Here is a 138,506-nt window from a genome sequence, read left to right on the forward strand (position 1 = left end):
TGCAGTAGGCTATTTCAGATTTGGGCTAAGATTTTATGTCTTGCCATTACTTGCTATTAAGAAAAAAAAATACTGTAACCCAGTTTTCATGGGCATTTATTGAGGAAATAAACAAAAAACACCACTGTTTTACTGGAAATCCAATAAAGATATAAGTAACCGAGAGATGGCATGTGCATTAGACATTTCCTCAGCAGGATTCGGACTAACAGCTGTATACCGCAGGCCTTTTTTCTGTCTGTACGATTCCTGGTTTTTAATCCATCTGGGACTGGCTGACCGTAGTGACGTTGTCAGCAACGCTGTCAGACTCATCCTGCACCATTGTTTGCACTAGCAGCCGGAAGAGCATTCGGCTTGCATGTTCTTGAGGTAACTGCCGGCTAGTCAACCCATAATTACAACTCTTGTCATCAATGCTGCGTTTAAATAATATTGTTTTTACTTAGATCAGGTGTATGCCGCCATGCACAAATAAAACATTAAATCAGCTTTTAGGCTTTTCATTCATACTGCGTTAAAGCGAGCAGGTCATCTCATAATGATTTGACAACGCGCATGGTAAGTAGCTATTACTGATTTAAAATGTATTTGATATCTTCTCATCTTGCGTTTAGTATAGTATATTTAGCATAGTGTGTATTGTTTTTGTTTATGAATTAATTCTCGACGGCCTCATCGCGGTGCTGTAAAACGGAATTTGCAACATGGGATGGTCTGACTCGCGATAGGCTACAGTCTTATTTCTAAGATTATACAAAGAAAAAGACCACGCGGTTTATTTACCTATTTGTCAGTTTGCTGCGATTCTAGTAAACTGTGCACTTGCAAATTTACGTAGAAATGTATTTGTTTGAACGCGTCTTTTTTGGTCATTTGTATGTTGTGCTACTGGTCCTTCCAACCCACACCGCTCGTACTGGTTATAAAAGCAGCTCGTACTGGGTAAATTATGGGTGGAAATATTACTTTATTTCTACCCGTACGTTTAGCACATTGAACCACATTTAACAATTTCACTTCAAAATCATGTGTTTGCAGTTACATTTTTATTTTTAAAATATCTGCATTGTTTATGCACACAGTATCCATTGTAGTAAGTGCATCACATTACACAACTATCACCTGTTCTTTGTGGTCCCATGGATTGACACAACCAAGGCATTATTAATATTTATTATGTTTATATGTATAACACATTCACACATGCGCACATTTTCTTATGTTTATATACAGGTATATACGCAATATCAGTGACGTATTATAAATTTCAATGTATCAAGCCAGATTCATATAGCGTATCAACAAATACAGTCGGTAATAATATCTGTCCATTGTTTCATGCATTGAATTCCAGATGTGAAATAAGCAGATGGTGCAACAATCCTATCACTTTAACAAAAAAGTAAAATGCAACACATTCTTTATTACTGTGTTAGTATGCTCTGAGAGAGAGAGAGAGAGAGAGAGAGAGAGAGAGAGAGAGAGAGAGAGAGCATGTGTGTTTGTATGTGAGGTGTGTGTTTTCATGGACTGCTGCAGTGACTCCCCCTCCCATGCTCTCGAAGCACTGAGTTTACCCTGCTATAAAAGGCACCATGCACAGCAGAGCAGGAAGCTGGTTTTACTGTGAGAACTGGCTGCTTTGTGAAGGAAAGTGATGGTTCTCTCCTGTTCCCTCTGGGCTTCTGCACCTCCAACAAGACGAATCTCAAGAGAAACAGGGACACTTTTAATTATACTGCATGCTATATCACAATAATAAAACAGAGTGAGTGGCGGGGAGAATTCAGAATTATTGGCATCCTTGATAAATATCAATTGAATTGATTGAATTGAATTGATAAATATAAATTCAGTGGAATCAACCAAAGTCTGATTTAAAAAAACAAGTTTCACAATTATCGTCACCCCTGAATTAATACTTTGTGCAAACACCCCTGTCAAAGAAGAAGTATTTTCCTATAATTTTTGATATGGTTAGAGAACATGTTTAGGGGGATTTTTGACCATCCTCCATGCAGAACTTCTCAGAATCATGCAACTGGTCCTCTCATTGGCTCCAGTTCCATACCAATTGAATCAGGGTCTTTGCTATGGAAAATCATAATAAAATGGACTATAGTTTGGCAACCTGCCAACAAGATTTTAGATATCCTTTTTTCCTTACACACCAGATACTTTGTGACTCAAACAAGGTGCTACACTCATGCTTATATCATCTAACCTGAGCCTAATATAAAGCTTGTCCCATTAATACTGTACTTAAAATATCGTAACTGTAAAGTAGAGGCTTAAGACTTACTGTAGCATTCCATTTAAGTTCACACCTCACGCATAGAAAATTGCTTCTGTCCTACAATAACTATTGATGCAGTTCACCTACAGTCAGAAGTTAATGCATGATACATCTGTGTGCATTTTCTTGCAGGAAAGAGGCATTTGTTCAAACTTAAATTCATCCTTTGCTGTTTAAGGTAAGAGACAACTGTCGTATTGTAAAGTGTCATAATTTGCCTGGGAATTGTGAGATAATGTAATGTAACATTTGCATGCAGTGGTGCCTGCGTTTGATAAAGGCCCGACTGTTGAATTTGTGGTTGAACGATCCAGTATAAAGCTAGTACAGCTGTCATTTTATTTATTTATTTATTGGTTTGTTGGTTTGTTTGTTTATTAAGAGCCTCAAATTACTGACTGAAAATCTATTTCTAATGTCTGGGAATGCAATGCTCTGTATATGAGTCCCACAATCTCTGAAAGATGTGTTTTGTGCATTTTACATATTTTAAATAGTTCTGCTGAGAAACTTGCAAAGCATCTCTCATTATTGACGTTAACCCTAGTAATCCTTGTTCCCAGAAGTTGAGCATATGCATATGCATATTTGTTTGTCCATTGTGTGGTAGCCATAAGAACCTTTTGAGGTTACTATGTTTCATTTTAAAATCAGTGCATTACATTAATTTAGAGGTGCCATTCTCAGCTCTAATTAAATCATATCTTGAAAACACAACCAGCTGCACTGTACAGTGCAATATGTAAGTATTTGGACAGTGATGCAATTTTAGTTGTTTTGGCACTGTACTCCAGCACATTGTATTTGAAACGAAACAATGAATACATTGTTAAAATACAGACTCTTTCATTTAAGGCTACTTTTTTGTGGCCACTGGGTGGATCATTTGATCAGCCAATCATCTGGTAGCAAATCAGTGTAGCATGCAGAATGTGGAAGAAATGTGATCTAAGTGACTTTGACCATGGAATGATTTCTGGTGGCAGATGGGTTGGTTTGAGTGTCTCAGGAACTGCTAATCTTCAGGGATTATCATGCAAAATAGTCAAAAGAGATTATGGAGAAAATGGTGCGAAAAACAAAAAACATCCAGTGAGCAGCAGTTCTGTGGGCAAAAACACCTTGTTAATGAGAGGTCAGAGAACAATGGGCAGACTGATAGGTAGGTGACATTAACTTCAGTATATTAGTGGTATACAGAAGAGTATCTCTGAACACACTACAACACTACAGAGTATCTCTGAACAAACTAGCTCAAACCTGGCAATTCTGTCCTTGAGGGCTTACCAGTGGTTTGGATCTTGCAGTGTACCCTCCGATGTTATGCTGATGTAGTCTTTATAGACTTTATAGTAGTCTTTGACACATCTATGCCTATATCCTGGAGAGTGTACTTGATCTGTTTGACAGTTGAAAAGGGGTTTTTGTTCACAATTGAAAGTATTCTTGGGTCATCTAACTACTGTGATCAACAAGGTTGTTTGCTATTGCTGAGAATATGCATTTTTCCTTCTTACAAATGTACCAAATAGTTTGACACAGCCAATGTTTTGGCTGTAAAGCTCAACATTTTGTTGCCTTTCTTATGCATAAACGAATGATGCAACAATACACAGATGACCAAGAAACAGTAGAGCCACCAATTGTCCAATTACTTTTGCTCCGCCAAAATGGGGGACTGTGTATAAAAGGGCTGCAATTCCTACACGGTTAACCCGATATGCGTGTAAATACCCTCCAATTAACATTTCAAATCCATTTCAATTCCAATTTTCTGACGTATGAGCCAAAACAACATAGACACCGTCCCTGTACAAATACGTACAGACTGCGCTGTATAACTCTTTTGTTGTGTTATCAGTTACATTTGAAATTTGTGCCAGTAGACTGTGACACATAGTAGACTCCGTCTTCAGAAGTCAATTCTGTCATCGTGTCCACAGTAGCAAACAGTAATTACAGGGGTTCTCGGTATACCTGTATAAAGCACGATGGCTGTCTTCAGAACCAAGAGCATGTACTGCCGGGATCTACACACATTGAAACATAAAGGCTTTTGAAATTTGTATTCATCGTGTTTATATTTTTGAAATCTCTGATTTCTTTTCACCGATTCGAAATGGCCCCTTGTATTTCTGAGCACGTCTCAGCCCTGTAATCAGTCCATTGTGCTGAGCACAGGCAAGTGCGTGCTCCCCTCTGAAGCCGCTTCTTTCCACTGTGCGGTAATTGCGGCAGATGAGTGCGCTTATGGCGCGTTGGGCGCGGGCAGACTGCGGCGCTCGTTTAAGGCCCAGTTCTGATTTGACACCAGACCGTCGGCCATGTCACCTCACTGAAATCCGGGGCATTAGGAAGATGAGCTAGCAGACCATTTTTGATGATAATTTAAAATGAATTTGTCAATCTTTCATTAAGAAATCCATAACCTTCTCAATATGTACCCACAGGGAAAGCGCGGTTCCGGGAAATGTATTGTACCAAGTGTAAATTACGTCAATAGTACAAAAAAGCGTGGGTATAAATGATTAGCGCTTACAGCCAGAAATTCTCCCCTGATTTCTTCTTTAACAAAACCAGCCTGGGTGCCCTTTATGTAGCATAAAGGACCATAGATTGGGCCCTTTAGGCTCTTGGCTTTCACTTTCTTCATCAATAATGGTTTGCACATCAGCTCTGTGTGAAAGTAGCCCACACCATCTTAACACAGTGAAATTGGGGCGTGGAGGGGAGAAGCAGGACCGAGCACTCCTGTGTATTAGTGCTCATTAAATATGCTTTAACAACCGAAGTCTGCATTAATGAATAATGCTCTGGCTGTGCACAAATGGTAAGAGCTAGCGTCAGGTTTTCTTTGGTCATTAACAATTTATAAACGCCAGTTAACATTTTGAACAGGAGCGCACAAAGCAAAAATATCTCCGAGTGAAATAACACTGCTCACATGATAGCTAATTATTGCTATTGTTGCTGTCATGAATCTGCTAAGCCTATGTACTTTTAATGAGAGCCCACAGTCTAGTTTACTTGCGCGTTATTGCCTTTAGCTCAGCTCAACTGTCACGTAAGAGGTGAAGAATCCGAGTCTCTAATAGAAGTGTCTGCAGTTCACTGGACCTGTAATTGAGTTTCATGGCTTGGCAGCAGATGGGAAGACACACTGTGGCGTGCTGGTTCTGGCAGCTGTGAGAGAGGAGGCGACTGTGAGTTTAAATATGCCCACTGCTTCCGTTACTCAGCACTTTGTCATTCACTGTGCCCTGACTGCCACCTTTTATCAAGATGGCACCCTGTCTACTCATAAATGCACTCACACCAGTGCAGGCACGCATACAGGCTCACTGAAGTACACTGCACATACCTGTATACTGTGCATAGTGATGAGATACCTACAAAATGTGATTGGGCATTCCAAATTTGGGGGCAAAAGCAAATACTAAGAGGGCAGCAAATACACAATACTCCAGGAGTTCCCAAACTGTGCGTCGGGACTCCATGTTGGGTCGCTCGATTTCATGTCATTTTTGTCTCTTTAAAATATGTGATTGTAGGCCACTACATGTTTAACATTATAACTATAATAAAGCAATGAGGCGGGAGAGGTTGTGGTATATTTCCAGTAGTAGTCGTGGCTAGGCACACGATGTGTGTGGGTGGGGTGTTGGGGTCATGTAAGTTTGTGAACATTAATTTGGGGGTCACATCAGAAAAATGTTTGGGAACCCCTGCAATACACACTGCAAGCATGCAAATATATACTGTAACTCACTGTAAAATCACGTCTTTTGTTTGCCTTTGAGGTTCATTTATGCGCTCTCTGGGGTGGGTTTGTTTGTGTTCTCACTTGCAGTTCTTGTGGTGATGAGTGCAGCAGACCATAGCCTGAGTAAATAATTGGGATCGAGGAGCGATTAAAGTGGTGTCTCACAGTGATGCGTTCATTGGAAGGACTCAAAGCAGTTTTGCTGGTGGTGGTGGTATTGTTCGGCCAGTTGGGGGCAGTCTTTCCTTTGAACCCAGAATGTTTAATTCTGTCAAGGGGCTACTGCGTTACCCATGTTTTGAAATAAGTCACAATGTTAACTGATTCTGAAAGATACGCTATTGCTAATGCTAAGGGCTGGCCCATCTAATCTGGTCATTTTAGTTCATTCAAGTGTAACTGGCTAATTTAGTGTCCCTGATGTGTGGGGAATGTTTTGTTGCTAAATGGCTGCTGTGCATTTTCTAGCTGGGTGCTAAATGTGTATGAGGGAAGGTGTCAATACACCCTCCTTGAATGGGATCTAATGTGTGAATTATTATTGACACATGATATGTTTGTGTGTGGGTGGCCGTTTGTGTTTTGTTTGTGTGTGTGTGTGTGTGTGTGTGTGCATTGACGTGGGCTCATATACTGGTCAAATCATTCCAGATTTTATATGGGAGAACAGAGGAGTAGGCCTAACTATTTTATATACAAAAATTGGGATTGGTGCAAATTTAAATGGCAATTTTCCCTGGTTATGTTTCAGAGATTTTAATGGTGCGCACAACATTCAGAGGTACTGCTCTGGCCCTTTTCTCATGGCACGTTGCCATGGCGGCGGCAAGGAATGTTCCGTCTGTCTCTAGCTTATTCTGTGTTCACCCTAAGGAGAGCCCATGCTGCTATGAAAAAGCAACTGAAAGCATGCAAAGATTAAGATATTATGAAGACAAAGAAGGCAATATGAATATGGGGCCTTTTTTAATGCTGCATATGCAAATGGATTATCCTTAATTAATGGGCAGACTGACTATCAAGCGTGCGCACTGCTTTGGAGATAAGACACAATTAGATACAAATGACAAATATAGCAAATAGCACTCAGTTGATGGAGTTGTTGTAGTGGAAGTGGAGAAGTCATTGCAATCTGCATGGGCTGTGGAGTGTGTGCTTGTGTCTGCTCTCTCCACTGGCAGGGCCCTTAATAAGATAGGCCTATGAATGCAATTTCGCTTTTCTTTGTGGAGGGAAAAGAAAACATACAGAAAATAAGGCAGCAATGAAAAATGCATTCAGCAAATTTACTAATTCAGTAACGTAGCACCAGGCTCAGACATTGGGTAAATTCAGTAAGTTGGAGAATAGCGCCATCCTCAGAGGCTGGGTAAATTCAGTGAGGTGGAGACTTTTTTCAAGAGGAGGCTTACACTGTAGACTATACCAGTATAAACATTTGTCCTTACAGTATATGTTTGTATATGGGTGATCTGCCTCTATTTACACAATGTATTGGATTGAACACACATTCAAAAAAGGCAAAGAAGGGCTTGCTGTACAAAGGATTGCTCCAGCAAGCCTCTCCTCCTGCTTCAATTAGGATAATTACTGCTACTACTCTTTTGCTGCCGTTTATCCTAAGAAACTGTACCACTACAGTAATGGGAATGTATTGCTTTGAATGACAGCTGTCATCATCCTGAGAACAACACCCTGCAGCGTGTCTACTTCATTCACATCTGTTCTCTGAGAACATCTTATATAATAGTGAGGTGCCGGTATTGTCACATGCATATGGACCAAAATGAGGTAATTTAAAAGAAACGTGCACGCAAACACACACGCACACACACACATAATAATAATAGTGCGGTGCAGGTACTGTCACATACATACGGACCAAAATGAGGTACTTTAAAAGAAACATGCACGCGCACACACACATAATACTAGTGAGGTGCAGGTACCATCACATATCTATGGACCAAAATTCGGTATTTAAAAATAAACATGTGCACCCCCACACATACACACATAAGTGTGCATTAGCCAGTTTGTGGACACTGCACACTGCAGCCGCAGTTCCTGCAGTGCTGTGCCGGTGGCGGATGTTCCGTGCACATTGCAGCCCACGCCAGGTTACAGCACACTGATATACAGTACATTCGACAGGGAGCTGTTTGTAGCAAAACACTCAAATGAAAACTATAAAGTGTACAGTATGTACCATATTAGTCTCTGATAGGATCCGTATGAACTGGCTCATGACGTTGCACACGACAATTTTAATTATTATCTGTGAATATGGCCTAATGATAGTCCATATTTTTTGTACTCATGATACTTTCATGAATCATTTCAGATGAACTTGGTGTGAAAGTGATTGATTGATACACATGCAAAATATATATTACTCCCGTTAAGGAGTGTTTGATTTTAAAGCTGGATAAAAGGATAGTAGTGACAGTGTTTTCACTGTCCTGCTGTTAATTTCATCACATCAATAAATCCAGAACATCCAAAACAAACAAAACACTTATTGCTTATTGCATTATTGCATCATATGTTACAGACATGCAGAACGTATTTGTAAAAAATTGTGCTACCATTCGATTGAGAATAGTAGTTACTTTTACATGATAAGACTGATTTAATTTCCAGCTCCCTGGCTGTTATTTTCCATAGAATATTCCCTCAACAGATGTTTCCCATCAGAGAAGCTGGGCTTTCAAGGCCTGCCATTGCTATGGCAACCAGCTCCAATGTGGAACTGTTTGGCGAGATATTTACAGAATACAGCTTACTGTAGCTCAGTACATTTCTACTGAGATAACAGTTTACAAACAGATTAAATTATGAGTATGATTTTTCTCATATTAGCATTACAGGTATTGCCACCTTATATTCAGTATAACAAAAACAATAAAAAATACTCATTCTGTTACAGTGATTTGTAATTGGATGCCATTTTTTCTGCTGGTATTCCTGTTAATTTTAACCTTGTTGATTAAAATGTACCCCCCTGTACTGCTTCACTCCAGGCTGTAGACAGGAATGCTAATATTCCGTGTAACCCTGCCAAGAAATTGCTTGTGGGGATTTAGTTTTTTTTTGTAAGGGAATGCAGTGTGCAGTGAGAGACCTGGGTATGGAAAATACAGGTCTGTCACTTGCTAGACACACATTCTCAGTGGATACGAACGGATCTCTATCTACAAAAGGGCAAGTGAACATATTCTATAGATATTCTATAAAAACAGTGTAGGCAGAGGTAGGACAAGGAACAAATAAATTCATCCTGTTGTCTTCAAATAGCACAGAGATTTTGTACATACAAATTAAAAGCACATACAAATGCAGGATACACTGATGTAAAAAATATTTTTGAAGCTTTATGGAAATATGAAAATGGAATATGTGGAACTTAAGCCCCAACAGATGTTTTTATGATTGATCATCGCTGAGTTTGTATTTTCATGAGCGTTTTCCAGGCTCTCCATGAAGGATTTTCTAGAGCATCATTAATGCTTCTATAAGCAAAACCGGATTGGTTTGTGCATCTAAATAGAATGTATGCCAAATGTATAATTTCAATGTGCCCTGTATGTCCACAGACTTTTTCCTTAAATATTTCAGGGAGAAAACCACCAAACTGCTTCTTAATCCCAACAAATCAAGAAAATTTAAATTTTTATAAAATATTGTTGGTTTTTCATTAGAATAAACACTCATTTCTGTATTTCCCCAGTGACCATAATTACATTTCTTTTGCATATTAAAGGTATACGATGTTCACTTTTCAACTTGTTTTATGCAAATGTTTATCAAATACATTTTACCATTTTAGGCCATCCCTAAATTTTGTCAAGCTCAATCATTCTACTCAGAAAAAAATATTATTGGACTTTTTTTTTCAACCCGGTAACCATTCAACCCATCAAACCTTTAACTATAAAATAACTTGTTATAGGGTTGAATGTCTGTCAACTCTCAAAAACATCTGTCACTTCACAAAAGATTTATGAAATTTGCATATATATTAAACTAGCCACCTTAATTGGTAGCAATCATCGAAAGTTTCTGCTGGAGAAATCCAGTACTATACACTGTGTTTAGAGCCTCATCAAATTCTGCATTGTAAAATTATGGATTTAGATTGAGTTTTCAAAACAAAGTGGTTCCCAATGTGAACCAATCAAAGAGCGAACCTGTGGGACTGTGATGATGTGGATTATGACGGAAAGGGTTTAGGATGCACTATGGGTTTTCTGTTTCTAGAATAGGAATCACAAGGGTGGGTCTTGGGAGCCTGGAGTCAAGTGACCCCTTCCAATGGGAAAGTGTAGGTTGTGATTTAACAAAAATTTGCATTTGAATATGTAATCACATTTGCTGTGGACTACTTCAGCCATTCCTCATTGATTCTCATCTTGTTCTGCTTGGAGAAGGAACCCTAAGATAAGCAGGAGCGATCCTCCTGGTCTCTGTCTCAACTCGAACACTACTAAATATTCTTATGCCTTTGTGCCTGCCTTCTTGCTGCTCCTTGTGGATGTAAAGCAGATAACAGGATGTGTATGATTTTTATGTTATTGTGCTAATTTTACAGTAAATATTGAATCTCTGGTTGGCTTCTGAAATAGAATGAAAAATTAGATTTTTTGCCCTGATACCTGGAGGTCATATTACAGGGAATAGAGTGCCTATTTGATTGTGATGTTATAGGATAGCATAGCATGTTTCCATGGGACAGAGCTTCTGGGTCAGGAAGAGGATGGGCTGCACTGCCCAGTCCTTTTGGCTCTGAAAAGCATCCACGGCATCCATCTTGTCTGCTGGTTGCCTCTCCTGGCCAAGGTTTGATAGAAGCACTGCTGTGGAGGTGAATGCGTTATGAAACAATGCTAATACCTGATCAGACCCATGAAGACACATGCCTGGGTTTTGGAGGTGGGCTGGGGCCAGTCATGCACAGCTTTTACCTTCTTCTCCTGTGATTTAAGGACGTGGAGAACGTGATGGCTGAGCTGTCTTGGGATCTTCTCCCCACACCTGCTATGGTTCCCGTCAACCAGGCTGGTCAATGTGATAGTTCACCAGCTGAACTTGTTCCCAGATAATGTAGGGACCCTGTCACAAGGCATGGAATGTGTTTTCAGAGGGAGGACTGAAAACCTACACATGCTTACCTGGCATGAATTCATGGGTCTTGGTGGACTGGCTTTGAGGCATAACCTGGGCATACTGGGCTCCTAAATCAGGCTTAGCATGGCATCAGCATGCTGACCTATAGGTTCCTCTGTGTTCCCCCCAGACCTCCTTTGTGAGGTTGAGCAGACCCGAGGGTTTGGAGGTAAACCGAGGTGTAGAACTGCAGCAGTCGACTCATGTTCTTCATGAATTTGGAAACAAATTGGGTCCCTTAGTCAGTACTTTTGGGAAACAACATACTTACTAACAGCAGTAGATTTCAGTCTGCTCTAGCCTGTCTGGAATGAGCACAAGTCTGTAACATAAGCAGACATACTCACAAACGCATCAATTCATTGTTGCTTTTATTTTTATCAGACATCTAAAATCTTCTGAAAGTCTTTTGGATTTAGGCATAAGCCACCTGCCCATGAGAGGAAATAAATAGGTATAATCTCCCGAAAATATAAGAAGTAGTACTGTGCAGTGGGATCCAGCTATCATGGCCAGCCGGCTGACATACAACACTAAATTTAGTTTGCTTATAACGCGGCAGCTAATGTTACAAAACGTTGGTCTGCCACTTGATTAATGGTTTGCCACCAGGGCTAATCTCTCGCAAACCCAGCTCCCCACTGCAGTAGCCAATCCATACTCGTCTCCTCTTGCCCTATGAACACTGACACAGGTTGCCAGTGTACGTATAATGACTGAGCATGGTTGTTTTATAATATTTTCAAGGTGAAAATCTTGCATGCTATGCCTTTCACCTTTATTCAATCATTTCTGTAAGTTAAGCTATATGAAACCGGATGAGGTGACTCACTGTATTTGTATACTTCTGTTCTATGACTGTTTAACAGCTCATACTAGGTGAGATCAAGGCTGGGTTCAAATTCTCCATCAGGCCCATCAGACCATCAGCTTCTGGAGCCTGTTCTCTCTTCCAGCAACACTGTGTAGAGCTCCACCCTTATCTCCGTTGGGGCTGCTTGGCCCAGGCCTCTGTGAGGTGGGTCTGGGCAGCCTGGAGGAGGCAGCCCGGACCACTACAACTGAACAGGATGGGGCGGTGGTGGCAAGTGAGAGGGCCAAAGGGACAAATGACGGCGCAGTAATTACATTGGGGGCAATGTTCAGTGCGCTTCCCTTAAAACTTTAATTAGATGCGAAGTCTCTTAACAGGACTTGGTCTCCTGGTATGCTAATGAATGCTGCTCTCCAGTATAACAATGCAATAATGACAATACGTCAATGTGGCGATCACAGGGTAGAGGTTTGTCAGTATCTCACAGTTAAACGTGCACACGTGTGTGAATGAATGGATGAGTCATAAAAGTGAAGTGCTGCTGGTATGGTAGCACTTTTTTCCGGAGTAGAATGATTGTGCTTGACAAGCTCAGTCTGAGAATATGAGCTTGCCTCTTTTTTAACCATGCTCTTCAAAAGACTTAATAATCTCCTCAATTATTACTTCCAATGGAAAATACAATAAATACAATAAATACCTTTTTCCCATGGTTTACCATGTTGATCGTTGAATTTTAAAAGTTGTGTGTGTGGCTGTGAAGACCTAGGCCGTATAGCTTAGCTTTCGAAAGGTGTAGCCTATTTGTGTTGGGGCTTACTTGCATTTTAAGCAATTAAGTTATTTTCTTTAGGTTCCAGAGCAGCATCTCAGCTCATGAAATGCTATTTTTCATAGGCTATTTTTATGGTTTTATATTTCTACATGATGGACTGTTTTATGATTGTATATGTGCACATTTGCATTTTTCTTTTTCCTGGAGACCACCTGCAGAGGGCTAACCAGACCACCCACTTAGGTGGCTATAAGTATCCCAGATGAGAAATTTAAAGGGAAAAACTCATTTTAAAAAGTATGTTCCTCTTTAGACTACTAACAAACCGACAACGGATGTGGCATTCTTCAAATGTAGACTCTACATTGGATATTTATTTGTAAAATGTCCCTTCCTGGATTATATTTCCTCACAAAGCAACCACTGTGTCTTTTGTTCAATGAAGTGAAACTGTACAGATGATACATTGCAAACCTTTGCAAAGAAATTACCAGTCTGTAAAATAGGCTCAAATGAGACCTACAACGAAGCTTAATTGTTGATTTAAAAAAATGTAGATGATAGGTGCAGATGACATCTCCCGAGCTGCCTCTTTGACTCTTTGACTGTATTTAGTCTTCCTTAAACTCTCCAGAGGATATTTCCTTCCTCTCTGTGATCTGACAAATGTTGTTCTGGTGCCAGGTTCTTTGATTTGCCAATTAATTAAGGTTGATTTGTAGCTTCATGCGTTGGAGACCAGCTTCAGAGAATCAAATAAGCCTGAGATGTAGTTATATTTGGAGTACGACGATGCCAGTGGATTTGAATGGACGTTGAGTCATCCTTCTGTGACATGTACTTGTTTGAGAGTCTAATTTTAGATCTCTGGTTCTCTCTGCCCTGATGTGACTTTAACTCTTTCAGTCCAAGCCATTCACTGTCCCTGCTTGATGTGTGGGATTGATTGTACATATTGTTGAGAATATGCAGTATTTATGAAAGACAAACATTTCGGTTTACTGCACCACATACATATTCCCCCAGTTTAAGCCGATATTAAGCGCTGATATCATCTTCTTTCTAAACATTTTATGCTATCAAATAATGTATCAACAAAATTAATGAACAGGTACTCATGGATGTTCTGTGAAATGATTGAGGTGTTTGGTTTATCATACAGTAGAAAGCATTTATACAGTGCATGAGCCTTTGAAAGGGCATTCACCCTGTGTACAGTAAGTGTTTTGCTGGATGTTGGGGTTCATTAAAATACTTACAGTTTGAGGCTTCCTCAAAACTTTGAAAAACTGTCAAGCTCCTAATAGATGAACACATTGAAATATAATTATCTGTCAGCTTCTGGATGCATTGTCAGGGAATAGGTGTAGGTACCCTTTGAGATAACTTCAGCATTTCCTCAGGAAAATACGTGAATCTGCTCGTGCCTGAGAAGATGTGCACCCCAGCCAACTCTCTCGGCTTGTTTTTTAAGATTAAAGACATTTTTTCTTTGTAGGAAGGCTTGGCAGCTCTGTTTCCGCCATGGTGTAGCTTTCTCATAACTTCTAGGAGGCATGGGAAAATATTCATAAATAAAATATACTTTTATGAATTATTCAGGTAATCACGATGATTGACTCGGAGGTGAACACACATGATTATGCTGATACGTGACTTGAAATCCGGAGATCAGGAAAAACTACCTGGCTGCAGCAAGTTAGGCATCAACATTTCTTGATAATGCCAAGTTTCAATTCCCTTAAATGAAACAAACCAAATGCATAATATTTCACCATATCCTCTTCCTGTTCAAATGTGATGTTTTATGTACATATATGACATAAGTTATCCTTGATTCTGCAGAGGATAATTGACATATCACAAAAAAGTCAAGTCACATTGATTTATAAAGCACATTTAAAATGACTACCGTCAGCCAAAGTGCTGTACAATTTCTAATGACTATATATAAAAAATAAAAACGGTGAAAAAACCCCAAACAAAAACAAACAAAATCCACAGTACTGTGATAATAATATATAGAGATACAACAAAAACAAGACAGATAATGACAAATCATGTCAGATAAAATAGTGAATGGAATCGAAGACTAACCTTACAGAATCTGTCCACAAATGCAAGACCTTGTGTCTAGAAATACAATACTAGCATTTCTGTAATTGACCAGGTGCTTAAAGGAAGAATAAGCTTCTTTTTATAAGTATCATTCTTTTTTCTTCTGCCTTAAATTAAATTATTTGAAAATGTATATAAAATGTCCTTGAAAGGCTTTTGATTTCAAGTGAGAGAATACATAGTAATTTGTAGTGTTTTGCTGTTTTATAGTGTGTCCAAAAATTATTACAGATTGGATTATATTACACTAGATTATAGTATAGAGTATAAGGGTATGATGCAATTATTTCATAATTTTATTGCATCACACCCAGAGAACATGGATGAGGTGTTTCAAATGATATGGATATGGAATTTGGCATAAACTTTTTAAATTAACATCTTTCTTTGAATGCCGTGTGTCTATCAAAGAGCCTTGGATTTAAGTCAGCTTTAGGTACTGTATGGCTGGGAAATAAAGAGCAGTGTAATCAAACGGTTCTTCTCCAGAAACACGTTTTCTGTTGTCGTTGTCTTACTTCCAGCTATCGGTTGACACAGATCCACTGGGCCGCAGCGTTGTCTCGTAATGAAATGCTGTTTATTTTGTTGTTGTTCGCTCAGAGGAAACAGGAATAGATATGCTTCATTCTTGTGCGAATTTCTTTGTGGGTGCACAGTCTAGCCCCTCTTTCACGGGTGTGGATACCGTGAGGTAACTTGCAACAGCAAGTTAACAAATACAATAAAGTGAAATTGAGCATAATTTTCAGTGAAGATCCGGAAACTACTTTAATGGGATTGAAAAGGAGCCAGTTGTATCTACAGTTTTATCAGTCTTAGGCACCCTAGACTTTATTATATATATATATATATATATATATATATATATATATATATATATATATATATATATATATATGGGTTTTTTTTGTGTGTGTGTGTTAGTATAAAAGAACACATTTGAGATTTCCAAATATTCATTTTTGTACTTAATTTAAAAAGTAACTGTAAGCAATTGGCAAATTTTTACATAAAAACTTGATCAAGGCTGTCTGAGATTAGAAGCCAACCAAAGTCTGCAAAAGAACTGTGGCAAGTTCTCCAACATGCTTTGAACAACCTCCCTGCTGATTGTCTTATAGAACTGCAGGACTGCTATCTCAGAGAAGTGATGCAGTTTTAACACCAAAGGGTGGTCACAAAAAATATTGATTTTAAATTACTAAAATGTCGTGTAAAATGTATAGTATGTTTATTTAGGACCTTTCATTTAATTATTTTTGAAAGAATCTTATCTGTATAGAATGTTATGGAGGTGCCTACTTTTGCACAGTACTGTAGTTTCATCAGACTGTTTTTTTATAATTTACTGTATAATTAAAATCATTTGTTATTTAGCTTATGCTAAAGTGAATTACAGTAGATTAGACTAGGCAGGGGACTCCCCCCTGGAGGACCCAACAGCCATGCAGATCTTATTGTGTCTACACTGGGACTTCAGCCACAGACCTTCCGGGTCCCCGTCATGTACCTGAGCCACTAGTCTTTGAGTAGTAAGGATAGTATGCTGTTATCCATTGGGCTGATCATTTGTAGTTTTGACTCCATGATGACACACAATGTCTGGTTTGAAACATTAACTACAGAGCAATAAAATGAGATTGGATCATAAAAATAAAATGTGATTAATTTCCTTTGAGATCATCAACACTAAGAAATGTTACATGGATTTTATTTATAGTTCTTAATGTTATGTTAATGTTTTTCATTATACATTTTTATCACTTAGGGAGCACTTTATTAGGTATTTATTAGACTTATTTTTTTATTAGACTTTTGTCTTCTGCTGCTGTAGCCTATCCACTTAAGAGGTTTGACACATTGTGTGTTCAGAGATGCTCTTCTGCATACCACTGTTGTAATGTGTGCTTATTTGCATTAATGTCACGTTCCTGTCAACTTTGACCAGTCTGGCCATTTTCCTCTGACGTCTCTCATTAAAAAGGCTTTTTTCCTGCAAAACTGCTGCTCACTGGTTGTTCTTAACAGCCAGATACCCTCATACATCCTGAATGGTGTAAACATTATTCTTCTTTGTGTGTCTGCATATGTGCAAATGGAATATACATTTATGTAACACGAATATACAATATTCCCCTCCGAGGAATCCGAGGAATCGCCACCTTAACGTGGTGGAGGGGTTTGTGCGTCCCGGTGATCCTGGGAGCTAGGTTGTCGGGGGCACTGTTAGCCCCCAGTAGGGTCTCCCAAGGCAAATTGGTCCCGGGGGAGGGGCCGGACTAAGAGCGATTCAAAGACTCCCATGACACGGCCACACAAAGACCCAGTTACCTCGCCCGGAAAAGGGAAACCGGGGCCCCCTGCTGGAGCCAGACCCGGGAGGGGAGCTCGTCGGCGAGCGTCTGGTGGCCGGGCCTTATCCCATGGGGCCCGGCCGGGCACAGCCCGAACTGGTCACGTGGGGTCGCCGCCCTGTGGGCTCACCACCTGCAGGGGTCGGCATCGGAGTCGGGTGCTTTGGCCAACGGGCAGTAGGCAAAGGCGGGGATCCGGGCGTGCTGATCCTCGGCGTCGTAGACTGGTTCTGGGGACGTGGAACGTCACCTCTCTGGTGGGGAAGGAACCGGAGCTAGTGCGGGAGGCGGAGCGGTACCAACTAGATATAGTTGGGCTCACCTCCACGCACAGTACTGGTTCCGGAACCAAACTCCTGGAGAGGGGCTGGACTCTGTTCTTTTCTGGAGTTGCTCAAGGTGAGAGGCGCCGGGCGGGTGTGGGGATACTCACAAGCCACCGGCTGAGCGCCACTGTGTTGGAGTTCCACCCGGGGAACGAGAGGGTCGCTTCTCTGCGACTACGTGTCGCTGGGGGGAAGGCTCTGACTGTCATTTGTGCGTATGCACCAAATGGCAGTTCAGAGTATCCGGCCTTCTTGGAGTCACTGGGTGGCATCCTGGAAAGGGTGCCACCCGGAGACTCCATAGTTCTGCTGGGCGACTTCAACGCTCACGTGGGCAATGACGGAGAAACCTGGAGGGGGGTGATTGGGAGGAACGGCCTGCCTGATCTGAACCCAAGCGGTGTTTTGTTATTGGACTTCTGTGCTGGCCATGGATTGTCGATAACAAACACCATGTTCGAGCATAGGGTAGCTCATAAGTGTACTTGGTACCAGAGCACCTTAGGCCAAAGATCGGTGATCGACTTTGTGGTCGTATCATCAGACCTGCGGCCGTATGTCTTGGACACTCGGGTGAAGAGAGGAGCAGAGCTGTCAACTGATCACCACCTGGTGGTGAGTTGGATCAAGTGGCCGGGGAGGCTGCCTGACAGACCCGGTAAACCCAAACGTGTAGTGAGGGTGAACTGGGAACGTCTGGCGGAGGCCCCTGTTCGCGAGGTCTTCAACTCCCACCTCCGGAAGAACTTCTCACGCATCCCGGGGGAAGCTGGGGACATGGAGTCCGAGTGGGCCATGTTCAAAGCCTCCATTGCAGAGGCGGCAAGCAGGAGCTGTGGCCAGAAGGTCATCGGTGCCTGTCGGGGCGGCAACCCAAGAACCCGCTGGTGGACACCAGCGGTGAGGGAGGCCGTCAAGCTGAAGAAGGAGGCCTTTCGGGCTTGGCTGGCCCGGGGGTCTCCTGAAGCAGCAGACAGGTACCGGGTGGCCAGAAGGGCTGCAGCTTCGGCAGTCGCTGAAGCAAAAACCCGGGTATGGGAGGAGTTCGGGGAGGCTATGGAGAAGGACTTTCGGTTGGCCTCGAGGAAGTTCTGGCAAACCATCCGACGACTCAGAAAGGGAAAGCAGGGCTTGTCTCAGGCTGTTTTCAGCAGGGGAGGAGAACTGCTGACCCGGACTGGGGATATTGTCGGGCGGTGGAAAGAGCACTTCGAGGAGCTCCTGAACCCGAACAACACGTCCTCTGTGGAAGAGGCAGAGCCTGAAGACTCGGGGGAATCTGCACCTATATCCCTGGCGGAAGTTGCTGAGGTAGTCAAAAAGCTCCTCAGTGGCAAGTCGCCGGGTGTAGATGAGATTCGCCCTGAGATGCTGAAGGCTCTGGACATTGTTGGGCTGTCTTGGCTGACACGCCTCTTCAGTGTCGCGTGGAGATCGGGGACAGTACCTGTAGAGTGGCAGACCGGGGTGGTGGTCCCCATTTTCAAGAAGGGGGACCGGAGGGTGTGCTCCAATTACCGGGGTATCACACTCCTCAGCCTCCCTGGGAAAGCTTACTCTAGGGTACTGGAAAGGAGGCTCCGACCGACGGTCGAACCTCGGATTCAGGAGGAGCAATGTGGCTTCCGTCCTGGCCGTGGAACAGTGGACCAGCTCTTTACCTTGGCAGGGTTGCTGGCGGGGTCATGGGAGTTTGCCCATCCAGTCCACATGTGCTTTGTGGACTTGGAGAAGGCTTTCGACCGTGTCCCCCGGGGAACCCTGTGGGGTGTACTGCGGGAGTATGGGGTACCGGGGCCGTTGTTACGAGCCATCAGGTCCCTGTATAACCAAAGTGAGAGCTGTGTCCGCATTCTCGGCACAAAGTCAAGCACGTTTCCGGTGGGTGTTGGACTCCGCCAAGGTTGCCCCTTGTCACCGGTCCTGTTTGTGGTATTCATGGACAGGATCTCAAGGCGCAGCCGAGGTGAGGAGAGTGTCCGGTTTGGTGACCTCAGAATCGCATCTCTGCTTTTTGCGGATGATGTGGTTCTGCTGGCTTCATCGGACCGTGACCTTCAGCACGCACTGGAGCGGTTTGCAGCCGAGTGTGAAGCGGCCGGGATGAGAGTCAGCACCTCCAAGTCCGAGGCCATGGTTCTCTGCCGGAAAACGGTGGATTGCTCCCTCCGGGTTGGGAACGAGTCTTTGCCCCAAGTGAAGGAGTTCAAGTATCTCGGGGTCTTGTTCACGAGTGAGGGTAGAAGGGAGCGTGAGATCGACAGGCGGATCGGTGCAGCGTCAGCAGTAATGCGGGCGTTGCACCGGACCGTTGTGGTGAAGAAGGAGCTGAGCCGGAAGGCGAAGCTCTCGATTTACTGGTCGATCTACGTCCCAACCCTCACCTATGGTCACGAGCTTTGGGTAGTGACCGAAAGAACGAGATCGCGTATACAAGCGGCCGAAATGAGCTTCCTCCGTAGGGTGGCCGGGCTCAGCCTTAGAGATAGGGTGAGGAGCTCGGACATCCGGAGGGAGCTCGGAGTAGAGCCGCTGCTCCTTCGCATCGAAAGGAGCCAATTGAGGTGGTTCGGGCATCTCATCAGGATGCCTCCCGGGCGCCTCCCTTTGGAGGTTTTCCGGGCTCGTCCAACTGGGCGGAGACCCCGAGGGAGACCCAGAGCCCGCTGGAGAGATTATATATCTCTCCTGGCCAGGGAACGCCTCGGGATCCCCCAGGAGGAGCTAGAATGCGTTGCTGGGGAGAGGGACGCCTGGAATACCCGGCTTTGCCTACTGCCCCCGCGACCCGACTCCGGATAAGCGGGTGACGATGGATGGATGGATGGATGGACGAATATACAATCAGGGACCACTTTGTTAGGCACACCTTGCCTCTGGAACAGCCTGAAATCTTGTGTAATAGATTTGACAAGGTGCTGGAAACATTCCTTTGAGATTCTGGTCTGTGTTTACATGATAGCATCACATTTATTTGCTGCACATTCATGCTGCAAGTCTCCCATTCATCCACATCCCAAAGGTGCTCTATTGGATTGAGAACCTTAGTTATCCAACTGGAAGTAGCTATCAGAAGATGGGTAGACTGTGGCCATAAATTGGTGTACATAGTCAGCAACGATACTCCATTTAAAGGACGCTCAATTTGTATGATGGGGCCTAATGACAGCATTACACCACTACCAGCCTGAACTGTTGACGCAAGGCAGGATGGATCCCTGGATTCATATTGTTTACTCCAAATTCTAAACCTACCATCTACATGTTGCAGCAGAAATTGAGATTCTTTTCCAGTCTTTAACTGTCCTGTTTTGGCAAACCTCTGCTCATTGTTACCTCGGTTTCCTGTTCTTTGCTGACAGGAATGGGTCCCAGTGCGGTCTTCTGCTGCTGTAGCACATCCACTTCAAGGTTCGACTTGTGTGTTCAAAGATGCTCTTCTGCATACCACTATTGTAACATGTGGTTATTTCAGTTACTGTCACCTGTCAGCTTGAACCAGTCTGCCCATTCTCCTGTGACCGCTCTCATTAAACAGGTGTTTTCCCCCACAGAAATTCTGTTCATTGGAGGCTTGTTATTTTTTGCATAATTCTCTGTTAACTCTGTTTTGTGCCTGAAATCCCAAGAGATCAGCAATTTCTGAGATACTCAAGTCTGGTACCAGCAATCATTCCACAGTCAAAGCCACTTAGATAACATTTCTTCCCTATTCTGATCTGAACAACACCTCAACCTCTTGACCATGTCTGCATGCTGTTATGAGTTGCTGTTGAGTTTCTGCCACATGGTTGGATGATTAGATATTTGCATTAAAACAAGCTGTTGTTCAGGTCTGCCTAATAAAGTGGTCACTGAGTGTGTATATATACTGTATTTCAGTGGTATGTTGGTTATGAATATTAAAATTCTCCAAGGTATTTGCTCAGGTCCTGATCAATATGATTCCATTTCCTTACAGCACTCACATGCCTAGAATTATAAGTATAAGCCACAAAACATTGCAACAGAATCTGGAATAGAGTTTTCTCATTATCTCAAATACACCATCATATGAATCTTAAGAGGAAGTCACATACAAATGTATTATCTCTAGACCAGCATCTTCTCTTCAGGGACTCCAAGCTGAGCCCCAGTTCCTCTAACAGCTTTGATTCATCGTTGAGTCTGAGACTAGATTTCACGGGTTAAACATAGCCTCTGAGCACAGACTACTACCACTTCTGAGGGCCCATGCAGTGCAGATGTGTACCCTGTTGTTTTCATAAGGACTTTAATTTCAGACATACTGTCAATCAACAGACAACTGGTGTCCCCCTCCAACACCAACCAGAGCATTTGGGTCCCTGGGATATTTCTCTTGTGCTGTGCAACAGTAAATGTGACACAAAACACTTCGTTTCATGACAGTAAATATGCGTATTATTCTTGCTTTTGGTAGTAAACAGACCAAAACATTATATACAGCTAATGTGTTGTGCTGTCACAGCAAATATGTAACACTTTGCCTCGCAACAATATACAGTTTATGATAATACAGTAATTATGCCACTGCTTAATGTTGTGACACTAAATACGTTATCACTTACTGTTGGAACATAGGCTATGATTTTGCACTCCAGAAATATTCATTCATATAACATTTACAGTAAGGCTCCATTTACACAGTTAATGCACAACTGTCAAACTTGGTTGTGGCAAATTAAGATGTGTTGGTTTTGGTGATTTCCTGACTGGAGAAATAGTGTGCCTGCTACAGTCAGATCAGCAACATCCTTTCGTCATTCCAGGGGATGCAGAGCCCTTACGTACATTGTCAAACCTCAAAAAGGCCTCCTCTGGTAATGATGTTGTTAGTATAGCCGGCACACTACGGGAGGAGGGTGTATTGTGTGTTAATTGTTATCAGACTATTTACTGTAAATGGTAAATGGTTGGCATTTTCATAGCACCTTTATCCAAAGCACTGTAGAATTGATGATGGAATTAATACAATTGTAGCACTTGCATATTTTCACACCAAAGCTGTTTTCCCACCCACTTCCCGGAAAACAAATTGAATTTAGATTTTACGTCATCGGGTCCCAGAATACCAGCGTGTCGATCAAACGTCTGTCCATTTTCTGTTCCCCTCCAGTCACTGTCCTTTCACGCAGTGGTGCGCAATCTTCCCCCTCCTCCTATGACATTAAATATAATTGAATACCAGTGTAATGTTTGATGTTATAATAGACAACATATTCTAAAGCATAGTGTGGTGATGGTACGTACGTATTTGCTTAGGGTTGTTGTTAAAGTCGGGAAGTAAAGGTGCCTCTTACGTTTCTGTAGCTTGGACAGGGGGCTCTGCACTCTGCTCTCTGGATCTGGCCCAGCTTCAATGTACTGTAGGGGCCTAACATTGTGTGGGACAGATGAGGCTTTCTTAGAGATTTGGGGGATGTGTCGCTCGTGTAAATGACACCTATGGGTTTTCATAGTAGATATACTATGATAAATATGTGCTGAGCATATATGGCAAGACTAAGTGTTGCCACAGTAAAGAGGCTTATGCTTAATGCAATAGTAAATATGCTGACACTTAGGGATACGACTACTAAGAAGAATTACCGAGCACTGCTCATGCTGCTTACTGCTCTGCAGCTGCAGACACTGCAAATCGGGACCGTATTTATGACTGGTTCACTGATGCAAAAAATGTATGCGGATCAATAACTGCACAACCACACCCAAATAGCAAACATGGACTGTTCAATCACAAGAATTTTTTTTTTTTTTTGCTTGTCAAATGACCTCTAAATGCACAAATAAAGCGATGGTTTTGCACGTCATTGTTAAGATGAGACAAATTACTAAAAATTAAATGGAAACTTGCCCATCATTTTTTAAGTGATTCATTTTAATTTGGCACACATAATGGTGTGGGAACAATAATTAAAAAAAGAGAAGAGCCCTCTTCAGTATTTCTGGAACTGGACAATTTTGAATGAATACTTTTATAAACATAACATGGTTTTTTTCCTGTACACCTAACAGTACAGTAAGTGGCGTCTTCCTCTTGTGTCTTAGACTGCACATCATCCCCAGTAGCTTTCAGGTCATTAAAAAACCCATACTTACAGTGAGTGGTAGTTCGCGGTCGTCTTTGTGAAACGAACATGGCCCATTTGCATAATATAATTGTATTTCGGGGCTGAAATTCATGTAGATAACAGTTAATATATGCATGACCCTGCCAGCGCAGTGTGTTGTAACTTTCCTAGCGGTACAAGTCTTCGTGTACTGCCAAGTGTTCGTCTTCCATCCACTGCAGATGCTGTGTGAATCCAGCCTGTCATAGTGTCGAGAAGAGTATGATGTTCAAAACAAATATATTTTTCTGATGCTTTTTATTACATTACATTTGACTAATGCTTTTATCCAAAGCGACTTACAGTTGATATCCAAAGCCCTAGCAATGCAGGGTTAAGGGCCTTGCTCAAGGGCCCAACGGCTGTGCGGATCTTATTGTAGCCACTCCGGGGATTGAACCACCAACCTTGCGGGTCCCAGTCATGTACCTTGGCCACTACACTACAGGCCGTCCTGCATCATGTTACTATGCTTTCCCTCTGAAATTGGGTTTGCCAAAGGACATGGCAGCGGTTGGCTTTGTTTTTGTGATCAATTTTTCTTTATTTATCTTCCCCACACAAACAATTCAAAATACAAGATTACATATACATACACACACACATAAACACACTTAGTATCCCCACTCCCCTCTCCCCTCAGTACCCATCTACCTACCCCTTCAGAATCACAACAGTCATTCCTTCCAAACGCCTAGCTTTAACAGACTATAGGGATACAGGTACCCACCCGCACAATCCTCAAACGTTCACAATTTCGTGAATGTTTGTAAACAGTCATTGTACACAAAACTTGGACCATCCCCATGCCACTTCCCTCCTGGCAATAACCAATTCTTTATATAATTAAACATATATTATTCTATCATTAGCTATTTAAAATTCAATATTCTATAACCTCTTTAACCCTTGCAGTGACAGAAAAACCTGTCAGGTTTGTGTTTATTCAGCGCTATCCCCTGGAATGGAGATGAGCACTCGCAAACTGACCCCGCCGACCCCTGTGAACCGTGTTTCTGATGTCCTGCCCTGGGGGCAGCGGGAGGTCAGCACATGCGCTAATTAAACCCAGACACCGTTCCTTAGCATTTTCTGCCCGTGTTCATTTCTTTTTGAAAAGACAAAAACAAGCGTGTACGGAAACACGGAGAGGAGCCCGGGAGATTCTGATCCGAAGGTTTCCCGAGGACAGGGGTGAGCGGGGTGAACGGAACACAGCGGACGCGTGACCCCGGTGTGACCTCTCTACACTGCTGTCAGTCCCACGGCATCTGAAGCTGAAGGTGAACTTGGTCCGAGACTGGCCTTGCACTCAGAAGCCTGAATGTCTACGTACAGGCTGATCTCTCACTCTTTAATATTTTAATATTTTAATATTTCGTTTTGTTGATTCGCCTTTCACATTTCCCCCTTTTGCTAACAGCCCGTGGAACGTTCACAGCAGTATGAGACTAGAGACGGGCTGAGATTTGAAATCAGCCAATAATGTGGCAGCAATTCAGTGCGTTAAAGACAGACCAGACAGTCCCCAAATCGCAGGTGCATGCGTAAGAAATACTGCTGACTGATTTAATGTGACAAGACATAAACAAAAGCAGTGGTCACAAGTTGAATCTCACTGATACGGCTGGAATATAGTGAGTGGATATACACTCAGTGTGCACTTTATTAGGTCTTTATTAGACTTATTTATTTGACTTAATGGTCTTCTGCTGCTGTAGCCTATCTACTTAAGAGGTATGACAGATTGTGTGTTCAGAGATGCTCTTCTGCATACCACCAGTCTGGCCATTCTTGTTGGACCTCTCTTATTAACAAGGTGTTTTTGCCCACAGAACTGCTGCTAACTGGATATTTTTTGTTTTTCACACCATTGTCTGCAAACTCTAGAGACTGTTCTGCGTGGAAATCCCAGGAGATCAGCAGTTTCTGAGATACTTCAAACCACCCTGTCTGGCACCAACTATTATTTCACGGTCAAAGTCACTTAGATCACATTTCTTCCCCATTCTGATATTTGTTCTGAAAAACAGCTGAACCTCTTGACCATGTCTGCATGCATTATGCATTCAGTGGCTGCCACATGATTACTGATCAAATATTTGCATTAAAGAGCTGGTGTGCATAATAAAGTGGTCACTGTGTGTATACTGTATATAGACACACAAAAACTTCACCTGGGTTACTTTATTGAGATACAAATCCAGAGTGCAGTGTGAATTCAGCGCTTTTGGCTTCAGTACAAGTGAAAAGTGCACCGTGTTTTATTTATTTATTTATTTTTTTGCCGGACGCCTGCTTTGCATATGACCTCAATATCACTGAGTAGTGCTTGCCTGTGCAAATGAAAATATATTAATACTCACACATGCATATTTCATGCCTGCTTACCAAAACTCACCTCATTTGATATCCACGTTTAAAGGCCACATTGAAGAAAAAAGTAGGCCATCCTCAGTGCTGTGGTGAACCCAGAACCTGTGTAACAAATGCCATTTTCCAGCTTAGATTTCACATTTTTATAAAATATAGCCTCCAGTTTGATTCTTTTTTTCAAAATAGATGGAGAGGTTGTAATTATACAGAGCATATTGAGTTCAGCAATGAAGATGTGCAGTATGAATTAATTCATGAAATTGGATTGTGAGTAATGTTGGTCAAAAAATGTTTTATGTTAAGGAATTTTGGGAGGTAGTGTTGAGTGTATAGTGAGAGAAAGTGCTTTGAGTGATTGCTTTCATTTATAAATCCTATTGTCTAAATTATCCATGCATTACATGAAGACATGGAAGCCATAAGATGAGTTCTGATCTGAGTACAATCAACCACTCTTTATGGTTTCGTAACAACAAGAAAAAACAATATTGTTACATGGATAAAATCAGCTATGTAGCATATAAAGTTAAACACTTCAAAACCGTGAGTGGAATGGGCTTCATAACTGCTAGAATTTGTCCTGCCTGTCACTAGCTGTCCAAAAAGTGCAGAGACCCCAGCTTACCTTTGCTGGCTTATAAATAATAAATACGGATTTTTTCCAAATCATTACTCTCCAACCAAAGTGAAAGCACAGACAAAACAGTTTGAACCTGAGATGTAAGGCAGATTATTTTGTGGGAAGTAGAGCATGTGTTCTTTTGAGACGCCGTGCAGTTGACAAGACATGAATGTAAGAGGGCTGCGGTCCTGTCATGGGGAGATTTAATGAGGGTAAGCTGGCAAAGCAGATCGGCATGGAGAGAGAGAGAGAGAGAGAAAGAGGGAGAGAGAGAGAAGGCGAGAGAGGGAGAGAGAGGGGGGGAGAGAGGGAGAGCGAGAAGGAGAGAGAGAGAGAGGGAGAGAGAGAGAGAGCAGTGTGGTGCTTTAACAGTGTCATTAATAAAACAACAGTGTAATCCCATCAGAAGAAACATGTCACAGTCAAAAATCACAGTTTTCAAACCTCGTCCCCCTGCTAAAAATAGAGCCCCTTTACCCAGGGGGCCTGGAGGGGGGTTCGCTGTCATGCCTGAAATGTGTAGAAACTTGGTGTGAACCAGTTTTTTTAAAAAGGGAATAAGACAAAAAAATGACTTTGCTACTGAGAGGGCTGGCAGAGTTTATATATGCTGTGTATGTATGTGTGTGTGTGTGCGTGTGTGTATGTATTTATACGGTGCCAGCCAAATCAGTCACTAGAGAGTGATGGAATGCGGATCTCTAACCAAATCAAGTACCCTGTACCCTGTACCCTGGCTTATGCAATCGCCAATTGCGTGTCACCCTGTGGGTCTACTGGCCACAGTAAGCACTGGCACAGTGCGGATGAAGTCCAAGATGGTGGGGCTTCTCCTTGCAGTGTGGTGTCTTAACCAAAATACCCACCCAGAAGCCTCCAGGGTGGGCCGAGTTAATGGCTGTAATCACAATTTATTGCATCTGTGATTATGTTGCACATATCTATAGACTAATACAGTTTATGAAAGTGAATGCATGAGTGCATATTAAAAAGGTGGATTCATTCTATTCTCTTTCATGTGCTTGCTAATCATTTGTCTTAATGTTATAAAGAAGTTATTTGGCAGATTTAAAAATAATTCATTCACAGCAGAATGGAAAATCTCTTGTTCCTTGTAATGTTCATGGGATGGGAATGATTTCCCAGTTTCAGTCTCAGGAGTCAGTCAGCAGACAGAACTGACCAATGTAGACACCTAGGGCTGTGTCTGGAGCAATTAATTTAGCTCAGAGTCACCATCAACATGTGCAGATAAGACAGTCAGTAATTGGAAATGAAACCCAGGGAAGTGTTTGTTGGAAGTGTTTCTTGCAAGGGTGATAAAAAAGGAAATGTTTGCTACATCCAGTGAAATGCTTCTGCCTTGGCTGCTTTTTGTCTTGCTTTTCAAATAGGACATTGTCACTGAATTCTGGTAACTTTTGTTTCATACAATATTTTTGTGAGGTTGTATGACATGTGAAATCATTTGTTGTTTGTTGACTAAACACTGGTGTCATAAAAATACTGCAGCCTATCACTGGACTGCTCTACATTTCCCTTTGTGTTCAGCAACCAGCAACAACAGTACCTGTGCTTTGTCTGTGAACAAAGAGAGAGAGAGCCAACAACGTACAGAGATATACATTTCCAGTTTCAAATGGTAAACAAAGCCTAAGAGTAGTTCTTTGTAAAGCTGTGCTGAGACGGATCATTCTTTTACAAGAACTGAGGTTATGGGGTTATGCTTGTTAATGTGCCAGGCCCACGGATTACTTCAATAAAGCAATATTACAGAGAGGAAGTGCATCATATCTGATGTAATTTCTTCCTTGACAATTGATAGGGGAGAGGCTACAATCACTGCTGGCTGATTCCTTGCTATGGGTATAAAGATTCAGCAGAAATGATGCACCAATCCAAGTGTTTAAGATGTGGCTATATCGATTCCGAAATGAAACCAAAACAGGTCCAAAATAAGAGGGAAACTAGCAAAAATGTGTATTGCTTCCAAAACCGATACTTCTGTCAAGATAACACAGACCCAGCTTTCTTTAGTGTGGGACTGTGTGTGCACATATTTGTGTTATTCTTCAGTGTTTCTTGTCTATAATGAATAACATCTTTAGGCAACCCCAATAGGAACACTAAGGCGAGAAAGAACACTGGACTCCACTTTATCTGATGCCAGCTATTTCTAACAGCTACTACCAAAAACAGTAAACTGCTTGACCTCGTGAAATTGAAAGAAAAAAATGTTACAGGAATGTAGTTAGAAAAAAAGGAATGAATCTACTTAGCCTCCCAACCACCAGGGGGCAGAAGATAGCTAAATATGCCACTCCTGGTCATAGAGGTGGGAGCCCTAAAATATTTTGAAAATGTCATACCCAAAATAAAACTCTTACTATTCTTGAACCCTTTTGAATTCAGGCATAATCCTGGTGTCTGAAAGGTAACCCTTTAGGATTTATTCTCAAATAGTCAGAATTACTCTCAGTATTACTAAAACAAAGTAACAGAAGCTGAAACACAGTGGAAGTAGAAGATTTTTTCTCACTAAAAAGATTTTCTGTTTCTGAGTGGATACAGATTATTGTGGCGGTGTGCTTAGAAATGGAGCCAAAGCCAAAACAAATCCCCTTTCAAATTTCATGACAATATCTCCAAAAATGAGCAATCTGCATTGTTTTTTTAAGCTATGTCTAGGCAGTTTTCCAAAAAGGACATTTGGAGACTTCAAAGGGACACATGGAAAGTAAATTATATTGCGTCTTAAGACATGTAAAATACTGCATTTTGTTTACTGAAGAATACAACACTTTTATCCTGAAAACAAAGGTGCACTTCAGCCCACTTGTCACCCTCCCCCTACCTCTCCCTCTCCTTGTGCATTCCTCAGACAGCAACAGGTCGAGAAGATCAGATAACATCTTGTATACTAATATATTGATTGAAGTCCATTGATTGAAGTTTTTGTCAAATACGCAACCTCCATCAACAAGTCAAACACATTCTGCAATTTCCCATGCTATTTATTATTCGAAAGCAGGCTTCTTCCTTATTTATAAGCATACTGAATAATAATAAAATATTTAGAGAATATGTTTAGATGATCACTGATGGGGGTCACGTCAATGAAAATACCCTCTGTATTAGAGCCAAAGGTGTTTTCACGGTCTTCCTCAGAAATATTCACTCGAGAATGCTCGAGAGGCTAGAAAGATGAGAGATTCCTTGGAAGTCCTCCAAAGGAAATTCTCTATTTAAACGTAGGCATTGCAAAATATATATATTTTTTTAAATGTCAACCTTTTTGGCAATGAAATCTCAAGAATCGAATAAACTGTTGTTCTACCATCGCCGTTTTGCATTTTAATTACATCTCTGTTTTTTGTGTGATATAAATATGAACATAACAATAATTTGAGATGTCGACGACTCAACCACCAGGGGGCAAAGTGGGTAGGTTTAAGTTGAGTCCCTTTGACTTCCCAGTTAATCTCAAAATCGTCAAGTCCTTTCGGCATACCTTCCGTGCCATTGTGGCCTGCAGTGGACCTCATCAGGGTTAGTGCGGTTCCCTCTGGTGCGTTGCTCCTCCGGGTTTCTGACATCCCCTTTTCCTTGTGACTCGTCCCCCTCTCCCGTGGCTGGTTGTTGCAGGCTGACACCTGTAGTCGGTAGGCAACCTATCCAAGGCTCCACACCATTTGCGGGGACTCCTCATTAAACACCATTTGCATTATCAGTCACGTTTTGGGACTCCTCATTAAAAAGTTTAAGGAGGTAGGCGGCATGTTTGATTCAAGACACGCTCTCTAGCCTGGACCAGTTTCAGGTTGTACAACATATTAAGAGTTCTCAAGCCTTGGCTGGCTAGCGGTTATGAAAGGAGAATCCTCTCTTCGCTTACCCTCGTTCCCTGCTCTCTCGTCTCGCACGACAGTTCACTCACCTGCCAGTAGAGGGGCTTCCTTGGCTGCAAGATCCTCTTTTGGTGATCTGCCACCTCTCCCCCTTTCTCCCCTCGGGGTAACAGCTCTTACCTAAGCTTCTCATGGTGGCTTTGGTCCCATTCCTCTATTGTGGAGGTTTCTCTGCTGGAGCCAGGCCCAGCATCATTGGGAAGTCATCAAATAGAATAGAGTGCTCTGTATTATTATAAACAACTCACTCAATCAGCCCATGTTCTTTTCTGCTCTTCTTCCAGAGTACCCAACAGACCAATGAGGGCATGATTAAATATTTTTCAGACCTCGTTACTTACCTTTTTAATGACCTGAGAGTTGAAGTTTGCTCCCTGGTCTGAATGGAGGTATTAACAGGTTGGAAGGAATGCTGCCAGAGCACCTTTAACATGGTCGTTGCTTTCTGGTGTGGCGTTGAGATTGTTCATGCAAACCTAGAGAAATGGCCAGTAATAATGAGAATGCCCTAGAGGACACCAATGGTGCAGTCCATTTTAAGTTCTGTGAAAAGGTATTTGACTTTCTGATTTCCTCTATTGTTGCATATTTGTCACATTGAATGGTTTCAGATCTTTAGACAAAATTGAATATTAGACAAAGGGAACACAAAACACATTAAAAATGATTATTTAATCTATTTCATCTATTTAATCTACATCAATATGAAAATGGGAAAAAGTAATTGTCAGACTTAACTGCAGCCAGCCGTGTTGAATATAAATCTCACTCATATTAACCCTTACCATCTGAGTGAAGTAGTCACCATAAAGTTTCTACAAGTACACTATGTGTGAGAAGAGATGTGAGGAAAAAATGTTGTTGAAATATATCCGTCTGCAAAGGGTTACAAAGCCATTTCTATGGGTCTGGGGCTCCACCGAATCACAGCGGGAGCCATTATATCCAAATGGAAAACACTTGAAACAGTGGTGAATCATCCCAGGAGTGGAGTGGCTGACCTACCAAAATATATCCAAGGGCAGAGCAGAAACAAATCCAGGAAGTCACAAAAGATGCCAGAAGAACATCCAAAGTTCTTCATGCAGGCCTCTCTAGCGTCAGCTACGGTCACTGTTCATTACTTCACAAAAAGAACGAGACTGGGAAAAAATGAGATTTGTGGGGAATAACAAGGCAGAAACCAATGATAACCAAGAGAACGGAACCATCAATGCTCATCTCACATTTGCAAAAAAGCACCTGGATGATCCCCAAGCATTTCTCCTGAAACAGAAAATGTGTGGACATTCATGCAGTTTTTGGTACCTGTCAGAGATGGGTGTTGCATCTCCAGTGGGTATATTGTGTCTCATTATCCCTGTGCAGCCATAATCCTCTGCACGGTGAGCCAGCCCTGGAGCAGGTTGTGCAGTTGATTCGGGTGTGCCTCTGGCGGATCCTCCCTTGGGATTTCACCTGCTGGCCCACTGGTAACCTGTCAAAAACACTTCAAACAACATTGTTGTCCTTAAAGTTCATATCTGCAGGATTGATTTGATACATCTCCCCCACTTTCTCATAGCGGCAGACAGGGCCGCAGATGGAGGGGGCGGAATGCTGCTTTGTCCCGGGCCCAGGTTATGGGATGAATTTAAAATTTGTCACAAAATATTTTGTCCTGGGCTGAGAATTCATAGCTATAGCCATGGTGGCAGAGGTACAAAGGATTGCCCAACATTGCAGATCTGCACTGACACCAAGCCTTGCCCTACTACAGTGTGCTAAGAATAGCTCTTTGTGGAAACCTAGTGAATCAACCTCTCCTTCATAGTCATTCCCATTTAGGCTGATATGTGACCATACACCAGCACACAATGGTTACTCCTGTAGAGATTGTAAGTGAGATGGTGGTTTTCTATGGATCTATGTGACTTCTTTATCTGCTTGTATATGAAGTCTGTCTCAGAGTGACAGGCCTTATCCATTAAAATGAGGTTTTTGGAGGCTGCAGTTGTATTGCTATCATACATTAGCAACCCCAAAGCATAAGGGCTCCGGGTGGCTGTGCAGGACCCTAAACTAAAAGGATCAACCTATGCATTCGACAGGGAGTCAAGCACTTACCCAGAGAAAGGAAAGTCAAGAAATGATTATGATTATCTGGCTTATCTGCAAACACTAGGTTACAACCAGGTAAGCGGTTTAAAGCAATCTGTTATAGAGCAGTTTATACTGTTTTTTTTTGTTTGTTTGTTTGTTTCACAGGATCTGAAAGGTTTCAGAATGCCCTGAGGTAAATTATGCCTGAGAGAGGCATAAGGGAATCCTGAGGCTCAGAGACATCACAGGCAGAGAGTGAGAGTAGGGAGTTCATCCCGCTCCGTTCCTCGTCGAAAAAGTCTTGAGCAGGCTTTCTTTTTTGCCTCTTTTTTGCCTACACTGTGGATGATGATGAGCAAATATCTGGGCACAAATCTGAGAATTGGCTGACATGTGCAAAGTCCTTATGAAATGTAAACATTTCCAGATCTGAAGGAAGTCCTTATGAAATCTAAAAATGTCCATATCCGAGTAGATATCAATCTAGAAAATCTTAGATGTGAGCAGAAATGTATGAACCCTCACAAAGTATTATATCATCTACTGAAATATGCAGCTGAGCATCTCAGGTGGAAAACATGAATGAGGTTACAGAAAATGTCTTTGATAATCAGGATATTATAACTTCAGAAATATGCAGCTCAGTTATAGGGATGAGAATAACACTTAAATTATTTAATTTTTTTATGTTCCATTGCGGTTTGTATTAAGCAGCAAATAAGTTGAATCAAACGCTAAAGTGTTACAGGTACAAAGCCAATTTTTTGTAGATAAATTAATAAACATGAATTAATTTTTACTCACTCGGAAGATAGCTTTGTAATATTTTGGGCCCAGTACACTTCTCTAAATGCTTTTCCTGCTCATTCATATCACATACATCGGAGGCAATGATCTGAAAGGATCATGAAGATAAAATGGGCAGTGCTGGTGCCTTTTGGTTAAGCCATGAGGGAATGATTGGTGGCAGGAGTCAGTGCTATTTTGCTGTGCTGTGTCATTTTTTTTTACTCGCAAACATTACAGATGATGGTAGTCAGGGGCTATAGTAAGTAATAAGTAGTGCATATTCATGTCACGTTTGGAAGCTCATCGAATCCAGATGACTCATCTCATCTCAATGGACATGCTGTAGATTAATTCCATTAACCGATTCATGAACTAATTATCTTAATTATTTGACTAGTTATCTGCTCACCTTGACACAACTTCTGTATCTGTGGTGTCTAATATTATTTCAGTTTAAGTGTATGTTTTTCTGGCCCAAAACAATTATGTACAATGAAGGATACTTTAGATACTTAGAGACATTTTAAAACCTGCAGACTTTAAAATGGCTAGTATGAGGGCACTTAGGGTTTGTGGCCTGAAGAAAAAAATAATACACTTCAAGTTACTCCGAGGCAGGTTGTACATCAAAAATGACACCATGCTGTGAAACACCTAATTATAGCACTTCAAACGAGCTGTGCAGACTGCATGAAGCTTTGGCCTAATGCCAAAAGCTTCATTCTGCATGGGGAGACCCCGCTGCTGGAGTGGGCTGCCCGGACCTCGCCACTCAGAAGGACGCTTCTGTCGAGGACAGTGGATTCGAGAGTACCGTTAGGGTGGAGGCTCATACCTATGTGAGGTGCGGTGGAGTGCGGTCCGCTCACTGCAGGAACCACTCGACGCCATGTTCATTTATCATGCCGAGGTGAACAGTCAAAGCATGGACAAGCATCCGTTACCTCTGTAGGACCTTTCTTCTTCAAAGTGCCCTGGACATCTTCAGGGATGGGGAAATATCTCCTCAGACTTACCCGAGCCCTCTGCACTCCAGACCTCTCCCTGCAGGCCCTGTCAGTGCTCGTCTCTTGGCATGTTTTGTGGACAGTATTTCTAATACTATGACAGACTTCTGGCCGTCTGTGTCGTATATGGAGCTATAAATGATATTGTAACGGAGCTGGGGTCATACAGCAGCTGAGTGGATACATCAGATGGGTTTCAGCGATTGAGAAAGCAGAATGATTGACTGCATTATGCTAGAAGTCATGATCTTTAAAACTGTAAGCCAGGGAATACTGGTTGGCTATGAGCCTCCCTTGAATCCTGTGTTTGTGTTAGATAGCATCTCATATGTGAGGCAGACACCAGACCAGAGCATGGAAATCCTATTTATAAAAGCAGTAAATGTTGATGTGTATTTGTGTTGTTTGGATGTGTCTGGGTAGTGCAGAAAACAAAACAAAGGATTAGAAAGGGCATAACCTGGTTTTAGTTGTGAAGCAAATATTTTCATTCTGCTCTGCACTCAAAGCGAAACTCTGGTTGCAACAGGAATTGAATAAATTCCAGAATCAACAGGACACGAGGAAAAAAGCCTAAATGGTATCGACACCAGTAATAACATGGTGCAGTAGTCGGAATGAATGAAAACTGTTGACACGTGTAACTACATCTCATTCTTCAAAGAGGAAAGCGGCCAGAGTCATAGCTCATGCATGGGTAATGTAATGTAATCAATTTGCGCCAGCTACCTGGTGTGTCTAGGCAGCTAAGTGTCGTAGAGCGCTATGTACCCCGTGTCCTGCACACCTCGTTAAGATGCAAACAGCCTGTGATTCGCTCTCGCAGAATCACAAATGACATACAGGCCTTCACAGCGTGGTGTGGGAGCAGTGCCAGCGAATGAGATGGCCCCATCAGCCGAGGCACTTTGGATGACACAGCACATGTTCTAAACATACCTGCAGAGCAGCACTTCTGCCTGGATCTATCATCCCGCGAGTGCATTTTTCAACACGTGTCACGTCTTTGACCCAAATCCAGCAAAATGTGTAAACTTGGATAGGAACATGTTTGAGAAGGTTCTGCTGAACAGAACTGGGAATTATTGAATGTTGAATTTGCAGCACTGGCAGCAATCGCTGTTTAGCAATAAAAACAGTTAGTGTTGAATGATTAACATGAATTTGCTACAGAAGTACAAGTACTACCAAGTGAAAAAGGAAAGACATTTGGATTACAAGACAAAAAATTAATGAATATTATATATAAATTATCCTTTTGTGTAACTTTTCTGTGAAATGCTGACAATTTGTGAATGAGAAGACATGCCCAACAATTAACGAGATGAATGGAAAACAAATATCAAAATAAGATTACCCACTATCTTTCCTTCTAAATTTATTTCATAAAATGCAACCAACGTTTCATGTTTCAGAACCCTGAAGAAAACACATGGTGCTGAAATGTTTGTTGCATTTTGTAATATCTGTATGTAATGTAATGTAATATGGGGCAAATAGATTGCAATCTTTTTCAACATCAAATATTCAGCGAAGCTTCCAGAAAATTCCAGAATGTTCCGTTAGATATATGTGCTCATTTCTGTTGTTTACATAGTCTTCTAATCTACATTAATCATGGCTGTCCTGCTCCAAGGTGATATAGCGCTTAACGAGCTGAACTTTTAGGTTTGATGTTCAAGTGGAGCACTACAGTGGTCCCCTTGAGCAAGGTACTTAACCTTCATTTGCTTTAGTCATTCTTCCAGCTACAACAATGAATACTATGTAAAAATAGCTACCTGAATATTGACTCAATGTTGCTATTAGTGTAGTAGGGTATCCAAGAGAGCTCAATGAAAAAAGGGCTTTATTATGATTAAATGTCCCCATCAAAAATATATCGACAAAAAGTATTTTTTCGGAAAGCGTGATCTTCCCCCCTCCCTGTGGATCCACCTCTTCCCATCTGCCTCATCTGAAACTTACGTGGATGTGAACTGAGGTTTGAAGGGGCGAAGACATTCCATTTGCCTAATTCATGTTTTCTCAATTTCTCTGTCACTTCTTTTTCTGGCCTCTCCCAATGGGTGGATCTAGGGGTAGAAAAAGGGGGAGAATAATAAGCGTCTGGAATGAACCCAGAGATTCAATCAATCCAAGATTTCTAGCAGAGGGCAATTAGGCATGTCTCTTCTGTTCCTCCTGTCAAACTGATAGGCTAAATCTTTTAAATTATGTTACTGGTTACTTGAAGTGGGCCAAGAAGTGCCAAAAAAACAACAATTTACACACCTCCCGTCTACATTAAAATCTGTGAAATAGTTGTTGGAGAGCTTTTATTAATGGGTTATTTTGATATAAATAACCCATTATGAATATTTCAGAATGCTAACTGCAGTAATTTATAATATAAATAGTGATACGGCACATACAAAGAATTAAATGCATCATACTTTCATTGACAATATTGGAAAATGCATTACACACAAACAGTATTTGGAAAGGGTGAATTTCCTGCTGCTTATGAATACTGTAGGTACAGTATGGATGTATTTCGGGCTACATTTTATGAGAGGGTGTCAGGGGAATTGCACTTCCTGTTTCAGTCGTGATAGGTTTGGAAAGTCAGGGAGTGACATCACCCTTCTCAAGTTTCAGTATCTATATTAGTGAGAACATTACTCTCCCCTGAACTCTGCTTAGGTCTTTTGATGCAAAAGGAAACATAAGGAGAGAAGTATTTGTTTAGACTTTGAAAAGGAAGGTGTGATCTTTCTGATAAGTCTTTCTACTTTTTAAGGTTTTGTGAATGTCTGTCGGCTCACACTTTGTATTCGTCTAGATTTTCACTCAAATTCCAAACAGTGAAAACATCACCACGCACACTCTGTGCATTGGTGTATTGGAACAAATGAAATAGTCCCCAAAGTGTAAACCCTGCCCATCTGCTCCTCCTTGCAGGCTCATGTGCACCAGGCAAGATCAATAGACCACAGAAAAGTACTTGAATCCAAAACAAATACTATTCCTAGCTCCCTAAGCAAGAAAACATTACAGGTCTACGGATAGGGGAAAAGATAGAGAAATATGTCACAAACTGGATACGTACTGTCATACCATATTATTATCAAAACCCATAATCTTTAGATATTATATTCTGACAAGCACTCTTTGCATTTGAGGTTACTAACATTAAGCCACAAAGAAACACCGACTGCAAGTTTTCTCTGAATGGTTCACAGTAATACCTGCCATATAAAGCTACAGTATATCAATTATATGAACATAAATCATAAATCAAAAAGAAAGATATTTCACTCAAGTTTTTGAAACCATGAATATACTTTGATAGATCCAATCATACAAGATAAATAAAACGGAAGTGAAAGAGGTCTTAATACTTAGGCTTATTCATGCAAGAAATGTGCAATGTTTAACATGTTGTTTTATAAGTATCCTTGTGCTCAGTGCTCCTCACTCAATCTGTGTTGTCCTCAGACATTGCACCTGAAGTCACAGCAGTGCGTCCTCCTGAAAACTGAAGCTGGGATGTCTTCTAACTCAAAGCAGGATGCACATTTATTTGTCTGTGTCAATGTACACGTGACTCCATCCCTCTCAATTCGGTTAATTTCAAAATGCTTTATTGGCATGACATATTTTGCAATACGTATTGCCAAAGCGTAATCAATCATTATAATAACAACAACAATAAATGTAATAACAACAACAATAAATATGAAGATTAAAAGATAACAGACATAATGTATACTCTTTCTTGCAGCAATAACATGACTACTGTTACTAATAATTATAATTAAGCTAATACTGATTATAATTGAAATATTATATTCATAAATTGTACTTTATATAATAAAAACAATAATGTACAGTATACTAACTGGTGGAAGTTAGGGGTCTCTCTCCCTCTCTTGCCTCACTGCCAAACCCAAAAGTTCCTCTCACATTTTAGCCTCAGATTCAGTCTAGCCCCTCTCTCTCTGCTCTCTTTCTCTCCCTCCCTCTCTCTCCCTCTCTCCCTCTCTCCCACTCTCTCTCAGTCTTTCTCTCTCTCTCTGCTCTTTCTCTCCCTCCCTCTCTCTCTCATTCCCCCTCTCTCCCACTGTCTTTCTCTCTCTCTCTTTCGCTCACTGTCTCTCTCTCTTTCTCTCCCTGTCTCTCTTTCTCTCACTGTCTCTCTCTCTCTCTCTTGCACTCTCTCTCTCTTTCTCTCACTGTCTCTCTCTCTTGCACTCTCTCTCTCTCTCTCTCTCTCGCTCCCCCCCCCCTCTCTCTCTCTCTCTCTCTCTCTCTCTCTCACTGTCTCTCTCTCTCTCGGCCCCCTCCCCCCTCCCAGTTCTGGCTGGTGGAAATATCAGCAGACAGCTGGAGTGCAGGCATGCCTGGCTCTCGCTCAGACGCCCTGCCCATGTGATCTGGTGGGCTGCCTCAGCTCCTGCACCTCAGCCAGCAGTACTTAATGAGTCTTTGTGTGGTGGAGGGGGGGTCGGTGGGGGAGCGAGAGAGTGTGTGTGTGAGAGAGAGAGAGAGAGAGAGAGAGAGACAGAGAGAGAGGGGAGGGGGAGAGGGAGGGTGGGAGGGAGGGAGTCACTAAACAATAAAGCATATGGTACCGGCACGAGAGCGGGTCTGGGAAATTCACAGGTCTCTCTCTCTCTCTCTCTATGTCCCAGAGCATTAGGGCTGGCAATCAACATGGGATCCCTTAAATTAATACGCTTCATATCTTTCTGAATTGCTTCATTTACATTTTTTTTCCCATCGTTATTCTGAGGAGAAGGCTGAGGGGCTGGAATCTATCGGTGGAAACAGGTTAGTCACTGCTTTCAGCGCCAGCTCAAAGGGCACTATTATTTAGCCACCCTGTGCACAAATGATAATGTCATGACTTGCCGCTAAAACACTGCTAAAGCAGTGCGTTACGAGGGATGTGGGATCTCACTGTCACACAATGCCTTAGCGGTTCTGCAGTATAAGGCTAATGGGTCTCTGTCTACAGCAGTCGTGAGTCAGGAGGATGAAATGTATTTTCTTTGGTAAATGTGATGTGGCTCAGAGCAGGGGTGGGCGGTGAATTGATGGAATTTGGTAGTTTGTGTACAGCCCTGCACTGTGTTACATGGCACACATCCAGGGAGGGGCTTTTTAAGGGATGGGGCTTTGCTGCATTATAATTTTTTTGCGCCGTGGTTGTGCTTCCTTGTGATTAGCGAGGACGGAACATTCCGGGAGACAAAGAAAGCCGCATGGACTCTGATCTGCAGGAATACTGCACACCTCTCCCTATCTATCTCCTTCCTCTCTCTCTCTTTCTCTCTTTCTCTCTCTCTCTGACTCCCTTCTACATCCTGAAGCGGCCGTCATTATCTACCGTACTGCATGTGCATGTACTCCGATTGGCCTGTGACAAGGCCTGACCTCTGCTGGTTAATGCACACAGGCTGGGCAGTTTAAATACTGCGAGAAATGCAAAGGCACTTCACCATATATTGAAATTGACAGATTCTACCTTGCTGCGTCTTAGCTTCTAAACCTTTTCAGCGGAGTAATTAACTTTTTGGTTCCATAAATAGGACCGCGGTTTATGTGGGCATGCAAGTTACAGACCTCAAAAGCTCTGATCGCCCACCATGAGAGATTAATCAATATTTAAATATTAATTAATTAGGCCGCTCTAGTTTCACAACTAATTCACAAAGGGGTGACAAGTTCATTATAATATTATAATCATTATACTTATACGTGCTGCGAGAATGCTCCTTTGAATCTTTTATTCAAACACTGAATTTTATTTAGGTTTCTCTAGTGCACCTATACATGGTAATTCATTTCTAATAGCACATTTTTAATGGTGCATGTGTACCAGAGTCTCCATGGAAACCACTTTGAGGTTTGATATTGAGGATCATTGTCTCCCACAGCAAGGTTTTTTTTAATGAATAGAATTGCTGTGCCAATTTTCAAGGAAATGGAACAAACTGTGTCCAAGTGAAACTGTTTTTCATGTTGGCTGTGTCAGTCTTTGTGGCAAATGTGTGATGTGATGAAATGGTGATATTGTACCTGTGTGAAAGAATATTAGCATACAAGTATCTTTTAATATATTTCTATTCATTTTGTCCCTTTAACAAATTTGTTCAGTTAAATTTTTAGTTCAATACAATGATTTTGGCTGAAACAATCATTTAGCAACTACACAACCTCATTAGTACATCTGTAACAAGTTTGCTGAGTAACTAGCTATTAATAGGTCTAACATTTGTTGTACAATACAGATACACTTAAAATATACTGTATCTCCAACAGCACATTTTTATCACACAGGCCTAAAACTGTTTAGATGCGTCTGCTTCATACATAGAATATTTCACTTCACAGTTAATTAATAAAAAATAAAAAAATTAAATGTATTTAATTAAAACTAGGCAGAACAAAAATGTGGATCCTCGCGACCAAGATTAAAGAGACACTTTTAGATGATTGCTTGAGGGCCCCTGCAGGGGCCAATGTCAGGGAGTCAGAAGTTACTCCAGGTCAGCTGCTTACTGCAAACAAAAACAAAAAGGTGCATTCCATGTTCTTAGTGTGAACAGAAAATGGTGGATTTCAGTTTGCCATTATAAAATCATCAACAGCACAAACACCATTAACTCTAGCACAGCCATTTTCTTGATCGCCTACTACGCCACTAAATAAAGAAATCTAAGTTATAGCATTTACCATATTGTGCCCCCTGTCACCATACAGTAGAACAGACTAACTTAAAACAGTGGCCACAGTATTCTGTGGTACTATTTGTAGTACTTAAAATATATTTTCTAGCTATTATTTGATGATACTTGCTTTATTTTAATATGGCATTGTACCTTTAAGACCACGGCCTGGCAATTTAAACAGAAAGAACATATATCAGCTGTGATTGAAGAGCTTCTCTACCAGTGTACTTCGGCCTAATGAACGCTGCATCGATTTGCCAATTATTCACCAGTGCACTTATCCCATTTCTGCAGAAGGCTGCAGGCAGGATGTGCCTTCCCGTTGAGAGCTGTTGTCTTAAAATTACTAGCAGCTCACAATGAACCATACAACAAAAGTCACATTGCGAGATAAAAACCAATTGAGCATTTCTGAAGTTCATTTGAAAAGTTCTTGGAAAATTTACCGAGCATATGCTGGTGCTGAGTCTAATTCTGCCAGCTTTCCCCTTGCTTGCTTCTAATGGAAGATCAATGGGTGGAGAGCTCATTGTGTGCTGTGCTTACGAACCCCCCCCCCCCCCCCCCCTTGTTTCAAGCGGTACTACTGTATGTCTGTGCGTGATGGTGGAACCAGGAGTTCAGTCCCTCTTCCAGCAGAAGCACTGGCAGAACAACGGGTTCCGGCAGGCACTCTGAAACAACGCTGGCGTCTGTTATGGGCCGATAGCAAAAATCCGCCCTGGCTGAAACTGTATCCCCTGAACGGAACTCAGAAACAAGCGCTTTTGGCGGATTCCGCTGAAGCCGGCTTAACGCACGTTATGTGACTCTCTGCTTTACATCACCTTGAGGTGCTCTGATTCAGGAACAAAAGTACCTACTGTCAATGTGTCTACAGATCTCTGCATGTCATATTTATTTGTTAATCTAAACCAGAGCCCCGAATTTATAGTCCGGAGGCCTAACGTGGCTGAACAAGCCCTTTGGTATGGCCAGCAAAATGAGTCATTAGGAATGAATCATCTCAAAAAGTGACGTCAATGGAGAAAAAGATCACTCAAATGCCAAATAAGCCTATATACAGTATCTCTGTGTGTGCATAGTTCACATGGTAGTGAGGAATAACCTGTTACACCTTACAATTTTAATATTTTGGCCCATGGATTATGTGCGAGATACTCAAATGGCCCACTAAAGCTCAAAGCTTTGGATATGTCTGATGGAAACGGTTGAAATTTGAAGTGAGTCAAGTGAAGTGTTGTGATTACATTTAAACGTTAATAACAGTCATGTGCTGTAATTATATATGAATGGCATATGATTTGGGCTTTGGTTTAACTGGCAGTGCTTTGGTTCGTTCGGGTGACTTCACACTCATTGTTGACATAAAGATCTCCATTGCCTTCTTAGTGAGAACATACTTTTGTATTCCTGAGACTGCTCTGGATAAGATCTGTCAACAGATTGTAATGTTATGTAATATGTGCCAAAATGTGCCCTCAAGTTAAAATAATGACATAGAGTTTTGATAGGAATATTATGCATTTATAATATACATGATGGAAATTCCTGAATTCATACATATATGAACAGCATAAGCCTTTTGCAATTAATATCTAAGTGAACAGAAGCAAAACTACCTCTAAGTGGTACAATGTTAAATATGTGACATTTCTTCAAATTTTCTTCAAAGCATGATTACTTTCAAAATAATAAAAAAGGAAAAAGGCCCTGTGCAAAAGTTTGGGAGTTAATACTTTGTAACTTGTAACTCCTCAGGCAACTATAATAGCTTGTAAACACTTCCTGTAGCCAGCTAAGAGTCTTTCAATTCTTGCTTTTGGAATTTTGTCCAATTCTTCCTGGCAGAACATCACAAGCTCAGAAATATTCTTGCATGTACGGCATGTATGAGATCTGTCCACAGATTTTCAATAATATTCAAGTCTGGGGACTGTGGTGGCCATTCCAACATCTTCATCTGTCTGGAGGTACTTCATGGTTGATTTCGGGGTATGTTGCCTCACAACCCCAAAGCATAATGAATCCACCTCCATGCTTCACAGTTGGCAAGGTGTTCTTCTCTACAAAGGCTTCACCCAAACATACCTTCTTTGGTGGTGGCCAAAAAGTTAAATGTTGGTTTAGTCAGTTCAAAGCATTATTTCAAAAGGCTTCAGGCTTCTCAATGTTTTCTTTTACATACTTCAGACACTTAATTTTGTGTTGAGGTCGTTCTTTCTGGAAACTCTGTAGGTCTTTGTTGTTTAAAGTATGTTGTATTGTTGTCCTGTGAACAGCTAGACCTGTGTGTAAGTGTTTGCTACTCTTACAGCTATCTGTGGGTTCTTCTGAGCATTTTTCACAGGTCTTGGGCCATTAAAAAAATATTTCATGTTCTTCCAGACCTGGCCTTGACTTCAACTGTTCCATTTATCTTTTATTTTCTAATGTTACTGACAGTGGAAATAGGTAGTCTGAAACATTGAGAGAGTTTTAGTAGTATTTTCCTGCTTGGTGGAAATTAACCATCTTCATTCTGAAATCATTGGACAACTGGTTGTTAACACCCATGGTTGTTGACACCAGAGAGAACAGCCCCTGCAGTTGGATACTTTAGATGGCATGGAGTTATTTCAGTATAAAAAGTTCAGCCCTGGAATTATACTCACCTGACTCATTGAAGCCCTAACAAGTAAATCACCTGGGTCTGAGCCTCTTTTTTAAAACTAACAGCTTTAATCCAAAAGGGTTCCCAAACCTTTGCACAGGGCCCTTTTCCTTTTTTTAATATAATTTATAAACACTAACAAATTAAAATAAAAAGCAATCTTGCTTTCAAATTTGCAGAAAGGTCTCATGTTTAACTCTGTACCATTTGGAGTTCAGCTTTGCTTTTGATCACATACAGATTCATTGTAACACATTTAAAGGGGTGCCCAAATGTTTTGCACCCCACTGTATCTGAATAAGAAATGTTTACCTGTCATAAATCAGCTGACATCATTTTTACTCAAGACCTCAGACAGATAGAAGCGTTCCAGCTTGCCACATACATATGAAATTGAAGTCTTGCCCGAGACTTCTTCAGATGTTCACTTCCTACGAACTGCTGCTGACTGAACATAGCGCTGAAAACCGCAAGCGAATTAGATGAAACGCAAGCGAGAGCCACGGAAACAGGTTTTTTTCAAAACCCACATGCCTTCATTTCTAACTCAGACAACCTGCTCTCCTGATAAATCAGTAAGGCAACACTGCAACATCTGCATTCTGGGTCCATGTCAGTTCAAACAGCCCACAGGCTCACACTTGTTTATTTCTGAGTCCGTTTGAAAATGCATGTTTTTATTAAAGACATATCCCGATCATTCATATTCAGCTATGTATCCATGTGTAAACTTTTTTCTTCATTCATGCTGGTGACAAGTCTGAAGCTCAAGTCCCCCCAGGGGACGTCCTGCATTCAATGACCTTGTAGGAGTTGATAAATGAATTATTCATATTGATATGCGTTTAATCCAGAATGCACACGCACGGCACATGGACGCGTATCTATAACCACATGTGACTTCAATGGCGGTTACTAGAATGTTATTTTTTAAGCTAGAGGACCATTTCTTATTGAGGATTATCCAGACCATGCAGGGTAGTTCAGCCAAAAATAACTGAAATATAAAATTGAAAATGTGTTATTTGCATTTTCTTTCTTATTATCCTTTTTAATTTTAAAGCTGGGGGCGGCATGGATGGTGCAGTGGGTAGCACTGCCACCTCACAGCAAGGAGGTCCTGGGTTCGAATCCCCGTCGGCCGGGGCCTCTCTGTGTGGAGTTTGCATGTTCTCCCCGTGTTCGCGTGGGTTTCCTCCAGGTACTCCGGCTTCCTCCCACAGTCCAAAGACATGCATGTTAGGCTGATTGGAGAGTCTAAATTGCCCGTAGGTATGAGTGTGTGAGTGAATGGTGTGTGTGCCCTGCGATGGACTGGCGACCTGTCCAGGGTGTATTCCTGCCTTTCGCCCAATGTATGCTGGGATAGGCTCCAGCCACCCTGCGACCCTGTTCAGGATAAGCGGGTTCAGATAATGGATGGATGGATGGATTTTAAAGCTGTATGTTAATGATTGGGTGTGGCCCTCCTTTCAAATAAATGAGTCAGGATGGTATTTGGGGATTAAAGCTTGACACAAGACTCCATGTATGAGGTGATGAAGAATTTGAGCATTTTACAAAGCACATGACTAGGCCTACATCATGGCAAGCAGGGGCATAGCTATAGAAATTCTGGGCCCTCTGAAAGAATGTTGCTCTGGGCCCCCCATCCTACTGGTATTTTTGTGGGCTCTCTTCAGCTGTGGGCCCCTCCAGGCTGTGGGGCCCTAGAATTGTCACCACCTTTCACTCCCCTGGTGATAGCCCTGACAACAAAGTATGCTACGTTGGTCTGTTAGTCTAACTACAAAGATCAAACAAAAGAAAGGGGTATATACTCAAAAGGAAACAGCATTTGTCATCGTAGCAGCCATATTGTTTGAGCAAAAAACTATGTAGAGCTTGGGCCATAGATGCTGCATGCATATTTTGTGCACATTGGTCCTGTCATTCTGGAGCAGCTGTCTTTTTAGTTTTGTTCGCAAAATTCAACATGCCAGAAAAGTAAGTAGTGTACCAGATCTCCAATGTACCAAATGGGGTGAGGGGCATGAGTTCACCTTAAATCACGTAAATCTTCATGCCAGCACACTACTTTGTGCCAAGGTGAATATTATAAAGTTAGAATGGAATGTCTCGCAGTAGGTGGAGTAGCATGCAGAAATGTATGCAGAGAGGAAGTAAGCCACTTAATAAGTATGCAAGTAACAACACTAATATACAGAATATGCATGAGAAGACAACAACATTTTGTAATATTAACTAACTAGCATGCTAATTAGCTATGTTAGCTAATTAGGAACACCTCCAAGTAAGAATCTATAGCTTGCTAGCTAGCTAGTGGGGATAATGTTGCTAGTCAACCCACTAGCAGCCCCTGACCAACAGTGTTGATGTCCTGTCTTCATGGCTGTATCCTGGAACACTGACCACTAGAAGCTAGGAAGCTAGATTTAGCTAGCAGCTAGCTCATGACAGTGTCATTATTTTGAGCCAGCACTCAAAATCTAATGCTGCTAGACAGTCCACTCACATTTCCTGGCTAACACCTGGATCACTTGGCCTTCATGGTTGTCTCTTGGAACACTGGCAGGAGTAACGACACTGGCTGCATCCTTGATGCTGGCTGCATCCAGCCTGTTTCTGGCTCCGGTCCCATTATGATGTATCAACCTTTTATTGGATACAAGGCTATCACATGCATACATACACCGATGAGCCAAAACATTATAACCACTCACAGGTGAAGCGAATAATGTTGATTATCTCGTTACAACGGTCTGGGATATATGTATTAGACTGTAACAGTTGGTTCTCGTAATCAATTGTGTGGATTTTGAGGTATACTTTACTCATTATTACTCATTATTCTGCTGGAAAAATCCACCTACAGGCTTGTGGTAGAGGCAACCAGATTTTCAGTCAAAATTCATTTCAGTTATAATTGAATGAAGGCGCTGTTTTCAGATGTGCTGTGAGCACTTGTCCATGTCCATGTCCATGTTCATGTGTGTGTGTGTATGTGCGTGTGTGTGGGTGTGTATGTGTATGTGTATGAGTGATACAGTGTCAGCCAAAATCAAATGTTGATCTAGGACCAGAGGTATTCTGCTTAATCCCTGTCACTGCATGTTTTAATACCTTTAATCCTGTACCATCAGGTAGCTTATGTCACGCAAAAGAACAAGAGCGGCAAGCCCAACTCATTGACATGGACGGCGTCATCATTCTTTAAGAAAAAACCTGTTGGGCAGGACAAAATTATACAAATATTTGCTCACCCTAAAATGTAACTTAATCGTGACATCCACGCTACAATTTGTTTCATTTTTGTTTATTTCTGACCAATAGGCCGATCATCATTCATCACACAATTTCAAAGTACTCCTTGATTGATTGGCCCAGCATCATTTTTCCCCAGTCACAGTCTATCTGTGTGAAATGTGCATGCTTTTGAAATGAAGCTGAAATGATTTTCTAACTCATTTTGGCTGATTGTGAAATCGCAGATCTCTTACATTATGAATGAAGTTTAGGTATGGTATGATGTTTTCCATGTTTTGACCCTTTGATTTTCGAAAGCAAGCTTGTATGTTATCCATTCTCAGATACCATGTGTTGAGGCCAACTGCTCCCGCTCAATAGTTTCAGTCGGGTGTTATTGAATTTGAATATATTGATTCCAAACAAACTTAAACTGAAAGCAAGAATGATCTCTCAAGAAGTACTTTATTACAGATTCACTGCAGGAGCACTTATACAGCATGTTACGACCGACAGAGATGGCATACCACAATGAACTCAGAGGTTTTCAGATAACACACAGCTTCTTACAGGTGAAACACTTCTTCGTCTTACATATTTGGTCAACTTCTGCATGAACACCTCATGCCTGGATGCACTCTAATCAAGACAGTTCTTGTTGAGGCCTTGACATTATCTACTGCCGGGCTCCTTCCCGGTAACCTGCCCTTGACTCTAATTCATCGATTACTCCCTAGCTGCTCTCTCTGCTTCCCTCCACAATATATTCTTCAACAATGGATCAAGAATTTCTGTCCTAACTGCGTGTCTTTCTCAGAACTCTGGCCTTCATGCATGCCACTCATTTTCTCTAATCTCAGCCCCCTACTTGCAGTTACATTAAGCTTGTTATATTCAAGAATATCATTCTGGTTACTTATACAGGAGGATATGCTTATACAAAAGACTTAGTATATGAGAATAATAAAAACAGGTTATACCAAAAGATATAATACATTACATTACATTACATTAATGGCATTTGGCAGAGCGACGTAAGGTTGATCAAAGCAGGAGACAATCCTCTCCTGGAGCAATACAGGGTTAAGGGCCTTGCTCAAGGGCCCAATGGCTGTGTGGATCTTATTGTGGCTACACCTGGGATCGAACCACTGACCTTGCATGTTCCAGCCATGTACCTTAACCATATAATGGGGCGACATGGCTCAGGCAGTAAGAGCAGTCGTCTGGCAGTCAGAGGGTTGCCGGTTCGATCCCCCGCCCGGGCTGTGTCGAAGTGTCCCTGAGCAAGACACCTAACCCCCAAATGCTCCTGACGAGCTGGTCAGCGCCTTGCATGGCAGCCAATCGCCGTCGGTGTGTGAATGGGTGAATGAGAAGCATCAGTTGTACAGCGCTTTGGATAAAGGCGCTATATAAATGCCAACCATTTACCATATAATGTAATACATAATAATAGAACAGCCAATTCTTCCACACATGCTTTTTGAAAGATGCATATGTGACACAGACGTGAAATATCACAGTGAAATGCTCAGTTTCTTCTTCATCTCATTCGTTAAAACCTATACAATTGCCTATGTAATTGGAGTCTTGTGTCAAATTGAACATTCCCTATGTGATATCCCAACCAGAGCTCCCCCTGGTGTTCTTGGAGTGCCACTGCTTCCAACCTGTGTGAGATCCACCTTGCTTGCTTTTTCAGTTTTCATTTGGGCCTGGATAATCCTCCATACCTATTTTCTTTTTCCATTTTCATTCTGGGCTGAATAATCCTCTGTAATTTCTTAGATATATATTCTGTATAGTAATAGTAGCTGTTTTGCTGTATCAAAATAAGGGCACCGCCTGAAGAAAAATGCTCATTTACTGTTAAATTAACACCTTGGATATCAGTTTATATAAAATATTAACATTTTTCATATTTACATAATGTTTATACTTACACTATTATACTTCAAGGAAGATCAATTGTAATACTGAGCATTTATAGCAAAAATAAAATAAAAATAATGTAATGGGGCTTTTTGCGCAACAATTGGAGCAAGATGCCTTCTTATCTGGAGTAAAAGTAGGGGGCAGGTTGCTCCCATTGCCATCTGATTTCTACCGATTTTATCATTTACATTTTAAATATATATGCATATGTATTTTACATATAAACAGATACATTTTTGCATATGTCAGTCTTATTGTATATATGCTTACAACACTAAATACAGCGTTTTAAATAAAAATATTTAAATAAACGTCCTATGAACCCCTTATGCCCGTTTTAAAAATAACTGTTAACATACAGCTCAATAAGCATTTGATGCACTCGATTGGTCTGGAAGAAAATTAAAGAGCGTTGGGGTCATCTTCCCTTGTCTTTCCCTAAATGTTACATTCGATATGCAAATGTTAAGATGCAGGTACGGGAGTTTTTCAGTGTCGCCATAAATGTAAAGCAGTCTATGTGGGATACTGTGGCCATATAAATTAACGTGGTATCTGTATCAGAGTGTCTTTTTAAAAATGTCATAATGGGGTACGTAAAGGTAACCAGGCCGACTGAGGTTTTTCATAGGTCACTGGATCAAAGATAAATGAACGGACATCCTGCGAGCGAAAAGGTTGCAATTAACATTCTGGCTTCTTCCACGTAGTGCTCTGTGCAGCGATCGCTCGTGTGAGGAAAAGCAGAGCGGGGAGAGCGTGTCTCCCACAGACACGCTAATTGACTGCACTGAGGATTTCTGCGGTCGCGCGACGGGTAGCGTACTAAACAAGGCGTCCCTTATTCCTTGGGTAACAGGTGCAGCCCATCGCCATGAGTGGAATACTAAAGAGGAAGTTCGAGGAGGTGGATGGTTCCTCTCCGTGCTCGTCCTTGCGGGAGTCGGACGACGAGGTCTCCAGCAGCGAGAGCGGGGACAGCAGTGACAGTGTCAACCCCTCTGCCTCGAGCCACTTCCCCCGTGAGTCGCCCTCTTCCCTTAAAGGCATAGTTCACTTTATTTATTTTTTAATGTATCATTACCTGTTTTCCACTGACCCATACAGGTTTGTGGACATTTCTGATGATCAGTCAGCTTTGCAATGGCTGGTGTAGGGGTTTGTGATCCAAATAGAAATTTACACCATAAGTAACTCCAGTACAGCTTATTCTGCAGGATTATATTTCCAGAGGCTCACAAATTCCAGAAAATGAACTATGCCTTGATACTGAATGAGACCCATTCATTTTCTATGGACATATTACCTGACCAAAATGGATTCCATCTTTAATCATTTTCTGTTGCTGTTGGTCCAGTTCAAATGTGGATGAGCATGACCATGTGTTTATAACCTGCAGTAATAGATGACTACCGGTAGTAACTGTGTATAACTGCATGGTCAGATGTGGACCTTGCACAGTTGGACAGTTGGAAAGTTTGTTCTTTTCTATGACATAATGATCCTTCTGTAAGGATAATCTATTAGATATTTTACCATACAATTGAACACCCATCAAAACATACATACTCGTCATATTTTCTAGTTATACTGTATGTGTAATTTTACATGCAATTATAGTCTTCTGAAACTATACCCTGGTATTATTATTATAATAATTATAATTATATAAATATTATTATTATGCCCCAAATTAGATTGGAGTTGGATTTCTGTCAAAATCCTTAAATTTGCAGTAATAACATTTTTGTACAATAGGGAATTGTGGTTGTATGAAACGTGTCATTATAATGCAGAACACACTCCCAGCAGCGATTCATGTGAAACACTTCTTCTGTGGAGTGAAATTATTGAAGGCAGCCTCGCTCTGGAAAGTCACCATAGTACAAAGGGAAACCTTTGAACAGCATTTATCTATTCTGCAAATTGGCCTTCTGTGGAAGACCTACTACATAAAAGTGGTTGGGTTCTCTAAAGTCTCAGTCAAGTGACGTGACACCCCCCACACATTAATGGGAGTGCAGTTCATTTCACCAAAGACAAAAAGGCCCTGTCTCTTTTAATGAAGTGCCTTTTCCCCCCCCGCATACGCCACTTTGATCTTTGAGCCCTGGTTGACATGCCCCAAGTTGTCCCTCTGGCTTACGCTGTCCTGGGTGACAGCACAGCTCTCTGGGGGTGGATTGCTGGGAACTGGAGCACTCCTCCAGAGGTTCCCAGGGCCTTCTTGGTCGGATCCAGCTCTTACTGGTAATGGCAGCCGGGCACGAGGGAATTAGTATCACCCTGATATAGCGTAGGGCTATTACTGGGTCCCCAGGCCTTAAACTGCAACCAAATAATGCTGTCGTCAGGCTACAACATCTTTGTCTGTTGTATTATTAATATATTTGCTAAGCACAAACTCATGACTCACAAACTTATGCTTTGCTCACATTTTATTTATTAGCCTAGTTTGTACTGTCTGATATTCATATTTAATATTTTAATCAAAACTACTAGGACTTCAAATCTTCATCCACTGATTCTGAACTCTATACTACACAGCATGTGTTTGTTCTTACAGAATAAGTTCTGTCAAAAAAAGTTTTGCATTTTTTTCAGCTGACAACAGAGCAGGTGACAGTTTAAGGCTAAATTATTTTACATAAAAGGCAACAGTTTTGAGTTGGGAGTTGGACGGTTCTCAAGACTCGCTGTGTAGGTGTTTCCCTTGGGTTTGTGTCTGGTGCTGCTTTTTCAGGGAACATTCGCCAATTAACCATACTTTCCAGACTAATGTCATGGCAACATTCCATTCTTACTTTAAAGGGATATTCCACCTAATAGTCTACATTTCATGATTTATACTTACGTTGATTGTTATTGATTCCTTTTTTTTTTAAATTACATTTTACAAGTCAGGTCTCCACATGAAAAAGATAGATTTAGGGTTCAAAATTCAATTAAGAGGTTTATCACAGGGGTCCAGCAAGGGTGGGTCATTTTTGACACAGGGTTTATATGCATGCATAATATGAAGACAACACAGGGTTTATAGCCAATGACTCTAGGATCCAACAGCACTAGTCACTTTCACACAGTGTACAAAGAACATTGTCATAGTAACATAGCTAGTTGCTTCTCGCTTCACACAACCAACTGCCATTTTAAGGTGTTAGTACCATCCACACATGGCAGTGCCAGTAATTTTCATCTGAACAAGTGGCTGCCAAATACACAAGTTTCTCAGATACCACCCTGTCTGGCATCAACAATAATTCCACGGTCACTCAGATCATATTTTTTCCCCATCATGATGGTAGATGTGAACATTAACTGAAGCTCCTGACCTGTATCTGTATAGTTTTATGCATTGAACTGCTGCCACACAATTGGCGGATTAGATAATCGCATGAATAAGTAGATGTACAGGTGTTCCTAATTAAGAATTCAGTGAGTGTATGTTTTCACTTTATTCAGACCGAGGGAAAGCAAAGGGAACAGATAGTAATGCAGTTCAGAAGGTGCCATAGAGGGGAATGGAGCCCCTGGCCACATGGAGAATTTTAGTATTTTAGCCACCCTAAGGACTGTGTCAACTCTTTGTAACCTCTTTCCTGTATTGCCTGCAAACTGAATCACCCTATGCCCACAGGTGAACAGGTGAATGTTTTATTCAGTTGCTTGCAGCAATTTGGATCAGGTGGTTTACGCTGTTGTTTATCTGACATCTGTTTATGAGACTTTTGAAAAAGTGTATTTGTTCCCAGTTTGGAGTTGTATTTCCAAATCTGTTTTAGCCATGCAGTCTCTTGTAAATGACCAACACCCTCTCATACGCATGGTGGGCTGACACTACTTCTGAGAGTCTTCTGTTTGCCCTGCTCCTGTAACCTGGCTAACAGAGTCATTCCAGCTCATATTATACCTTTGTAATTGGGCAGACATGGCTACTTAATGAAAACATTAATCCCAGGGAAAGCATTTGGTCGGACACGCCAAGCAAGTTAAGAAAACAGCCTGAGTGGGGACTTTAGTAAAACAGATGTAAGGATGAGATTTGAACAAAGAAGTGTAAAACTGCAGGGCATCATTCCATTGTGTAGACTTCCTTTCAAATGTTCTTTCAAAATACAACATCTTAGAAGCTGGGGGGTATATCTGCGCTGAATAAAACCAGGAACGACTCTTTTTACTTCAGTCCATGTTCCAGAATTAGGAGGGTTCCGAGTTTTACTCAAAGCAGTCACCCAGCTGACTCAGTACTCCTGCTTGAAATACTCCCCGTGGTTATGCATAAACAGGGATGAGGAAAAGGGGAAATCTGTTCATTTCCATAACCCCCTCCCCTCCTCCCCCAGCCTCCTCCATACTGAAGCGCGAGAAGCGGATGAGGACCAGGAACGTGCACTTTGAGAACGTGACGGTGTACTACTTCAGCCGGAGGCAGGGCTTCACCAGCGTGCCCAGTCAGGGGGGCAGCACACTGGGCATGGCCAGCAGGCACAGCTGCATCCGGCAGTACACCCTGGGGGAGTTCGCCCAGGAGCAGGAGCGGATCCACCGGGACATGCTCAAAGACCACCTGAAGGAGGAGAAACTCAACTCCATAAAACTGAAGGTGGGAGAAATCTACGATTTCCTCGGTTTTGCTTACACTATTCCCGTAGTTCCCTGCGAAATACAGCTTCATAAGTTTCCTTCTTCTGATTGTTGGTGTGGTTTCCTTTTTTCGGTTACTTTACTGCTTGTTCTTTCGTCCTTGTACATTTTCATTGTTGTAAAGTTACTGCAAACAAAGACACCTGGTGTAAAATCCAGCTATGACCAGCTGGAATTGCCAGCTCCCAACTGTTTCAAAACATAGCTTGAGCTGGTCAAACTATGTTGAGTATGGAGCTGGTCTGACTGGTCAACCAGCTACCAGCTGTTTCAAAACATAGCTTGAGTTGTTTCATCAGCAGGGTCTTGTGTTTATGGCGGTTTACTGCAGGATTACTGCAGGAAGTTTGTGCCGCGCAAACTAAGCACTTTCTGCACTCACAATGCTTGTTTCTTTCTTAGGCTTCTGTGCTTTCCTTGTGTACATTTACATACAGTGCTAAAGATTTTAATTGATAGAAATTAAGGGTCTCAATTGTCATTTCTAGGGAAATGCCAGTGGGAATATGTCTGAAACATATTCATGTATGAATATTCAATATTTGTTCATATGCAAAGGTCATAGATTGGCAGTTTAACACCACCACCAAAGAGTAAATAGCCCCCACCTGCATGTCATATTAGCATAGGCTACATCTGATGGTGCAGGCATCCCACCTCTTCCAGAAGGCCTGGAATTTGTCTCCTGCTCTCTGATACCCGCGAGTGGTCAGAAATCTCCTGCAAATCAACAAATAGCGCAGGAGAATCCTCCAGGTTGAGTAATTTCCAGGGTAATATGCGTAATAAGACCTAATATGCAGAGGCTTGATTTGCTCGACTTGATTCACTCACTTCCCTTCTTACCGACGCAAATTCGATGTTCCGTTCGCAGCTGACAAAGAACGGCACGGTGGAGTCGGAGGAGGCCAACGCGCTGACGGTGGAGGACATCTCGGACGACGACATCGACCTGGACAACACGGAGGTGGACGAGTACTTCTTCCTGCAGCCGCTCACCACCAAGAAGCGGAGGGCCCTGCTGAGGGCGTCGGGCGTGAAGAAGATCGACGTGGAGGAGAAGCACGAGCTGCGCGCCATCCGCGTGTCGCGAGAGGACTGCGGCTGCGACTGCCGGATCTTCTGCGACCCGGAGACCTGCGCCTGCAGCATGGCCGGCATCAAGTGCCAGGTAACGCTTTCACTCCCGCTAAACAGAACCTCCATCTCAGTGGCTCCAAAACTGTGGGTCGGGACCCTGGGGTTGCCTAATTTGAGGATGGGGTCTTCAGATTTTTTTGGAGAGAAAGAAGAAGCATAATTAGAATTTTGTGTCTCTTTAAAACAGGGGTGTCAAACTCCAGTCCTGGAGGGCCGCAGTGTCTGCTGGTTTTTGGTGTTTCAGCAAGAGAGATGAATTGGATAAAGAGTCCATCCACCTTGTTATCAAGGCCTTAATTGGCTGCTGATTGAAAGGAAAGCAGAAATACCAGCTTACACTGCTGCCCTCCAGGACTGGAGATTGACACTCCTGCTTTAAAATATGAGCTTGTAGGCTACTACATGCTGAGCATCCCACTGATTGAACTACAACAAAGTGTAATGCATGAGAGGCCATGGTATGTATGGTCACAGCCATGTTGGGATGTTGGGGTCAAGTACATTTGTTAATTTGGGGTTGCATCAGAAAAAATGTTTCTTATCCACTGCACTATTACTGGAAATCATATCCTAAAATGGACACACTTTCAAATCCTAATGTATTACAATTCACTACCAATTCCACCCTAAATATAAGTGCCGGGGCAGCCTGTAGCCTAGTGGCGAAGGTAGATGACCCGGAAGGTTGGTGGTTTACCATGTGGCCACGATAAAATCCACACAGCTGTTGGGCTCTTGAGCAAGGCCCTTAACCTCACATTTTTCCAGGGTGGATTGTCCCCTACTCAGTCTAATTAACTGTAAGTCAATTTGGATAGAAAGCATCAGCTAAGTAACAATTTATTTATTTATTCCTGTCCAAAACACTGTCAAATCCTATTGAAATCACCATCAGTCCCTATGGAGAAGGAATCTTATTCCTATCCAAAACAGTCTCCTTTCAAGTCCAAAATACTATCAGACCCTTTCAAAATCATCATCAATTCTCAACCAAAAAAATACACAGTTCTCTCCAAAACTGTCAGTTGCCATCTACTCCGAATTCCTGTACAAAAACAAGTCCATCACCAGTTGTTACAATCAACTTTACAAGCTGGCAGACACCTTTAAAAAACATTCTATCCATTAGTAGGTGGCTTTTTAGACTAATGGAGGCATACACTAGAGCAATTGACTAAAAATGTAGTGCACACAATGCACAGGTTCTGCATACCCCTTGTTATAGCAGATATTTTCCATAAATATTTAGCTGTGTACCTTATTGGATGTCCCACAATTTAGGGCGGGAAACCTATTACGCACATTAAGAAAAATGCTAAAATAAAATGTCAATGTCAATATATTTTAAATGCTGAAGAAAATAATGATCCAATAATAAAGCGTTACATTGATGTCCATGACATTTTGCAGGATTTTGCATAATCCTTTAGCAGCTCTTTATTCAGTTTGTTCATTGGTCACATATGAGTACGTGTAAAATCAATGCTACTACTGTATTTCCAATTTAATGCAATTTCATGGGGATGTATAGGAAAGGGGTATTTCTGACAACAATTTTCATAGATTTATAATAATTAGTCTTTTCCATTTATACTCTTCAGTATGTACAATGGGCTCCAGATTATTGACACACTTGATTAATATACACAAGAAATGCTGTAAACTAACAAAGGTTATTGACATAACAAGCATTATTTTCCAACATGCGTGAAGTAGTAAATAATAAAGTGCACTTTATTAATAATTTGTGATAATTCCTCCATGCAGAACTTTGATATCCTTGAGATACCTCCTTCTTCAGTTCAGACCACGTGGGAATTAAGTCTAGAGACTGAGATGGCCTTGCAGAACATGGTTCTTGTTTCTATGTGGATTTTGATGTATGCTTGGACTCATTGTCCCACTGAACAATCTACCTATGACCAAGATGCAGCTCCCTGACAGAGGCAACCAGATTTTCTGCCAAGATTTCCTGATACTTTGTTGTTGTAATTGTGCCATTGATCTTAAATAGGGCATTAAAACATCAATGACCCACTGCAATATATGCACTCTCTTCCAGTCATAATTCCAGTGAGGTTTGGCAAACCCAAGATGTTTGATTTTGTTTATTGTGCTCAGTCAGGGCTGTCTTTGTGCCACCCTTCCCAAGAGTTTGATGGTATGGAGGTGCCATTTTATGTTTGTTTTTGTAGCCATTACCTGACTTGTGATGCTCAATTACCACCTGTGTCTTCTGAATTGACAATTCTTTGGCTTTTCCCATGCTGGGATTCTGCATGCTTGTTACCTCATTTATTATACTCCAGTGAAGCAGGAAGTGATGGAATGACACAAAATGATTTATTTAGACTGAGATTAACTAAATTAAAATAAAATTGTATTTAATTGTATTGTATAAATGTCACTTTGTTTGATTTTATCTACAATAATTGTTAGAGGTGCCAGTAATTTTGACATTTGTGGCTTTCAGAAAGCTAATTAAAAAACATTGAAACATGAGAGTAAATAGTATTGAAATAAAAGTATATAGTTTTCCTGCATGATTGAATATAAAATATAGATAATTATCCATGTTGTTTATTATGCAGTATGCAGCCTTTTTTCTAAATTTTTAAGGGTGCCAATAATTGGAGCCCACTAGAGCCCACTGTATATACATATAAAGTACAGTATATTTTGTACCTTTTATATTAAAAGGTCCCATCATCCAAATCAGCATGGATATTTTATTTATGCAAATCTGCATTGTGAATACAACTAATGATGATTGTATGTCTAAAACATACAATTTCAGATGCTAATTTTCGACACATTGCATATGTTGCACTGGCCCAGTTTTTTTACCTCACACATTTATTTTTTACATTGACCCAATGTACAATTTGTACTTACTTATTCTGGTTTTGCATTTGGATGGTGTAATAAAATGTAATTCATAATACTACAGATATTTTACTGGACCTATTTGTCTTGTTAGCTGAACAGCACAATGTGAGTTAATACAACTTATTTATGGTTGCCGTGCCAACATAAAAGGCATCGGAGCTTAGAATTTTTAATCCAAAGAACCTAGGTTGAGCCGACTTAAAAAGTACATTGTAATCAGTTGCTTACAATTTTGTAGTTGGAGGAACCTTACATTTTTACTGTGTAAACCTAACAACACCCTAATCTAGAGGTACACAAAACTGGCCCTCGAGGCCAGTAGTACTGCTGGCTTTCTTTGTACCTGATAATTAATTGATTGAGTAATGCCACTGATTGGCCAGAGATATAACACACTTGGTGGCCCAGGTTTAAATCCGCCCTGACTAGAGGGTAAGCATGAAAAGATTTTTGCGTTAAATTGTTACAAGACCATTGGAAATCTCTTCCTATCATTGAAAAAGGCTCACTGACATGTTGACTCACCCTCTGCCTGTGTTTATAGTCAAAATATGCAGTTGACGGACCGACACTCTGTACCAAAACATTGTATAACTGTACAATAATTCAAGCTCATTAGTTGAAAATTGGTTCTAATTGCCACAGCCAATGGAGTGGGAGGGGTTTCAACATCAACGCGTTTACAGCGAAGGGGGAGGGATAAACAGTGTTGTGGTTTGAGGGTGTTTGTTGCTGCAATTCCTCTCTTGACCATTAGACGTCTGAAATGACCTATCGTACCTTGAATTACCCCTGCCCTAAACCCCATTGTGTATATATTTTCATTGTGTATATCCCTGTCTTGTCTGGTTGCTGCAGGTGGACCGTATGTCTTTCCCCTGCGGCTGCACTAAGGAGGGCTGCAGCAACACCGCGGGCCGAATCGAGTTCAACCCCATCCGTGTCCGCACTCACTTCCTGCACACCATCATGAAGCTGGAGCTGGAGAAGAGCCGTGAGCAGCAGGCCTCCGCCGCCAACGGATACCACGGAGACATGGGCGTGCACGCCAACCCCCTGGTCCAGGCCCAGCACAGCCTGGAGTACGCGCTGGCCGACAGCGTCCCGCCCACGGCTCTCCTGCACCTCCAGGCCTCGGAGGAGATGGACGACCCCATCGACGACGACGACGAAGAGGAGGAGGAGGACGACGAGGAGGACGACGAGGACAACGACGACGACGAAGACGACGACGGCAGCAGCCTCTGCAGCGGCCTCAGCGACTCCAGCACCCAGAGCCTGGCGGCCAGCGATTCCGAGGAGGATGAGGACGATGACGACGACGACAAGTCGGACGACTTTGAGGACAGCATGAGCGCGTCTCCCGTGACCCACGCCGAAGTCGTGCCCCTGTCCTCCGTTTTGTGTTACTCAGACAACGCGGCGCACAACGGCCACGCCAACGGCAACTCCTACTTCTCCAGCTCCGCGGCAGAGTGCTACCAGCTGGAGAACTTGGGCACCGTCGGACAAACCGCGGAGCCCTACGGCGAAGCCCAGCCTTTCCAAGAAAGGGTGGCCAATGGCAATGGGGCTATGTTCGGCATCGGCTCTGAGCAGTACCCCAGTTACCCCAGGCCGTCTGAGGAACGTTACACCAACCACCACTTCTCGGTGACCAACGGCGGGTCCTCCAACATGGTCTGCCGTGCTCCTGACCTGGAGAACAATGTCCAGTCCAATGGGACGTGCCACGACCTGCCAAAAGGCCCCTCCCAGATGGAGATCCAGAACTACTTGAACAATAACTCGCAAGAGCACTACACCAATAACGGGAACTGTTTCATGGCAGAGAAGCCTAAGGACCTATCTAACGGGCTGTCTGAAGCGTCCTCCCTGCCAGACGGTAGTAAAACATCTCCCTCTCTAGAGAGCTTTCCCCAGGTCGCACCAGTTTAGCGTGCCACGCCTATTAGGGAATTTCTAGAAATTTCTAAGTACAATTAATGAACAAGTATGGTAAAAAAAGACATGCAATTTAAAAAACTGAATTTATGGCAAAATCTGAATTAGCGGCTTTTGCTTTAGATACACCTTTTTCACAAATTGCACATACAGTTTTCATTTTAAAACCCTAATGGTTTAAAAAAGGGTCCAGGCTCAAAGTGGGGTTGTTTTTGTGGAATCCTACTGTCCCTATATAATATTAGTTTTAAATGCAAAAATAAAAACCACAGAACCATGTAAGCTTTAGGCCTGTGAAATGTAAGTATCTTGTCATTTAAAAGTAAAGGTTCTAGTTTTCAGCACATTGTGGATAGAACTTTTATATGTCCATATGTCAACTGTGGAAAAAGTACATTGTTTCAGTTTATGGGGTTATGACGTGTATGTAAAGTTATGTTTTGATAATGAAAAGCATGTTATTTTTGAGCTGTTGTTGGCATTTATTGCATTTTATTACAATATGGGTTTTTAAATAGCTGTGTACATGTACTGTACAAACATTTATGTCGTTATATCTATTTTGTGCTTTTCTATTGTTTGTAATAGCATGGGATTGGCTCTGCAATATTTTTGTTAAATCTCTATTGCTTTAAGTTTAAATGTAAAAAGCATAAATTGATTTGAGATGTATAAATGACATTAAGCTATAGTTCTGCATTTGCACTTTCTAGACTGAATTCTGAGAAGGGGCAGTTGCCATGTAATTACCTTAATGACCAAAATACTTGAATTGTGATAAAAGATTGAATAACTGAATAATACTTCAGTTCAGTTTGCTATCAGTATTTTTCCTGCATTTGTTAAATCCGTTTTCAAAGAAATAGTTTAGCTTTACAACACAAGTAACACAAAATGTAATAAAAATACATTTAAACCTGACGAGATCACTGAGATCACTTCAGCATCACATAGCAACACAAAAACAGGGACTCCCTTAGCATTTGGATATGGACCTCGTCCTAATTCTGTCAAGCATTGAATCTTCCTGGTAAGCTTTAGTAATGGTAAAAAAGAAAATTCCTGGCAAATGAAACCACATACAACTGGACCACGTATTATATACATAGCTACAAAGCTCTCCAAACTTTTCTGGTGTTTAACTAGACCATGTCTTTGATTGTATCATCTTGGGGTCAGCAAACTTATGAAAGCAACGCTCATTGTAAACTTGAAGTGAGTTTTTATAATTGTTTGAAACAGAATGTACTGTCTATAGAAAACATGGTTTTTAATTTTAAAAAGGCAGTGGACCACCTGATCACACAGGGAGCAGACTTGGAGATGATTCTAGTTTTGGTATTGAGATATGCTGACACTATAGGCATAGGCTACTACTCTACAATGACGTTTTCAATGCAATGATGGGAAACTATGTTAAAAAACAGTGGACAGGTCTAGGATATTTCTTCGACAGTGTGCAATAGCATCTGAAATGGTGCGAACATGTCAACTATTAAATATTATTTACAATGGGGTTGACCCTATGTATTGTTAAAATGAAAAGTTTTCAATTGAAGGGCATTATATGAGAGATGTGTCGACCAATGACATGACCAGATCTCAGTAAATGACTGAAGAATTTTACTGTAAATCATTAGATGCACATTAGCTAGAAAATATCTTGAGAATCGTTAAAGACAATCCGCAAAGCACTGAATGGACTACACCAGTGGTTTTAAAATCAGTCCTGGGAACCCATGTGTATGCTGGTTTTTCTTCCAACTACAACTGTAATCCTGTAGTATTATTAAATTGTGTTTTCGGGGATTATTTACCCTCTTAAGATATGTTGTCATAAATAGTTATGTATGACATAATAGAAGTGCTGTGTTGGAAATTATTAGATGATCAATTAACTGATTAACTGATCAAATTAAAGACTCAACAAGCAAATCAACAAGCTGCTAATTGGGTAAAGTGTGAACTAGCTGTTTGGTTGATAATAAAGAATTCAAATACAAATACAATTATAACAAGTCAAATGGCTCGTTACCATTTGCAAAGCAATTAGGAGCCAGTTGATTCACCTCAGTCTTTACACTTTAAAACAAGTTTACCTCTATTTAATCATTCTCAATCTAACCTGTGAATGTGGGACATTCTTCAGGGCATGCATGCATTTTTCATCGCTATTTTTGGTATAATAAGGCAAAAGAGGGATCTGAAAATAGGAAAAGTGTAATTAAGACAAATTAACTATTTGTTCATTGCTATGGGATTGCAGTTGTAGTTGGAACAAAACCCACCAACACATGGGCCCCCAGGACTGAGTTTGAAAACCACTGGTCTACACCACTACAAACATGCGGTATAGGCCTGATCAGTGTTCAATTCTTCTAATGATCTAGCTCGTAATTCACAAGGCATTGGAATATTAAAAGGAGAATGAATCATTCTTAAACAGATCTCACTGGGTGACACATCTATTTCTGTATTTACTACTATACAGAGAGAGTGCAGTGAACACCTTAGATAGCCTATTAGGCACTACAATAAATCAACGACTGAGGTGTTGATATATGATTTAGGCCTACCATCATCCACAAATCTCTCAGTGTTTATTAATGCTGGAAAAATGCAAGTAAACGATGTGGCGATTAGAAGATCACTCAAGGCATACGTGCTATTTCGCAAGGCTGCTTTAGTTTGCCCTGGATTCAGATTCTCTATTAACTGGTGTATGAATCTGAACTGGCGCTCGGTTCTGAGATCTGAGGGCAAGAGCCGCCATTCCCTTTGTGCCAAAGCAGCTGAAAATGGACAACGAGTGACGTTGCTACTCTGAGTTTGTGTTAATCTGCTGTATTTTGAATTTTAAGTATTTATTAATGAATGATATTGAAATGCGTATTTATTGTGGTTTCTTGCAAATGTCTGTATTAAGGAGGATGCTTCTGCGGTCTTAAATTGTCCTTTGTTTTCTGATGGTTGTGAAATGTGTCTAGCTCTTGTTTTAGCTGCGGTATGTGCCTGTCGTTATGTTACTTATCTCTTCAAATCGCAAGAATTGGTAAAACTGAAAATCTAATTTCACATAATGTTATTTCGATAGCTAGATAGATGTTAAAATGTATTGAGGTTTTAAATACAATTTAGAAAAAAGAGCCAAATGTTTACCTTTTTTTGTTGCTTTTCCACCAGTACCTGACTTTGAAATAAATAAATAACTGAGCCTAGCTGTATGTTGCGCATTTTCTTGAGGTTCTGAGGTCCCTTTGGAGTGAGGTCAGTAAAGGGATAAACCAGCGATAGTAATTTGTTGGCCCCTGGACTTGGGTTGGGGACATGCTTAAATGGCCGTGGTTTTATTGACCTGAGGACTGAACCGTCCTCGCCCCAAGAGGAACCACAAATAACATACTTCCCTCCGTCCAATCACACACTTTCCTGGGTTTACAGTGAGACCCGCACTTTGAAACCTCTTCAGGACGGCTCACAAATGCTCCATATGTTGCGTATCCAGCACCCGATTAATATCCTTAGTTTTTATAGGAGGTTCAATTAGTACTTGATAGGTCATTGTAAATATGCATGGTTAAATAATTAGTGCATAAAAACCCTAGGCTGAGAACATTACTTTACATTAAATAATCTATTCCACTAACTAACTAAACCCATTCTCCCCATTTCTTATATGTGGATGCCATCTACTGGCAAAAAGTGGTATTTTGCGATTCATTGATGATACATCCTTGGTTGAATTGACTTCAACCAAAGGTTTTGTTGATGCCTCTGGCATGATTTAAAAGTATAGTTGCTATCATTATTTCCCATTTCAATGATAACTCCGCTGTCTGAAACGCAATATGAGATGGCAGTTGTCTGCCATCAACACGGTATTTGCATATTATCTTGCCAGTAAGCTAGCTAGCAAGGTAGATTAACTAATTTTAAAAGTATAGGCTAGTTAACTAGATTATTAGAGCTAGCTAATGTTGCTGAACATAGCATCTCATGATCGTTTAGAGCTTTAGATTAGCCACATTCATGTTAGCATTGTGTCTCCCCATGATAAATCTATGGACAATTCATCAAATTTAGTTAAATGTACAGTGATGCGAACAGAAACCACACATATATTTCTGAATTACCAACAGAATGAGTGGTCTTGCATCAGGATCCATTGGATTTAAGTTTTAGAGTTTAAGTTATCTTTGCGCAAAGAAGTCTGAATTTTTTATCAGTAACACATAAATATCCATAACTACCACTGTAATATCTGACCTAATTCACAGGAAAAGAATGCCGTTATTGCTATAGCAGCAACATGTTTTATTAACAGACGTGAGTTTAAAAGGTCCACATTCTTAACCTTTGACTGGTTACTGAATTAATGGAGTTATGGTGTGATGAAGATGGCAGAGACAGTGGTCACACTTCTTCAGTTTTTTTATTGGCAGAAGTCTGTTGAAGGCACATCACTCAAATCAAAACCACTCCCAACTGAATGTGCTAGATTGGGTCTCCACTCTGCGGTCATTCAAGGCACAATTATCAATCACAGTGTCATCTCAAGACAAGAACCAAAAACACTGAAGTAAGGCACACCAACACAGCACTGGCATTGGTTGTGGTATGCAGAGGGATTTTGGGTCCCTGGGCTGTAGACTTCACTTTTTACACAATGGCATTTAGAAAACACAGGGATGGATTCATTCACAACTTCAGACACATGACTTGGGTCAAATATTTACACATCAAATGTTCAGTTTTAGTGAGATTCCTCCTAATATTTGTTGGAGAAAAAGAAAGTCAATGACAGTTCAACATCCTCTAACACCTTAGAAATGTCTTTGGTTCTTGAAACTATAAGAAAAGTATTGCATCATTTGATAATCATCATTCCTACATCAATAGATTTCTAAACATGTTACAATACAAAAGCTAATGGTTTGCCACATGATCATTTCAAATAGAAAATTACAGACATTAGTGTTTAACGAAGGACAGGCCATTTGTGAAGATGCATTTGACCTGTTGCACTACTGCTATGAAAAGGTTGAAATGCTTTAAAAAAAAGTGCCCTTTCACAGATGTGTCTCTCCCATAATATATCAGTCATTAATCCACATACAGTAGAGAAAGTCATCCACTGTTTCGTAAAGGAAAAGAATGCATCAGGAGCTTAAAAAGTCTCCTAGATGTGATTATTGGAGAAAACAAAACCGAAGGATATTGTAACAGATGCGCTTGGTTCAACTAAACATTTTCCCTGGGTTTCATACACAAATACTTTTCTAAAAGAAGTTTAAAAAATGTCAGGATCCATTTTAATATACATGTAAACATGGATTGTGAGGTACACTATTTGTAACAGTCCTAGGCTTACTTTAAAGTTTTGTTAATTTAACACGAGAATGATTATTATTGCCGTTTACGATGCAGAGGCGCGGTTCAGTTCAAATTATTCCACTCCCTGTCATCCATCCACGGAAGCCATTCCGTGCCACATTTACAATTATCAAATGACCATGTCTAATAACGAAAACTCAACACATGAATTAAAATTCTGTATGCAATTTCATTAAAGCCGTGTTTATTTGATTTAAAAACAGAACCGGCTTTTATCATTCTTTACCACCACATTTGCCATTTATAGTTTATCATTCATCGTGACGGCATACAAAACATCAAAAGCAACGCCCATGGATACATATCCATGCTTCGGCTATCGATCTGCTACCATTTTCCGAGCTTGAACCGTTTTTTTCTGCAGGGTAGTGGAGGCGCATAACCACACATCGATTATTACAATAAATTAAAAATACTATTAGTGTTAGCAGCTAGGTTAGGTCAAGTCAAAAGTCAAAGTCAACTTAAAATCCGTGTGGCTCAACCTCTGATTTCAGCCAATGAATGCCTACGGCAAATTTCAATATCTCACCGCTGAACCACGCGTAACAGAATTTTATTCTGGCTATAGGTAAAAGAAAACATTGAGGAATGATACATTGAAAAATAACAAATGCGGTGGTAATGGCATATCTTTTAAAAATGAAATAGGCCTAAACACAGCTTTAATCAAATTCCATGCGGTGTGATGGTTTGTAAATTCACGTGTCGAGTTTTCATACTTTACGATGTGGCCTTTTGTTCATTCGTGTGTTGAGTTTTAATTTAGTCGTGATCATTTGACAACTGGACATGCGGCACGGGATAGCTTCCATATAATCACGGTGATGGTTGTTAGTAAGTAAATCGTCAAACTATGATAAAATAAATCATTGTTAAAAAAAAAAGTTTGCGAAATGCAAAAACGTAAAACTTCAGTACAACCCTGTCAGCATCCTTCCCCGCTGGTCCGTTTTCCTCTCCAGAGTTCAAAACTATCCAGTAGTGTTTATCTCACCTATAAAAATAAATTAAACAAAAACACAAAATGTTCCTTGGGAAAGTGGGCCTGTAGACAGTCACACTTCTCGAGGTGCTTTGTGGGGTTGCAGAGACATTCCAGAGGCTTCTCAGGCAAACACCCAGTGCTGGTAGCGGTCCGAGGGGTTACAGGGCACCAGAGAGGGGTGTTCATGCCGGGCACTCAGGCACAGCTGCCAGCCGGGGTTCACCAATAACTGGCTCTACAAGGAGCACAGAGGGAATAGATTAGATTAAAAAATAACAACAGTATTCAACAGAGACCAATACTGTAAAAATTCTGTCAGACCTGAGTCAAATACGCAATTATTTCGGATTCATAGACTGTACATTTTACGCTTTACTGAGTGTCTCTTGTCCATTGGAACCCATGAAATTCTCAAAATGCAAACCCCACCTTCTGGTCCTTTTGGTTGGTTCACTTTCACCAGGCAAGACTCAATTGTTCTGTCAAGCAAATGTTCTGTGTTGACCGTATTCTAAGTTTTAAAACCTCAGACTGCATTCTAGTTGTGTGTACGGACAGGTCAAGGTAGCAAAAACCTTTCAACCAAAACATTTCTGAAAACAACAAATACCGCTAGTGTGTACTGCTAGTGCAGCGGTACTCAACTCCACGTCCTGCTGCGGGCCACAGCGTCTGCAGGTATTTGCTCCTACCGTGCGCTACACCACCTGATTTCACTAATTATTTAACCTGCTCGGTTCAGATAAGAAGTTAATTGGTGATAACAGGTGGTGTAGCGCATGGTTGCCCGCAGGACGCGGAGTTGAGTAGCCAGGGTGGCTGACACAAGTGCTAAGGATGGAGTAAATTGTGTGCCCACATCTGCACCCACCTAGCCACAGGTGGCTAATGATATAGCCGAGGCTTTACCCAGAGCCTGAACCCCAGCCAGGAGGTCATCCTCTTTACAGCCTTGACCCAACTGAGATCGACCAGTGAACTGCTCCCTTAAGAATGTGATGATGCATGCTCTGAGCACATAAAGGAACGGTGCCCAATCAATCATGAGCCACCAGCTGTTGTGACCGTTTGGGATGAAAATGTGCATGCTCTCAGCCCTCCACAGCACATGATTGGGCACCACAGGGATAAACACAGTTTAGAAACATATACTACCTCCTTCAGTTCCCACTTCTGCTCGGTGCGGGCGAAGGTGTCGTGCCCTCTGTACTGGCAGTCCTCCAGTTTCACAATCCCCTCCGCGCCATGAAGACACAGCTCCTTCTGGATGTTGTGCCGGAGTTCGTGGTGCGTGGAGTATTCAAAATACTGAAACATTTTAAAGGGGTTTAAAAGGTTAACACTGTAGTTTTAGTAACAGCAGTTTTGCCATTTTCATATTATACAAGCAGTTTTGTACACATACCCAGCTGTAAGGGGTAAGAGAGCAAACAGTCACCTCATAAGGAAGGAAGAATCATATTCTCCATATACAGAATAAGTACACCTATATCAAGGCTCTGGTTGTGTTGTTTTATAATTTTATTTTGTTAAGAGCACATTTACTCAACAGGTACATTTAAGTCCAGGATTGTATGACAAGGAATACAGATTAATGACACTAATAAGTATATGTAGACAGAAAAGCACTGAATATAGTGCTTGGGGATTTGTAGGTTTTTACATTCACTATCAATGAGCACCTTTCAAAATGAACCCTTTCATTCCCAAGCCCATTATGAAATGGCTTCAACCAAATCAGAAGGGGTTTTGGCTTTGGTTGAGAAAATCGAGAATGTTGAGAACATTTAGTACAGTTTTAATAGGGGCTCAAAATAATAGTATAGAATTCATTTTGATTGGTTGAAAATGTATTTCACAGTAGTTACGCTTGAGTGGGAACTTTTGGGACTGAAAGGGTTAATTCAGCCATAAATGTACAATTAGGTACAAATGTCAGCAAACCTGGAGGCAACCAAAGACCTTTTCCAAACCAAAGCATTTATCGTCAATAAAGAAACAACCCTTTCCCCCCCCAAAACAAAACAAGATAAGGATTAAAATGAGGGCACCTGGTTTCCGCCCAGTCCATGGCAGGGGTACATAATCAGCTGTTTGCCACCCTCATTGTTCTCGCCAGCATCCAGACAAGAGTCTTTACCCAGATTCTTCACCTGGAAAGAAACGGGAACATGATTGCAGATTGCATGATTCACACAAAGCGTCCAATCAAGGCCTCACCCTGGGGTTCCCACTTGCTGCCACGCCGACCGGTGCGGGTGCCTTCAAAGCTTTCCGTAATTAAACCACAGATACAGCGGTCCCATGCAAGCCTGTGGTCTGGAACGGATTGCTGAGGGGGAAGGGGGGGGGGGGGATGCTTACCGCGCCAAACTTCAGCGGGCTGAGGTCAGGCATGAAGACCTCAGGATAAACGTTCTTCAAATACCAGGAGAAGCTCCTGCACTCCAGCCTCTGTCGGAGGTCCACGCGCCGGGAGACATCACCAAACGACCTCTGTGGAAACAATTCAAGGCCTTAGAACACGCGGATGCTGGGGAGGGTAGATTTTCCACATTGCCCACTCTTTCAACTGGCAGGAAAACCCCCGCTACCAGATTGTTTAACATCGAACTTCCCATTTGTTCATGTGGTTGGCTTGAGAGAGCACCTCCATTTTGTACACACAGTGAGCACTTTATTAGGTATTTGACTTATTTTTTAGACTTCTACAGCTGTAGCCCATCCACTTAGTGTTATGATGCGTTGTGTGTTCAGAGATGCTCTTCTGCATACGACTGTTGTAATATGTGGTTATTTGCATTACTGTCACCTTCCTGTCAGCTTTGGTCTGGCCATTCTCCTCTGATGCCTCTCATTAACAAGGCGTTTCTGTCTGCATAACTGCTGCTCACTGGATTTTTTTGTTTGTTTTGTTTTTCATTCTTTGCAAACTCTAGAGACTAGTACGTGTGCAAATCCCAGGAGATCAGCAGTTTCTGAGATACTCAAACCACCCTGGGGCGACATTGGCTCAGGCGGTAAGAGCAGTCGTCTCACAGTTGGAGGGTTGCCAGTTCGATTCCACCCTGGGTCTGTCGAAGTGTCCCTGAGCAAGACACCCAACTCCCAAATGCTCCTGACAAGCTGGTTGGGGCCTTCCATGGCAGCCAATCACCGTTGGTGGGTGGTGTGTGTTTGAATGGGTGAATGAGAAGCATCAATTATACAGCGCTTTGGATAAAGGCACTATATAAAAGCCAACCATTTACCCTGTTTGTCACCAACAATCATTCCACGGTCAAAGTCACTTAGATCACATTTTTTCCTTTCTTATGGTAAACTGAAGCTCTTGACCTGTATCTACATGATTGCATGCATTGCACTACTGCCACACAATTGGCTGATTAGATAATCATGAGCTTGAATAAGTAGGTGTAATAAAGTAAAAATATGCTCAGGGAGTGTATATTTTAGCTGTGAATTTGGCTGGCTTCATTTTACAATGTTGTCAGTGATCCAAGGAAGCTGTGGGTTTGTCTGTGCTACACAACACACCCAAGCTAGATGATCCTCGAGTGTGGCAGTAATTACCCTCAAAAACATGAATGCTCTTGTCAAAAACATCTGCAGTTTCCTTTAACTTGACAGCCACACTCAACAATCAATTGAGTATTGGACTGAAAGGACAAACTACACCTTGCAATTTTCAACGAAACATTGCTGTTATGAGGAAACACATAGGGCACTCGATCAAAGAGTGGAACAGAAACACATTCCAAACTTGTGTTCATTTTTGATCAAATCTGCACTGATTTTTAATCTTGACAGTTTTATCTTAGTTTTGGCCCCAAGTTCACAATAGCATACACGACAAGAAGACGATAATGTTATCAAAGTTCAAATATTGCTCTACATGTCATTATTTTTAAAATGTATACAAGAAGCCAACTGAACTACAATTGATACAATGCAAATGTTTGTTTCTTTAGAACACTCGAAAGCTACCTTCCAGCCACTAAATTCAGCCAAACCCAGAAACATAGGCTCAAAGCCATTGAAGAAAAACAACAAAAAGAACTTGCTGGGATTAATAAATATAAAATGGACCTGTGGCCAAGCTTAAAAAAGAAAAAGGAAAGAAATATCCGGCTTGGAGGACAACACAGGCAGTGTTCCGTCTGTGGTAAAAACAATGCTTCTTGCACACAAACTGAATATAATCATCGTTGCCATCACGCACCAGATTCAGATGCGGGATGAGTGTTTGACATCCCTCAAAATTCAGTTAAGCTTGTTTCATATTGATATATGAAACAAGCTGTTTTGTATGTTTTTTCTAATTTTCTAATGAAATGGTAAACATGCAATAGACATACTGGTATGCTAGGTCCTGTACAAACTTTGCATACAAATGTGTTGTGTGGGGTTATTTTGATCCTCTGTAACTGCATAAAAATGTACAACCATTTTTATTTTCATCTCAGATTTCTTTGCAGACAATTCTGGTGGCACTTTCCCATACAGGTGCCCATCTTTCGCTTATTGTACCTCAGGCTCTAAAATTAGGTTACTCACAGATTTTTCCTATTTAAGGATAGAAGTCATACTAGTCATTTGGGAAACAATAAGAAGGCAACAAGCAACGGGTCCAAATATTTCTATTACAGTAATTGTGTGTTTATTTAAACTGTTGGGGTCAAGTTGACCCCCCAACATAAAAGCGGTCATAAAATCTTAACATAATAGGAGGGTTAAGCATTTTGAGGAGACAGTCTTTTTGAACACAGCAGGAGAGCACTTTGAATTGGTGCTCTCTCCCCTGGGGTTTGTTGGAGAGGGACCATTTACGACCAAAGACTAGGTCTATGTCTGCGGGACAACATTCCCAGCACAGGCCATATAAGGCTCCAGGCACTGCTCCTTTAAATGGATTCCTCATTGGCCATTTCTGGTTGGCCATATTTTACTGGTCTGTATCGAACACAGAGTGTCTCTGATGGACTGGACATCATTTACTTTGCCCACATACACAATTATTGAATGAAACAGCTTAGACTCATAGTCCAGGTAGGGACCTGACACAACCCTGCATGTACTTCTGGCAGTGAACATAAAGACTTGTATTTTTCTTTTAATTAAGTATTTTTTATACTTAATTTAATCTGTACATTTTCCATCTTAGTTGCTGCATTTCTGTGATATTCTGATTTATTTTGTATAGCACTTTGAGCATACAGCACAAAGTGCTTTCCTGTAGAGTAAACAAATACAATAAAAAGACAACTCCCTAAAAGATAACACAATTTGGGCACCCCTGGTTTAAATCTCTGTTACAATGAATCTGAATGTGATCAAAAGCAAAGCTGAACTCTAAACGGTACAGAGTTAAACATTAAACAATCAAGCAAAGAAAAGTATTCAAATTAAAAACAATTATATACAGTGCAGTCCGAATGCATTTGGACAGCTGGTACAATTTATTTTCCTCAGCCTCATAGTGGCTTCCTTGACTGTCATTGGCACAGGTCTGGGCCTCCTGTTGGCAAACGTCAATAACAGACTCCAAAGGCAATCAAAAGCCTAGAATTAAGACTAGATACTTAAAGCTAGATACTGAGACGATAGATAAAAAGGGATGAGATTCCGACATGCATCACTCGATATGGATGCAAATACCTTCAAATTAAAGGCGATAGGCTAAACCTCACGTTTATTGTTTCATTTCAAATCCTATGTTCTGGACTGCAGAGCCAAAAGAACAGAAATTGTACCAACTGTCCAAATACATATGGACTGCACTGTATTTGACCCAGACCTGGCGTGGGAACGGCGTCCCAAGGCCTGGGACAGAGAGCGACGGGAGGTCTTGCCGCCTGCCTACCTCTCTGGCCATTTGTGCGGCCTGCTGGTTTCTACGGTAAAAGATCTCCTTGTACTCGTCCATCCAGACCTCGGCCAAGCGCACCTGGTTGCGTGCGATCACTTGGGTGCCCTTGGGGAAGGTGTGGGGGCTCTTGGTGCGGAAGACGTGCCCCACGACGGAGCACGGGATGATTTCCAGCTGCCCCCCGCACTGCCACACCTCCGGGTTAAACACAGAGAAGCAGGTAAATGCAAACCCTTCTGCTCTTTTAGCAACTGAATGATCACATCCGCAGCATCACCGAACATCAGCCTTCTACTTTCATTACATACCAGACCCGGGTGAAATACGGAAATGTTTTGGACTCAAAAACAGTGCAGTCCGTAAATATTTGGACAGTGGTAGAATTTCTGTTCTTTTGCCTCTGTAACCCAATATTAATTTCAAAACCAATGTGCTAAAGTGTCACCTTTCATTTGATGGTATCTACATCCATATTGTGTGATTCATGTAGGAATTACTGTACATTCCTTTTTACATATAGACCCCCTATTTTAGGGGAACAAACGTAATCAAACTAATATATTCATATTCATTTTTTCATTTCAAATCCAATCTGCTGGAGTACAGAGCCAAAAGAACATAAATTGTACCACTGGCCAAATACTTACAGACTGCACTGTACTTTTCTATGCTTTCCTGAGCTTGTCTTGTGGATTGGAACCTATGGAATACTCTCAAAAAGTGCAAACATCGCCTTCTGGTCCTCTTGCTTGGCTCAATTGCACCAGGCAAGATCAAGCAAGTACAGAAAAGCATTTGAATCCAAAACAATTACATATTTAACCCGGGTCTGTCGCATGCTGAGAGGCAAGTAAACCAGAGAAGCGGAAGGACTACCATAATGCTGGGATGAACAATGTCAGAGAGGCTGAATAGAACTGTGTGCAGGTTCTTCTTGGCACTCACCCTGAAAGACATTTCAATGTTTTCTCCACCCCAGATTTCCATTTCTTCATCATAGCTTCCGACATGATAGAAGTACTCTTTTGAGATCGCGAAAAGTCCGCCAGCAAAAGTGGGTGTTCTGCACAGAAACATGAAAAGTTTGGTAACACTTTACTTGAACCTCTCGCACTTTACTTGAACCCCTCATTGAGGCTAACATAACACTGCCATAAACATGACATAACAGCTGTCACAAGATGGCATAACCGATGATGTCAGGCTCTCAAATGACATAAAACTTTTATCCGTATCCGTACCATACTTTTATCCGTACATTTTATGACGGTAACATATGTCATAACATGTATTGGTAAAAGTATGACAGTTTTATATAATTTAACCAACTGACATCACCAGTTATTCCATCTTGTGACAGCTGTTATGTCATGCATATGACAGTGTTATGCCAGCCTTATGGTGAGAGGTTCAACAAAAGTGTTACCAAAAGTTCAATGGGAAAAAACAGTGAGGAAAAAAAAACAAAAAAAAACAGTTCATTTACAGGAAGGGGGCCACAAGGAGACTATTTGTCATTCTGGTGTAAACCACTCTGACATTAGCACTCAAGCATTTCATTGTTTTAGCATTACCCATGCTGCCTGGGTTTCACTGAAGACTTCTCAAAGGCACAGGTTGATCTTTTTTCCTCAAAGGGCGTCTCACCTGATGGGATAGGTTTCGTCTTTCCTCCTGTGTTTCTCGTGGTCGGGGAGACTCTCCCAGCCGAAAGACAGGCCCCAGTCGAAGTTGCCCCGGTTGTGGTTCTGGCCGTAGGGAGAGGGCTTCATGAACTCGAAGGTGTTCAGGTCGATGGTGGTGATGTCGGGGCTCACCACGGCCGTGTAGTTCTCTGCAATCCTCGCCAGTAAAGGCTCCAGCCAGCCCTGGAAACACTCACCTGAGAGAAAGCGGGTTCTTTACTTAAGGATAAGCACTGGCGGCTCTACTGCTAGATCAATTAAACATGTCTGCATCTTGAGGTCTACATATTTGTATTTCATAACCCAAGTCAACATTTAATTTTATGACATTGTATTATTTATTACATTACTTGTGAAGGCAGTGGCACAGACAGCAAAGACTAGAATTCCACCAAAGATAACCAAACACTACTAACCATTGTGACAATAACTTTAGATAATTATTTAACCAATTATTAGTTTAGCCAATGCAAAATTAGGAAATACACACGCAGATAAATACTTGTTTTCACAAGTACTAAGACCAGAAAGAATCTCTCACCAATGTGAATAGTAATCCACTTCAGTGTATCACAGCATTTATAGCATATGATAATTCCCGATGCGATCTGGGCTAACAGACTGCTAACAGACGAACAAGCCTCCGCGTGCAGCGGCATGCGCAAACATGCAAACAAAACAAACCAAAACAAAAACAAACATTGCTCCTGCCGCACCATTGGCCCGTTGGACGGCGCTCAAGTACTCACAGTGAGCGTCAAGGAAGGTGAGGATGTGGCCAGTGGCCACCGAGGCGCCCAGCAGCCGAGCTGTGATAAGGCCCTTCCTCTCCCGCTGACGCACGACCCGCACGGCACGCAGCTGCTTCAGGTAATTATCCAGCTCATCCTTCAGGCCCTCTGACAACACAGGAAACATAACAAGGGCACCGCTGCCCTCAGAAACTGTGCCATTCCCAACCTCTTCTCTTCCCTTTAGGGTTTGAAGCAAACTCAGACTGTGTTCGAAATGGAATACTAGCGTGCTACTCGTACTAAGTTTCAGGCTGATTTTCATTGAGATGTAGTACGAGTGGTACGCGAGGTATGCGGTATCGAACACGGCCAAGGAGAATGTCGTGGACGTGTGTCCATTATGCAAATCGTATGACCCCACCAACAGACTGCACCAGTTACTCTTGCATATGACACCCAGGCAGCTCATTATAATGAGCACATTCAATAGTATGAATAGAAAACTGCACTCTAAATATGTCCATGCTCTGTAATGACAAGGTAGCGCGTCCCTTTGAATGACAAACAAACAAACCTACGCTCGCTTCATTTACTTCTCATTATCAAAGACCTGATATGAATGACACCAAAGTACTGCCTCTAATTTTTCACAACCGTGCCGTGAAATTGAAATTCAGCCCGCATTCTTGATTTGAAGAGTCAGGGACATACATAAAATATTTCTCCAGCTCCGATTTCAGGTGGTCACGCATACTAAGCACCTCTACTTTTGCTTGGCTCCGCTCAGTGGAAACTCGCAGGGTGAGAGATGCAGTGCTTTTGCCTCAGCATGGCCAGCTGCCCAGAGAGTCTGACTGGCCTCTACTGTAAGTCTAGGGGGAAGCGGGCGGTTTAAATGCTGAGGCAAGCAGGTCATTCCCCTCGCATGACAGGCCTCAAACGGTCACATCGAAGAGAGGGGGGAGTGGGGGGGAGGTTCCCAAAATTTTTGAGTAGCCAGCAAGTAAGTCGAGAAAAAGTAGCCAGCTTGGAGTGTTGGCAGTGGGTAGACAAATTGTTCTGTTGACATAATTTGTTTTAAAAAAATGAGCTAACCTTAAATATATGCCTAAAAGTAGCCGGTCAAGCTGAGGTGTGTAGTCGGCTGGTTAGCTGACAGCTGAAATTTGTGGGCCTCTGGCCCGGAAGCGCTTTTACAGAAACCCCTTGGCTGCCTTCCGCCAAGCTCCCTCCCTGAACCTTGCTTCCCTGCCCGCAGAAAGGCAGGGCGGTCCCGGGTTTTTACCGTCTGTGCTGGCATCGTCCACCAGAATGATCTCCTTCAGGAAAATGGCGGGAGAGGTGTGCAGGACACTGTACACCGTCCGGAGAAGGGTGCTCCACGCCTCGTTGTGAAAGACGATGATCACGCTGGTGGTCATCATGGGTGGGCAGCGCTTGAACGTCTGCTCGATGCACCTGTGAACAACGGGAGGGGCGGGGAGAGGAGAGGAGCAGTTGGAAATCATCGAGAAACCCAGAACCCCCCTGACCGCTCCCCGCTCACACATTGGCCATCACTGAGTATCGGTCGGCAGATATTTGACACCTTTTGAAACCCCAGCCACATCAAAATCTCGTGAGTTGTGTAGAAGCCAGGCTTGGTGAAAATTACCCCATTCAAAATAAAAGGAACAAAAACAGACTAGCTTAATCAGCCAAACAAAACTTTGCTGGCAAGTTGGACGTGCTGGCATGGGTTTAAAAACATTTTAGTGCCTGTGGTTTTTGTAAAATTTCCTCTTACAATCGCAGACAAATATCAAAGAATCTGGTGGCTGCACTGAGGCTTTCATATTTATCTACGTTGGACACAAAAGAGGAAATCTTGTTATCGTGCGCTCACATGTGGTCTTTGGTTTTAGGAGTGAATATAATTTTCTGTCACAAAAGTATTACAGATTCCTTTGGCCAGATATGTGCAATTTCAACATTCAACCACAAGATGGTGGTACTTATTAGACTGAACTGGTACAGAAAAATCACATTAATCTACACATTCTCAAATGAAGGTACTGGTGAATTAATACTGGTTTACCACAGTATTACAGTACTAAAATTATGCCAGAAGCTATTCCTGGCATATTCTTTGTCATACCATAGCTCAGATTCAGTCCTGTGCAAATGAGCCCTGGAATGAGCTGGCCGATCCATTAACCCTTTCTGTCCCAGGAGTGCAATAAGGCATTCAAGCATAACTAACGTAAAATCCCAAGAGTGCCACACGGTGCTCTCAACGTTATACATTTTCACCCAATCAAAATGACTGCTATACCACTGTTTTGAACCGCTATTAAACCAAGTAAATTCTCAACTCTCTCAATTTTCTCAAGTAGTGCGAAAAGCCCTCGGGATTTGGGTGGAGCCATTTCATATTGTTCTTGGGACTGAAAAGGGCCATAATGAGAAGATAATGGAGGGCTGGAACACCACCAGTCACATACTCCGGTGGTCGCGTGTCGGGTCCCAGGTCACGGCTCAGCGAGATGCGGTCGCTGGCGAACAGGTTGAAACAGTGCTTCTCTTCTCCCCTCTCTTTCTCCTTCTGCTCAGCGGGGCTGAGGTTATCCGTGTGGAAGGGCTTCCCTGACGCCCCTGGGGAGCCGGGGTCCTGGGAGGGCCTCTCTAAAGCGGGCCTCAGCTCGGCCGCTGTGTAATAACCCGGCAGACAGGAAAGGCTTCCGGCGCTTTCCGGCTGACGGACCGGGGCCCGGATCTGCATTTTGGGCATGGCGTCCCGAAAGTTATTGACGGCCCCTATCACCATGCCCAGCACGGCATCCCGTTTGTCCGCCATTTCCTTCAGCCAGGGCTCCTCCTTGGGACGCTGGCTGACAACCTCCCGTTGGATCAGTAAGAGAAACGTGACAAACACTAGGGCCACCAGTACCAGTTTCCAGGGGTGCACCCGTCTTCTCAGAAGCCTCCGAAACGCAGCCATTTTGACAGGAAATTTCCAAGTGGTCAGTTAGGTAGAGCTTCACAAAAACACGTGCGAAGCTGGAGGCACCATGTTAAGTTAAGTCTAAAAATTAAGAAGAGAAGGAACACATTACTTATTATCTAGGCGAATCATAAAATGAACAGCAGCACAGTGTTTTCTCTATTATAGCAGTCCAAGCACAAACCATTTTTCATTCAACCCACAAGACTTCTAGGATAAATACTTTCTAAAAATTGTGATTGGGGGACTACTCAAATGAGTAAGTCATTTTTGGCTGGCCACATTTTATTATTTCAGGTATTGGGGTGCTGTACATACTATTACCCTAAAAAGCAAAATTGATTCATTTGTCAAATTTGCTATTTCAAAAGATTATAAATCCTAAGCATCACTGCCCAAGTACACATACTGAGAAGAAAAATCAATCTTGTAAACATTAGATTTTTTTTTTTCATTATTTTTGAACAAGTTCTTATATCACCGTATCCATTCAGCATAACCGCTAATCATGCCTCATTTTGAACAAATCTCATCTCTTCAAACGGACGAAGAGTAAGTACGGATAATATAACACAGACAAAACGTAAAGTAACCATTTCCGTAGACGAAAAGCGGGTTATTATTTCTTGTGCATTAACTATTTACATCGGACTTTGTTCTGTTTTAAGAGTCCTTTTTCGAAAATAAAGGAAATGCATACCTCATCGAAGCACAGCACGACATAAAACGCATTTTAGGAGTTGGTTGAACTGAGTCTCTGTTGAATAGTCCCCAGCATTGCAAACGTGGAATCCATACTGAACTGCAGAACAGAAATCCGGGATTGCGGTTTTAAAAAACGTTATGGTAGTTATCGCAGGTAATCTCTGCAAACTACTTCCGTCTCGTTGGATCCAGGTGCGATGGTTTCAGGTAGAGGGCGGAGATCTGATGATACGCGTGCGTAGAGAGCAGCTTCTTCAGGCAAAGCTAGCAATCTGTGTGCACGCAATACATACAGACATGTAGATAATAGCAACAATATTAAAATATGTACTTGAAAATAGTTTTACATGTCAAAGAATGGAATTCCTGAGCAGGGTGAAATGCCTCGGTCGTAAGTGATGAAACCTGACATAATGGCAGTGTTGGTTTGTTTTTCTTACAGGGCTAAAAAACACATCACCTTTGGAACTGGGACGCCTAGGTTGCGGTTTAGTGACATGCAAATAGTAGGCTACATGTAGGCTAATGTATGTGTTGGCTTGTATTCCACTTTTAAAATGTATGCCACTGTGTGAACAGAAAACATAGGCTATTTTAGCATGCACCATCTTGTAAAAAATAAGATCATATATATACACACACACACACACACACACACACACACACAATTATAACAATTTACCACTTTTTATGCAATCTGTCTGTAAAAATGAATGCATAGTTTCCAATATTGCACGATAAGCACAATATGAAATCTAAACATGAAAAGCACCCAATTAAGAAAAATTAACAGCTTGTTAAAAATCTTGGATTGCAATTGCGGTTGGAAAGAAAACCAGCATACACAAGGGTACTCCACGACCGAGTTTGGGAACCACTGGTCTAGAGTCGAGTTACTTCTTTTAAGTAATAGGATTTGTTCAGCCAGCCATTCATTGAAACAGTTGCCGGGATACAAATAGCGGAGGAACGTGGGTGCTTTCAGACGCACCGGAGCCAATAAGGCTATTCCTTTTGTGAAAAACTCCCCAAATGAACAGAGTTTGGATTAAATAGTTTATGTTGTCCGAGTTTCTTATGTTCGTACTGCAAACCCACAAGATAAGCAGTTTGATATGTTTTCATTATTTTGCAAACCCCATTTATTTAACACTGTTAGTCACGTTACCATAAACTAAATAAACATTTGAGTACTAAATTAAAGTAGGCTATACCCCACACAGTCTTTGTCACACGAAAACCATTAATTGGCAAATATGTTTGAGATTTCTGACAAATTAGCCTACTACAGGTGGAATCCGTTTTCAAAGTGAAGGAATACCAAAGTTCACAACGATTAAGTAAACTCAATTTGAATAACTTCGCTAGGCTGTTAGAAAATAAGAGCTTACCGATAATTCGGACACTTGGCTTCATCTTCAAGCTTTCGCATCCTGGCAAACGGTGTTCATGAGCGGTTCGTTGCCTACTGGAGCTTCAAGAACAGAAGCCGGAGCCGGAAGGCAAGAGTGGAGTAACCCCTGCAGACACTTGAGTTAACACCCATACGCAGAACAAGTAAGATTTGGCTCGGTGCATCATGATTTCCCTCTTTGAACTTCAGCCGCTGAATACCGGCATTAACTTTAATCCATTGTATGTATACTGAAACAACGCAGGGTACCAGTTTGGCCATCTGTTTCCAGTTTTTCCACACTGCGCGTCTTTCCTTGGCTGTAACAAATAACAGATAGCGCACTCTATGGGGCTAGTGACTAAATAATGAAGAAATTGTGCTCTGAACGGTAGGCTACATTCAGGCGCTGTAGCTGCGCAGGACCCAAATTCTCTGATTTGGAGACCAAACACGTACCACGTTTACACAAATGACCAATGTTGAATTAACGTTTGTCAAAATTCAGAGACAATGTATTTGAACTATGCCTATATGACTGATCAAACCATTACCGCAGAACCAATTTAAGAAACTGAAAGGCACACGGATGTGGGCCGAAACGTGGTTACGGTATACACAAAATGAAATATTGGCCTACTGTTTAATAACTTATTAATAACCGTAAATCATCCAATGGGTAACGCCTCCCGGTGAAAGTCACCAAGCAGGGCAATGGCTACTTACCCAGAATTGTATTTTCATATGCGGAATTTTTCTTCTCGGTTTGTTTTTTATCTAAACAACCATCAGGCAGTGCACGCCGAGATCTAGTGCAGTGTGTTAAGGTTTTCGATTAATATTAACAAGGTTGGCCTTGCTGACCCAAGTCTCTGCCATCGTTCTGGAAGACGATGGACATAATCATCCACCATGGCTAAAAGCTGTACCAAGATTTTACTATTTTGTGGAGGAATTACTTCATGCTGGTACTTTTTTCAAAACAGCTCAAAGCTCCTACATGATATTTCAAAATGGAGTTTATGTCTAACACACACACACACACAAATCACTTAAATCCAATGTTGATTCCTCCTCATGTTTTGAAATACCCAGTTCACACAAGTTATTTTCAGAAAATCTTTAATGAAACGCATGCACATTCAGTAACTCATCAAATGTGAATACAATAGTCTAGCACCCTCAAAGGTTGGAGAGACACTTGAAGTGATTGAATGAAAACAATTTAATCTTGTGATTATTAATCTGGATTGAATAAATGCCCGGTGATGCCTCAACTGGTTTGTACCATGACCGAATCAAGTTACCAAAACATGTTCTGTCCTGTCCCTTTTGAAAATTAAATACTATATATTTAATTGCTTGTTTTATATAATACAAAAAAACACTGTTTATGTCACCTTGGACAGTCAACACTTTGTGTCACAGTCACATTCATTGGGTCCCTGGGGTTGAGAGCTCACTGAAATAAACAGAAAACATCAGACTCGCAAACAGAAAATATTTGACTCCCAACATACATCAGGCTCCGTCATGATCTCAGTGCTGCTCGGGCCTTGTCCAGAATCTCCTTCCTCATCTTTGGATAATTTGGATGTGCGTCCAGGACCTGGAGTGACCATTGATATTTCATACTTATTTTTCAGAGTCAAAAGAACATTATATTATATTAATCTTACAGTATACAGTCCCCTCCAGAACAGGTCAATTCCTTTGTTTTTGCCATACACTGGAGATAATTGAGGCTGAGGTCAAAAGATGTACATGAGATGACAGATGATTCCTGGTATTTCTTTCTAGATTTGTTAAACTACTTAAAACATAGCATCTTTGTTATTAGACCACCCCATTTTTAGGTAAGAAAACGTATTGGAACAAAGAGTATATAATTAAATAGCACTCAATATTTGGTAGCATATCCCTTGCTTGCAATACCTGCATCAAGCCTGTGACCCATTGACATCACCAAACTGCTGCATTCTTCTTGTGTGGGGTTTTTCCAGGCTATTACTGTAGCCTCTTTCAGGTGTTGTTTGTTTTTGGGGGGGGGGTCTCGTCAGTCCATAAAACCTTGTTCTAGACCTTTTGTGGCTCATCTCTGTACTTCTTTGCAAATTGTAATCTCTTCCGATTCTTACTACTGATGAATGCTTTGCATCTTGTGGTACAGCCTCTATATTGCTGCTCTCTAAGTCTTCTTCGAATGGTTGATTGAGATACCTTCACCCATGCCCTGTGGAGATTGTTTGTGATGTCACTGACTGATGTTTTGGGGTTTTTCTTCACAGCTCTCACAATATTTCTGTCATCAACTGCTGTTGTTTTCCTTGGTTGGCCGGTTCAATGTCTGTTTTCAGTACGCCAGAGGTTTCTTTCTTTATCAGGACATTCCAAGCTGTTGTACAAGCTACCCCCAATGCTTGTGCAATGGATTTCCCCTTTTTCTAAGCTTCAAATTGGCTTGCTTGTCTCCAAAAGACAGCTCTCTGGTCCCATGTTGGTTTATCCTTTCTAACACAAATGTAGTATCAATCTAACACGACACATCTGGGCAATAAGAAACACCTATCAGTCACATGTTCCAATACTTTTGCTGACCTAAGAGATGGTCTGATACAAAAGGTGATAAGTTGTTTAACAAATCTAGATAAAAATACCAGGAAATAAAAGCTGAAATTTGGATCTTTCATCTCATGTATATCTTTTGACCTCAAACGCAATTGTCTTCAGTGTATTGCAAAAACAAAGGAATTGACCTTGCTGTACTTTTGGAGGGGACTGTACACTCACCAAGCAATTTATTAGGTATTTATTAGACTTATTTTTTAGGCTTCTACTGCTGTAGCCTATCCACTTAGAGTTATGATGTGTTGTGTCTTCAGAGATGCTCTTCTACATACCACTGTTGTAATGTGTGGTTACTTTCGTAACTTTTCGTACTTTCGTCACCTTCCTGTCAGTTTTGACCAGTCTGGCCATTCTCCTCTGACATCTCTCATAAACAAAGCGTTTCTGTCTGCAGAACTGCTACTCACTGGATTTATTTTAGTTTTTTGCATAATTCTTTGCAAACTCTAATGACTAGTGTGTGTGTGAAAATCCCAGGAGATCAGCAGTTTCTGAGATACTCAAACCACCGTGTCTGCCACCAAAAATCATTCCATGGTCAAAGTCACTTAGATCGTGGTGCTAATGCTCAGTAGTACAATCAGAATGGTAGACGGTACAAACAAGTGACCGAGTTGCTCCTGTAAATTCACAAGTGCCTCATCTGAGCTAAAGAAAAGCAGACAGGCTAGCTAGCCTGCTAACTAGGTAGCTATTTGTTTTAGCTACCAATACAATTACATATCCAAATGAGCTAGATAATTACATTTAGTTACATAGTAAATGTAGCAACAATCACAGCTTCATACGCTATCAGTAAGTCTTTATATAGCTGATGAATTTCATATTTCATGTCTTGAATATGGCAAAAGTGGCAATTTATCCAATGAGCCTATATGAAGTTAATGAGATGAAAATTCAGACATATGCACAAGCTAATAAAATAATCCACGTTTTTAGCAGTAAGGTTCCTGTTCCCATTAGTATATGAATAAAATGTCTGCCCTGACTTAAATAGAGTTTTCATGACTAGCAATAAACATTTAAGCCTATATTACAGAAATAAGCTATTCATTATTTAGTTATAGGATTATAGGAAGATTTCCTCCTTTTTACAAAAGACTGTTTTGTTGTTTGCTTTACTAATGCCAGCATAATTTACATCTCACTTGGCACTTTGCAAAAGCTATATAATAGTAATTTTAATATTGGACCTGCACAGCAAACATTTTATTGTATTCATGAACTGAAAAGCAACTGATATTTGTATCTTCCAAATCCATTGTCTATTATCCTTGTGATAACAGGAAGATACAGATTGTTAGTTTGCTGTATCACTCACTCTTTCTAGCAGGACTGAGTATTTTCATATTCAGAATTTTGATACAATTCACATCCACTGCGACCACTGTGAAACTGTGCACATTCAATTGAAAAGGGTTATTTATTCAAAAGGGAAACATTCGATTTTGTGTGTTCAATTTTCAAGAAATCCTTACCCTCACTAATTGAAACACATTAACTTTGAGTAAATTCATGGAGTTCAAATGCTCACCTTATGGCACACATCTATAGCATCGACATGCCTTTTTCCCTTCAGGTAGTTGAATGCCAGCTTGTATCCTAGGATGTAAAACATTAAGAAAATGTGGGGGGAAAAAAATACAAACACAGTGGCAAGCGGAAAAAGTGTAAAAGCAGAAATTACCAATGGTTGGGTTGGTCTGGTTCCCGTATTTCCAGGCCATTTCATAGTTAAGTGCAGCGTCGCGGAATGCCTGTTCCTTTTCCATAATGTAACCCATGTACTCATATGCCTTACAGCTGGACTGTAGAAAGAACGGATATGGGATAAATGCATATCATCAAAAAGGAAGGACAATTCAATTTAACCACAACATGCTTTTTTTTTTTTTTTTTATTTACTGCGCACAAGTGACTACCACAGTTTTTCCCTCGATTTTCATAGTAACATAAAAGCAGCTGGACGGTTGCTTGGCGATCGTCTAGGCTCTTGCCGCACCTTATTGTGATGAAGGCATCTTCTGAGCAGTTCTCCGGCCATGTCGTACTTCCCGGACTGGATGTAGATGTCGGCCAGGAGGAGCCAGCTCTTTTCGAACTCGTCGGCGTCAACGTCGTTCCAGTTCATCTTGGCGATGCGTTTGAGCTGGTTCCTGGCCCGCGGGGTCTGTTTGAGGATCATGTAGGCCGTGGCCATGCCCAACAGGGCGGGAACGTGGTCTTTCTGCCAGAAACACAGTAACCTGCTTCACTGCCACTGTGGAGCTCCTTCACTTTACATTTACATTTAACATTGTAGTCATTTTAGCAGACACTTTCAATCCAAAGCGACTTACAAGTGTCTTAGTTCTTCAACAAGCCATCAAATCCATAAACAGCAAGCCATGCATGTGGAGCAGTCATAATCAAAAACAGTAATCATATTGGGGGGGGGGGGGGGGTCAATTTCTCTCTACTGGACTGCAAACATAGAACAGGGTTTAATCAAACATTGGGCCAATGATACTTAGAAATACTTTCACTATTTAGATACCCTGTGGAAAATGATCAGGTATTGGCATTTTACAGGGAATGTAGGTATAAATAATTTTAGAATTTGGGCAACATTATGTTCAATTTACTTTTAATTTGTGTGCAGTCACTGGCTCGGTTTCCATGTTAGCATGACGTGTTAGCTTAGCATAAAGTCTTGAAGCCGATAGGAGTCACCAGCCTACCTCCTTCAAAGTGAAGAACTACACCTAACGGCAACTCTGAAGTGTTGTTATTTAGACAAGGTATCATAAGCTAAGGCTAACATAAGCATTGTATTGGCCAAATACGTTACGTACCCCCCCCCCCCCCCCAAAAAAAAAGGGTGTTGTGTCTAGATGTCTCCCCTCCAATGTTCAACTGAAAATGCCCTTGCCTTGATGTTCCTCAAACCATTCCTGAACTATTTCTGCAGTGTGGCAGGGCACATTATCCTGCTGAAAGAAGCCACTGCCATTGGGGAATACCGTTGCCATGAAGGGGTGAAGACAACTTGGGTCAGCATACGTTTTCAGCAAATTGTGTGGGTATGTGTGTACAGGCATATCTGTGAGAGGACCGAGCTAGAAGGAAAGGGAGAGGAAGTGTCGGCAGCCTACTCCACATTCCACTTTTCAACATTGCATGGAAAGACAAACTGTTTTTTCCCTTCTTGCTGATTCACCAACTGTGAGAAGTCTTGGCAGTTTTTCATATTTCTTGGGAAGGATCTCTCATGCATTGGTTTGAATGTGAAAGTTGGTTTGGCTTCTCAAGCATAGGAGTCACTCTCTTTTCAGGAATTTTGCTAACGTTCAGCTCTCTTTAGTAAACCAACGTAGTGCTAACCATGGCTAAATCACCAGCTGAAAGAGTTGTCAAATCATCTTCACCTCTTAATTCTTCTTGACTCACAAGCACATACAAGTTTCTGCCGAAGGTACACAGTTTGGCAAGTTACTGATCTCATGTGACGTTTCGCCCCAGAATACTGGTGTATGTATGGAAACTCGGTTCATATCCGCAAGTAATGCTGTATGTTGATATATTTGGAGAGAGACATGAGGTTTTCGAATTATAAATTGCTGGCGCATTTATAAGCATGACAAATGACACCCGTAGAGGTCCATTATATGATGGTGAACTGTATACAAAAACTTGTCAAATCTAAAATAAAATAAAAGATTAATCTCTGCAAAATATCTGGGTAGAAAGTACTATAGGTAAGTGAAAACAAACTTTAATTTCATTTTTGGGTGAACTGCCCCTTTAAACTGAGCTGCCCTCTTGGCCAGGTCTGCCTCGTAGACGGGAGTCTGTGTTTATGGGACATTCCTGGTCAAATAAATAAAAATAAAAAAACCTATAACAGAGTCAAAGAGCAGATCACAATCACAAACGTGAACGGCTATTGCAGCAACGTGTCCCCTGTTCGAAGGCTTTTTACAGGTGTACTCCTCTACTCACCTCGTTGTTGACAATTTCTGTGAATACGTTGAGGGCCTTCTCCACGTTGGCCTTCTGCTTGGTGGCCAGCAGGCAGTAGTTGTCCATGATGCGCAGCTGAACGTGTCCTTCACCCGTCTGAGGCTTCAGCTCCTTCAGGAGTTTCTCCGCCGTCCTCACCGCCAGCTGCTCCGACTCCTGCTTCTCCGTCGAGTTCCTGGGTAATGGAGCACACCAGAGCCAGCAGGCCGTCACTGCGTAGTCTTCAATGCGTGGTGGTGAGGTGAAGAACAATTTGCCTTCAGCCATCTTACGGGCTGTCGTACCAACCGGCTTTCTTTTATCGTTCTAAGCCATGAAATAGAGATGTCAACATATAAACTGACAGCATCTGACAAGGTCTTCCATTTTAAAGCTTTGAAAATGCAAACACTAATAGAAATGAGGTTCAAGAGGTTGAATTGAAAAGTTAATATAACACATTGGTAGTGTTGTGTATGCATGTCGTTGGCTTCCACAGAAGAATGATTACATTTCTGCTACTATACTATTATTTAAAGGTCCCATATTGTGGAAAACGACTTTTCCCTTGCTATGTGGATTATAAAGGAGTTGAAGGTGACAGATACACTGAACACTGGAAGTATCAAAAGTGCACAGTCCCCAAATAAATCCACGCAATCTGTTCGGAATTCCGTGAAGTATTGACATCACAATGATACGCTCGTCTGCTCCAGCACGGCCCATCTTGTAGCCGGAACAAATCCAAGCGCTCAGCACAGGCAGCGTTCAGTTAGTTGGAGCTAGCCAGCCAATCCAAACAGAGGTTTGTTGATGTCAATGAGCCTTAAAGACACAGTCACTAAAACAGCCTGTTCTTCGTAATGCTCATGAGAGGCGCTGGAGAATGGACATTTAAAACTGGATAGAGATAGTTTCTGGAACTTAGAACCACACAAACAACTTCTTATGGATATCAGGACCTAAAAGAAAACACTGGAAAATATGGGACCTTTAAGTGATATGAAATTATATAGCCAATTTGCAGTTCAGCCAACTTTCTGCACATCTCTCGTTCATGTATTCATTAAGTCACTCACCCGATGTCTCCATCAAGGTTCTCGAACACCTCCCCTCCTATGGTGTCATTGTCGGGGTTCAGGCAGATCTCGATCATGTTGTACACAGCGTTCTGTCCCCAGTCGTTGTCTTTGCGCGCTTTGTTGAAATGTCTCAGCCCATCGTTGGGTTCACCCGTGTACCTGGTTTGATAGACCCGGTCATAACTAACTCAGATGAGCATTTGACCAGGAAATATTGTTTGCACAAAATGAAAATTTACAGACCCTGGACTCTTGAAACCGAACTTTCTTTTTAAGTTTCGGTTTTAAATCTTACCACAGATAAAGTCCCTTGCAGTAGTTAAATCCAGGATCCAACTTGGCTCTTGAAGAGTGTTTCTCCGCCATTTCCAGAAACCTGGGGACCTCCTCGAGCTTTCCGGCCCTCCTCAACAGATCGATCAGACGGGACAGCGTCGCATAGTTGTCTGGCAAAAACACGAGCAAGAGCTTATCTCCCACATTGAACCTGTAAAAAAACAGCACCACGCTCTTGGCTGGAGCTCTAGGAGCCCGCGTGTGTCTGTTCAGCCAGAAGGTCGTGCACAGCAGGTAGGATGGAGAACAACCTGGCTTGCGTTCCAGCAGCTGCTGAAAGTGGAAAACGGCCTGCTCATAGTCCTGCTTCCTGAACATCAGGTCGGCCATCATCTGCGGGGGAGAAGCACCAGGGTGTCACGGCCCATCCGCACCAAAAACGATAACTATAACTAGCTTGAAATGTGTTTAAAATAGTTCTGGATGGCAGAGTCCACACCAGAACTATAACGATAGTGATGAACAATATCACTGGGATCACTTTCAGAGCAATTTTCTCCAGCTGCATGAGTGATAGAAACACTGACAGGCAATCAAAATCTATCCGAATTTAGAGGATGTCACATGTGTAATTGCAGATGACATAGAGACTATTTGGAAAATGTTGTCATTCATCAGTGTGGATGCTCACATTGTTATCATTATAGTTATGATTATAGTTGTTGGAGTGGATGAGCCTTTACTGCACAGCTTATTGAGAAGGTTGAGTGGCAAAGCGATGATAGGGAACTGACCACGGTTGCTGCCTCGTTGACCTGGTCGCTCTTGAGCAGTACGCTGCACTGCTGCTGGCAAGCCTCAACGTCGTCTAGCGTGAGGTACAGCCTCGCCAGCTCCAACATCACCTGCTCAAAAGGAACATTCGGGCTCATTCCGTGTTTACTGTACAACAGAACTACATGGTTTAATATAATAAATATCAGGACTAGAGGCTGTGGGAAACCACAATGCTTTCAACGTGAATTGCTTGCAGCTGAGCTATGTTCTAGAGAACATGTGCAGACAATGTTTGAGGAGTCTGGGAAAACGTATTGGTTAAAAGAACGAATGTTGATAAAATGCAGACAAAACAACATACATTTTGTGACAGTCATTTACTGTACTGGCCAGGGTGGTGTGGGGTAGAGACAGCAGTGAAAGAGCAGTTCCAAATGTGAAATGAGTGTCTGCCATGAAGTTTTAATTTTGGCAGCCATATTGGGTGCGTCCTTGAATCTGGGGCAAGGAAAATTATCATATTTTACATGGACACACATTTATGGACGTGACTTATGACAATTAAAGTGTTAAACCTCAAGAATGGAAATCCAGCCTTTGCGGTAATGAGTTATGAAAGGAAGAAAAACAGGAAGACAGAGGCTAAATAAGAAAGAACAGAAACAAGACTGATGTAGTGTGCAATCAGCCATTCTGTCTTGAAAGCAAAAAAACAGAAAAAGCAGAAGCAAATCATTAGTTCCTTGGCTACTCTGTCTTGACAGTACAAATAAACAATACAGCAGCAATATACATGTACTATAAAACCACATGTATACGTACTGGTATACGAAAACGGTTCTTATTGAAATGGTAAAACATTTTGAAATGTAAAACAATGCACACGCACACACACACACGATTCTACATGTGACATTTTTATATTTTATCAGATGTAGCATTTTGCTTGTGGACACACACAAACACAGGCAGTTCTACTTGTGATATTTAGATATTTTATCAGACATAGCGTTTTGCGTGTGTACACACACACACACACACAAAGACAGGCAGTTCTATGTGTGATATTTTATCAGATGCAGCGTTTTGCGTGTGGACATACACACACACGGGCAGTTCTATCTGTGATATGTTGATATTTTATCAGACACAGCGTTTTGCTTGTGGACACACACACACACACGGGCAGTTCTATCTGTGATATGTTGATATTTTATCAGATGCAGCATTTTGCTTGTGGACACACACACACACGGGCAGTTCTATCTGTGATATGTTGATATTTTATCAGATGCAGCATTTTGCTTGTGGACACACACACACACACACACGCGGGCAGTTCACACAGAAGGGCAGTAGTGTATCGGCGGGGCCCCTGAGTCGCAGCTGCGGCTCACACACAGGGCGCTTGTCTGGGCCCGCAGCTGAACCCACCTTACTGTCACTCTCACAATAGACAAGCGCCTCTTTGTAGAACTTGACGGCTCTCTCGTAGTCTCTCAGGAAAGTGTAGTGCTTGGCAATTTCGCTGCAGATCTCGGCGGCGAGCTGTTTCTGCACCGGGACGGCGTCGGGCTGCTCCAGCTGGACCCGCTTCAGAACCCGGGCCTGCACATCCCGGGCCTGGGGTCACGTCAGCAAATATCAAAGTCACATCTCAACCTCAACATTACTGTCATCAGACCTGGGTCAAATACGTAGTCTTTTTTAATTCATTACATTACGTTACATTTATGGACATTTGGTAGACGCTCTTATCGAGAGCGATGTACAACAAAGTGTATAACCATAACCAGGGACAAGTGAGCTGAAAGACCCTAAAGGGAAGTGCAGTTTCAAGTGATAAGAATACAACAAAGATAAGGACTTGGGCCTTATAGATTAATCTGACAATGGATTATATCTGTATATCAGAACAACAATAAACAGCTTACATAGCCAAAAAAAGTAGCAATGAAACCACACAAGTCTAGTAATCATGACACAATCTTGTGAGTAACTGAAAAATGGTTTCATAGGCTCCAATACACCAAACAAGCTCAGTAAAGTGTAGAAAAGTATTTGGATCCAAAACAATTATGTACTTGGCCCAGGTCTGGTGCCTTCATACTTCATACTTCATACTTCAAGCTAGCAGTCATTTTATTAATATTTTTTAATTCTATGGGAGGAGATACCAAGCGGACACAAACTGGATTACAAAGGTATTTGATAATGCACACCAAATAGCCAGCTCTTATACCATTGCATTATAAATGCCTGGTGCAATCAAAAATACATCTCCCCTGGGTTTATGTTCTTACAGAAACTATTCTAGGTACTATTATTAACTTGGGCAGGACCAGGTATTGCTTAACCCTGAGAAAGCAAGCAAGTCAAAACTAGCAGAATCCTATCTGTATCTAGTGCAGTGGCACGGACTGAACAGATGAAGAAAAAACCCATTTCATTCACAGGGACAGAGAATAATCATAATACATACTCCCTGTGACTTACCCTCTGTAATGAAAATAAGGCCTCTTCGCTTTTGTCAACTTTGCTCTGGATCTTGGCCAACAGAACGAAGTAGCGGCAGTCCTCTGTCAGTGATGGAAGCTCATTCACTGTAATAGAAAACAGAAAATGTGAGCGCAAGCCAATCAGATCAGAGATTCAAAAGTGGGGACTCCCCTGCCTGTGTACCCACTGGCATTCCTACACTGACCAGTCATGTTATTGCAGTTTTTCTTAGGGACAGTTCTATGTACTTATGGCTCTGTTCTGTGAGATACCAGTTTACCTGTTGTGGGATCTATAAGATTAAAAAAGATTACCCCAGATCAGGCTAAAGAGAATAACAAATAACATGGTGCATTTATTGCCTGACATAGTCGCTGAACGTAGCAGCACAAGACATGTTATTAATGACCACCACTTCTGTTCTCTGTCTCCTGTTTGTTCTGGCCCCCCAACAGTGGCAGGAGTTTCCTTCAGCGGTCAGGGTGATGTACAGTGGCTTCAGAAAGTATTCAGACCCCTTCACTTTTTGCACACTTTATTGTCTTGTAGACTTTATTTTATATTGACAAATGTTTTGCAATTTTATGAAAAACTGAAATCTCTCATTTAAATAAGTAATCAGACCATTTGCTGTGGCACTCCAAATTGTGGTCAAGTGCATACTGTTTGCTTTAGTGTCTAGAGCATTGAGTGTCTAGAATTTGATTGTTTGGACATAGTTTAGAAAGGCACACGTGTGCATATAAGGTCCCACAATTCACCAAGCCATGAAGTCCAAGGAACTCTCTGGAGCCCTCCGTGATAAAATTGTGGAAAGGCATAGATCAGGGCAAGGGTATACAATCTAAAGCTTTGAGTGTTCCCAGGAGCACAGTAGCCTCAATAATTGTGAAATGAAAGAAGTTTGGAACCATCAGGACTCTTCCTAGAGTTGGCCGTGAAACTGAGTAACCGGGCAAGGCGAGCCTTGGTCAGGGAGGTCACAAAGAACCCAACGGTCACTCTAACAGAGCTTTGGAAGTCCTCTGCAGAGATGGGAGAAGCTGCTGGAAGGACGACCAGCTCAGCAGCACTCCATCAATCGGGTCTTTATGGTAGATTAGCTACAGTACACGGAAGCCACTCTTGAGTAAAAGGCATATGACAGTCTGCTTGGAGTTTGCCTAGCAGCATTTAAAAAAAATATATATATTCAATGGTGTGATGAGACAAAAGTTGAACTCTTTGGGCAGAACTCCCAAGCATTATGCCTGGCAAACATAAGGCACTACTCATCATCTGGGTAATACCATCCCTACAGTGAAGCATGGTGGCGGCAGCATCATGCTATAGGGGTGCTTCTCGACACCAGGGACAGGGAGACTGGTCAGAATTGAGGGAAGGATAAATGCAGCCAAATACAGAGAGGCCACTGAAGACAACCTGCTCTAAAGTGCACACAACCTCAGACTGGGGTGACGGTTCACCTTTCAGCATGACAATGACATAAAACATACAGCCAAGATGACACTGGAGAGGCTTCGGAACAAGTCTGACTGTCCTTGAGCGCCCCAGCCAAAACCCAGACGTAAAGTCCATAGAACATCTGTGGACAGACCTGAAAATGGCAGTTCACAGATGCTACCCATCCAATCAGATGGAGCTTGAGAAGATCTGCCTGGAAGAATGGGATAAATTGCCAAATCCAGGTGTGCAAAGCTTGTAGAGACTTATCCAAGAAGACCCGAAGCTGTAATTGCTGCCAAAGGGGCTTCTACAAAGTACTGAATTAAGGGTCTGAATACTTACATAAATTAGATTTTTAATACATTTGCAGAAATGGCAATTTTATCGATTTAAAATCAAATCTACAACTCAAAGTGTGTAAAAACTGAAGAGGTCTCAATACTATCTGAAGCCACTGTAAACCCCCACCCCTCTATCCTCTTCAATATACGTACCACTGCGAACCCTAACCCTTTTTAGCCATCCTTTCATTCTGAATTTCCTATTGTGGCAGTAATGCTATACACATACCTGTGCACAGATCGGTTTAGCCATTACTTTTATACTTTTGTTTCCAATGCTGCTTGTTGTTTGTTTGGCAAATTTTGAACTTATTGTTTATAAATGGGCCTTTCTTGACTTCTTGGTGATTACTGCACTATTTTGCAGCCACTGAATCCTATTATTTGAAAATGAACAGGGGGAAAGTGTTGATTCTGATTTTTCAAGGAAACATAAGTTCATGATTTCCAGTGAAGACCTCCCCGGATTTAATAATATTGTGTGCAGCTGGGGCAGCCTGTAGCCCACTGGCTAAGTTCCTTGACTGGGACCTGGAAGGTCGGTGGTTCAAGGCCCAGTGTAGCCAAGATAAGATCCGCACAGCTGTTGGGCCCTTGAGCAAGGCCCTTAACCCTGCTCCAGATGGGAGTGTCCCCTGCTTAGTCTAATCAACTGGAAATAGCTTTGGATATTCATTATTTCATCTGTTCTCCTTCTGAGTTGAACAGACCTGTTTCATGGCGTAGGGCCTCGTGTAAGACCCTTTCGCAGCGTTCATACTGACGGAGTTTCAGGAGCAGCTCTGCCAGGTCGTACCGCAGGAAGCTCTGCTGCCCGCTCTTCAGTGCAGCTTCATAATAATTTATTGCCTGCAGAAGAGACGAGATACACTGGTTTGGGCAGAGTTCCACTCAACCGTGCTGAAAAAAACAGCTCAAGTTAGATTTTGAAACAGCTGGTAGTTGGTTGACCAGTTCAAACCAGCTCCCTGCTCGACATGGCTTAAGCTGGTTGATGTCTGAAATTGGACACTTGTGTACCTGTGCACTCGTGTTCTTATTAGCTTAACTTACAAGTGGACCAACAAGTCTAATACTTAGAATGGAAGAACAAAAAAAGTATTGTACTATAAAGTCTTCTGTTATTCGGTTTACCAGCTCATGCCCAGCTAGACCATCTTATGACCGGCTCAATTTTCAATTTGGTCAAGCTGGCATAGCTGGATTCTACAGCAGGGAACAAATGCGACAGGTGGGTTTCTTTCTCAAACCTTAACGTAATTGTGGGTCTTGACGAGAGCTTTGCCGATCTTGCTGGCCAAGGCCCCGTCTTTGGGTGTCTTCTTCAGTGCCTGCTCATAGATCTCGATCGCATTTTCAGGCTGTGAATTTGGAGGAAGCAGGAGCAAAGAAGCCTTAAACAAACATGTCCAAGCTGTTCATCACTCTTTTTTCATCACTCAATTGTATCTTTAACACAATTGAGATTATAAGATAATTATCTGTTCCTTCAAGAAAACATTACAGACTGCTATCTGAGGGTTTCACAATAGCTTCACAACAGAAGCTGCACTAAGATTCATTGTTCATCGCGCATACTTTTGACATGTTTCGTAAGAACACATTGCCCAGGAAATGACGCCCAGTATGCTTCGGTGCACAAACAAAGCATTTAAGCCACCCCACCCTGACTTTGGTGGCTACAGGAGAAGAAATGACAGCATATCCCCTGCAGCATATCCATAATTACCTCTTGGATGTTCATATAGGCATCCCCAAGCAAAAGATAGGTGTGGGGGCAGGGCAGCTTGTCCACCAAGTCCCTGGCGGAGAAAGAGTAAAGGATATTCTGTTGAATTTACAGGTTGTGTAATAAATTATATTTATAAAAATAGTTTTCGATTGTGTTAAGACCTTCTAATGACTTCCCATAGAATCCCAAAGACCCCAGGGACAACAGTATCAGCAAACTAGGGGAACTCTTGAGACGCTCTGTACTATACATCATGGCCTAGGGGACAGCTCTTTGGAATTTCCTCTCTGTGAATCTAGCCTTTGAAGGGCAAGTGTGAACAGCCAGTACTGTGGGGAGGTGGGTACAGTCACTGTATTCTCCTGAGGGCTATACAGTATGTAGCTGACCGTTGTTGTTTAAAAAAAAAAAACGGTGTACATTCTCAGAGAGAAGCTACCAAGCTGCAAATGTGGGATATTGATAAAATGATAGAAATACTAGTTTCTATAGAAGGTAAGGACGGACTCTATCGTAGTTAGAGCGATTTCTCAAGAGACAGAAACAAGTGGTTGTGCCACCCTGGGTGCCCCGTCTCCCTCTTACCTGTAGCAGCTGGAGTACAAGCGCTTCTCCTTTCTGTGGTTCAAGTAGATGTCGGCCATCTTCTCCTTGGCCTGGATGTAGTAAGGCTGCTCTGGCGTGATGTTTCTGAGCATGCTAAGCGCCAGCTCGGTATCGCCCCGCCGCAGTGCCAGGTCTGAGTTGGCGATGGTAACGCGTAGCTCCTCCGGTGTGCCTGTGAACTCGTTGATGGCATCCTGCATCACCTTGGCGGCTTCGTGCTGGGAACAGGCATGGAAATTTTGAAGACTTTTGGAAACTATCGTAGGGAAATATCTTAGGGGGCTTACTAGCAGCTGGGGCCGGTTCGGGGAAGTAGAAAGATGGTAAGTAAATTGTAAATTGTTTCCTAAAATGTACCCGTGTTAGCATTAGCATGGTTAAGCAAGCCAATGCCCTCCTCACCTGTTCTCCGTTCAGCCAGTGGGCTTCAGCCAGCTCCAGGTAGACTGACACGTGGTCAGAGGAGCTCAGCTCCGACTTTCTGCCCTTGGTCTTTGCAGAGGGTGGGGCTCGACGCACACCAGGCAGGCTAAGGGCTATGTGCAGGGTCTGGATGGCCTCCTGAAGATCTCCCGTCTTCTTCTGCCCCTGAGCCTTGATCAGGTGATAGAGGGGATGGTCCCGGACCTGACCCAGGGATCAGAGATCAAACATGGTTACTCTACTGGGGCCCTCTGGACCAGAAATTTACAACCATGTTGCTATTCAACAAGTGATTTGAACAAGTTAAGAACATAAGAACACATAATGAAGAGAACAGTGATATTTTGCTACATACTAGACTACTGAATCCAGCACTATATCAGGCCTGCACTTGAACAGGCATACTGTATCTGCCTTTAATACACAGCCTGGCATCAATTCCAAACACTGACAATTCATTGTGTAGTACAGTAATACTTTGTGTCAAGTAATTTCACTATATGTTTGCATTGGTTGGCTCATCCATTGAAAATAGCAACATTTGAATCTCAGTATCTCACTCATTTCAAAACCAATCTCAATGCCATTTCACAGGTCTATTACAAGACAACGGGCTCGCCATTTCTGTATTATGGATACATAAAATATTAAGACTTTTTTTTACAAAAATAACTACATTTAAATCCAAAGAATCCTGACACAATTACAAATACATTTTATTAAATTTGAATTAGACCACAAAATTCTAAATTCCGACAATGAAATGTCTATAGACTTGGGGAGACATACCGTTGACTATACATCTGCTTCTACTTTTATCCAGAATTACATACAAGTAGGTCTGTATGCATGAGATCATAGCGATATACTCTCTATACAATACAATATACAGTTAAATGCAGGATTTATAAATTAATCACACTATTTTAAAAATGGTAGGCTATGTACCGGCACAGTTTGTGGGCAAATAGGACACATTGGATATAAAGCATGCTTTGGCAAAATGCTAAATAATTATATTGCCTAGGCTGATGTTAGCATTAGGGCTGATGCATTTCATTTCCTGTCTTTTGAGGCTTTCGGCAAATGCAAACATTTCAATTAAAACAGTTTCTTGTGATGAATACTATATTCTTGCTGTGTAAAGTTTTATATTCTAGCAGAATTTACATTTTTTACTCTCTACTCATGCCCCTAGATCACCTGACAGAACACTACCTGGAGAAGCTACAATAGCTCACTTTGTTAATCCCTTTGAATCTAGAAACCTCAATCAAATCCGCCCTTTGACTAATTTTACTAAGTTTGAAGATTACATATCTTAAATCTTTCCTCATAAGATTTAAATTTCATAACCAGGAATTACTTCAGTTGCTTCACTAAGAAAATATTGAATTAAATAGAATACATATTGATATTCACACAACTAGAAAAGAAAAATAGGAAGCGGTGGTAATGATGGGCAGAGACACAGGTGCCCTTTGATGGATGTGTATGACAATGCCTTGTTTATTCACTGTTGCAGATTAAATTAATATTTGGTGGGTACTTTTCAATGAAGCTGCCAGCTGAGGAGTGGTGACGCATCTGTTCCTCAAACTAGAGACTGAACTTGTCCTTGCAGTTATGAATCTGGGCCGTCCTCTATCTGTCCTGGTTAGATCCAATTTGCTCTCTTCTTTCAAGACAGCAATGCACACCTTTGCATGAAATCTTCAGTTTCTTGGCAATCTCAAACATGGAATAGCCTCTCTGAAAACACCAATTGACTGATGAATTTCACCACCACTGAATAATTAAGCCCAACTAATTCTGCTGCTGCACCTGATTTTTGCATATTTGTCACACTGAATGGTTTCAGATCTTTAGAGAAAATGTAAAACTGAGCAAACACAAATTTAATTCAAATAATTTCATTTATTTAATGAAAAGTAATCAAACACCCATATTACCCATCTGAAAAAGTAATCGCCCCCTTTCTTACTCAGTAAACCAATTACCCACATTTCATTTATAATTAGATTAAGCTGATTGAACGCAACCAAGCCCTGTTGAATCTAAACCTCACTCATATTGAACCTTACTATCAGGCCGTACCACAAGTTTCTACACTATGCCACAAACAAAGAAGAGATGAGAGAAGATGTTGTTGAAATATATTAGTCTGGAAAGGGTTACAAAGCCGTTTCTACAGAATCACAGTGGGAGCCATTATCTCCAAATTGAGAACACTTGAGAACAGTGGCGATTCTTCCCAGAGGTGAGTGGCCTGCCAAAATTTCTTGAAGGGCACAGGAAGTCACAAAGATCTCAGAAGAACAACCAAAGAACTGCAGGCCTTCCCTAGTCTGTTTACTCAGGTTCCCTTGTTCTAATAATACATTTTGTCTAAAGATCAATAACCATTCAGTGTGACAAATATGCAATAATAGAGGAACTCAGGAAGGAAAGGGAAGACACTTTTTCATGGCAGTGTATGTAATATTTGCAGTTTACCGGTTTCAAAGTAATGTAATGTGAGTCAAGGGGCTAGCTTTCGAGCTATTAGCTTTCACCAATTTATATGAAGTCGCCCCCTAGTGATACCTATATTTTCACTCAAAAAGCTTCCATTCATTTTTAGACAGCAGCAAATGAGAAATATTTCAATGTTCAATCTATGCTGAATATTTTTTATTATGCTTTCAATTATTTTCCCCCTAGAACACAGACAATGATATAGATGTTTTTATTTCCCAAAACTTGCTCTGATGTAAAATCTTTGCTCCCTCGTTTGGCAATTCCCCAAGTGTTTTTCAGTGGTACATCCACTAAGGCACATCATTTAAATTTACCCCACGTTTTCTTCTTTGTGCGTGTAACTATGCATGAGACCAAGGACACAAATTAACATGAGCAGTGAGTGAAACCGCTGCCCTGTGTCACAGAATTTCCCCCCATTGGTTGCTATTGGTGTCGCTGTCTCTATATATTATATTCTGAAAGCCAGGGGTCGGCATCCCTGATCCTGGAGAGCCGTGCTGGCTTTCACTGTTACTCAGCACTTAAATAACCCATATGAATTGGGATCAATTAAAGCAGTCGATTACACAGTTAACTGGCCTCACCTGAATCAGTTGCTGGTATTAAACAGAAACCAGCGCACCCTGCGGCTCTCCAGGACCAGGGTTGCAGACGCCTGCTCTAAGCAGTAAGTGCCGGGGTACTCTGGGTCACGCGCCTCACCTGGAAGTTGTGGCTGAGACAGAGCTCCAGGGCCTGGGAGGACAGCTTGACGTTGCCCTGCAGGAGGTGGATCTGCGCCATGAGGAGTAGGGCGTCGGCGAATGACGGGTTCTGATCCAGACAGTGCTGCAGGCTGCTCTGGGCTGCATCCACATCACCTGCGGCATGCCCAGTAGAAAATAAGAACGGCAATGACGCAAGACGGCGTTCACACGGTGCCTTTCGAGGACCGGAAAATGCTTTTACGGTGAGGGGGGAGGGCACCACCCGTTTAGGTGACGCACGGTGGCCATTTTGTTTCCCGTAACTCTGAACTGAGGGGGCGAGTGAGAGATGCATTTAGCCAATTATGTCGTAGGAAATGAGTTAGCCAATATGGGACCTTTGCCAGGATGGTGGAAAACTCAATAAATGATAAGTGCCTGTGGAACTTTAATGAATATAGTAATGGAAGCCCTTGGTTTCAGATTTCACCTAAAGGCCCTGTGACACAGCAAGCCCATTAGTGCACTGAGGCATGAATTTCTGCATGGCCGTAGCGGAAAACTGTTAACTATCGCCTGTCTGCCTGACCAACGCCACTTCCAGCAGCAGACTGGTTTCCCGGGAGAATTCCCATCCAAGCACTAAATAAGCCCAGACCCTTTCAGTTCAGCTGTTTGTTAGGGTGGTTAAAAAAGGCATAAACACTGCTGAGAAGGTATTTCACACACAGAGAGGAACAGTCTGAATATAATCAGAAATAGGCCAGGCAAATGCCATTGCAGGCCAACTGAAATGCATATTGACCTCATATTCAATGCTTCTTTTCAAATTCAATGTTCTGGAATACAGAGCAAAGGGAACAGAAATTGTACCACTGTCCAAGTCTAGAACTTTGAAGTGATTAACGGGGCAGTTCTATTATATTAAAGTATGCTTCCACTTACTCAGAGTACTATCTATCCATCCAGAAAGTTTGGGTGAGATGTGACAAATTTTCTAGATACAGTGATATAATGGACCTCTACGGACTGCTTGTTTTCCAATAGTCAATGTGCCCGAAAATGTACACAAAAAAAATTGAACAGCAAACTTACTTTCATTTCATTTTTGGTTGACCTGCCCCTTTAAGCAAAATAATTGAGGACACAGCCAGGATTTGGTAATTTCACTGGGGAGTAAAACACTCACCAGACAGGAACTTGATCTTGGCCATCAGGTAGACAGCCTGCAGGAGTCCCGGGACCGTCTTGACCACGGTGTCCAGCACAGAGGCGCAGTGCTGGAGGGGGGGAGAGGGGGGCTGACCCAGGGCCTGAGGCTGAGAGAAACCAGGGTGAACACGATCAATTTAAATGATGCATTTACTAGAAGAATTCTGTGTTATCCAGCCTGACTGAGATTGTTCCCCAGCATCACTGACCCTTATGCCCTTATGCCCTTATGCCGAGACATCCCTCAACCTAGATTTCCTCTTCTCTACGGGTCTGGATTCCGGCTTTTGCTCGCTGGGAAGTGGCAGTGTTTAGACGATCCTCCGCACTGACCTTAGCGGGACACAGGGTCATGTACTCCTTGACGACCTCCAGCAGGAAGTCGGGGTTGAGCTTCTGGAAGTACTCCACCCCGAGCGGCAGGCCCTGGAGGGCGGAGAAGTGCGTGTCCACCGCCTCGTTCAGCAGGGCGCTCACCTCCTCCTGGGGCCTGCGCTTCTTGGCTGCCAGCACGGCGCGCAGGTACAGCAGCTCCTGAGGGCCGGGGGAGAGGTTACTCCACGCTCACGGCGGTTTTACACCGCGTGAGTCATGTGACTTAGGGTTTTATACACAGCCGCAGAGGGGGGGGGGGGGGTTCACACGCTAATGCAGGGGGTTCCCAGACATTTTTCTGATGTGAGCCCGAATGAATGCTCAGGAACTTACACGACCCCAACACCCCACCCACACACATCTTGTGCCTTACAACACCCTTAAGCCACGATTACACTGGAAAAATACCACAACCTCTCCTGCCTCATTGCTTTATTATAGTTGGGTTGTTGTATTGTTAAAGACGTAGTGGCCTACATTCACATATTTTAAAGAGGAATTGTTTTTTTAAAAAAATGTTTTTAAATATTTTCAGGCGACCCCATCCTGAAAACCAGCAACTCAATATGGGGTCCCGACAGACAGTTTGGGAACCCCTGTGCAAATGCACTCAAAGCTTGCGGTTGTACCAGTCACAAGCTTTTTTATGTTTTCTCCTCGGAGACAGTACCTAGTATAAGTCACTCTCAAGGACTTCTCATACTCTAATGAGCTCTGATATATCACACAGGCAACAATACCATTTTACATCTATGTCCTAAACAGCTCATTGTAGGAAGTGTTGACACTAGGTCTGATTCTATGTGTTCAATGATCACCAATCCAGTTCCTTTTCTTTTATCCATCTTTGCTGTATATCTGTATACATATCTGTATAGTATACATAAAGTGTGTCTACGAATCTGCTTTGGTATTGTTGGTATGTGGTCACATTTCTTAGGGTAAATTAATAAGGTTTTGGCTAACCAATATACCCACAATAAACCAGACAGACCCAATTACCCTTTTACCAAAATAAATAAAATTTACCATTAATAAACACATTTATTAATGAAGACAAGTGCCTACATCGGGTCAATGAAGTCCATTATCTAACTTTCATTAAGTTCATTTTCTATTAACCATCCAACCATTATCTAACGCTGGAGCCTATCCCAGCATGCATTGGGCAAGAGACAGTAATAATACACCCTGGACAGCGGGTCAATTAATTTTTTCTTTCCTTAATGAAATATAATCTGGAAAAAGGCAGCAGACTAGTCTTTTAGTAACTTTTTTCAATTCCACAATTTTCAATACAAACTAATACGATTTGTGTAGCATAATGTATACTGAGGCCACCGGCTGGTCATATGTTAGGAATCTGGAGGAAAGCTGTTTGGTCCAAACAAAATATTCCAAAATATTGAAAAACATAGCATTTTGAATTTATCAGCTCCATGACGATTACATTTTTGTTACCATCTGCTGTCCAGACATTCACCGGAATTGGGGAAAAGCTAAAGCGTTCATATCTCTCCTTTCAGGAGGTACTTGCACTGTTCTAGGCGCTGGCTTTGTGTCTTCTTTTACAATGAGAGAGAGAGGGATAGTGTGAGACCGGGTCAGGACGTGGTTCACAGTTTATCTCTTTGAAGCTGCTGTGATTTCTCTGGAGAGATGGGATGGAAATAGCAAAGTGCTGTCGGTTTGTGTTCCTGTGTTCCTGTCAGCTGGCTCAGTATGAACAGCCAGGCACAGCAGCACTGACTGGGACAGTGACAGGTCTAACAGTCTCACAGCAGCACTGACTGGGACAGTGCAGGTCTAACAGTCTCACAGCAGCACTGACTGGGACAGTGCAGGTCTAACAGTCTCACAGCAGCACTGTAACAGGTCTAACAGTCTCACAGCAGCACTGACTGGGACAGTGCAGGTCTAACAGTCTCACAGCAGCACTGACTGGGACAGTGCAGGTCTAACAGTCTCACAGCAGCACTGACTGGGACAGTGCAGGTCTAACAGTCTCACAGCAGCACTGACTGGGACAGTGCAGGTCTAACAGTCTCACAGCAGCACTGACTGGGACAGTGCAGGTCTAACAGTCTCACAGCAGTACTGACTGGGACAGTGCAGGTCTAACAGGCTCACAGCAGCACTGACTGGGACAGTGCAGGTCTAACAGGCTCACAGCAGCACTGTAACAGGTCTAACAGTCTCACAGCAGCACTGACTGGGACAGTGCAGGTCTAACAGGCTCACAGCAGCACTGACTGGGACAGTGCAGGTCTAACAGGCTCACAGCAGCACTGTAACAGGTCTAACAGTCTCACAGCAGCACTGACTGGGACAGTGCAGGTCTAACAGTCTCACAGCAGCACTGACTGTCACTAGGACAGGTCTAACAGTCTCACAGCAGCACGACTGGGACGATGACAGGTCTCAACAGTGAAGTCTCACAGACCTGTGGGTGGCTAGGGCTTACCCCGGATTTCCCGATGGACTGCTGGATCTCGGCAAGGAACTCCAGCTGCTGTTCGGCATCTTCCACGTGACCCTCAGTCAGCTGACACTTGATGATGCCTGTCCGTGTTATGAGGAGAGGATGAATCATTCACACTGTGCATACCACACAAAACAGACACACAACTGCAAGGAACAAACCAACAAGTCTCTCAAACCAGCGGCCACCACAAACCGGCACGGTGGCTGCGACTGTAGATTAACCCTGTGTTCTCACAGTGAGCGTGATTTGTTCGAGTGATAGCCTATGGCAAATATGTAGCTTGCTCAACCAGAAACATCTGAACATATATAAAAAAATTTGCTGATGACGGCTGCATTTTGCACAACCCTGCTACCAAAACTTGCAATATGCAATTGTTTGAATATCATCTTGAAAAAGGGTGTTAAATAAATCCTTTATTTTCCCCAATAAAATTAACAATAAAAATGTTATTTTTAAGAAATGAATGGTTCCATATAAAAACTAGAGATTTGCGGCAAATTGGTGGACTATTACTACTACTGCTAATATTATGTTGTTTAAATATTATGGGACGGGGCTTTTTTCCCCCGGAAAACCTTAAATATCTTGGAAACTATTGAGAATATCAAAAAGCTGTGAACCATCACACCATTCGGGATCGTGCCGGACATTTCCAGTTGGTTTGGTGTAGACAGCTCGAAAAACTTTGAGAGGAATAGGCCGTCAAAAACCCAGCGGAATAATAATAATAAAGTCGACTTTCGAATGACAGTAGTGTGTTGCTTCGCAATCACACTAATAAGTAATATTTTTTTTCCCAAAGAAATTCTAACTATTTCGTTGTTTCCAATACACCAGAAAAGCTTGGTAAAGTGCACAATTACGTACTTGACCCAGGTCTGGGCAGAATGCTTCAGCGTAAAGATTATTTTTCTCATGTGAAAGTGTCGGACAAAAGTCTGCTAAGCGGCACAATGGGAAGGCCCACCAGCTAATCACACAGCGCATAAAATGGAGATGCCACATCCCAGTGGCCATAACAGTATAGCGATAGCTCCTCACCAGTCAGAGCGGAGACGCTGGTTTCATCCAGAGTCATGGCGGTCTTGTACCACTTGATGGCCTCTTTGACTCGGCCCTGTAGGACTAGCTGGTAGCCCAGCTCAGTAGCCAGTTCTGAGTTCCCGGAGGCCAAAGAGAAGGCTTTCTCCACCAAAGCGTGGCTCAGCTGCAGGATCTTCTCAGCTCTCCCGCACTGGAAAAAGACGTCAGTTAGCGCTCAGAGCACATCTGCAAGCGGCGTCCATTTGCCACATGCTTCAGAGCTATCAGTCAGATCAAAGGCACCTCAGGTGAATGAAAATTAAAACCAGAGAAAACGGATGAACACACAAAGCATTCAGATATCAACTGTTGGCATCAATATGCATTTGGAATGTCCCTGGAATAAAATAAAAAAATTATTTACATTTGGAATGTCCTGTCTGCATGTCCAAATCCCTCCAGATTACAATAACCCAGGGGCAGCCATGACTGCAGCATATTCGAAATGCCACTACGCCAGAAAACAGATAAACTGGTAATAAAACAAAACCAGAACTTTATTAGCATAATTTAGGACCCCAACAATGACTCCCCACAATGGGAAGGCAGACCTGCGATTCCCCCCCACCTATACAAAACTAAAACACAGCAAACTAAAACAAACCCAGAAAACCTACAAAGCATACAACACAAGGAAACTGATCTAATGACAACAATTGCTACAAGAAACAAAAACAAATACATGTATAAAAACAGTTAAAATAACAGCTTCACGGTTATGCCCATGAGAGAGAAAAGGCCTGAAAAAAAGGGGGCACAGGAGCAAGTTTCTAATCTGGCACAGGTAAGGCAGGTACAGTTGTGGTTAAAAGTTGCATACACTTGTAAAGGACATGTATATCATGGCAGTCTTGAATTTCCAATTATTTTTGCAACTCTTATTTTTCTGTAATGGAATGATTGGAACACATACATCTTTGTCACAAAAAACAAAAATATACATACAGCAACTTGAATGATCGATCAAGTTTGCTCTGTGGCATGGCCTTTTAACTTCTTGTGAGTGATTTGATTGACTACAGTTGGTGACTTCGCTGAGCCCATTTAAATAGGGCTCATTTGATACACTCATTAGACATTAGCCACAAACGCAACAATAGGAAAGTCTAAGGAGCTCAGCACAGATCTGAAAAAGCGAATTATTGACTTGAACAAGTCAGGAAAGTCCATTGGAGCCATTTCAAAGCAGATACAGGTCCCAAGATCAACTGTGCAAACAATTGTTTGTGAGTATAAAGTGCATAGCAGAGTTGTGTCACTGCCACGATCAGGAAGAAAAATCACCTGCTGCTGAGAGAAAATTGGTTAGGATGGTCAAAAGTAAACCAAGAACCACCAAAAAGCAAGTCTGCGATGAATTAGAAGCTGATGGAGTGTCCATAGTTAGGCATTTTTTACATCGCCATGGGCTGAGAGGCCCTTGCATCAGAAGCGGCACCTTAAGGCTCGACTGAAGTTTGCTGCTGATCACATGGACAAAGAAAAGGCCTTCTGGAGGAAAGTTCTGTGGCAGATGAAACAAAGATTTAGCTATTTGGCCACAATGACCAGAAATATGTTTGGAGGAGAGGCCTTTAACCCCAAGAACACCATACCAACTGTCAGGCATGGTGGTAGTAGTATTATGCTCTGGGCCTGTTTTGCTTCCAGTGGAACTGGTGCTTTACAGAAAGCAAATGGAATAATGAAGAAAGAGGATTATCTATCTTCTTCAGGTAAACCTAAAGTCATCAGCCAGAAGGTTGGGTCTTGGACGCAGTTGGGTGTTCCAACAGTTGCAACAGTTCAAACCCCAAACACACATCAAAAGTGGTAAAGAAATGGTTAACTCAGGCTAGAATTAAGGTTTTAGAATGGCCTTCCCAAAGCCCTGACTTAAACCTCAGCAGACTCTGGCCCAGCAGATTTTCTCACATTTTCAGAAGACCCATAATAAATTCATAAAAGAACAAATTCATGAATATTTTTTGTGACAAAGAAGTATGTGCCCCAATCATTCAATCGCAGAAAAATATGAGTTGTAGAAATCATTGGAAACCCAAGACTGCCATGACATACATGTTCTTTACAAGTGTATGTAAACTTTTGACCACAACTGTAGTTTTAGGTTAGGCCATCTAAATCTCCAAAATCTTTGCTGATAAGCCTCTTAATTTAAAGGTAATTTCAGACTTCTAACGGTCAAGAGGGGAATTATTATTATTATTACCACAACACATCCCTCCCCCTTCTCTGTGAACACGCTGACGTTGAACCCCCCCCCCCCCTTTTTTTTTTAACCTATTGTACCTTTAACACTGATTTTTTTAACCTGCACATAATCAAGACAGACTTCCACAGACAGTGCAGAACATGTCTCCTGGGCTTTCCCAGTACACTCTGTAACAGTAGTGCCCAAACACTGGTGGGCCAATTCAAGTCAGTGGCAACCTTTTCAAAAAGAGTAAAATACATGTGAACTTCCTTTTCACGGAAGGGAGGGACCAATCGAATGTTCTTAGCGGCAACAAACCGGGGAGGGGGAGAAACAAAAACACCACTGTATTGAGCCTCAAGCTCCAGTTCCATGCGCAACGCTATTTCCTCATGTTGAAGTGCCATTGCCTCCTTCCTCTGCCGGAACTCCAGAAGCCCCAACTCAAGGTCAAGTTGTCCAATCCCAATCATGCCTTCCTCAAGAGATACAGGCAAGTCGGCAGCACAAGTTGAAGACCGTACCTCCAATGGGCCTGGTGCTCAACCAACACCTCTAAAATCACAGCTTTCATTTCATTTTTAGTGCCAGACCATGGCACATTGAAACTACAATACGCAACAAAAAATCTGCCCTCCCACAATGGCCAAGCAACAAGACCCCAACATTAACTGGCTGTGTATCCTGTGTTAATTCAGGAGAGTAGTGACTGCATGTGTATCCTGTGTTAATTCAGGAGAGTAGTGCCTGCTTGTGTATCGTGTAAATTCAGAGAGTCCTGACAGCATGTGCTTCCTGTGTCAATTCAGGAGAGTACTGACTGGATGAGCATCATGTGCTAATTCAGGAGTTTTGCCTCGGCAAGAACCATCCCTCAAAAGCAATAAACTCACAATCTGCCCCCGAGTATCCTTCCACCCAACTCCTTTTCTAGTCAGTAACATTCAGTTTCTCCGATATTATCATGCATACATCCTTTTTTTTTTTTTTTTTACATTTAATCCTAGTTTTTACTGTTTATGACAGCACCAGAGTGGTAGCATTTGTTGCTAACAGTCATCATTTTCAGGTCATTATAGTGCATGTGCAATTCTTAAGGTGCCATAACAGTGATGACAGTTACACGATGAGTACGATACAAAAATGATAACAATCACATGATAATTGATAACATGATGAGTGAAGTAATGACACTTTTTCTACATGGTGCTCTCTAAAAATCCAAGATTGTATTTCAAAAAGAAGTGGCAAAGTACTGAAGTCATTTTGGATTCAAATGCTTTTCTGTGTTTGACTGTTCGTGACTGGTGCAACTGAGCCAACCGAGAAGGCGGGGTTTGCACTTTTGTACACCGGACAAGCTAAGAAAAGCATAGAAAAGTATTTGAATCCAAAACAATTGCGTAGGTCTGAAATGAACCCGTTTGATACCAGCCTAAGAACTCCACTCCCCACTGAAGAGACTGTACGTGAGTGTGTGAGACAGGTGTGTTAAGTGAAGTCTTACCACACGCGTGAAGGCCAAAGACACACGGTACAGGAGCTCCGGGTTGTGGGGTTCCTGCAGCTCTAGGGCACTGGTGAGGTTTGAGAGCTGCTTCGCAGACTGCATGGAAGACAGAAATAAGTCACAAATTGCTGACCATAAGAAAAAGCACACCAAAAACATTTTCATTAAATGTTTTTAATAGCCATAGTGTTTTTGTTCTGGGAAATTAGTATTTTACTAGACAAACTGTCCTAGTAAACCCTTTTCACCACGAACAGCACAGTTTATACAGTATGCAAATGATGCAGATCACTAAGCAGTGTGTATCGGAACTAGTGAATTTATTGATGGATGTGTGTGTTTGCATGTGCATGCTGGTGTACATGCATGTTTGTGCATTAGTTATGTGTTGTTGGTCAATTTATGTGTCGCATGTCTGTAACTAGGACCATTAATTTCTGCCTACCTACCTGCCTACCTACGCAGTTGAAATTGTACTTCCCTCTAGGGTCTTTCAGCGAACTTATCCCTGGTTATGGGTATGCACTTTGTTGTACGTCGCTCTGGATAAGAGCGTCTGCCAAATGCCACCTGCCTACCTACCTACCTGCCTGCCTACCTACGCAGTTGAAATTGTACTTCCCTCTAGGGTCTTTCAGCGAACTTATCCCTGGTTATGGGTATGCACTTTGTTGTACGTCGCTCTGGATAAGAGCGTCTGCCAAATGCCAATAATGTAATGTAATGTACGCTGTGTGTGTGTGTGTGTGTGTGCATGCATCTTATGTATTCTAGCCAGTCTGTATGTCTCTATATCTGTGGTATTGATTGTATTTTTCACGTTTGAGTGTGGCGCTACTTGTTATGCATGTGCGCATGTGTCACGGTGTAAGCTTCCGTCCGATTGGGTCACTCCGGCGCAAATAAACACAGGCTCTCTCGCTCGGTGTCTGTGGCAGACCGCAACCGAGGGAAGGGCACGCAGACTTGAAACCAACACTAAGAGCGGTTACGTAAGCGGCATGGAAACAGCCAATCGCGGCAGCTGACTCGTCTGAGGGCCGTCGCTGGTCGCCCCTGGGAACAGAGAGCTGCTTTCCAATCAATGGATCCAGTCACACGATCCATACGTGCCTGATGCTATTGGATATTTACACTCCGCCACCTGACCTCTGCCTTTCCGGGCCTGGCCGCCGAGCGGATCAACTGAATACCAAACGGCTGCTTGCCCTCGCGCCTGCTCCATTGCTTACTGAAGTTGTGACTGCAAATGCCTTGTTTACAAAGGAGCAGGTGCACAACTAGACCACTTCATGCTTCTATGCACCACGTATGGCCAGATTGAGTCTGTACTGAGGAGTATGCTTCATAACTCCCTGTATTATCTTGACATTCAGTCCCTGGGTTTGTGATGATGAAATATAGGGCAGCTATGTACCTGAAATGGATCTCCTCACAAGCCCTCGTAAGCCAGTCCCCACACCCACTCAAAACTCCCGAAGGTACACTTTATCCTCTACGACAAATCAGGCCAACTTGCTACACAGGATTATTATAAACAGAAAATTAAGTCATTTTCTGAATGTATTGAAAATGGTTAGCTAACCATTTGCCAGGTGAGTGACTAGTTACGCTAGTTTGTTGATTGATTAGCCACAGTAGATTAAGAGACACCCTTACCATTACATTGATTAAGTCTGAAAGCATAATATTCATTTTTAATATTAGGAATATTAATTATTATTCAGTATCAGAAGGAATTCAGGGTTGGTACCTTTGCTCTGTATATGTAACTTAGCCAACACTTTTATCCAAAGTGACTTACAGTTGATTAGACTAAGCAGGAGACAGTCCCCCCTGGAGCAATGTGAAGGTTGTTACTGTGTTATTGTGGTTGTTACTGTGGCTACACCGGGGATCAGGCTGCCCTATGTCATTGACTCAGTGAAGGCCGTGCAGCTTTGAGTGTTACAGGTCCGTAGTCTCACCTCCTCGACATCTCCCTCCCTGCAGAGCGCGTGGAGAGCGATCATTCTCAAAGCTTCCACACTGTTCTTATCCTTCTGCAGCAGCCTGCAAGAGCACAGAGGGCCATATGAAGAAGGGGCTAAAACAATAAATAAATACATTATAAATAAATACATAATGTGTTGTGTAAGATGACTCTATTATCTAAAGCGACTTACAATTGATTAGACTAAGCAGGGGACAATCCTCGCTGGTGCAATGTGGGGTTAAGGGCCTTGCTCAAGGGCCCAACAGCTGCGTGGATCTTATTGTGGCTACACCGGGGCTTGAACCACCAACCTTCTGGGTCATGTACTTTAGCCACTAGGTTACAGGCTGCCCCATAAAAAAATAAAAACTGAAAAAAACATAACTAAATAAAAAAACCACAGCATTGAAATTCTAGCATCCACTCCTCCGCGTCTCTCTTTGCAAAGCACTCTGGGGAAATACCGTTGTGAAAGACATAATTAAAATCAAATTTTACGAGCAGCATAGGATCACGCGGCGTGTGAGGTCACGCTCTAAGACTAAAATATAGTCCTGGGCTCGCGTCCCAGGCCAGCGGAGGGATACAGAGCACACGCGCTGGCGGTGATAACCTGTCGGATCCTCAGCGGTCGTGCTGCGTCGCCGCCCTCGCGTGTCCGGACACGCTCCCGCGGCGGCGTTCCCCTACAGCCCCTCCCGCGACCGGGGCGAGGCTCCGAGCGGCTACCCGTCTAACCCAAATTACAACCTGACAGTCAAGCATTCGCTTAATAAGTGCACCTTCTCAGACTTATTTAAACCGCTTTATTCAAGCTGTATCTCACAGTCATATGGTCGGTCCTTGAATCGAAATGAAATACTCCTCTTATAAGTACTTAATGAACTCAAGAGACGTTGATTAGTTGTCAAACAACCAATCGGATGCAGGGTGATACAGCTGCATTAACACAGGAATTCTCCCAGAGTACTTTACAGGTCACGCTACAAATAAAGCAAGCCAAAAGAGAAATGGCAACACACGATGATATTTTCTTTCTGCACAGTAAGAGCTAATAAAATGACCACTAGATGGAGCTGGTCTCTCCACAGTATGACACTGACTGCAGGATCATTGAAAAAGATTTTCTGAAAGGATGGTACTGAGAGGAGTAGGGTTGGGTCTAACCTCAGGAGCCGTTGTCATCTCTAGCTTTATAAATGCCAAACACTCCCTGCTTCTTCTGATCCTCGCACTTTTGCAGCAGCCTAATTTAAAAAGCAAGCAATAGCTTTTCCTTGGTGAATATTATCCTTACAAAACATGTACTGTGCGGTGTATTATTTGTAAACACCGTAACATATATACAGTGCAGTATGGATGTGATGCTTTGACTTGTGGAAGAACCTATGCACTTGTAAGTCGCTTTGGATTAAAAGCATCTGCCAAATGACAAAAATGTCAATGTAAATGTCTGTAAGTATTTGGACAGTGGTACAATTTCAGTTATTTTGGCTCTGTACTCCAGCACATTGGATTTGAAATGAAACAATGAATATGATGTTAAAGTGCAGACTGTCACCTTCCTTTTGAGGCCATTCACCACCGTATTGGGCTCTCTCTGTAGATATTACATCCCTTTTTTAATAAACTGTGGCCATGAAATAATAATAATAAACATGGGTCTTCAGCAGCACTGGGTGGGAGGGAGGGTGGTGGTGGTGGCTGGTGCTAAAAGCGCTAATCTGCTTAAAGAGGGAGAAGAGACGGGGCTGCACCTCTGAGCGGCCTCCACCATCTGCTCCCAGTCCTGCAGAGTCAACAGCAGCTTCATCTTCTCAACCAAGGCCGGGAGGAACGCTGGGAAACCCACCACCACCTGGTTCACAGCCTCCAGCGCTCCCGAGTAGTTCTGCCGAAACTCGTTGTACCGCACCTGGAAAGACCAGACGTGTCCAAAGGAAACCGAACCATTACCTTACATTGTGTTATATTACATTAAAGGTACAATAGGCACGATTTTTGTGTTGAAAAATTGTTACAGGACCATTGTAAATCCCTTCCTATCATTGAAAAAGGCTCACTGACTCTCCCTCTGCCTTTGTGTATAGGCCTTAAATTCGGGTTTCAAAATATACAGTTGACGGCCCGACACTCTGCACCAAAATATTGTATAACTACAATATTTCAAGCTCATTGGTTGAAAAGTGGTTATAATTGCCACAGCTGTGTTTCAACGTCAGTGCGTTTACAGAGAAGGGGTGGGATAAACAGTGTTGTGGTGTGAAGGTGTTTGTTGCTGCTATTCCTCTCTTGACCATTAGAAGTCCAAAATTAGCTATTGTACCTTTAAAGGCATTTGTCAGACGCTCTTATCTAGAGCGACATACAACAAAGTGCAAAACTGCATACCCATGACCAGGGATAAGTGTGCTGAGAGGGTCGTACAATTTCAACTGCTAACGGTACAACAAAGATGAGAAATAGGGCTTATTTGATCATTTGACTTTTTTTTGTATGTAAACACCATCAGTGTTTATGTATTGTGCGGATGAAGGTTAGCCTCTCCTACACATCAAAAACAATGAGCTGCTTTGGACGGCGGTATGCCTTTAAATTTTATTGGTGAACTTAAGTGACACAACAAAGCCACCATTTGTGAGATAACACACACCAACATTCATGAGATGTCACCCGTGATGAAAATTCAAATGACTACTGAAAAGCAGAGGAATATTGATGCAGCTCTGAGAGGGCTAAGACATATTGCACATCATAAATGGAGGCCTATCCACTAATAATGTTTCTCTCCTGCTTTCTCTCTGTTGAGAGAGAAACACTGGAATGCCTGAATTTTGGAAAACAAATTCATAATCACAAAATAACTAAATGCCAGATTGGTGCCTTTTATTTGTTATAGCTACTCACTTCATAAGTAATGACAAGTATAAATGGCTGTTGCATTCTCCGTTATTAAATAATACTATTCATCTAAACAGAATTCTAAAACAGTGTCCGGGTATTACCTTTCCCATCAGAGCAAATACATCAGACTTCTCCTTGAGGCCCTCGTCAAAGTATTTCCCTGCCTTCTTGGCGTACGCATCCTTCCCGGATGTCAGTTCGATCCACCCTTTCAGGATTAGCCCCTGAACAAACAAGTGAATGTGTGTCTTTGAGTGAATGCGAACAGTCCAGGCCCTGGTTCATCGCGTCCTTCTCAGGACGTTGTGTAAGAAGCGCACTGCTTGAAATTAACAGCCATCTGTCTACCCAACACACTGTAAGTAAACACTGCTCATGGCAGTCAGGCTGGGGTGGGTGCCCCTTTAATCGCTGCAGTTAGTCCAAAGTCTTTCAATTACCGCTCATTCATTTGCCAAGTAAATGTGGAAAAAAATATTTAGCCCGCATTTATGAAATTCTATTCCATCCATTCCACAGATTTTGCGGGGGTGTGTCAGTGTGTATTCTTTGATTTTTATGAGCTAGCTACAGTAGCTACGGACCTGGAGCAAACTGTTGGTTGTACCCTGGAGGTGACGAGATGAAAACATGAATTAGCTGGCCACACAAGGGGGCCAATATCCTGCCTTTTCAACTCAGCTCAGTGGGAAGCTCGAGTACAGTGTAGCACCATATGTAGTTTTTGAGTACAGTACATATCGTGGCATGTGAAAATTGAATTTCACAAAAGAACTAAACAAAACGTCTCAAATATGCTTAAGACCTAAAAGTATGAAATGGTTCCAGTTTCTCATAGGGTAAAATCTTAAAACATCACCAGAATGTTTTTTTATTTCACAGGACAGACCACTTGAAAGAATACATTGGCTTTGTGTGTGATTTCCCTAACCCATGTTACATCTAATTAGCGAGGGTTACCGGTTTCACAATATATCATTCACTGAAGGTAAAATTAATAGATAATTACACCGCCTCATACATTATTACTACGAACACAATGACACCGAAAAGTCCAAATATAATCCAGCACGAACAAAAGTGGGCCTAGTGTTCACATCTTCAACAGCTCTTCTATTTTACATAGTCAGGAGGGGGAGCACCTCTCAAATCAACAGTGGAGTCCGTAAGTATTTGGACAGTGGTACAATTTCTGTACTTTTGGCTCTGTACTCCAGCACATCGGATTTGAAATAATTGAAATAATTGAGGGTATTTAGATCCATATCAGTCTGTGTAGGACCAAAAGTAATTGGACAGTTGGCTTCTCTTGCTTCTGGTAAGTCTGGTGTATGCATCGGTTTCCAGGTATAAGGAAGATTTCAGTATCTAGTCTTGATTCTAGGCTTTTTATACATTAGAATATGTTCAATCATATTGCTGCTTTTGATACCACTGGTTACTCATGTTATTTTAATAAATGGCTTGAGGACCTGAGTGGGTCTTGGTGGGAGTATATCTCCTACCAATTATATTTCATCACTTTAGGTAAACAGTGTTCATTAACAACTGGTGAACATTTTCTCCAATACCAATTATGTCACCTTCAATAATTATTGTCATAAGCATAGCACTTCCATTCATTTTTATGTAGACATCTAGACGACATAACAATTCCTGTCAGCCAAAGATTAACGCAATATGTCTGTTCCACATTATGCCAGACTCAAAAGTAACTCCAGCTTTAGTTTCTTTCACTGGATGCAGCAATGAATGATCTGATCGATTTCATGATCAGCTTCAACAGCCATTGCAAATTACAATATACGCCAGCAGCTTTCAGAATTAATTTAAAATGTTTCATGATTACATTTAACCTAGCCTATGAATAAATCGCTGAGCCACAGGTTGTTATCTACTAAACTGTAAATGAATTCAGTTTTCATTACCATTGCTTTAACTCATGTAAAAACAAGAAACACATTGTTGTTGTTTTTTTTGCAGGCCCTGAAATTATGGAACTCTTAGCCAGGGAACAAAATGGCTGCTCAGACCATTTCTATTTTAAATCACTTTTCAAAGCTCAACATGCTTTTAATTCTCTGTAATTTCATTTGTCCTAATTGTTGTATTACCTACAGTCCCAAACATTATGGAGGGCACTGTATAAATATGTATGTTTGGTTCATTCTGTAGTAACCTGCATGAGTATGCATTCATTTTTTAGCTTATCCTTTTATAATGATTGAAAGGAACCACCCTGTTTGGAAAGCACTGCATAGTAAATAGTAATAATAACAACAACAATAATAATCATAATTAATTTAAATTAAGAAAAAACATATATTATTATTAGCAATCAACAGGCACACTATTGTTCTTTTTTCTTTCTTCTTCCTGTAATTTGGAAATCTTAAAACTTAAATCCTAAAGTAAGCTCAAATCTCACCAAGCCTGACAGCACATGCCCTTTCAACACCATATCAATTTGTGGCACTAGCATTTTGATCAAACTTAAAACAAATGCCTGACAAAAAAGAATAAATTTCACAGCAGCTCTTGACCTTTTCCTACAAACCAGGTGCATAGGTTAATCTCCTCACAAAGAACACATGCGTCAAGTCTCATAGCGTATGTCGCATTGGATTTTAGCAAAACATTTATTGAAACCCATCATTAGCACTGAGCAGTGTGTCAGATTACACCTAACAATAGGTATAATGTGCACAGTAAAGAAAATAAGCATATCTGTGTGCAGGGTATTGAGGAAGTAATGACGCTCACCTCTTTTGAACTGTTGGAGACTTTGATCATCCTATCAATATACTCCCTGGCTTTGTCATTGCGGCCCAAGTGCCAGAGAAACAATCCAGCATAATACAGGCCCTTGGGGCTCGTGGTCTTACGATTCTCCTTCACTCTGGCATCCAGCTCCTGAATGGCATCTCGGTCTGCACGGGGAAGGACACACACACACACAAACACATTTCACAACTGTGTGGCACTGTGCTGCCCTGCACACACATACCCATTGCTGATTTATGTGTGGCCATACTCTTTGCTACGACCTCCTCCTTATCTCACCCGGCTGCTTCTATTCGCTCTGTAGTCCAGCTTGTGTGTACATCTTAGGGAACTAAATTAATATGGCACTACTTGTAAATAGTGCTTCTTAACTTGTAAATTAAGAAATAAAAGGTCGTAAGAACATATTTAATACAATTAAATATGGTATCATTTATACATGATTCATGTACACTCAGACACTACTGTTCCTTGTACAATTGTTGTATTTATGTGAAAAAAGTGCAGCCTGTACAGTCAATTTTTAGGAGGATGCTTAACCCCCCTTTTCTTAACACAAGCTTGAAAATGACATGCCAAAAATAAAACTGAAAAATGGTTACTATTATTGAACCATTCTGACAACAGGCATAAACCTGGTCTCTTCTGAACGGAACCCCTTTGGGGTTTGTTTTCCAAGAGTCAGAATTACTCTGGACACCGGAGTGGCCACAGTGGTGCGCTGGTGTACAATGAGGTGTAGAAGTCCCAACAACTGAAATCCCTCCCTACCCGGGTGACATTATCATGCTCTGCCCTGCAGGCCTGTCAGCCTGGTCCAGATTCAGTAGACCACAAGGCCCATATACACGAGAGCACAGCGGTTCAATGGGATACGACAAGCTGCATCCCCTATGCTGAAATTATGCAAAGAGCAACGTGTACATGTATACATACTGTACGACAAACGATAGGTGTGAATATTACTATGCCCAAACGTCTCTTGAGCAGACAGGCATAAGGTGTCTGTACAGTATTGTGTCAAGCACCTTGGCCAAAGACTATGTGTGGTGCAAAGGGACAGACATATTATTATACCTCTTCAAGGTCAGGAAAAGAGTCCACGACAGGCTAAGGCCCAGTGGAACCATATCCACCAACAGGAAAGTCCGACCACTTAAGCCCACGGTTACAAATGGTTCCAACGTGAAACCCACCTGGACTTTGATACTTCTTGTGAGCGTAAACAAGCGCCATCAACGCGCACAGCGACACATCTCGTCTGTCCTTGATCGCCTCCAGCTCATGGATGGCCTCCTGCACGTGTTCTGAATTAATAATAAAAATAAGATTATAACTTTATTCATAAGGCACATTTCTAACCCTAACCCTAACGAAAATGGTATTGTGAAAAAATAAACTACATATTGAAAAACACAAGTACAGAATGTCAGTTGAGATAAAGCCAACTCCTCAGGCTCTATCCCAGGGGTGTCAAACTCCAGTCCTGGACGGCCGCAGTGTCTGCTGGCATTTGTGGTTTCCTTTCAATCAGCTGCCAAATAAGGCCTTGAGAACAGGGTGTGTGGACTCTTTAGCCAATGTAAGACTTAGAAATGTATCTCTCGTGCTGAAACACACCAAAAACCAGCAGACGTTGCAGCCTCCTGGAGTTTGACACCCCTGCTCTGTCCGATCTGAAGCAATAGGATTTACCTTGCATGAGAGCACCATACGCATAGAAGAAGGAAAAGATGGGGTCATTGCTGAACCTTTTCTTCGCCTCGTTGGCAGTGTTCATCACCTGATTGAAATATTTCTCCTGGCAGTAGTAATTAATCAAAGCCTAAAAACAATAAAACACAACACCGTAATATTCTGAGGGTGCTCTGTCGGAGAATGCCAAGCAAACAATTTTTTAATCTTGAAAACAGGCCTGAAATACCTGACTCATTATATTAGCCTAAATACTGTTATACTTCATGTTTAATAAATGTTTGCACTTGCTTTCATATACAGTGCCATCCATAATGTTTTGGACAAAGACCCTTCATTTATTTATTTGCCTCTGTACTTTGAGATTTGTAAGAAAAAAACATGGTTAAAGTCAGATTTTAATAAAAGGCATTTTTATACATTTTGGTTTCACCATGTACAAATTACAGCAGAGTTTATACATTGTCCCCCTGTTTCAGGACACCACAACGTTTGGGACACAGCAATGTTATGTAAATGAAAGTAGTCATGTTTAGTATATTGTTGCATACTTTTCATGAAATAATTGCTTGAAGTCTGTGATTCATGGACATCACCAGTTGCTGAGTTTTCTCTGGTGATGCTCTGCCAGGCCTGTATTGCAGCAATCTTTAGCTCATGCTTGTTTTGGGGGCTAGTCCCCTTGAGTTTTCACCTCAGTATATGAAAGGCATGACTTGGCCACTCAAGAATTGACAATTTTTCAGCTTTGAAAAGTTCCTTTGTTGCTTTAGCAGTATGTTTAGGATCATTGTCTCGCTGTAGAATGAACCGCAGGCCAATGAGTTTTGAGGCATTTGCTTGAACTTCAGCAGATAGGATGTCTATACACTTCAGAATTAATTTTGCTGCTACCATCAGCAGTTATATAATCATCAGTGAAGATAAGTGAGCCAGTACCTTCAGCAGCCATACATGCCCAGGCCATAACACCCCCACCAGGTGTTTCACAGATGAGGTGGTATGCTTTGGGTCTTGGGCAGTTCTGTCTCTCTTTCATACTTTGCTCTTGCCATCACTCTGACATAGGTTAATCTTTGTCTCATCTGTCCACAAGATCTTTTTCCAGAACTGTGGTTGCACTTTTAAGTACTTCTTGGAAAACTATAACCTGGCCATTCTGTTTTTGTAGCTAACTATTTTTTTTGCATCTTGCAGTGTAGCCTCTGTATTTCTGTTCATGAAGTCTCCTGCGGACAGTGGTCATTGACAAATCCACAACTGAATCCTGAAGATTGTTTCTGATCTGTTGAACAGATGTTTTCTTTATTAATGAGATAATTATTCTGTCATTAGCTGTGGAGGTCTTCCTTGGCCTGTCAGTCCCTTTGCGATTAGTAAGCTCACCAGTGCTGTTTTTCCTCTTAATTATGTTCCAAACAGTAAGCCCAATGTTTGGCCAATGTATTTTATTTATTCTTGTTTCTCAGCCTCATAATGGCTTCTTTGACTTTGGTCCTCATGTTGACAAACAGCAATAATAGATTCCAAAGGTGATCGAAAGACTAGGTTCTGAGAGCTCTCTTATACCAGCATTATTGAGGCAGTTAAACACACCTGGCCAATTAGAAACACCTGTGAAGCCATGTGTTCCAAATATTATGGTGCCCTGAAATGGGGGGGGACTATGTGTACAACAGTGCTGTAATTTATGCATGTTGAAACCAAAATGTATAAAATACCCTTTAATAAAATCTGAGAATGTTCACTTTAACCACATGTTAATTGTGTGATTCCAAATCTAAAATTGTGGCAAATCAGGTGCAAATCAAGACATAATGGGTCTTGTTCCAAATATTATGGAGGGCACTGTAGTTATGTACATACTGGTGCTGTGACAACTGGTGTTCAAGCATAGAAAACATAGATCTGTCGCACGATTTAACTTTCAGACGCATTCCTAAATGAACGCCAGTGATAACGGAGCTCTCCAACAATAAAAAAGGGTAATCAATAATAATAACAATTTACCACCAACACTAATGGGCCAATACTAACCAAAAGGTAACGGCAGGCTAATTATTTCGGCATTAGCCTATGTTCGAGTGGCAGCGCTTCATCCTGCAGTAACATTTGATACTCGTAGGCATTTTTCTTAAGACTTTAAATTTCATAGACAATCGTTATGAGTATTGCTCTGTAGCGAAATCAGTATATGTTATTTACAAATAATCATATAAGATAGGAAATTGATACTGCAGCTAAAACTGTTTAACTCATACAGCAGTGGTTGGAAATAGGATAGTATCTGATCAGCATAGAAAATGTAACATTAGCTAATGATGGTGACATAAAAGTCGCTATCAGTGTTAATTCTACTTTGCAACAAGTAGCCTAAAGAAAACGGACGCGTGTCAATGCAATAGTTTTCCCGTCATTGTTTTCGAAAGATAACAACGCTCAGACCTAACTATCAAATGTGTGTGACAATGTATGTTACACATCCTCAGTAACACTGTGACACTGTGTAAACTGAAATGAAAACACTGCGGTGGATAGGCGAATGCAGATAACTGTCTGTCTAACTGTTAGCTTAACATAAATGAATGTATCAACTTACGAGCATCGACTCCCCATCATCTTCCGCCATATCAGCTGTTCTGTTGATACGTTAAATATTAAAATAAATTGTGCGTTCTGTTCGATAACACTACGTGGAACCGTGGTTTATGAAAACTAACTAATTGACCATTTCCCTCTTCATTCTCGCCATCTTGATACTTCCTGGCGTCCCGGTTACTAAACAACCGCCGCCATTTTCGAGTGGTGGCCAGGAAAATGAAATGGATTTGATGTGATGGGACAGAAATCCAAGATGCACTTCTCACTCGCAAGGTGGCGCACCAGTCATTACTGTGCGCGTGTGTCTCAGTCTCAGTCACACACGCTCATTGATGAATTCGGATGAGCCGAACAAGGGGAAAATGGTGGAATATACTCGGATTCATTGTATTGTGCCGATCGTTCTCCCGCGGCTTGATAAAAACGCACAACATACTTCTACAGGTTATGAAATTGAGAAAGCTGGATGAAAACTTCAATTGATGCCCTATAGCGTCTATATGGCACCAGTAATTACAGGTCTGCCTGAGGGGGGCGAGATAGAGTAAACATTACAAAAAATATAAGTAATAGGCTACTGTAATTGAACTGAAGTACAAAGCAGTTGAATTGCAGTAAACCTACAAAATACTTCTTCTTCACGAGTAACCTACTGCACATCAAAGAAGCTGCACCATGACTGGAATAACACTGCAATTAAAAAAGTGTGCCCAAAATACGTAATAATACTGCAATTATTACAATAACTACTACAATAAGTTGCAATGCAGTTATTTTTTGTAAGGGGCACACACACACACACACACACACACACACATTTAGGCACAGCAAATATAAACATTGGCTATTTATAAAACTGACAATTTTACTTGAGGGGCATTAACACCTGAGGTGCTGAATACTCTCACCCCTTTGTCATGTTTGTTAACAAATACAGTAATTCCATCAGATTATATCTACTGCAAGTCACTTTGGATTAATCCTTGAGACATGGTATCTGGCAAAGTGCATTTTGCCCAGTCACAGCGGAAACAAACATACCTACCCTGCCTTTGAAATAATACCATCATATCAGACACTGGTTTAGTGGTTTGCAGGACATGTTGATTAAATATGTGAGACTCCGGACTCACGTGGCATTGTGACAGGGCGCAGAGTGCATATGGTGTAACATGCATGGATCACTCACTGTCACACACAGCCACACAGACATTGACCTATGCTACAGAGCTAATGCTTTTGGCATGTTTCACTCTTCCGCACCCGAAGGAGAAACGTTGCTTGTCACATCACCTCACACATTCACTCTCAGTATGAATCATATTTCCATGTGACGCGTCACTGCCATTGTTAGTCTGACTGACTGATCTGAATAGTCAAGAAGACTATTCTATCAATCAGCCAACTTTGGCTGCGGAAAATAAGAAGACTAAGGGAAGCATGTTTGGTAATGAGACATAACTCTCTTTGAGCTCAAACATCAGAACATTCGAGCATGGAAAGTAATGTTATAATTTGAGTTTTTGTGCTGAGAAATGGATTAGTGAAGATTTATGTATCTCTTAACCTTGCTTCCTTCTGAAAACAACTGTCTTAAGCATTTTTATCGAAAGTGCTTTACAATTGATGCCTCTCATTCACCCATTACCACACAGTCACACACCAATCAACTCATTGGGAGCCATTTGGGATAAGGTGTCTTGCTCAGGGACACTTCGACACACCCACCGGTATCCTTCCGACTGCCAGATGACCGCTCTTACCTCCAGAGCTAATGTCATCCCACATGATATTAATATTAGGAGTCACAGGATACCATTTCAAAGGTGTTTAACAAATAATTATTTGAATCTTATTTTAACATGCAGGTCTGCTGTATATACAGTATGTGGCCAATAGGCACAATTGCTTTGTTTGGTTTTCTGATGATATCAAACAGTAGGATTCTTAAAAAAAAAAAAATGTTGAACAGTATTTCTACAGGTACACAAAGACACAAACAGAAAATAATATAGGGCTAATTACTTCATATTTGTACAGTAAAATGCACAAATACAATACAAAAGAGTGAATTACACTGTTTCTTGTTCATTGTTTAGTCTTGCACACACACACACACACACACACACACACACACACACACACTCACACAACACACACACACACACACACACACACACACACACACACACACACACACGCATACTGACCTAATTCATTTGTGTGAGTAAACTGTCAAGATTTCAGAACTTATCAGACTGTATTGGTGAAGAAAGACATAAAACAAACACATACAGTAAAACGGGTTTGAATCCCGGTTGGACGGGGCCTCTCTGTGTGGAGTTTGCATGTTCTCCCGGTGTCTGCGTGGGTTTCCTCCGGGTACTCCGGTTTCCTCCCACAGTCCAAAGACATGCAGGTTAGGTTGATTGGAGAGTCTACATTGCCCGTAGGTATGAGTGTGTGAGTGAATTGTGTGTGTGCCCTGTGATGGACTGGCGACCTGTCCAGGGTGTATTCCTGCCTTTCGCCCAATGTATGCTGGGATAGGCTCCAGCCCCCCTGCATCTCTGTTCAGGATAAGCGGATTAGGATAATGAATGAAAGAATGAATGAAATTTAAGCTCCTTGACTCCTTGACACTGCCTATAATTTTGAATATGCTGCAGCTAAGTATAACCCTAGTACAACATGTAGAAATATCCTGGTGAATTTGGCTGGGGAGGTAGATCAGTGCAGATTAATTGTACTTAATTAAACAAAAAAATGTGTATCTCTCTGATCAAATGGAAGTACTATATAAAGAGTTGTGAATACAGACTTCTTACATATTCATTTTCCAAACATATTTTCAGCACAGTTGTCAGATATCATCTGCATTGCTTATTTCTAGGCATTTCGCACAATTGCACAAGGTTTCCTAGGGCTAGAGTGTTTCTTGCCCTTGGTGGTGAACCAATTAGCATATCATTGCTACTGAGTAAAGCACTAAATGAACACAATTCCCTCGTCCATGGCACTAATGTTATGTAAGCTGTGCTTCAGGGCCCAAAACATGCTAGGCCTCACCTCCTCTGGTCAGAACAATATGGCTAAACTGTGTTGAATGAGGGAGCAGTGGTGAATTCATCTGCCTAATTTCGTATCTCACTGCCGTCTGTGGAGAGATAAAAGGAAGCTGCCAGGGAGAATCAGGCTGGAGCTGCAAATAGGCCTACTTGCTGGAAGAACTTTCTCATTTATATAGCAGTTGATTCATGTTTGTAGCGGTTCTAGATTCCATTCCATTATTTATAAACCAAACCAAAAAAAGTGATAACCCAAAACTACTATATCTGACTTAAACACAAAAGCCAAGCTATTCAGAATTGATGATGCTATAGTGTAGCTGGTACAGCTTTAACCTGTGAGAAGTATGTTAGAGAAGAACATTTAATTTTTACGTTATTTTTATTTGTATATTAAATATATCAATATTGATGGATTCAATCCATCATCTAACCATTGTGTGTGTGGGTTTATATCAATATTGGTCTTCTTCCAATCCTGTATCCTGAATAGATGGTCCACGTTTTAAGAACTTTTTGGGAAAAACGCTCCAGTATCTGTTCTTTGAATTTGTTTTCACCTCTTCCCAGTTGTTTTGCTGACATAACTCAGGCAGTAGTCCTCTGTTTTAGAATAGGCTAGTGTGCAGAAATGTGTCATGGAGAATAGGCTATGAGTGCACTGATCTGCATGGGAGATCGGCAGGTCAGCAGTGAGCCAAATGGGAGGAGCTTCAGATGCCCAGTGGTGACACAGATGCGGATGTAACCTCTGATATAAGCACATATACAGACACACATGCAGATGCATGCTCAGCTATGGGCAGTCACAGACACACATGCAGATGCATGCTCAGCTATTGGCAGTCACAGACGCACATGCAGATGCATGCTCAGCTATTGGCAGTCACAGACGCACATGCAGATGCATGCTCAGCTATGGGCAGTCACAGACACACATGCAGATGCATGCTCAGCTATGGGCAGTCACAGACACATGCAGATGCATGCTCAGCTATGGGCAGTCACAGACACACATGCAGATGCATGCTCAGCTATGGGCAGTCACAGACACACATGCAGATGCATGCTCAGCTATGGGCAGTCACAGACACACATGCAGATGCATGCTCAGCTATGGGCAAGATGCTAGATGCAAGCTCAGCTGTCGGAAGTTACAGACACAGATGCAAAAGTTGGCAAAGATACAGTCAGAGGAAGCGATGAAGGCAGATACAGGCAGAGCTAGACAAAGGCACAGTTATAGACACATGAAAGGGTGTAGGCAGAGATAAAGACAAAGCTACTGGTGCAGACAGATGCTCAAACAGTCTGAGAGTGCAGGCAAAGATGCACATCTACTGTCCATCTGTCCCAGCCAGACCTCACATACCCCCTCAGTTAGCGCTCACCATTCATTGGCATGTAATCAATGTATGGTGTATGGTCCCATGAGATTTTTACAATCAATACCCTTTCAGTTACCTGCTATGTTAACAACCCTGCTGAACAAAACAGCTCAAGCTAGGTTTTGAAACAGCTGATGCTGGTAATTTCAAGCTAGTCATAGCTGGATTCTTCTTCAAATTGTTGTCCAAAAACATTCTTTGAATACCTTTTGAATCCATGAAATGATCTTTTGACTCTGTGCAATTGATCCAAATTCCCCACTTGGTAGAGTTAAGAATAGCATGCACATTCTCCAAAATACATTTTTGTCAACAACTGCTTGAACTCTCTCCAGTCCATGTACTGACCAGCAGTCACTGTAGCAGATGACTGCACCGCTTCGTCTGTGCTAGTAGATGCCTGAGAATCCAAGGCACCTTTATACGAAAGTATGATACTGAGAGTTATTTCCTGCCTGATACCCTCCTTCTGTGGACAATATATGCTAGGGCTGCCCAACCCTGTTCCTGGAGATCTACCATCCTGTAGGTTTTCATTTCATCCCTCATTTGACCTTTATTCTACTCATTAGCAGCCCGATGAGATCTCTATAGCTGAATGAGCAGTGTTTTGTTTGGGTATGAGTGAAAACCTACATGATGGTATATCTCCAGGAACAGGGTTTTGTAGCCCTGCTATATGAAATTCGCATATTTCTGTGGCCACGATTGCACTGGCACAGTCTGAATTTGAACATTTGACTATAATGAGAATGAAGGCTTTAGACACAGGCCCCATCTGGCAGTTCCAGTGTTAGTTTTGTTATATTTGCATACTCTAGTAGAAAGACATTTAAAACCTCTTAGGAGAATCTCTTCACCCATGCAGTCTGCTAAATTGCCCTAAGGGACCTTTTACCCCATTTGCATTATGAACTCTAAAATTATGCCTTGCCACTCACTATTATGCTCATTGATTGGGGCGAAACACACAACAAAGCCATTGGCCAAAAAAGCCATTGTTTATTATTGTACATTGAAACATGCCTTTTTATTGTGTAAGAATGAACAATTGAAGTCCACTCATCATATAATGCAGTGAAAACCCTATCCATGAAGCATGGGAAAACAAGGAAGTGTATTATTAATTAGTTCTAGACATCAGTAAATATTTTAATGCGCTGGCTTTCACAAGCCAAAACCAGTTTAAAATATTAATCAAATTGTTCTCTCTGCTATAATTTTCCCTTAGCGCAAATGCCCTTCGGAGACTTGTTTCATGTGGTTCCACGTTGACAGAACCACTTTATGTCCACAATAATTGGTGTGTCTGCTGATGGTGCATTTTTCTTCAAGGACGTTTTTTTGTCAAGCTTATAATTATGCAAACTTCCTTAATCAACCCACGTGGCCTTAGATGTTCCTTTTGCCTGATAGATTCATGGCCCGGGCCAGGCAGCAGTTGCTGTTTACTCAGTCTCGAACACATCGCATTGGCCTTAGTCTTGGAGCAAAACCTCCAATGCCTTAGTGGTATCCTTAATGAGAGTACATTCTGCTGTGCTCCGCAGGACATAATTAAGGGGAATTTCCTTCCGCTTGACTACAGAGCAGTTTTTAGCCAACCTGGCCTGAGTAATTGATACGTCACCAGACAGCAGTGTGTGTATTTGTGTGTGTGCGTGTGTGTGGGTGGCTGTGAGGGGTGACAAGTTTAGGAGGCGACGCTGGGGTAATTATTATGACAGTTGATGCTTCTTCAGTTGCCATTTGACCTCCGCGACCCCCTTAGATCTGCTCCCAGACCGCACCTGCTTCCCGTCTGCCTTAGGAATTTGGGGAGTTCTTTAATCCTGAAGTGAATAGATTTACATGTAACATTTGTATTTTGAACAGTAAATTGTATCCTGTATTTAAACATTAGAACACAGTTACAGTAACAGGCGTACAAGACCAGATATGTGTTTTTTTTGTGAAACACTAGTAAATACAGCAGCCTCTGGTTGTCTGCCGGTTAACTAACACACACAGGGACATATTGGACTGCATATAGAAACGGAGTCTCTTTTGTGTCGGCGCAGTAGCGCATTGGTGTCAGCTGGCATGCCTCCAGTAATAGAAAGGCAATGGAGCATGGAGAGATAGCAGAATGACCCCACCCTCGCTCCATACCGCCCCAGGGGAGAGCCACCAGGAGATCTGGGATCCCCTCTCCTGCCCACCCTGGGCTGGCTAATCTGCCGTTCACAGGGTGGGTTTCATGCCTCACCAGCCTAACGTAAACGAAGAGACGAAGCAGGCTACACCAGCTGCTGACTGCACACACCAGAACATGGGAGAAAAAGGCCCAGTGCTCCCTGTGTGTGTTAGTCTCTGCATGTTTGTGATTGTGTGTGTATGTGAATGTGTGTGCGCATGTGTGAGTGCTTTTGTTGTGTGTGCGTGTGTAAATGTGTTAATGCGTGTGTGAGTGAGTGTATGTGTGTGTGTGTGTGCAAGTGTGCGGTGTGTGTGTCCATATGTATATGCATGTGTGCGTGTGTGTATGTGAAATCCATACTTTTGCAAACGGGAAGGACATACACAACTTTTATGATGCAGTAAAAACTATCTACTGTCTAATATCTCATTCACGCCACCGAGGCCTATTGATGGTTTGACTCTGATCTCAAAGAATCAAAGAGTCATTGTTCAGAGATGGGCTGAGCAGTTTGAGACCCTTTTAAACCAGCCTGCATCAGTGGACCACTCAGTCCTGGAAGGTCTTCCCAGCCATCCTGTAATTCAAGATCTCCCACTAACATTCACTGAGGTGGAATCAACAGACTGAAAAACAACAAGACCCCTGGCACCCACAGCATACCTGCAGAGACCCTTAGGAGGGATGTGCACCAGAGCTTTGCATCGCCTCATCACTGACATATGGGAAAGTATGTCAGTGATGAGAAGTTGAACTACAGCAACAGCAGGGGGATATCCTCCTTCCTGTCGGTTGCTGGAAATGTCTTAGCTAAGGTGATGCTGCACAGGCTAATACAGAACCTGACTGAAAATCTTCTGCCATAGTCACAGTGTGGCTTCAGGCAAAAACCAAATCACCGTGGACATGGTATTCACGGTCCGCCAACTTCCGGAGAAATACTGGGAGCGGCACCAAGGTCTCTGCGCGGAATTAGTCGGCCTGTCAAAAGCCTTTGACACAGTCAATCGAGAGCTTCTAGGGGGTGTCCTCCTTAAGTTTGGCTGTCCGCAGAGGTTTGTCTGTATTTCACGGCAGTTCCACCGAGACGTGATGGCGCGCGTGACCGCAGGCGGTCAGGAGCCTGAGGCTTTCAGAATCTGCGCTGGAGTCAGGCAGGGATGCGTGCTTGAACCTGTCCTTTTACGACATTTCACCCAGCTGCTTCATAAGGAGGTAGAAGTGGAGGGAATGTGGACTTTAGATTAAACAGAAACCTGTTTAATATCCGCAGGCTTCATGCTGTCACTAAACTAAGATCTGTGTACGTCTTAGAACTGCAACAGGCAGAAGATTGTGCGCTTGCGGCTCACTCACCAGAAACCATTCAAATGATGCTTGTAGCAGCAGTAAAGGCCTATAACAGGATGAGACTCTCAGTCAATATCTCCCAGACTGAGGCCCTGTGCCAGTGGAGATCTTCTCCCCCGTCTGCTACTCCCAGCTTCACCATTGAGGACAAACCCCTTGTAACTGTAACATCTTTCAAATAGCTAGGAAGCTTCATTTCCAAAGACTGCAGTATTGAGGATGAGATTCAGAACAGGATCAAGTAGGCCTCCTCCTCCTTTGACAGGCTCAGAAGAGGGTGTTCTTCAATAAAAATCTCAGCCTGCCTACCAAGGTCGCAGACTGTCAGGCAGTCTGTGTAACCACTCTAATGTACGGCTGTAAAACCTGGACCTTGTACCGTTGCTATATTCGACCACTGGAAGCCCAAGTGCATCCTTGTCATAACCTGGCAAAACTGTATTCCACATGCTGAAATACTTGCAAAAACCAGCTGCAAGAGTATGGAGGCTACAGTCGTGCAACAACAGTTGCGCTGGGTTGGCTGCACTATACAGATGTCTGAGGACCACCTGCCACGCCGAGTCCTACACGGGCAGCTCCATCTGGGGCAGCGCTCTGCTGGGGGGCAGAGAAAGAGGTACAAGGACCAGCACTTAAGAAATGTGCAATTCCATTTTTAAACTTGTAGCATGCTGCCTTGGACTGATCTGGCTGGTTACAGCTTATATTATATATAATATAATAATATTATGATGAGGATAGGACTAAGGCCCACCAAAGGAGGCACCAGAGGAGACACACCCATGGCTGCTCCACCAAACAGGCTACAAATGCCCTAACTGCAAGAACATTTGTGGTTCCCGTATTGGACTCTACAGTCACAAAAAAACTCACCAATAAAGCAGACGTGGATGTCATAATCAGATACAATAGACTACCAAAAGCAAAGCAAAGCAAGTGTGCATGCATATGTGTATATACCCATATGAATGCGCACGTGTGTGTGTGTGTGTGTGTGCACATCGCCATCTGTTCCACCAGTGATTGTAGATTTGTATGCACATGCCGGGCAGAGCAGCAGGTGGGGGATGGGAGGCAGAGAGGACGCACCTTCTCTGCATTATCAAAGAGAATTCTGGGAGGCATTGCATTCCAAGAGAAGGCAAAACAGCTGATCAGTAACAGAGAAGAGAGAGAGAGAGGGAGCGAGCGGGCGACAGAGCGCTATGATGTCAGGTTGCCAGGCAACAGGACCAGAGATTCTGCAGCATCACTCCTGATTGGGAAGACTCCCAGAAGGCTGGAACGTTTTGTTTCCACTGGTGCTCCGGCTGCCTTCGGCTGAGCACCTCGCCTTGTGCCTTATTACGAGTCCCCAACACACTGCGGCCAATTACTTTATCACATAATAACATTTTCATTTCACGTGGATTCTGGAATGTGCACTGCCTCACTGTGGGTGAAATAGAAGCTCATGTAATGCATGACCATGTTACATTATCCTTCTTGTATCTATGTATTTTTCTGTGTCCTTTTTTTGGTTTAAATTCCTGTAAATGTATTATCGTTGCACACTTAGCTTTTTAAGAAACGTTTGCGTGTTTTGATTGACGCATTCCTTATCGGCCAGGTCAGTGTTGTAAATCAAAATCTGTTCTCAATCACCCTAACCTGTTTAATTAAAGGTTAAATAAATACAAAAATAAATCTTGTTCACCAGTGTTCTCAACAGTTCATAACAGAACACATTTCAAAAATGCTATGATACCACATCCAAGGTAAGTAAGATTGGTGTTGTACATGAATGCTGGCTTAATTGTTGACAACATCCCTGGGAGAAAAATGACCTTGAAACCATAAAGCATGTTCATATATTTAAATTCGAAACAGGATAAATATCTGCGAACACAACTTCACAATTCATAGGCCCTGACAGAAACCGCTGGTCTCCTAAGAGAAGCAGCCACAGAATGGACAGTGATTAATAATTGATTGTGGATTCCACCCACACAGGATTTTAATAGCTTCCATCACCAACCGCTGAACCATTTAAAAACACAGCAGCCAGCAGTAACATTTGTGTGTTCCATACAGAGAAACACAGAGGCATGGGAGACCCATTCAAGGGAATCCAAGATCAGTGCTTCCTCATATTAATTACTGACGGTCGTCGAGGGAGCAATTCAACATCCAAAACAATATTCACAGAATGACCCTCATGACTCTTTAACAGTGTGTAATGTGATTGTTGATACAGTATAATAGTTTTAGGCCCATTTGACCACAATGGAAACATTATACCATTCCACACTTAGCCTAGCCTTCATTCCTGAAAAGGAATTCCATAAATTCCATCAATTACTTTACTGGACATAAGGCATGACCTTACATACAAGTATAGTACTGCTCATGCTTACCGTGACTGAGCTGACCAGAAAATCAGCAGTCTGGGAATTTCTAGAAATGGAGGGCTGATAGAGGCATACCTCGTACGTGGAGACTGTTCCGGTCGGAAAATATTCACTCGTGAAATAAAAACAATGTGCTGTACGTTACGGCAAAGGCTAGGCATTCAGTATGTTCAGTGGAGCTGAATACTCATGTAAATCCAGTTGAGCGCAATTAATGCTCTTTGTGGGGAAAAACACATGCCTACAATTATCCAATCATTTAAATAATGAAGAAACACATCCCGAAACTATAAAGACTACTGTATACCCAAAGTGGAGAGGAGTCCCCAGGTCTAGAGATGCTGCAACTGTACATGAACCAATGTATGCATATATGCGATATACATGTACATGATTCTGAAACTCTGGGTGCCTGAGACTTTTAAGAAAGTTGCTGGCGAGTAACCTTTACATTTTGAATTTAGTTTGACCTTTATCTACACATGGTGGGTTAACTGAGCACACTTTCTCATTTACAGCAATGCCCTGTTAATGCCCACCCAGGCAGCTTACAATGCCCACCCAAGCAGCCTAACCTTTGGTAACAACTTTTATTGCGAACAATACAAAACAAAACAAAACAAAACAAAACAAAACAAAACAAAACAAAACAAAACAGTGTAGTGTATGCCTCAAAAGCCAAGTAGCTTTAAGGGCCAAGTTGTTTTCGATCTATAGTTTCAGAATTTCGAGTTTAGAATTATTGTAATCTGTCCTTTGATGTGAGTAACAACATCAAGCTACAAGATGTGAGTAGGCCTGTAGCGTAGTGGTTAAGGTAACTGACTGGGACACACAAGGTCGGTGGTTCTAATCCCAGTGTAGCCACAATAAGATCCGCACAGCCGTTGGGCCCTTGAGCAAGGCCCTTAACCCTGCATTGCTCCAGGGGAGGATTGTCTCCTGCTTAGTCTAATCAACTGTACATCGCTCTGGATAGGAGAGTCTGCCAAATGCCAATAATGTAATGTAATGTAGATAATTCCCCCCCTTACTACAGTATAGCAGGCATGGGGGGAAGGAGGGGCTGTGCCACTAAGACTCTAACAGGTGTTATCTACTTTGCAAGAGCTAGCCTAGCTCTTCTACAATCCCTCTTTCCTGGCTCTTTCTGTTTCATGGCGCCTTTCTAAATAATACATGTGCCACAGCGGGGGATCTGGACATTAATGACTGCTAAGATTCCTGGTGGTCTGCTCCCTCCTCTCCAGTGACTCACACCAGCCACTGCCCTTCCCATCAGCCCCGGCAGCCCAGGCAGGGGGCTGGACCTCCTACAGAAGCCACGGTGGGGCAAGTCACCCGATGGAGCCAATAGCAGGGGGCACACGAGGCCCATTATCTCAGCAGCTGCCGCTTTGGCCAGGCCGAGCTCGTTCTTTTTAAAACTCGATTTGCGTCTCCCCTGGGATGTCTTTCACAGGGTCATGGAGGGGACAATGAGAGGCCAGTAGGACTGTATGTGATGCCATTAATACACGGGAAAACAGCATTGCGCATAGTGGTGGATTAAAAAAGTGCTTGTAACGAAAACATTTGCTTATATTACATTGACGTGCCCAATGGGGCAGAATCAAATCCTGGCTATCCCAATGCTAATTGTGAACAACGGTTTGATTAATACCAACTAGCGATTAGCCATAGCATTACCCGGAGAGGGAGAGTGAGTGCAAGAGAGGGGGGGGGCAAGGTACTATCTGCCTTATTGCACTAAGGCAGTGTTGCATTTTAAGCCTGCGTCAGTATTCTTTAAGATGCAGACCTCTCCCGCAGTGACTGCACAGCATAGCTGGCTGGAGAACATAAGGAAGTAGGTTGCAGAGGACAGGCTAGCTAACCCAAAATTAGCAGATGTTTCTGCAATTAATACTGGCCATTCTATGCTGTGAAATAAAAAAAATGTGTGTGTGTGTGTGGGGGGGGGGGGGGGCGTACATCCATCCATCCATCCATTATCTGAACCCGCTTATCCTCAACAGGGTCGCAGGGGGGCTGGGGCCTATCCCAGCATACATTGGGCGAAAGGCAGGAATACACCCTGGACAGGTCGCCAGTCCATCGCAGGGCACACACACATTCACTCACACACTCATACCTATGGGCAATTTAGACTCTCCAATCAGCCTAACCTGCATGTTTTTGGACTGTGAGAGGAAACCAGAGTACCCAGAAGAAACCCACGCAGACACGGGGAGAACATGCAAACTCCGCACAGAGAGGCCCCGGCCGACGGGGATTCGAACCCAGGACCTCCTTGCCGTGAGGCAGCAGTGCTACCCACTGCACCATCCGTGCCGCCTGGGGGGGTGTACAGTAAAACATAAATAATTCAGCAAATGTTTTCGTCATGATGTAGTGGTCATTTATTTTGACTTGAATTACTAGATTCGGAGTGATAATTGAAATACAGTACATGTAGAACTGTAAACAAGCATTACTCATAGCAATGGTATATAGCAATTTAATTATTGCTATGAAATGTTTTATAATAACTATTAGTATGTCATTAGTTATGTAATAAATGCAATATCTTGCCTATGTATTAGACAGAGAACCATAAGGTGTTCAAGACCAGATGTATACTACAGTACTGAATGCCTAGATAAAAATTAAAAGATTAAAATTTATGACTTCCAATCTTCCAAACAACTTTAATCATCTTAAATAAGGGTTTGCAATGATAATGTGATTTTATATGTTGCAAAATGTGAAAATTAATACATTATCTGGCTTAAGGTGGACACCTGGATGCTTAATGATTGGACTTTTGGCACGATATGTCAATTCATACATGTGAGGTGTGAGCACATTGAAGTTCTGCTTATTTTTAAGCAAATACTGTATAACGCAACACACTGATGTGCATTTTCAAACATGATATAAAGTTCAATGAGAAAATAAAACTGAAGGGAAGTATTCAGAGGTACGTGGAACCCATTAATCCCTGCTTTTAACTTTCAAACAATTCCCTTGTAGTTTCCAGAAAATTCCAAGAATTCAAGATCTCATTTAGGGCACATACATCGCAGAGGTTGCCTCATTGGTCCTTACAGTATGTGTGAAATGGGCCTAAGAGACCTTTGAAAGTGGATCGCACTCAGACGGTGTGTTCTCAGCTGCCTCGCCGACCTCAGCCAGGCCTGACGGAGCAGGAATGCTGGCGTGCTGACCTGAAGACAGCGCAACAACAAACAAATCCCCACATTTGCCAGCTCCAGGGATTCCTCCTCCTCCGATCGCACGGTGCCCCACCTGTCACCTATATGCAAAAAGGCTCACACCAGGCCTGAGAGCAGGAATTCCTGAAACCCCAGCTCAGCCAACCGTCTGAGAGCAGCGGAAGCCTTTCAGCCAATAAAAAAGCAGTCCATGGGCACATGGGTAGGTTTTAAAATACTGTTGCTATGCAACCCCCCCCCCCCCCCCCCCCCACACACACACACACACACGCCATTCATCAAAGCCTATGGTTGTTCATTATTCTTACCACTACAAGCATTTCTACGTTTCACGAAAGACGGATGCAGGAAATAAGGCAAAAATTAAAATCACATATTATATAAAATATTTTTTATGTTTTTCATTTCAGGAACAGTACATTGTACACGTGAGAGAGACCGACGGTCCATGCTGATGTGGTCAGGAGGCAGAATCTCCATTCACAGTAGCCTAATAAAAGTTCAAAGACAGACTCTTCAATGAATAGTATAGCATCCAGGATAGCGGACTGCATTGCACAAAACAGGTACAGCTGATTCACAAAGCAATATACAGCTCAACATGAAAGTGTCTTCCAGGACGAGTAAATGTGTTAGTATCTTTTGTTTAATCTACATTTAAGATTGTGGTAAGAACACAAAATAAGATGTTAAAATAATAGTCCTAAAAGGTTGTATAAATAATAATTAATAAAATAAAATTAATAATAATAGCACTTTAATGTTTAAATCAGCACTAAGGTATGGGAACACTCCATGAAAGGGAAAAAGACACAAGGCAGATAGACAAAGATACAAACAGTCAAAAAAAAACACCCCCCTCCCCCACAGAAAGCAAAGAGGGAAAAATGCAACAAAGGAGGTAAAGAAGCCAAGATCCCAAACAGTACAGAACATAGCTCACAATATAAAATGATCTGTACACATACAAACATATATACAGTGCATATGCCACATAGTTCTCTAAAACCTTGATTGGCGCAATTCAGGATCAACTCCTGTTGATTTATTACAAAGAATTGGAAAACCTTTATTATACTTTAACACACACACCCAAGTGCCCCCCACCACCCCACCCCTCACCCCCTCCCACCACCGATACAGTATTATGTCACAACTCTCATTTTCGGTCTCGACAATTAAACCTCTTTCAGTTTCCGATAAAGATTTGTTTGGTCTGACTTATGTACTCAAAGAAAGATCCTACAAATGCATCTGCAAATCCACTGATCTTCTTGTCGTAAAGTCATGTGAGGCGCTGTCTACAAATCATATTGCACACAAAAGTTTTATATGCATAATCCTTGAAGTAGTGTATGTATTCTTGAAATGATGTTGATGTTCAACCTTGATATATTATATATACAGTTATGTTCATCATTCAGACAATTTCAATACATTTTTGTCATCATTCAGGCAATTTCTTTCAATTCAACTTTTTAACAGAGCTAGAGATGTCATTTCAGTTCAGTCAAATGGAATCCACACTGGAATGGGCTCAGTGAATGGCTTTCAATATGGCATGATGAGCCTGTCAAAGAATCAAGGGAATCTGTTATTTTCGGTCTTTTAATCGCAGTATAAATGTTGGTATGCATTTTGGTAGCTGGCCTTAGACCACATATTTTGGAAATGTCAAATATGCACTTGAAAAAACGGCAACATGGTTTATCTTATTGATTCTTGACATCAACATCACAAATTACTAAATGGCTGTAAATGTAAATATGTTGAACGCAACATGCTGTTTGTAGCTGTGAAGATGTACCTTTTCACTATAAGTGCTCAATATGTAAAAATGCCAAAGAGAAATTCCTGCATATGCAAAATATACTGTTGTATAGTATTCGGTACATTGGCTCAAAATATTGGGTCAAAATATCAAAAAGAGACAAAAACAGCACTTCCAAGAAAGACCAACTCTAGAACGGTTGTTTCCCAATGTCGGGTATTTTAAAGGTGAATTTTGAATTATTTATTCAGAAGCTTCACAATGCTGTATTAAATCTGTATTCACTCATTTGAAACCATAACTCATTTTTGGAACATTGGATTTGTCATTTTGATCTTCCATCAGTTAAAATATATCTAGCCAGACAATTTTAGCATTCACATACTTCCACATACAGTGACATATTCCTCAATACACAGAAATTATTTTTGGTTTTAACCACATTTTATTGAATATATCCCTTTATGTAGTCTTAAGCAAACATACCGTATTTAAATAGCATAGACCAATACCGAAAAATAACTGGTGCTACATTGAACATATAGTGTTGGTGCATGGCTTGCAATGTGATGAATGGTGTATCAACAAAAGAAAATTAAAGAAGTTCAACAGACATACCTGAGGTACAATAAAGATGTAGCATTTATTCTTTTGGCTTTTTAATGAAATTTACTGTTAGATGGGCTAATTGCAATAACTTGCATGCAGTTTACTAATACTCTACAAGCATAACAAAAATGGCCTTGAATGATACTTGTATATATATGTGCATACATGTGAAATATAACGCACATATATATACATACATGTACATATGTATGTACATACACTCAGTGAGCACTTTATTAGGTATTTATTAGACTCATTTTTTTTACTTCTACTGCTGCAGCCCATCCACTTACAGTTATGATGCATTGTGTGTTCAGAGATGCTCTTCTCTTTCTGTCTGCAGAACTGCTGCTCACTGGATTTTTAAATTTTTTTTGCACCATTCTTTGCAAACTCTAGAGACTAGTGTGCATGAAAATCCCAGGAGATCAGCCGTTTCTGAGATACTCAAACCACCCTGTCTGCCACCATCATTCCACGGTCAAATTACATTTTTCCCCATTCTAATGGTTGATGTGAACATTAACTGAAGCTCCTGACCCGTATCTACATTGTATGCTATGCATTGCACTGCTGCCACAAAATTGGCTGATTAGATAATCGCATGAATAAGTAGATGTAAAAATGTTCCTAATAAAGTGCTCGGTGAGTGTATATAAACCAGTTCATTGTAATGTTCATGTGAAAGAAAAACAGTGGATCCTTACATCATTTGTGCAGAGTGAACATTTTGAAAAATAAAAAACTGAAATAAATAGAGAATGTAAACAAATGCATGTGAAACGGACTTCCTTTGCAGTCCCTCTTTGATAGCCACACTTGAGACAGTGCATCATCCGATTCTTAAATATTAATCAATTCTCTTCGATATTTATAACCATAAAGCAAGTCTACTATGACTCCAGTCTACCAAAAAAAAACCGAAAAATCAATCCAGCAGTTGCAAGTGTAATGCACCTCCCGCTCAGGTCTGAAGTGGAAGTCTTTGAATGAAAAAAGTGCAGTGGATTCTAGGTAACAAAAGTGACTCTGGTGCAGACCGTGTGGCCATATTGTATATTATTTACAAAAATGGTTGAAAAATAAAAATGAGTATATTACAATATTCATTTCAACATTGAGTGAAAATGAACCACCAAACTTCTTGTAGCTTGAATGGAAAAACATTGTACTGGATATTGACTTCTGCATCTTCAATTTCCTCTCTGTCCTTACAGAAGACAATATATGGAAAGAAATGATGATGGGACTTTTTTTCCGTTGATAGCAGGGAACGAACTGGACTGACTGTGGAGAAGCAATTAGGTATTGCTTTGTGACAGGGAGAAAAAGCAGTTTCTGCTGATTGTAGCAGTGACACAGAAGACACCTTTTTGGATCTGAACACTTCTTTGCTGGACGTAGCAGAAAAAACGGCAACAGAAACATGCATGGCAGAACAGGATGCACATATGATATAGAATACAGCATCTCAACTGGCAAAAGCTTAAAGACTAGACCAGGTGGTACATATCTGAAGCTACTATACTGTGGCCTTTGCTTGCTCAAACGTACAGCAGGTTAAAAAAACAAACACAAAAAAATAAAAACCAAAGAAAAAAACAACTATATATACAACCTGGGAGATACTTTGCCCAGAGCTGGAGATGGCTACTCAATACTGTGCTCTATGAATTGATTGATAATAAGCAAACAAAACAAAATGCACTTCATCCACGTTATGTGCTGTACAATGATCTCAGGAGAATAAACCCATGAGACTGTGCGTGTGCTGTTTTGTGGGTCATTGACATTGGGGGCTGGTAGTTGTTCTGGAATTGAAGGTTTGTATCATTTGCACTTAAAGTTGTTAGCACGCTTGCAGGCCACATCTGCTTGACTTAAACCAGCATGACAAGGAATAAAGAATAGGCACATACATATTCACCAGATTCACCAAAGAAATATGATTTGTAAGCACCACCGATATCTAGTGCTGACCTGAAACTCTGCGCGGGAGAGAGCAGACTTGCTCCGGCGATGGGCAAGCGTGCTTTCATTCTGAACAGCTTTTTTTTTTTTTCAAGGAATTCTCAGCAGAAACCCGGACACTGTGATTGCCGCAGTGATAGTTTCTGGACCGCTAACGTTTCAAGCTGTTTGCTTACACCCCCCTCCCAGTTTACAGAAAAAAACCCTTTTACAAAAATAGTCATACAATCAACTTATGAGCTTAAAAAACAACATGGATAAAAACAAATTTCTATAAGAAAAATAAGTACATAAAATAATATGGCAGTTGAAATGCAAGACACTGGATATAGCAGTAGTATTACTAGCTGCAAAAGATGTTACAGTATACTTAATTGTTTAAGATTGTAACAACACTCAAAAAAAGTTATCTGGTCACAATCAGAGCCACCATTTTGACTTCATCCAAGTAGTCAGCTAGAATAGGTCCAATCCCCCCCGACATTTCAGTTCACAGTCTGACACGGGTCACTGCCTCATTTCAGGCACTGACCTTAAATTTAGATTTAAGTACTGTCACTGTCAGTTTGGCATAGATCTCCACACCAAAAAAGGAGTCCAGTTGACACAAATATGTCACTTCCGAAGGCTGTAAACAATTTGTCCGTTTAATGGAATGTTGCATCTTTTCCACTGTCCTACTTCTTGTTCTCCCTGACATCTTTGCCTTTGTCCTCTTTTTCCCTCTTGTCTTTTTCGTATTTGTCCTTGTCAGGTTTCGTGACGCTGTCGTACGAAGGCGGAGACGCCGTTGAGGGGGTCATGTCGGTTTTTTCCGAGGTGGAGTTCTCCGTGAATTTGTCTATCACCAGAACCTCCTTGTCCGCTAGGTTCACCCCCGCTTTGATCTTCTCCCTGTACATGTCGGAGGCCCTTTTAACAGTTCTCCGGATGAGATACCGCCTGAAGGCTCTCTGTATGACCACGGCGGACATGTCCTCCTGCTTGCGACGGAGCGTGGTGGTGATGGGCTCGTAGGACACCTTAGAGGGATTCGACGCCATGAAGCGCTCCTCCATCTGGCCGCGGAGGGCGTCCATCTCCCCGCCCTCCCCCAGGACGCGCTTGGTGAAGGCAAACAGGATGTCCAGGCAGTGGATCCGCTCGCCGCTGACCATAGGCAGGTCCATGGCAATCAGCTGGATCTTGTTGGGCTTGGGTATGCGAAGCGGCGGGTCCAGGGCGTCGGCGAAGTCGGACAGCTTCTTGTACTCCACAAACTGCGTGGCGTCCGGGTCGAAC

The 138,506-nt window shown here is 42.0% G+C and overlaps 4 protein-coding genes across 24 annotated transcripts in view; 1 reads left to right on the plus strand and 3 right to left on the minus strand.

The window, feature by feature from the left end:
• Positions 1 to 352: 352 nt before the first annotated feature.
• On the plus strand, positions 353 to 62,924 carry csrnp3 (cysteine-serine-rich nuclear protein 3). 2 transcript variants are annotated; one of them, XM_061235573.1, is made up of 6 exons: positions 353 to 561; positions 2,432 to 2,477; positions 49,949 to 50,111; positions 53,433 to 53,692; positions 54,608 to 54,904; positions 58,621 to 62,924. In XM_061235573.1, the coding sequence occupies exons 3-6, from the start codon at positions 49,964 to 49,966 to the stop codon at positions 59,698 to 59,700; spliced, it is 1,785 nt and encodes a 594-aa protein (XP_061091557.1). In that variant the 5' UTR covers positions 353 to 561; positions 2,432 to 2,477; positions 49,949 to 49,963; the 3' UTR covers positions 59,701 to 62,924. The 2 variants fall into 2 exon arrangements, with proteins under 2 accessions (XP_061091557.1, XP_061091558.1); XM_061235574.1 differs by lacking the exons at positions 353 to 561; positions 2,432 to 2,477 and adding an exon at positions 39,191 to 39,348.
• Positions 62,925 to 64,119: 1,195 nt separating this feature from the next.
• Positions 64,120 to 79,750, minus strand: galnt3 (UDP-N-acetyl-alpha-D-galactosamine:polypeptide N-acetylgalactosaminyltransferase 3 (GalNAc-T3)). Of its 2 annotated transcripts, none has more exons than XM_061234634.1 (12): positions 79,456 to 79,750; positions 78,060 to 78,161; positions 76,860 to 77,440; positions 75,662 to 75,834; positions 74,392 to 74,541; positions 73,605 to 73,839; positions 72,903 to 73,020; positions 71,952 to 72,152; positions 68,453 to 68,584; positions 68,140 to 68,241; positions 67,244 to 67,396; positions 64,120 to 66,323 (listed from the first exon to the last, which is right to left on the minus strand). In XM_061234634.1, exons 3-12 carry the CDS (start codon positions 77,354 to 77,356, stop codon positions 66,210 to 66,212), a joined length of 1,875 nt encoding a protein of 624 aa, XP_061090618.1. In that variant the 5' UTR covers positions 77,357 to 77,440; positions 78,060 to 78,161; positions 79,456 to 79,750; the 3' UTR covers positions 64,120 to 66,209. The 2 variants fall into 2 exon arrangements, with proteins under 2 accessions (XP_061090618.1, XP_061090617.1); XM_061234633.1 differs by having other exon boundaries at positions 78,060 to 78,336.
• Positions 79,751 to 80,562: 812 nt separating this feature from the next.
• ttc21b (tetratricopeptide repeat domain 21B) lies at positions 80,563 to 119,478 on the minus strand. Its single transcript, XM_061235050.1, has 29 exons — positions 119,277 to 119,478; positions 116,678 to 116,807; positions 116,179 to 116,289; positions 114,962 to 115,128; positions 112,300 to 112,422; positions 111,052 to 111,209; positions 109,287 to 109,371; positions 107,317 to 107,415; positions 103,574 to 103,766; positions 102,509 to 102,606; positions 100,003 to 100,203; positions 99,647 to 99,776; positions 98,474 to 98,631; positions 95,228 to 95,452; positions 94,805 to 95,043; positions 94,217 to 94,289; positions 93,738 to 93,848; positions 93,198 to 93,336; positions 90,698 to 90,804; positions 89,636 to 89,824; positions 88,219 to 88,329; positions 87,736 to 87,817; positions 87,444 to 87,594; positions 87,146 to 87,307; positions 86,067 to 86,262; positions 84,088 to 84,312; positions 83,773 to 83,893; positions 83,620 to 83,687; positions 80,563 to 81,066 (listed from the first exon to the last, which is right to left on the minus strand). Exons 1-29 carry the CDS (start codon positions 119,304 to 119,306, stop codon positions 80,989 to 80,991), a joined length of 3,960 nt encoding a protein of 1,319 aa, XP_061091034.1. The 5' UTR covers positions 119,307 to 119,478; the 3' UTR covers positions 80,563 to 80,988.
• Positions 119,479 to 134,844: 15,366 nt separating this feature from the next.
• scn1laa (sodium channel, voltage-gated, type I-like, alpha) overlaps positions 134,845 to 138,506 on the minus strand; it is a 46,348-nt gene continuing 42,686 nt past the window's right edge. For 10 of the 19 annotated variants that reach the window (XM_061236083.1, XM_061236078.1, XM_061236084.1 and 7 more), the window contains 2 exons: positions 138,101 to 138,506; positions 134,845 to 138,052 (listed from right to left, as the gene is read on the minus strand). The exon at positions 138,101 to 138,506 is cut by the window's right edge and continues 589 nt beyond it. In XM_061236083.1, the coding sequence (XP_061092067.1) occupies positions 137,903 to 138,052; positions 138,101 to 138,506 (556 nt within the window). In that variant the 3' untranslated portion in view covers positions 134,845 to 137,902. The other 9 variants (XM_061236080.1, XM_061236081.1, XM_061236072.1 and 6 more) reach the window with 1 other exon arrangement.

The sequence above is a fragment of the Conger conger genome, chromosome 3 (genome assembly GCF_963514075.1).
Source record: "Conger conger chromosome 3, fConCon1.1, whole genome shotgun sequence".
Classification (NCBI taxonomy): Eukaryota; Metazoa; Chordata; class Actinopteri; order Anguilliformes; family Congridae; genus Conger; species Conger conger.

Bases quoted from the DNA above. Each gene is read 5' to 3' on its own strand.
- csrnp3 (XM_061235573.1), top strand. From the start codon at position 49,964: ATGAGTGGAATACTAAAGAGGAAGTTCGAGGAGGTGGATGGTTCCTCT. The intron at 50,112-53,432 runs GTGAGTCGCCCT...CTCCTCCCCCAG, and splicing joins TGCCTCGAGCCACTTCCCCC to CCTCCTCCATACTGAAGCGC. The intron at 53,693-54,607 runs GTGGGAGAAATC...TTCCGTTCGCAG, and splicing joins TCAACTCCATAAAACTGAAG to CTGACAAAGAACGGCACGGT.
- galnt3 (XM_061234634.1), bottom strand. From the start codon at position 77,356: ATGGCTGCGTTTCGGAGGCTTCTGAGAAGACGGGTGCACCCCTGGAAA. The intron at 74,542-75,661 runs GTAAAAACCCGG...CTGTGTTGTCAG, and splicing joins GGACGATGCCAGCACAGACG to AGGGCCTGAAGGATGAGCTG. The intron at 73,021-73,604 runs GTGAGACGCCCT...GTTTCTGTGCAG, and splicing joins GACGAAACCTATCCCATCAG to AACACCCACTTTTGCTGGCG.
- ttc21b (XM_061235050.1), bottom strand. From the start codon at position 119,306: ATGGCGGAAGATGATGGGGAGTCGATGCTC. The intron at 116,808-119,276 runs GTAAGTTGATAC...TATTGTTTTTAG, and splicing joins ATGATGGGGAGTCGATGCTC to GCTTTGATTAATTACTACTG. The intron at 116,290-116,677 runs GTAAATCCTATT...TTATTAATTCAG, and splicing joins GTATGGTGCTCTCATGCAAG to AACACGTGCAGGAGGCCATC.